Source organism: Spermophilus citellus, assembly GCF_964194105.1.
Source record: "Spermophilus citellus genome assembly, contig: SCAFFOLD_91, whole genome shotgun sequence".
In the NCBI taxonomy this organism is placed as follows: Eukaryota; Metazoa; Chordata; class Mammalia; order Rodentia; family Sciuridae; genus Spermophilus; species Spermophilus citellus.
Genome location: NW_027673011.1, coordinates 125,937 through 270,115, shown reverse-complemented (window position 1 = coordinate 270,115; position 144,179 = coordinate 125,937). Strand labels below are relative to the sequence as shown.

Below are 144,179 nucleotides of genomic sequence, written 5' to 3'. Positions count from 1 at the left end.
TTAATAATTTATTTAAATATTAAAAACGAACAAAAACCCACTCACTGTCTGGATCAAATAATACAAGACTATAGGCCACATGACCAGTGGCTTTAGCAGTTTCCTCTTTAGACTACATTATCTTAATCCTGAGCCTTACCATGTGGCCCTCTAGGTCCAGACCTTTAATCAGAATCATGGTGACCCCCTTTAACTGGTACCTTGCTTTGCAGACATCTTTGTTTGATGAAAGGTATGAAGTTTCTTTCAGAAGTTGGAGTCCTACCTGGAAGATGCCCCCTCATGTTTGTTATAAGAAATGTCTGCTTCATGGTAGACAATCTTTACCAAAACATACAGCACTGGTAAGTGCTTTTTCTTAACTAAAGCTTTTCCAGGAACATCTTGGCATTTTTAATGAACCAGAATCCACTCCCTTATCTAATCTTCGATCATATAATGCACATTTCATATAATGGCTCATACACATTTACTAATGGTCCCCAAATGAAATACCTCTTTTTAAAATTTGAAAGTGTTTCAAAGAAGAGTACATAGCAAGGAAAAGAACAAAACAGAAAAATGCTGGTTGTTTATTTGAAGTGTGAAAAATATTTACAGTACTGTCATCTTGAGTGATAAATCACCATCATGAAATATTAAAAAACATTTGTCATTCTGACAATATGAAAAAGTATTTAAATTGTTCATACATTTTCCTAAAAGTCTACCTAAAGAAATTTCAGGTCCCATAGGACACAATTTTTTATAAAACATTATTTTAAAATATTTTCCATGAGCATCTATTCAGAAAAATAGTTCCTTAAGTGGAATCTCAAAATCAATCAAAATTTATGGTTCAAATTCGACATTTATGTGTTCTGGTTAGAGTTCATGGACTATGCACAAAGTAAGCATTATTTTGAATATTTTCAGTGACTTTAATATATAGTGTCATAAATAAAGAACAAGTTGTCTTTACAGGTCTGCCTAGGAGTTTAGAGTGTGAAAAACACAGCACTTTGGCACTCAAAAGCAATTCTCAAATGAACACTTTCATTAAATGCTCATGTAGAAGTAAAAACAGAACACTGAATTAAGAAATATGGAACTTTACAAAATATCAGTTTAAAAAACATTATAGAACACTAGATACAACATAGTGTCCCAGATTAGATCTTGATAGAGGAAAAAAAAAAGCAAAGAAAAAGAAAACCTCCAACCCTAAACATTAGGGGAAAACCATTTAAATCCAAGTAGTTTGCAGTTAAATTAAGTGTAATATACTAATGTTGCTTTCTTAGTTTTGACAAAGGCATCCTGGGAATGTAAGCTATAACATTGAAGAAACTGAGGTAAAGCAGTATGTTGGAACTCAAATTTTCTACTTTCCAGTAAGTCTAAAATTATCCCCAAAATAAAAGTGTATTTTTAAAATAAAAATAATTTGTATCCTTAAGAGTAAATTGAGGGCTGGGGATGTGGCTCAAACGATAGCGCGCTTGACTGGCATGCGTGCGGCCCAGGTTGGATCCTCAGCACCACATACAAAGATGTTGTGTCCACTGAAAACTTTAAAAAAATTATTAAAAAATTCTCTCTCTCTCTCTCTCTCTCTCTCTCTCTCTCTCCTCTCTCTCTCTCTCTCTCTTTAAAAAAAAGAGTAAGCTGAAAAAATTCATCTGCCACGAAGTGCTATTTGTGCATATATGTGCAGTTGGTGTGAGTGTGTCAGATGGTTAAATGGGGGTGTATAAACACAGTTAACACACTTAGATCTTTTCCTCAATAACCCTGATGCTCAAAATTTAAAAGAACAGAAATAAGGATGAGAAATGAGTTCCCAAACATTATATTAATAAAAATGTATTAAAATAGTTTAAAGTAAGAGTGTTAAAATTATAAAAATAAATAATTTTTAATGAAAACATAATTTTATATAAAATAATTGTTTTTGTGTGTGTCATACTGAAGATTGAACCCAGGAATGCTCTATAATTGAGTTAAATACATTTATAGCCCTTTTTATTTTGAGACTGGATTTCAGATAGTAAGGGAATATCATGAACAAAAAAATTCAAGGAAAGGAGAACCATGAGATAAGATGGTAAATTTGAATTATTATTTTCCCTAGAGACTAAGGTTTGATCTTAACCCAGGCAGAGTCTGCTAGAAAAAGAGATCCCAGAAACTCTTAAGTTTTCTCATGGGGCTGGAGGAATCAATAGGAACCTTGTAGGGTCTCAGTGACAAAGATAATGGTTTAATATTTGAAATGCAAGTGGAAACTTTCTCCTGAAATCATTTTAATGGTTTACTAATTTGATCAGGATTACTAATCCACTGAAAACAGTTTTCATACAGAAGCAAAGGGTGGAGTAGACCCCAAAGAGGATAATTCTTGTATTACTATCACGTCCTATGACCCCAGCAACAGTTGTCCCCCTTTCCCACCCCTGCGCCAGTGCCCATTCCCATGTCAAGGTTCTCATAAATGTAAACTGTTAGAAGAGCACCTTTGAGTCTGGTGGTGATGGTATTGAATAAGACCCTGTCTGCAGACTGGCAAACCCACGTATAGAAACAGCACAGGATGAGCTCCTCTGCAGAGTGACTATCAGGTGCTCAGGAAAAGTTCCATATTCCACTAGGAATTGCATTCCAGTTGTCAATATCCCTTCTCACTGTACCTACTTAGATGACATCAAGACCTTATTACTGTGGAAGGTCTCCAATTTCATGAATTAAATGAATATAACTTTTTTCTCTCAATAAACTGAGGACATTTAAAGTTTGATGCTATCATCTTTTAATTTATACATAATAAGCTGCATTGAAGAACAGCAGTACCAGCTCTAGGCTACAAATTATGTAAAGATGATAGAACATACTATTGGGATACTGCCACATCAATGATCATAGCAGCACAATTCACAATAGCTAGACGCTGGAATCAACCTAGATGCCCTTCAATAGATGAATGGATAAAAAAAATGTGGCATTTATACACAATGGAGTATTACGCAGCACTAAAAAAAGACAAATCATGGAATTTGCAGGAAAATGGATGGCATTAGAGCATATTATGCTAAGTGAAGCTAGCCAATCCTTAAAAAACAAATGCCAAATGTCTTCTTTGATATAAGGAGAGCAACTAAGAACAGAGCAGGGAGGAAGAGCATGAGGAAAAGACTAACATTAAACAGAGAAAAGTGGTGGGAGGAAAAGGGAGAGAGAAGGGAAACTGTATGGAAATGGAAGGAGACCCTCATTGTTACACAAAATTACATATAAGAGATGGTGAGGGGAAAGGGGGGAAAAACAAGGGAGAGAATTGAATAACAGCAGATGAGGTAGAGAGGGAAGATGGGAGGGAAGGGGAGGGGGGATAGTAGGGGATAGGAAAGGTAGCAGAATACAATAGTCACTAATATGGAATTATGTAAAAATGTGGATGTATAACCGATGTGATTCTGCAACTTGTATTTGGGGTAAAAATGGGAGTTCATAACCCACTTGAATCAAATGTATGGAAGATGATATGTCATGAGCTTTGTAATGTTTTGAACAACCAATAAAAAAAAAGATGATAGAAAAGCAGTACTTTGGTTACTAATTCAGAAAGGGAATCTGTTTTCTTGATGGATTAAGTCCTTACTTTTTTAAATTTGGTTTTAAACTCCAGTATTCTTGGCACTATTCCAACTTGTATTATTGTAAGAAACCATGAAGGGAATGTCAAATTCTAATCTTGGCACACTTAATTTGTCACCATAAAAAAGCAATGTAAACCCTGAATCAGCAGAAGGATTTGCTAGTGGGCCTGTTAATTTTAATGAAACTAAAGAATTGAAACTCAATGTCATCACCTTGGGAAGTATTTTATTCTCTTTATTTCATACTAATTTTGATGTATAATCAGCTGTATTTAACAATTTGGAGTTTATTTATTGCCAGAAAGTTGATAAATGATACATAACATAATCTCTAAACTATTATAATTTGAGCTATTTGTTTCATTCAGGGCCTACTCAGTGTAGAATGACTTTGTAGGGAATACTCAGTGTAGAATAACTTTGTTTCTCAACTCTCATATACTCAGCGATCAAAATATTCAGATTCATATGAAGTTTTTTGAAAACAACAATAAAAGGCAACAATTAAATGAGCTGTAAAGTGCAATAAAGGCCTCATAAAATCAAATATAATCTTGACAATGACCATTGTATAATGATCAGTGTGGCCATATATTTTTGTTTTGCTGATTATGCATACTGAGTTCTAATAAGTGAAAAGAACTCATGTGTTCATAAAAGAATCTGTTAAAGTTGGCTGATTTTTTATTTGTTCTTATTGGTTATACATGACAATAGCATGTATCTTGACATACTATACATATAAGGAGTATAACTTCCCATTCTTCTGGGTGTATATGACGTGGAATTACCTTGTTCATGTATTCATATATGCACATAGGAAAGTAAAGTCCCATTCATTCTACTATCTTTCCTATTCTCATTCCCTTCATTCCCCTTTCCAAAAGGAAAATGGATTCCCCTTATCCAAAGTACTACTAATCCCCCATTTATTGTTATTTATATCTGCATATCAGAGAAAAAATGGCTGTTTTTATTTTCATCATAATATTTTGTTAATGAGGGCCTGAACTTGAATATTGATATCAACAATTTATAGAAAATTAGGGCCAATTCAGGAATAATCTGTGACAAATTTTTCTGGATACAAGAAAGCAGTTTATACACTTTTATTCTTACAAAAGATTGTAGATAACAAAGAAAGAAAAATTTAAATATCAACATGTTATTTTGTAAACAATTTCTATTATTAGATGTTATACATTTTACACATATGAAACATGGTATATAAGAATGTTATAGAGATATGAGTGTAAGTATGTTTAGTAATATATGTAGATATTAATTTTTATAGTGCCTTTTCCACATAGGTAAGCTGGAAAGTCTACAATAAATAGTAATTGACACAATAAAAAATACTAGATGTAGATGATTTTTAGAATCAAGTTAACATTTTGACCTGTTTATGTTCCTTTGTTAATTCCTCTCATACCATCCTGTGTATCTTCTTTATTATATTTTTCCAATTATAATAATGGATTAATAGTGTAATTTTTTATTTAATGGCTTTTTATTCTCCACCAAACTCTAGGAGGGCTGGGATCATATTTTCCTGTCAACTGCTCTAGAGTTAATATTTAGCCCAGTGCTAGAAATATAGGCATGCTCAATAAAGATACTCTTTATGAATAAAAGATAAAATGATCTTTATCAGGGGTAGAAAAACTATGGATCAAATCTAGCCACTACCTGATTTTAATGGCTCTCCAGTGAAGTATACCATCCCCACATCCCCCATTTTCCAATAAATTTATTTTTGAAATGGTTATATATGTATCTAAACAGTAGCTTTGATTTTGATTGTTGGTCCATAATTTCTAAGATATTTACTACCCAGCCCTTTAAGGGATTTTTCTGATCCTGATCTAGACCATCACTGTTCCACAGAGCTGTTATGAAGACAGGAATGCTCTATCCTTGTGCTGTGCAATGGTCAGGGATTGACCATGTATTCATGTATTGAGCACGTGAAACTTGGTGTGGCTTAGGTTCTGAACATTTTATTTCATTTCATTTTAATTAACTTAAATAACCACATGTGGCTAGTAGAGACTGTGTTGAACATTAGTGCATCTAAATATATAAATGAGCACTTTGTACAAATATAGTAAATAAAGTAATTGCTTGAAGCTTAACTGTATTCAAGGGAAATCTGAAAGAAATGTGCTTAAATTTATAGTTAGGTCTTTCTGGTAAAAAAATTCTAATAAAAATAAATTTACATTATTGACTACAAGTTCACTAAAGCAACTAATATTATGACAATACTTTGAAAATGCCTAAAAATAAAAATAAACTAATTAACTTTGTAGTTATACAGGAACTCGTTTAAATTAAACAGTGATTATTCATTCTATGAACTGTGGATAGGAAAAAGAATTTTTTGGATAAGTCATATAATATGAATGTTCTATTAACAAATAAATTACCTTTATGAAGATTTTAAAGTTTTTTTGTGCATTATTGAAGAAATTACCCTTTATTTGCAAAGAAATTCATGAAATACATAGGGGTCTATTAAAGCTAAATGTGTTATAGTGCAGTAGAAAAACAGAGCACATAAACAAGTAAAAACCACAATATAATCTGGTAATGTCCTCAAATATCATTAAACTAGGTATTAAATATGACTGAGAAGTAAAGCTTCAAAGTGCAGATTGAAGTTTACAAAACCCACATCCACAGGTGACTGGAAGTCTTTAAGATGACAAGTACATAAAAGGAATTCTGAAATATGTACCGCATAGGATTAAAATTGTTTGGTGCTGTTATTTTTAATACTTAAAGTAACAAAACTAGAAAATCAAAGTATATTTTTTTCATGCTTTTAGTGTTTTTGACATATCTATGTATGAAAAAAATACTTCCCTGAGTAAAACTACTTTGGCTGTACTCTTTTAATTCAAATGATTTTATCATTAGGGAAAAATTTGAAATCATGGTGATCAAATAATCCCTTAATGCTTTTCCTGGCTAGCAAGAAATTCATCAAAGCATTCTGATTTCCAAATAGCACACAAACCTTGTAAGACACTGAGCCAATGCATCTGTTACTCTCTGTATTTAGAGCATGCACCAGTGCCTTTCATTTGGAGTGGAGGAAGTGTAGCCTGAGGTTGAATTCCCTAGTAGGATAAGCTAGTAACAAAATATCATAATTTCTCTATGATAAAACTTTAGCTTTTTTTAAAGCTAGGCTTTATTGTAATTTATCAGTAATAGTCAACCTTCTTAAGTGTACAGTTCAATGAGTTTTAACAGGTACATGAGTTGGGTATCCACCTCCAAAATTCAGATATAGGATATTTTTGGGTCTTCAGAAAGTTCCCTCATGCCTCTTCAAAGACAATACCTTTTTTACCCACAGCCCACAGGCAACCAGTGATCTGGTTTTTGTTTCTACAGTTTTGACTTTCTTAGATGTCATATAAATGGAAGCTAGAGCATGCAGTCTATTGTGCCTGGCTTCTTTTACTTAGCCACTTAGTATAATGCTTTGAAATTCATCCATGTCATTGCTTTTCCCTTTTTGTTGCTCAACATTCCACCATTCAAATACACCACAAAATTTTCTATGCTCCTGTTGATGGACTTTTGGCTACCATGAATATAGCAGCTATTAACATTTATTGTGGGGATATATGTTTTTATTTCTGTATTTATGGGTAAATACCTTTGAATGGAAATTTTGGTAATACAGTAAGTATATGTTTAATTTTATAAAAGTCTGTCAGATTGTTCTCTCAAATAACTCTTTCATATTCCATTAGCAACATTTTAGTGCTGAGCTTTATTCTACATTGTTTCCAACAGTTTGTATTATCTGTTTTTTTTTAAATTTTAGCTATTCTATTGGGTTTGTGGTAAGATGTTCTTGTACTTTCAACTCATTTACTTGATGACACCATGTGTTTTTTGGCCACTTCCTGTTATCTTCGATGAAATGCTCAGCCAGTCCTTTTTGTCCTCTATTTACTGAGTTGTCTGTCTTATTATTTATGTATTCTGTATATCAGGCATGTGCTTTGCAGATTTTTAAGAAATCATCCTGTGGCCTGTTTTTTTCCCTTTTCTTATTAATGTATTTTGAAGAGAAACCATTTTATATTTTGATGAGGCCCAATTGGTCACATTTTTTGCTCATGATCTATGCTTTTTGTGTCCTAAGAAACCTTTTTTTAAAAATGTTATTTATTGATTGGTGCTGGGGATTGATCCCAGGGCTTCATGTATGCTCGGTAAGTGCTCTATCACTGAGCTATAACCTGGCCCAGAAACCTTTTCTTAACCAAAGGTCACAACAATTTTCTCCTACATTTTATTCTAGAAGCATAAAGCTTTTCATATTACATAGTTTATTCTTTATTTAAAATGTTTGAGAAGAGATCCAAAGACATTTCCATAGCATCAAAAGGACCTATGACACAGAAACAGTTTATCTATGCCTTCTATATTCCCATTTCTCAAACCTACTGCTTAGATTGTCCCCTACCCTGAGGAGTATATTAAAATACCTTTAGTAGTTCAATTTAGAATGTTTCAACCTTACCAGCTTTTACTTTTGTTAATTGGACATGTGAGCACATATGGGAGTGTGTTATCTTTCCATCAGTACAACACAATTAATATACCTGGGATAATGAACTTAGAAACAGAAAATGTTTATTTTGGCTCACTGATTTTGGAGGTTCCAGTCCATAACTGGTTGGCCCTGTTGCTTTGGGCCTGAGGTGAGGCAGCCCATCACAGTGGGAGCACATGGTGGAACAAAAGCACCAATTCATGGCCAATAAGCCAAAAGATCAAGGAGGGGTTCAAGGTACCACACTATCCCTTTCAGAGGCCTGACCCCAATCACCTAAAGACCTCCTACTATCTCTTACCTCTAAAGGTTCCATCACCTCCCCACAGCAGCCCTTCATCCCCTCTCCTGGGCATCAAGCCTTTAACACAAACAGGTCTCTGGGGGATATTCCACATCATATGGCAGGGAGTGACATAAACAATGTTCTTAGCTTTCTCTTGTGTGGTGGTAGAAGTGTGGATGGAATATCAGAAAATACTTTGCACAGTAGTTAATCTGCATTAACTTGAAGAGTAAGAAGGCATTAAGGAACAACAGAAGGGACTGCTTTCTACAGAGGGGACAAGTGTCAGCATCGGATAAATAACTGGTAAAATCCTGGGATCACAAAATGGCCAAGGGAGGAATTATTCCTTGCCTTTCCCAACTCCTCCATTATGTGCCAAGGAAGAAATCCTCCTCAAAATACAGAAGCCCAAACAGGATTCCACTCTTGACTAGAATATTCAGTTTGTGTTTACCATTTTATTCTGGCAGGAAAAAGTTCTTTCTTGGCCCATTTCCTCCAGAAACTGTGAGGAGGTGCAGAGTCCTTGGCTGAAGAAGCCCTCCTGGCAAGGGCCTTCCTCTGTCCTAGGCCCTTCCTCAGCTTGTGCTCTCACTGTGCCTCCTTGGCTTTAGCCAGTTCCTTTCACTCCTGCACTGGAGGGTCCAGGACTGTGCACTTAAATAAGTAGTCCAAGTGGTAGACATAACCAGATTCTGACTCACAGACCCCGTTTTTCTTCAGTACCCCAGTTCATGTGACCCAACCTGGCTAGAGCAATTGAGGTCCTCTCTGGCCCTTGATTAAATAAGCTATTTATTACATCCTAAGAGACATTCCAATTTAAACTGTCTTTAAAGCCTGGCAGCAGCAGGGTTCCCTCAGTTAATTAGACACTAACAGACTCTTTAGCACTGTTATCAGCTGTGACAGCCTTTTCTGCCTCCTTTCTGCCAGGGTATTTGGAACCATACCTCTGGGAAAGGCTCCATTTTCATTTTGCTTACCAGTATCTAATGGAGCAAATTCCAGATGCCTATTGCCTAGCATTCTTTTGAAGATAGGTATGTAGACAAAAGCCTTCCTCTCTGGGAATTTCTCTGTCATTCAGGAATAGTATCCTTCTCTTAGTTACACTTCAGGGACACAAGTGGCTTACCTTCAAAGGCTTCTGCTTCCTTCCACTGAGGTGTATTATAGTCTTCTGAAGAAGATGGTACCTTTCGTGCCCTCATTGGGAGGGCATTTTTTTTGTGGGGGAGGTGTTTAAAAACTATAACTATAAATCTCCTGATTTCACTTGCCTGACCTTATTCTTTTCTCTCAGAGGATAGGCTAGTCCCCCCTCCCCATGGAGGGTCAGCATATTCATTTCCTTTCTTTGCTCCAAAGCATGTTCTGAATGCCTTCACTGAGAAGCATAGGATAAACAGTTAAAAGGACATATTTTATACTCCTCCAGGTTGAATACTAAGGTTTAAAAATTAAGTGCAGTAAATTACTATTGATGCTGTCATAGGCATCTCTTTGGAGGGTTGTTAGGACATAATAAAAAGAAAGTGATTTAAATGTGGGGACAGGATCATAAATATGGATGGATAACAGAGGAGTGTTGACAGAAAGAAAAAGGGATGTTTGCCTTCTTGAAACAGGGATCAGGGAGAGGAAAGTCCAGACAGTGGCAATGACTTGAGATGCTGTGGGAGTCACAAAAAGTCCAGATAATTTGAAACATGGGGCTGGGTGGTATGTAGAAAGAGACGGTGCTGCTGAAGCAGCCAGGGAAAGCATCATAGAGGATTTGATGGACATGCTAAAGGGCTTTCCTGTAGATGACGGAGCCATAGAAGAGTGATAAGCAGGATTAGGAGGAAACCAAAAGAGAAGTTCAGATGGTATGACCAGATAGTAACAGTGGGACTGGATAGGAGAGATGGTCAAGGGAACTGTTGGAGGTAGAATAAAACAGACTTTTAAAGTTTAAATGGATTGTAAGGAGAGAGAATTATAGGATGATCTTTGGCTTTTAGCTGAAAGTTTCCTTCACTAAAAAGGAGTCTTATGGGAAGGTTACACTTGACAGAAATGTTCAATTTTAGTCGTGTTGATTTTTAGAACTATAATTATATCCATCACCCCTTTCTTAATCGTCCTTGTGGTTAGAGAAGAAATCTACTTCAAAAGCATGATATTCAAAGTCCTCCAAGTGTAGGATCCTGTTAATTCTGTCAGCCTGGCCTTATTTCCATATTCAACATTCCCATGGATCTATATTCAAGCTCCTGGTGATGTCACACTGTTTTGGTTTTTTTGTGATGATTTTTTTCTAGTATGTATTGAAAGATTGATTTCCCTTTTTTTGGTACTGAGGATTGTACCTAGGGGTACTTTACTATTGCACCATACCCCCAGTCCTTTTTATTTTTTATTTTGAGATAGGGTCTTGTTAAGTTGCTTAGGGCCTTGTTAAATTGCTGAGGTTGGCCTTGAACTTGTAATCCTCCTATCTCAGCCTCCAAGTCACTGGGATGACAAGTATGTATCACCACACCCAGATTATTGAAAGACTTCTATATTCAAGGATTTCTAATAATTGATGTGTTAAGTCTCATAATCCTATATGGTCAACTACTGCATTTCCATCAGTTGATAGATGGTGAAACGGAGATTCAAATAAGTAACTTGACCAAGGTCAAACAGCTAATAAAGGACAAAACTATGATTTAAACTCTAGAATTCCATGCTTTTAACTACTACTTTTAACTACCACTTATAGCACTACTTACCCTTTAGCTTACCTCATACCCATCCATTTAATCTGGCTTCTGTTTCCATCACAATTTTGAGAAAAACTGCTCACACAAAATATCAATGATGACGTTCAAAAGGAATTTTAAAATTGCATCTTGCTCTTCTCTCAAATGCTTTCAACCACTGGTCACTCTCTAGGCCTTGAAATGGTGTCCTCCTTGGTTGATGTGGTGTTATGCTCTTGGTCTTTATCTTTTTCTCTTTGGATGTTCTTTCTCAGCCTGTGTTGTTTATCCTTCTCTACAGAATCTTCACATTGGAGTCATTGTAAATTCTGGACTAACTTCCTCGTTATCTCTCCCTATACTTTTTTATACTGAGTGATGTTTCCACATCTTATCTTCAATATTTATGTGATAATAACTTTTAAACTCATAAACAAGCACCCTTCTGTGATATAGAATATATAGATCAGTGTTCCTTTAACATTACTTGCATGTCTCAACAGCATCCTAAATTCAACATGTCTAAAATGGCATTTGCAGTTTTTCCCCAAAATACTGTTCTTCGAATACCCTAGTGTCCCCATTCATTTAGTCCAAAAATAGAGGAATGAATAAAGTCCATTAAACTAAGAGTACTAGGAACACAATAATAGTCTATGTTAGATTTATTTGCTAAGTATGGCAGCCATAATGAATGCACTCCAGAGGAACCACCGGTTGTTCCAGTAAAAGGGAGTCTGCAGGAGACTCTTATGGAATTTTTAAAAATTTTTATTTGTTCTTTTACGATATACATGACAGGGCTGGGGGTGTGGTAGAGCGCTTGCCTAGCACATGCAAGGTGCTGGGTTCGATCCTCAGCACTACCTTAAAAAAATAAATAAAATAAAGGTATTGTGTCCAATTACAACTAAAAAATATTAAAAAAGATGTACATGACAGTAGAGTGTATTTTGGTATATTATACATAATGGAGTAAACTTTAATTAAGATCCTATTCTTGTGGTTGTAGATGATGCAGTTACCCTGGTTGTGTATTCAAATACAAGGATAGGAAAGTGATGTCCAGTTAATTCTACTGTCTTTTCTATTGCTCTCCCCCTCCCTTCCCTTCATTCCCCTTTGTCTAATCCAGTGACCTTCTATTCTTCCCCTCCTCACACTCTCTTGTTGTGGGTTAGCATCCACGTATCAGAGGAATATATGGCCTTTGCTTTTTTGGGACTGGTTTATTTTGTTTAGCATCACAGTCTCCAGTTCCATCCATTTACAGCAAACACCATAATCTCATTCTTTATGGCTGAGTAATATTCCACTGTGTATGTATACCACACTTTCTTTATCCATTCATCTGTTGAAGGTCACCTAGGTTGGTTACATAGCTGTTCTATTGTGATTGAGCTGCTATAAACACTGATGTGGCTGGGTCACTGCAGAATGCTGTTTTTAAGTCCTTTGGTTATTGACTGAGGAGTGGGATAACTGGATCAAATGGTGGTTCCATTTTAAGCTTTTTGAGGAATCTCCATACTACTTCCCATAGTGGTTGCACTGATTTTCAGTCCCACCAGCAATGAATGAGTGTACCTTTTCCCCTAGACCTTTGGCAACATTCGTTGTTACTTGTATTCTTTGTAACTGGCATTCCGACTGGGGTGAGATGGAATCTCAAGCACAGTTTTAATTTGCATTTCTTTAATTGGTAGAGATATTGAATATTTTCTTCATATAATTTTTTACCATTTGTATTTCTTCTTCTGTGAAGTACCTGTTCAGTTGCTTTGCCTATTTATTGATTAGGTTATTTGTTTTTTTGGTACTAAGTTTTTGATGTTCTTTGTATATCCTGGAGATTAGTGCTCTGAGGTCAAGGTGGTAAAGATTTTCTCCCATTCTATAGGTTCTCTGTCCACATTCTTGATTGTTTTCTTTGTTTTGGATTTGAAATGCATGCTTATAGGAAGGACTCAAAACCAGGAGGTCCTGGTATGGACTGGATGTTCTCAAAAGCTAGAAAAATTCAACAACTCCTTAATTTTTCTTTTTAAGTATAGGAAGGAAGAGGATTAAAATGAGCCTAGAGTAGTTATGGATAAGAAGTAGCACTCACTCATGTTAATAAGAATGGATGAAAATGGTTTGCTTTGTTGTAGACATGTAATTGAATGACACTGTCTGAACACTCTTGGTAATTATTATTTATTTTGAATTTTAGCATCTTCAAGTGTTAGCTAGGTAATTTTGGGAAAAGTGACTTTAATTTTGTAATATAAAATTAAGGAAAATATCTCATTATTTCGGAGAGAAAATTCAAAATTAATTATATATGATTTTGGTTATATACATCTTTTCCTCATTTTAATAAGGAGACATTCTTAGGGTTAGTGTCTAAAACAAAGCAAAATATTATCCTACTTTCTTGGAAAAAAATCTAGTTGAAAGATTATGAGACCTACCTATTTAGAAGCATAAAGATATTGTCAACTGCTTACAGTCTCTAGGATTATGTGTCCAGTAAACTCTTTCTTTTTCTCAAAAGAAAACTGAAAAAATGGAAGGAGAACATTACAGAAGACCCTCAAATAATTAAGGAATAGGCAGAGCCTATATTGGTTGTTAGACTTTTAAGGCAGAATGCCTGACTCCTCTGATTTTAAAAACTCCTAATTTTACCACTTAAGAGTTTCCATATTACTCCTAGTTGGAGCAAATTGCTTGACCTCTTTGTATCTCTCTTTCCTCTTCAGTAAAATAACAGAAGCAATACAGTTCCTTCTACTTAGGATTGTTGTAAGGATTAAATAAGTTAAAAAATATAAAGTGCTTAGAACAAGCACCTAGCACAGAGTAAGCACCCAATAAATATTCAGTTGGCATTATTCTTATAATTCATCATGTCATTTGGAGTTTAAAGAACCTTTTAAAAATTGAGTTGTTGCCAAGGACACTGGTGTATGAATGGTTTGAGCCTAAGAGAAATCTACAATTGGAGTCACCTCCAAAATTTTACAAACAGATCTGGTCACTCAAGAAGATTCCTTCAATGAGGGCTGCTCAGATGCCAGCACACTTGGGAAGAGTGAACCTGGAATTATGTTAACATATGGGAACCTTCTACCACGACTGAGATGGGAAACATCAATTAGAACAGTAAACTTTCTAAACCATCAAAAAAATTGATGGTGCACTCCTGTGTGCCAGGAAGGGGCTTATATAACACCTTTGGAATGAAAGTAAGAGGCCACTAAAAATGGAAATTCTGAGGGGTTTCATGAAATCTATAAGTGAAGTGACCTCATCCTTCTATTGCTGTCAAGCTGTCTATTTTGACATCTATTAACTAATACGGGTGGTAAAGTAAAATGTTTCGATTATGAAATATTTAAGTTGGACTTCTGTGTCTGTTCATAATTTTACCTAGACTGTATGCATATTTGCATTTCCTAGATTAGACTTGGTTTCCTTGGGGCAGAAAAAACAGTTTATAACACATATGAAGTTACAGGTTTTCCTTTACATGGGGCACATAAAAAGTGCTATGTATTCATCTGGCAACTGGTCTTTGTGCTTTTTCTTTTTTTCCCCCTTGCCCAGGTTTGTCTCTAACTGCTAGGTTCAGTGATCTTCCTGCCTAAACTTCCTAGTAGTTGTAACTACAGGTGTGTATCACTGTGCCAGGTACTCATTTGGGCATTTTAAAAAATTGATTTATTTAATGGGAAGTTTTTCTTTTTCTTTTTTTTTAAATTGGTTGTTCAAAACATTACAAAGCTCTTGACATATCATATTTCATACATTTGATTCAAGTGGGTTATGAACTCCCATTTTTACCCCGTATACAGATTGCATTTTTATGGGATATATTTGACAAATTTATATAGAAGAATTTAGTTATCTAAATTGATTTGTCAGATCATTAGTAGCTTGCATATCTATGTTATCTGATATTTTATGTAGAAATGTCTATATAGGCAGGGAAATATTCAAGGTTTGCAATTCATTGTCATGAAGTTATCTACAGATCCTGTATTTAATTACCAATGATTTCCCAAGATGGTGGGTTTTACATGCAGAGCAACTAAATTCAAAGTCCCATACATTTGTTTAAAAATGGAAATTTAGCCATGGAAATTTTAAAAAAGCTTAGAAAAAAAACAGCTCTCAAATAAGAATGTATAAAATGCCTGTATCAATCCTACATCTGGTAATATATCCTCTGGAGAGGAAATAACTGGAAAAAAGAAATAGTTCTTTAGGCTAAAGGCACTCATAGCAGTCTTAGGTTAATAGCAAGAAATTAAAACAAAGTAAAAGGCTAACAATAAACTAATGGGCAAATGGTTATCTTACATTAGGAAGAACTCATTTGAAGTCATTAAAATGACCATCATAAAGGCAATACAAAATCACAAAAATATAAACAATGTATACCTTCAGATGAAATGAAAATCTCTGGTCAGTGGTGAGAATCTGAATAAATATAATTTCTTTGATTCTTTTTCCTCTGACAGAAAAGGGAAGTAAACAGATTTAAATGGTATGACCACATTATGCAAGAGTCAATTTTCTTGCTCATTTTTCATGGATTTGCAGTAATGACACTTTCTATGTTAAGTTAATTTGAGCTTTGTATTTTGATTTTCTTAATAAATTTTGTGAAAATTTCAATGCTACCTTTATGAATACGAAGGTAGGAGTAAAAAGATAATCATAATCAGAGATGAACAGGAAAAGCACAGCATGTAGTGTGCAGAGACCACCAAAAGATAGGAAGAGCTTTTGAAGAGTTATGTATTCTAAACTGCAATACACAGAATTTACAAGTTGGATTTTTTTGCAGATATATAGAGGATGCAGAACTTTTTATATTCTTAAGTTTTCCTTCTAAATTAAATCTTTTACATTACAATTAAAAGACAGAGCCAAAGTCAATTTTGTGCAAAAGCACACTTCCTAGACCAAAATAACATTAACAAATTTTCTTGAAGCAGCACCTATTAAAGAAGAAAGATAGACTGTATTTGGGAAATTCTGATAACCTTTGTATTCGTTCTTTGACAGTGACCACAAACAGGGTGGTCCAATCTTTGATACAGATTTCTTGACCGTGGACAAAGATGTGGGTCCTTATAGTGAGTACCCTAGAGATTGGTATATGCCCCACGTTTGCAATGTGGTAGACTCTATGGAGCTTGATAGGGCCCTTTGGGTTGTTGAGCATAAAGCTATCTAAGGAACCACTTAAAGTATTGATTCTGACTGGGTAAGTCTGAAGTGAGGACTGAAATTCTGCATTTTAAACAAGTTCCCAGGTGATACTGATGCTGTTCATCCCTGGACTACATTTTTGAGTGTTACGACTCTACGCTAACTTTACATGAGCAAACAGAGATAAGTAGAGTTCTCAATATAATCTCTGTTTCACATATTATTTCCATGAATGGAAACAAACTTTGGACAAGGAAGCATATCATTGGAGTGGATTCTAATGTAAAAAGAACTTTTACTGTATATCAGAAAAAGTTCTTACAGTTTTTGACACTTTAGCGTCTAGCAAGATCAATATTGTAATTCTAATGTGTAAGTCTTAGATATTAATGCTTGTTTACCAGCTTTTTGGAATATTACTGCCTTAACATTGTGATGTTAACACAATTTAACAGATGTGGACATCTGTTTAGTTGACTGCTTTTGAAAATTTGCTTTGGAATTTCCATTTCAATATCTCCTTATAGAACCCCCTCGGATTTTTTTTTTTTGCTGCCCTTGGATATAAGATTTGTAAAATTCTAAAGTATTTAAGTATTTAATAATAAAAATTACCTTTAGTTTCATTTTTAGTAATTATTTTACACTTTATTAAAAAATAAAGTTAACACCTACACAGGAAGATTCTTGTTTTCTATAGATCTTCGTAAGTAAGTTATAATTAACACTGTCAAAATATTCAATCCTTTCAAAAGTAGCCTCAGGATAAAATTTTAAATTGCAAAGTTCTAATTATAACTTATCATAGACTTATGGGACAACAAAAGTGAGGTCTGAAAGACATTACCCAAGGTAGTAAAAACAATACACATTACTTGGAATCAATGGTATTCTTTTCACTGAATCAATTTTTCTTGGCCTGTGAATAGTACCAAAATATTTTAAAAAATATATTTATTATAAGAACATGTTTGTATGAAAAATACATTTACACTTTTTTTCTTTTTTCTTTCTGAAAAAGTAGCATGCCTTAGTTCTTTGTCCTACCCAGGTTTGGATATCACAGAGCTAGATAAAAGGAAATAACAAAAGAGAAGTCTATATACAGATATAGGGCATTCAAATAATTATGCTTCCAAGATAATTAAATTCCTAGAGTTAATAGGGAACGAATGAGATTAAAGTATTGTTGCTTTTCCCCTGTATATCTATTACTATTTAGATTTAAATGATCCATATCCCTAGTGCATATTATTATTTATTGTTCTGATGATTGACATAAGTGTGAAAGTCTCTAATAGAGTGCCCAGCTCATAGAAGATATTCAATAAAATTTTGTTGGATTCAAATACGTCTTCATTGATCAGAAACACATACACCAGTACTTCTTCTTTCAAAAGTTCTAGAGATTTGCTCTCCTGTTTCCTCTTTCCAAGATGGCACTTCTACTTTGGATCCGACAAACAACTATCTTCTCCCTCTTATGCATTAACATCTTATAGAGAGGTTGGGATCTAAAAATCAGGGCATACATTAAATATATGTATATAATGTAATTCCAGTAGGCTAGCTAATATGATTTTTGAACTCAAAAAACATTGCCTCATTTATTTAACTAAAAAAAGTTCCATGAGAATTAGTTTTAATTTTCATAATAAAAAGAGAATGATTTATCCTTGTTTTGTAATTGTAAAGGCAGAAGCTATGCTGTTAATCACAACAGTTTTAGTATTTACAATGAATATATCAGAATAAAAAAGTTACCAAAATATGGATATCAAAACTGTTCTGAAGACCTAAGAAATGAAGCTTTTATTTCTCCCCCAGTTAGAGTCTCACATATGCTAAACCAATGCTCTGCTGCTGAGCTACATCCCCAGCCCAAATATAAAACATATTTTTAAAGAATTTTAAAGACCGCTAATCTGCATGACAAACAGTGTTTGATATTAGAGAAAAATTAGCTAAGAAATAATTTATCTTGCAAATGCTTTCAGTTCTCACACTCAGAATGTTAACCCTCAAAATCCTTAGCACTCATTCTTTAGTATAGTATAACTGAATGTTAAGAAATGGCTTCCTGAACTTTTTAAACCTATTATAAGCTGGTAATGTGAATGTAAATGTACTCTTTAAAGGCATTTTTGCTTACGTAGAAAAATGTTTAACATCCTATATACTACAAGGGAATCCTCATTTGTCTTTAATTTTATTTTTAGTTTTGTCCTTTTTAGTTAGTTTAAATGGAAATTAGAGCACTAAATTTTTTTTATGATTTAAAATCTCTCTCACATGAACTTTTTATTTAATTATTCTCACAGAAGATTTACCTGCACAGAAGTATACTGTCTACTAATTTTTTTCTATGAAAATTTAAAATATGCTGAAGCTACCAGAACACACACAAAAAATCTGTTGTTATAATCAAATGGGTTGCGAATTGTTTTATCTTTCCTTGAAATACATTATTTGAGTATCCTTTGCTAGATGGAAAACCACCATTCAGACCATGTCTTTTTTTAAAGAGTTACAGCAATATTAGAAGTCTCTGACTTTTTTCTGCGAGGGCAGCTAATTCAGAATATCTGTGCATTTAGTTCAGTATGATTAGCTGAGGCACACAAAATCCCATGCTGACTGAATGGAAAGCAACACGGTGAATTTTCAGTTGGAATTTGCATACTTTCTCTCCATTTCTAAAATGTAGCATGTTCAATCACAACTGTCTCAGTACAAGTTAAAGGCGTTTCCTCTGGTGAGATTTAAATACATGCTATTTTGTTCTATGCTGAAATGTGTTAACTATCTTATGCTGGATTGTGAATTGGAAAATTCTAGTAAAAACAGTACCATTTTTAAAAAAGGTCTTCTATTGACAGAACATCTGCAAACTTAATGAGGCAACCACGGAGATAAATACATCGATTAATAAATTCCCATACATGCAGACAGTAACATCACTGGCCAAGTACAAATCGTCTGGGGAGGTTTGGGGGCTTGGAGTTTCTTTGGTCACAGGCTAACCAGAGTACATATTTCATACAGCAGATTATTTCTTAAACAGTCCTACTCTACAAAAACAAGCTATTCTATGGAGCACACTTAAAAACAACTTAAAGGAAAATATAATTAACAGGGAGAATGGGATAGAAGTAAAACATTCTAGGACATGGTTCTTGGTAACAGATTGTATGTTTATGGAGCAACTTTTTTTTTCTACTCCCCAAATTCATTACCAAATGACTAAGGCATTACCTTAATTCTTAAATGTACCTTGTATATGTTTCAATGACTAGATTTATAACTCCTTAAGATTAGGAACTATCAGTTTTTAAATATTTTTCCCCAACTTTTAGTGTCTACTACTATGTGTCTTAGTCACAGAGTACTTAACTAACAAATAGTGATTGATCAGAATATATGCAACATCTACAAAGTACTTTTATTGAGAGGTAGATAACCACAAAAGATTAATTACAGGTGCAATTAAATTGCTATATAATTATGAATAATTTATTTTTCTTCTTGAGGTAATCTGGCATATTGTGTTTCTCTCAGTAAAATTTCCATTTTATATAATTAAAAAAATTTATTGGCAAAAATTGTTCATAATATTTTTTATTATCTTTCTAGTTTCTAAAGGAATTTCCTATTTTCCCTTTCCATTCCTGATAATGGTTATTTGAATGTTCTTCTTCTTCTTTTTTTTTAATGAATAGTCTTGCCAGAGTTTATAGTTATCTAAGAAGCAACTTTTGGCTATATTAATCACCTCTGTTTTTTTTTTTTCTTTCATTGACTACTAATTCTTTGATTTTCAGAATTTTTCATTTATTTTTTTCATGATTATTATTTTTTTAGTTGTAGATGGAGAGAATTTATTTATTTATTTATTTATTTATTTATTTATTTATTTATTTATTTATTTATTTACTGTGGTGCTGAGGATTGAACCAAATGCCTCACACATGCTAGGTAAGTGCTTTACCACTAAGCCATAGCACAGCCCAGAGTTTTTCTTTTCTAATATATATATGTTCAAAGATAATGCTTTCCATATAGTATGGTTTCACCTTATCCCACAGGTTTGACATGTAACTTTTTCATAATTCAATTTAATTACCTTTATTTCATTTTCTGATCTCTATTCTGATTTCTTTGACCTATCAGATATTTAGCTATATAATTGTAAAAATTAAAGCATATGGAGATTTTCTACTTATCTTTAAAAAACATTTTTTTTTAACCCACATATGGTCTGAGACTACAAACTATGTCATTCCAAGCTTTTGAAATTTACTTAAAAACCCAGCACATACTCAAACAAGTTTAAAAGTTCCACTTGCATTCCATACACTGTATTTGGATATAGTATATTTGTCTGTTAGGTAAGTTGTACTTTGTTTGAATCTTGTATTGTTATGATTCTGTTTGTTTTCCATCGAATGAATGGGAGCACAAAAATACTCCCAGCATGATTGTAGATTAACCTTTTTCTCGTTGTAGTTAATTTTATTTCTCAAAATACTTCATGTATTTTGAGGTTATATTACCAACAGGATATGACTTTAAAATGATCATATCTTTTCCTAGCAAATTTGAAACTTTTTTCTTAAATTCTGAAGGATCTCTGTCTTTAAAGATACTTTTTGCCCAATGTTAATTAAAATATTAAAGTCACTTATCAATATAGCTTTTGATGAGTATTTGCAAATATGCCTTTTTCTTCCTATTAATTTTTTATTTTATTTATTTATTTAGGTACTAGGGATTAAAACCAGAGGGGCTTAACCATTGAGTCATAGCCCCAGCCCATTTTATATTTTATTTAGAGATAGGGCCTCACTACATTGTTCAGGCTGGCTTTGAACTCATGATCCTCCTGCCTCAGCCTCCCCAGCTGCTGGGATTACAGACATGTGCCACCACACCCGGCCTTCCTATTAGTTTTGAATGTTTTTGTATCCTGTTTCAGATGTCTCTTTTAAATAGTATACTATTACTTTACTTTTCCAATGTCTTTGTTTTTCCTTTAAAGGATTTAATTTACATGTAATGGGATTGCTGATATATCTGAACTTTCATCTGCCATCATATTAGTTGCTCTCTATGTGCTCTAACCTGTTTCCTTTCCTCTTTTTTCATTATCTTTATCTGGGGAGGAAGAGATTGAGAATCAGTATCTCATGATCTCAAGGTAAGTAGGTTCCCATACTGGGCTCCATGCTTCATGTTACATTGAATGTGGGAATCCTATCTGGTGTCTAGGAATAGCTGGATTATGTGTAGAACTCATTTGGGTTGCTCTCCTCCTAGCCTCTACCTCACATGTGGATCAAACATCAGATATTTCTCCAAATTTTGAGAATTATTCCAATAAAGTCAATCTATGCCCCCATATGGGACAGGTTATAATTCCAGCCAGGTAAACAGATTACTCCTGATGGATAGCACTGTATTTCTTCCATAGAATTCTGCAAGATTGGGCTGTCAGCAGTACAGACCCATTTGGAGTGATTCACACTGTTTATGTAGATGAAAATCCTGCCAAAAAATCTTTGCCCAGTGCTGCTCTTCTTATTCTAGGGGTGACTCTGTTGATAATATTTCATTTTCTTCCTTCTATTATTTTGGGGCTATATTCTTTATAATTGTTCTAGATTAGTGTTTTAATTCTTCAGTTATTTTCACTAGGAACAGAAATGTTTTCTTCTTTTTACTCTAGCACCTAGGAGGTATTTTTCAATTGTCTTCCATTCCATATTTCTGTCCATTTTCAGTGTAATGGTGTTTTTGTTTTCATAGATATTTTTTTTAATTTATTTTTGGCCAAATTTTTTAAGACTTTCATGCTGTCTCTGGTTCTACCAATATTAATATGCCTAGAGATATTTTGTCTTTTTAAAAATTTTCTTTCTTGAATCTATGGTTCTGAGTTAAAAAAATATATATTCTTAGTCATTATTTCTTTGAGCATTAGTGCCTCATTATATTCTTGCCTTCTAAGATCCCAAATATATGTATGTTAGACTTTCTTAATGAATTATCTATGTGTCTTATACTGTTTTCTGATTCCCCCCACCATCCTTTTGTCTCTGGGTTTCCTTCTGAATATTTAATTCTGAATTTCCTTTCAGTTGTCTAATGAACTAAATTCTTAATTTTGATTAATGGTATTTTTTAACGTCTAGCTCTTCCATTTGATACTTCTTTATAGTTTCCAGTTTTCCTGAAATTCTTAGTCTTTCATTTCTTGACTATGTCTTATAAATGGAAGCCTCATGTCTACTCAATTCTGTAGTTTCTCATATTTCTTAACCTCTCTTTAAGTCAGTTTACTTTTGCTAGAGTGTTAGATATTTATTTGCAAAACTGTAGAAATAATGCCTGATGAAGAATGAGATTTTTTTTCAAAGATGATTTGCTTCTGCCCATTTCTAATCTATATAAGGATAATGACACACCTACTTTATGAAATGTTGAGAAGATCAAATGGTTTAATAAATAAAAAATTCTTAGGACAACATTAACAAAAACAAAACTCAATGCTTTCTAGAGTGGTGATATCCATCAAATACTATTTTCTAAAAGACATTTTGGTAAGTAATTTAAGGTAGGTGATACATTTATTTCGCAAGTACTCACTGTGAGCATTTTACATTGCAGGCACTGTACTAGGGGCTGGGTAAAGAAATATGCTTAACCTTACTCTGGGTGATATAACCCACCATGTTTTCAGAGTGGCAGACATGTAGTAGAGTCCATTTTTAGATGTTATATCTAAACACATTCTAGGAGCCTCATCTGTGTTCCTCTCCATTCTAGGCATTCGGAGTACTAATTATTAAGACAGGGTTACTAGTAGTAAGTTTTAGATTAGAAGCTTGTCCACCCGTATCTACTATGTATGTCTCTCAGTTACACACATTAACAAAAGAATTGATGACAACAATATTCTTCAGTGGTTTTAGAATGATGAACTAAAAAGTTAGAGAAATCGATATAAAATGTGTTTTATGTTTTGAAAAGACATTTCAATAATGGAGAATAGCAGAAAGCTAAAAGAAAAAAAGAGTAGTCAATTTAAGCTAATAATAATTTAGTAAAGGATGGAACTTCATGCCTCATGAAGATGACTCTGAAATAACTATGCATGTTAAAAGGGGCAATAATGCATATTAATAATAGTAAATAATTGTTATGTGCATTATCTGGAACCACAAATCAAAGAATAATCTTCAGATACATGTAATGTGGAAAGCCTTTTTCTATCAGTCTCTGCATTTATACCTATAGATACAGAACAATCACTAAGTCAGAAATGATATAAATAGGGAGTAGGCAGAAATTATCCTAGAAATAAATATTAGTCTGAAGACAATACATGACCTCAGCAAATGAAATTACTGTAAAACTACTTTATGTAAGGTAATGTTCTCCAACCACTAACCAAATGCACTTTTATATGTGAATAATTTCACTGATTTTAACTGGGTACACTGAAAATGCATTTGTAAGTTGTTCGATTAGAATTTAGAACACACTTTCTCCCACACAATCAGTATTATAAATATGGCTACGTTCCCAATTCTCTCTCGCTAGGTCATTTAACAAATGCAACTATTAAATACTATGCATTATGTTCCAAGAATTAAGTGTTTATATTGAGAACTGCAACCATCTGCATCAGCATGACAGAGCTATCAGGTCCTAGAGCTGAAACCCCTGTGTCAACATGATTTATTTGTTTGTTATGGGAACAATTTGCCTAGGAAAGATAAGACTGTATACCAATAAATAACTTCATTGTTTGTTTCAGGAAATTCCTATATATTAATTTATCTCAGACAAACAATTTTCTCACCTTGGCAAAGAGTTCAGTTATCAAGCAACAGTTTATCAAAACTTATCTCAAGACCCTTGTGTTGCTATATATACTAATGCTAGACAATTATGTCACCAACCGGTTCAAATCTTAGTCTGTTCTCTATATTTGAGCCCAGACATCCAACTCCTATAAATTCCTCCCGATTTTCCCCCTTCAGAGACACTGTCAAGACTGTCAAGGCAGTGTTCTCTATACCTGTTTTTAGTTTGTTTTGTGCTGCTATAACATGATACCAGAAACTGGGTAATTTATATAGAATATAAATGTATTCTCTCACAGCTCTGGAGGCTGGAAAGTCCAAGATCAATGTGATGGAATCTGGTATGAGCCTTCTTACTGTGTCTTCCCATGGTGAAAATTAGACGGGTGAAAGAGTGAACCTACTGCGACCCCTCTTTATTGCAGCACTAACCCATATATGACATGGGGCCCTCATGAGCTAAACCTCTTTCAAAAGATTCTACTTCCCAATGCCATTCCACTGGGGATTAAGTTTCCAATACATGAATTTTGGAGGAAACAAAAACATACAAATCATATAACCAAAATTATGACTAAATTCCTTTTTTTTAACAGAGGAGAAAACTGAGGCACCCTGAAGAGTTAAGTGACTCATCTAATGATACAAAATATTCTAGGCCACATGAATCTAAATTCAGGTACTCTATAAGCATCCCTAATTTAAAATTTGAAAACTGAAATGCTTCAAAACACCAAAATGTTTTGTGCACCAATATGATGCCAGACATGGGAAATTCCAGACTATATAACTTTGTTTCCTATTATTAAAAATATTGAAAAAGTTATCTTCAGGCAATGTGAATAAGGTATGTATACACCATAAACGGACTTTCTGTTTAGACCTGGTTCCCTTCTCTAAGATATCTCATTATGTGTATGCAAATATTCCAAAATCTGAAAAACATCCAAAATTTATATATATATTTGGACACAACATCTATTTTTTATTAATTTATTTTTATGTGGTGCTGAGGATTGAACCCAGGGCCTCACACATTCTAGGCAAGCATTCTACCACTGAGCCATAACCCTAGCCTAAACATCCAAAATTTAAATCATGTCTTAAGTATTTCCTATAAGGAACACTCAACATGTAATATTAGTGAGTTCCTCTTCCTCTTGTTTATTCATCTACAGACAAGATATCCTTATGATCTACCTGCCTCAACCTCCCAAGTATCTGGGATTACAGGTGGGCACCACCATGCCCAGCATCTGACAATGTTTTAACTTATAGAGAAGTTTCTACAAAGTTCCCTTGCTGATGAAACAACTTTAACTTACTTTTCTAAACACTGTTTTGCACACAAGAAGCTCTTGTCTTTATTATTATGAGAAATGAATGCTATATAAATATTTGAATATCAGGAAAAGATTGTAAAATTTTACATAAAATTATTAAAGGAAAGAAAATAGGCTGGGAAAGTTTTCTGCTTCTTCTAGGATAGCCAGCTATTCATACAGAAAACAGTATGGGAAAATAAAAGAACAGTACACTGCAACAAACAAGCAATTTATCTCAGAATAATGAAATATGTAGTTAAACAGAAACTGGAGAAGATTCTCAGCCAATTGGCATGATAGATAATTAAACTTGTGTGTGGTCACTTCCTTCCTTCCATCTTTCCTTTCTTTCTTTCTCCCTCCCATCCTCCCTCCTTCATTCCAGTTTTCAACTAGCTGCTAAAAGAGTTAAGAAGAGACAGGCAACTTTATATTAGATAAATCGGGCTCACAACTGAAATCTGCCGATCCACCTTGGTATCACTTAAGGTGGGTTGAACATGCTGTGCCTCCTGGTGTGACGTAATATAAAGTTTATATTATCTGTGAAGTATTTTTGCCAAAAGACCAAAACAAACATCTAACAATAACCTGAATTATGTTTAAAAAGACTTCTTGAGCCAGTCACAGGTATGTGATTGACCAGATATTACTATAGAAAAAATACACTAGAAATATATACTAGTGTATTTATAACAAGTAACAAACAGCCTAGAATTTGCTTTAAGATTCTTCAGCAGGGGTAGGTTTGGGTGGAGTGTGTGTGTGTGTGTGTGTGTGTGTGTGTGTGTGTGTGTTTATATATGCATAGATGGAATGAGATTGGCAAAAGGTTGATAATTGCTGAAGTTTGTAATGAATACATAGAGATTCCTTAAAATTTACTTTGCACTTTTAGATATGTTTGAAATTTTGCAAAACATAAAATATCAAACAATGGCTTTTTTTCTCAGTATAGAAGATGTACACAATACCTGATCACTTATATTTATATTGGCTGCAAAATCAATAATACTACCATCAAAAGCAAAATGATAATTCTTCTCATCCAGGAAGAGACTCCAAAATTTAAGAATTCCTTTTTCTACTCTAAAGAATTAGAGATGCTCTCTAGCTGAGCATCAAGAGTCTCAGTTGTCCACATCCTTTGTTAGATCAAGTTTTCTGCTAATGAAAGGAAATTTTTCCATACTGGGCAGGGTGCTGGCCTTCCATTCAATCTTGCTTTACTGAGATTGGCTTTTTATAACTTACAAGGTAATTCCCTTAAGTGTCAACCCATTCTTAATTTTAATAAGATAAAGAGCCTCAAGAGTACTTAAAGTGATTCTCACAAGATGCACACTCTTTTAAGGGAGCATAATATTACCTTATGTAACAGATTAAAATGTAGTGTAAAATGTGCTTTATGCTAGGCACATTCTATAAATGGAGTGGTTTGTGAGTATTTCTTCTCTTGAAATATGGATTTTTCTTTTATAGTAATGTGAAAAATCCTTCCAAAATGTGGAGGAAAATGCAAATGATTCCCAACATTTGATTATATCTGAACCAGTGCCTTTCATCCTTTTTTTAAAAAAGTAAATGTCAGTCAAAATATAATAGTATATATGGAGGGTCTCAAACATTGAGCAGGAACAAAGATTCAATCACACTGTTCTATTGATATACTAGCTTAGGAATCAGGTTGATTCTTTCACAATATTTTCACAAGTTCTTATTTATATATGCTTTCTCATAGAAAAATAGATTATGACCTTCTGTTGTTAGCCATTATTTATTTTATTGTTTATGTAAAAATATAGCAATTATTTTAAAATATTTACATAATAACACATAAATGTTTAGAAAAGCAAGGTATCGACAAGTTCTGCAAACAGGTATAACTAATAACTTGCTTCATTTGAAATCATTGCTGCTTCTTCAGAGCAATAACAGCATAACATCTGGGAGATTTCACAGGATCAAACAACTTCACAAGTGCAGACCATGCAATATCTTCCTGCAAATTGATAAGTGATTTAGATATACAACCATTTTTTGAACAGAAAAGGAGAGGTGACAGAGACTACATACTGTAATACTATGGCTGGGTATGGTGGCATACTCATGTAATCCCAGCGTCTCAGGAAGCTGAGGCAGAAGGATCAAGAATTCAAAGCCAGCCTCAGCAACTTAGTGAGACCCAGTCTCAAATAATAACAAGGGCTGGGGATAAAGCTAAATGGTTAAGTGTCCCTGGGTTCAATCTCTGGTACCAAAAACAAACAAACAAAAAACCAAAAAACAAAGCCCATGTTAAAAAAAAAAACTATAAAAGAACACTATTCTTTGTTGAATAAAATTAACATCTACAGTTTCACCTTCAAGGAATTATGCTGATGAAATAAAGTAACACACATATACTGAATTATAAGGCCTATTTTGCTGTGACTATGAAAAAATGCCATAATCAAATATATAGTAAATAAATAATTTTATGATGAAACATTATTCACTCTGTGCAGGATAGTTAATGAGGTGGGAAAATTTTACATAAATGAAACAAACTGCATACAAACTGCATTTGTAATTTTTTTTTACAATTTTAATTAAAGTATAAATAATGTGCACACACATATACTTGCAAAATTCATATATTTGAGTATAAGCATAAATAGAAATATACCAAATACTTAATAGTTAATGCTCAAAGGTAGGATTGTTACTTTAAATTTCCTTTAAAAAATATTTTTATATATTTTAGATTTGTAACATAAATGTGTATTACTTTTAGAATATTTAAAATAGTAAACATAAATTATTTATGCTATTATTTATCTCAACTAATCTCAGTACATATTGTTTTGCCTAACTATTGTACTTAGTTCAATGGAAATTGTTTTGAAAGGAAATTAGTACCTGTTTTGGCAGGAACTGATTGTTCTGTCACCTACAACTTGCAAATCAAGGCTTTTCAGTGATTTGAAGTTAGCTGGCCATTTAGGAAAGCACATCACTATTTAAATACTTAAAAACTGTTCTTTTTGCATAAAAATACAAATTAGAGTAAAGACCCATTTATGAAAATCTATTTGTTCCAGCAGGAAGAAAAAAAATTGTTTTAAAGTAAAGGGTTTACAGTGAAAGCATTAGGCCAAATCTTGGAATGAGTTTAATTTAAATAGTTCACAATAATTTAAACAAAGCACTCAGTGAGATCTGAAAAATATATTTTCCCTAAAGATAACTTAAAAGACAATATTTTGTCATTTGACATAGATGAAATAAGATTATGGAAAAAATAAAGAAATAATCTTCATTAATGAATTTTCTATACTGCAGAACACGATATGTTCAAAAATCCAAAAGAGAATTAATTAAAAGGCAAAGTCTTACAAAATCAAATGTGTACACAATATTTTTTATGTCTGGCCTTTATTAATTTTGGCTAAACAATCTTTCATATATGGCAGCATTTGTTCACTGCCTATGTATCATAATTACCATACAATTAAAAGAATGTAAACTTTATTAGAGTAGTTTTTATGAAGACATCTGTTGTACATATGTTTATATACTGACAAGAAGATGGTATAAGTATCTTAACTATAAAAATATAATGAAAAAAATTACCTTACTAGCTTTATGTAAAATAACTATCCTCACTATTACTGGACTCACATTACTACATTTAATAAATATTTGTTAATCATTTAAAAAGTAATGTAATTTACCTGCTCTTTAAGGTAACAAAGTCGATCCAGAAGAATCAATGTTTCTATACAAGGAGCCAGAAATACTTTCAACTAAAAGAAGGCATAAGAAAAGAAAGTGGTACTTAAAAAAAATCTTATTTCCTTAACATTTATGTTTAAGAAAATGCATCTAGAGTTTACATAGGCCAATTCCAAATACTCATTGTGCATCTTCAGAAAATAAATACTGCAGAGATCAAAGGTTTTTCTTTAATAATGGAAAAGAATGCCCTTTAAATGACTTTGAGGTAGAATCCAACAAGCAATCATATGAGAAAGCTTTTAAAGGGGTCCTAAGAATGAAATTCATTAAAAAGAATGCTTGTGAAATAACTGCATCGAGACCAATATGTCTTCAAAGGACTCTAAAATGTCTTTCCATGCATTTATAATACACTTTAAGAGGAATCTACCATGTGCTCTCTTTATTACATTACTGACACCTAATATAGTTCTGAAGTAGGAAATGATCCAAAACAGTTTTTCTACAGAATGAGAAAAACAACATAGATTGGTTGGCTCCATAATAAAATTTAATAGAATGGTATTCAAAGTCTAGCAACATATCCAATTTAATATGTTTAAATATAAGATATTTACCATATTGAATGCTTCCAGCTCATCCATTCTAGGTTTATACTTCTCATAGTAGTCCATTATAATTTTTTCTGGCAACTTAAAGATAAAAATGATAATAAATTTATTAATAGTCAAAGGCAGTTAAAACTTTTCTTTATCAAACATAAATATCATGTTAACTTAAAGTAACCTTAGGTGTCTGAAGAGCTCTCTCTAGCAAGTCAATGTAACTGCTGAAGCAATGTAACATTGAACAAAGTTAATGTAACTAAATTCTTTCACTTAAGTCTGCACTGATAAAGGTTATTCAGCATCATAAAAAATCACTACTATTTTGATATTAATTCAATATTAGTGATTAAATATTTACTTTTACTTACTAGTATACTATAAATAAGATTTCAATGAACATTTTTTGAATGAAATTAAAGTTTGAAACACTACAACTATATCCTAGAGAAAGATTTAAAGACTACACAGCAACATAATGTCATATTTCAAATAATTCTCTCTAACATCCACTTAACATACTCATCAATAAACATTATTTTACAATTTTTTCTCTAAAAGATATACCCATAGTATGCTTACCCTCCTACTCTAAATGGCCACTTTCTAGTCCATGCTCATGTTTCTACACCCACCAGTTTAACTTTATGTTTACTGAATCGATTGTTATAATTTATAATCTTTTTATGCCTATTATGTTACTGTAATAATATAAACAAACATTGCATAACCAATGAAAGATGAATGCAAAAGGAAATGTTGTTTTCGTAAGTTGACCAACTTTGTGAAGGGTTTCACAAAGGAGTCACCAGAAAAAACTACAGTCAAATTACAAGTCAAAATAAATGAAAGACTGGATCTATAAAAAGAGTAAAAAATCTGAAAGGATTTGTCAGATTTCCTGGCAAATGTCTAAATGATTTTTTTCCCAAAGTCTGTCCCTTTTCTTATTGCACTAAAACCTATTTTTAAGAGATTTTTTTTTAAATTAAGAGCTTCACAGTTAGTTATTCACAGTAGTTGGGTTCATCCAGACATATCTATATATACATGGTAATTGGTTTCAGTTCACTCCCCCTTGACCTCCTACCTTCCCTACCCTCTCCCATTCTCTTTCCTCTACTTTATCAGACTTCCTTTAGGTCTTCTATTAATTTATATTTGATTGGTTCTATATGTTATTCTATCCTTCCCTCCTGCTTTTCTTTATTTTACTCTGGCTTCCACATTTGAGAGAGCTTTGAGTTTCTCAGTTTGCCTAATTTTACTTAGCGTGATATTCTCCATGAACCTATTTTGAATTTAAAAACTATAAAAGGGAAGCAGTGAAGAGCAAAGCTCTGTGTCATCACATTTCGCATAAAACCTTCCAGAAAAGATCTCCCTTTTGGTATAGACCTTAAGAAGATTATGTACCCCTCACCCTTTTAAAACTCTCACCCATCTTTGAATTAAATTGAGTATCCTCTAGACCAGGCTTCTACAGTAGAATGAATTGGTCTGAATTCAGGACTGTATTTCAAGGCAGCAAAAACTCTCATTTCACAAAATTGTGTGCCTGAACCATAGCCTTTAAACTTTACTTCTCTGCTACCATCCTCAGATTAGCTGTAAAGTGACACCTTTGAATGCTTAATCTTTACCATTCTGCTTTCTACAGACATCAGTTTTCAATGTGATTCCTTAGATTCTCATTTCTCTGTGCTAAACTAGGAAGAACTGTCCTCGATTGCCTTTGTTGCAATTAGGAATTGCTGACTTTGCTTTTTCAGGGGATGCTACTATGGAGACCTGTATTCTTTTGGTTTGTCAGAGATTTGTAACCCTGGTATTTCCTCTTGGCCTCTTTCTACATCCCTTTTTTACATCCAATGTACTTTGAAATACACATAGTTTGAGATTTAAAATGCCTCTTGATTTTATCAAAAAGGGAGTCTGTGCTTCCATTTCTCATTGTATTTGTTGCTTTTGAGTGATTCTGGAGAGAAAAGGGGAGAGCACTATCTTTACTCTCTTATTTAAAAATAAGTCTGTTACTTTAAGTGAACCAAGGCTGGCATTATATAGATTATACATTATCCTATGTTTGATGCAAAAATAGTGAAGGTAGACCTTCAAGCAGTGATACCATATGCAAACCTTTGTGTAAACAAAACTAAACAAATGGCCCTCTTCTTACATCAAAAATTGGTGAATAAAAGGTATAATCTTGTATTTCTAGGAGAAAAATTCAGTGTTTAAGGTATGATTCCATGCTTAAGTCAACTTTTTCAATCAAATGTTTAAAAATACTTCAGATTAGATCACGGAGATTCTAAGAAGTTTAAAAAATGAAGACACCATCCCACTTAATGTCAACATGAATCTTCAAGACATATATTTTACAGGTGGCATTACTGAGTGAAGGGTCAACATTACGGGGATTAAAAAAGGCATCAAGAACTGAGGCACTGCCCAGCAGAGGTCATAACTCAAGCAAGGCCATATACAAAAACTTATAAATTAAAAATGTGAAATGAATGACAGATTGGAATACTGGACATGAACTACTTGCTCCCTGCTGTCCAAGGCCTATATTCTAGGAAAAGGGATTAGCACGAGTTGTGTAGTAGGTCCCTCCCTGGCTTTGTGTCAGGGACAAGGAGATATACAGTTCTAAAGAGAAAATGGGTTGGACACAGTAAATGAGCAGTCATGCTCAAGCACTTTAGTCTACACTCTCTTCTTCACAATTTCTTGACAGCTATTTGACTTAACCAAATAGGTTAGAGAATATGTCGTACTACCCAATGTGTGTTTCATATACTTGACCAACTTCATTCTGCCTGCAAGAATTCTAAAAGTCAAAGATGTAAGCATTCTTTCTTCAACTCTTCATTAAGACTCATCACTTTCTGAATTTCATTTGCCTTTAAAAAAGGCAGATTCAAACTTCAATTCTTCAATTTGCTTTAGATGTATATTCATATTTGCCAGGTGCAGTGATGAACTCCTATAATCCCAGCTACTCAGGAGGCTGAGGCAGGAAGATTCCAAGTTCAATGCCAGCCTGGACAACTTAGACCCTGTCTCAAAATAAAATAAAAGGGCTGGTGGTGTAGCTCAGTGGTAGAGCACTTTCCTGACATGTATGAGGCCTTGGGTTCGATCCCTAGTACCACAAAAAACAAAAACAAAACAAAAAATCCTTTGTTGTAAGTATGAAATTTCTTCTTATTCTTCCTCTTAGGCTTGCTTGCTTGATGACTGTTAGTTTTGTAAAAAATGTCAAATAATTATTCTTTTTTTGTGTGATGTCTCTTATCATATAAGTATAAAAAAATACAATTAGACAGTATAGATTGGCATTCTTCCCCAGTTTCCTAGATTTTAGTCTAAAGAAATCCACTTAACTTCACATCTCAATCCTATTGTCCTTAGTATTCAAAGAGATAATATAAATAAATAAAACTTTAGTACAATATCTGGCAAAAAGCAAAAGTTCAATAAACATTGGTTTTCTCATATTATTTTAAAAGAAATCAACATACATTTTAGGTTTAAAGAAATTTTGAAGATAGTACAATTTCCATTTATTCTATATCTACTACTTCATGTTACATTATGCTACATTTGTAATAATGAAAGAACCAATGTTGACACATTAACTAAAGTTCATACTACCCTCAGATTTTCTTGTTTTTTTTACCTGTGTCCTGATTTTCCAGTTCTAGAATCCCATCCAGAATACCACATCACATTTAGACCACTTGGTTTTGAAAGTTTCTCAGACTTGCCTTGTTTTTATGATCTTGATAGTTTTGAGAAGTATTGGTCAGATATTTTAGAGAATGTTCCTACGTTTTTACTTCCCCCACATTTGTTATAGGTGCATTCACATTCATACATCTACACAACATAACCATATAATTTGGCCAATTTCCCCAGTACTCCTCCATTTGGACGTGTTAGATTTTTTCCCCCTGTTATAAATTAGGGCTATAGTTTTTGAAAACAAGATCACAGAAGGGTCATGTTCCTTATATCACATCAAAAGTATGTATTTCTCATGTGACTTATCATCCTTTTCTTCTTCTTCTTCTTCTTCTTCTTCTTCTTCTTCTTCTTCTTCTTCTTCTTCTTCTTCTTCTTCTTCTTTTTTAATTTAGGAAGGCAAGATAAGATTTATCCAGGAAAGCAAGCAACAGAGCAGGATATACAAAGGAAGAAAGAATGGAGATACTTGAGAGTAAGGTATGCTTTTGGGGTCTTGGATTCTTTTTTCTTTAATTGGTGAATTATAATTATGCATGAGTGGGATTCATTATGGCATATTCATATATACATATAATATAATTTGATGAATCTCATTCTGCAGTACCTCCCTTTCTCTCCCTTTCTCCCTCCCTGATGTGCTTGCTCTACTCTTTTGATAATTTCCCTTCTATTGACCTAGTACTTTTGTCATTGACCTTGACTACCTGGATGCAATAGTGTTTCTTGGGTTTTTTAACTATAAAATTCCTTTTCTGTCCCCTTTTCCAGACTCTAGGGAAAAAGTCACCATGTACTGACTACACTTAATGAGTGGAAAGCTATACTCCATCTCCTCAAGGGTAGAATACCTACATAAATTATTTGGAATTGTTTTCCATAAGAGATTTGTCTCTTTTTCACTTATTTATTTATTCTATTTTTTAAAGAGATATATGTAAAGGACTCCAGACAAGCAAAGGTGGACCTTACAACAACTTCATGGAAAGCAGGTAGACAAGTACATGCCACACACAGTTGTTAGACATCCTCCCCACATTATATATCATTAGAGGATGACTTGGTATTTGAAATAGTCTTACCACTAGATGGTAGAACTGAAGCTGCCAGTATAACCTTGACTAGGTCATAATGGGCTCAAAAACTATGGTATATAGTTATGGAAGTGAGATTCATCAGCTGATTGTGCTAAGGAACCAAGAAGAGACAAAATCAGAGTCAAGGAGACTGAAGTGATCCTGATATTCTTAAGTTGACAGAGGAAGTTATCCATATTCTTAGTCAAAAAACTACTGTTACTATAATCTTTTGTAAAACACAAAGCAAAGTTGATTCCTATGTTTATTATTTTTAGAAGTGATATAATTACATATGTAGCTAATATTTTTAACCTTCAAACTTACGGGTAGTAAGACAGGATTGCCTTAAAAAAAAGAAAGAAAAATAGATTTCTTATCTTTTCCATTGCATACCTGTTTAATTACTAGCTAATGAAAATAAAATTTAAAATTGCTCCTATTTGAATAATAAAATTTACATATATTATATTCAGCTCATATTCTAAAAATAAGTAGATACAGCATATAATTATTATATCATTATTACATAATAATTATACATGTATATAATTATTATTACAATTATTTAATATGAGCTGTCATTTGCAGATTTGTATACTTCAATAATTCTAATAATCTAAACTAATATGGCATGTAACAATGATTTGTCCTATATTAACAGCAATATTAATAACATAATTAAGTCTCAGTCTAAAATGATGCAGATTTAACTGAGATAAAATTTGCAGGCATGAGAAATAATGCTTGGGGGTTTAATTATTAGGAACTTATATTCTGCAGTACTTCTGGGTAAACATCCAAAAGAAGTAAAAATCATTACTTTGTAACAATATCTGCACCGCCATGTTTACTGCAGCATTATTCACTATAGTAAGATATGGAAACAACCTAATCTACTGATTGAATGAATGAATAAAGAAGTTGTGGTATAAACACACACACACACACACACACACACACAAATATCATTCAGTCTTCAAAAAGAAGTACTTTGCCATAAAGCAGTCAATGTTCTGACACAACTTATTGTTTTCAGTGGTATAGTTAGGCTTAATTTTGTTATGGAATCTAAACATGCTTTAAAAATAGGATCCTTTACAGAGGGTTGAAAGAATATCATTCTTAAGTGGTTGCAGCTATCCTAAATGAGAGGTTCAGGAAGGGATCATTTTGAATAGAAAGTTTAAAACCTCAATCACTGTTTAATCCCCTAAAAATGGGATTTATGATGAGAATGGTAGATGAGTACAAATGAAATCATTAAGATGACAAATGATGAAGACAGTGGTTCTCACGTGGGGTCAGTTTTGGCCATGTCTAGAGACTTTCTTTTTCTTTAAAATGTTTCATCATTATGCTACTGCTGACATCTAGTGGGTAGAGGCCAGAGATGCTGCTAAATGTCATAATGCACAGGTCAGTTCCTCACAACAAAGAATCCAAATGCAATGGTGTTGAGTTTGATGAAGTAAGCTCTATAATAAATGTCAATGCTGTCTTTCACAACTGACTTTTATGAGTTACAGATTAAACTTGTAAGCGGTTTGTAAGGCACTTTTTTATCCAATACATGCAGTTTTGGTGTCCTTTGGAAAGATGATTTAACTGGGAATGTTTGTTTGCTTTTATATTTAATTTGATTTCTTGTGGATAAGAACTTACCCAGAGTATTTTAGAAGATTTTCTAGATACTTAGCTTGTTTACATTGTTTTAAATGTGAAGAGATATTTTAAAGATTATAAGACATCAGTGCATTCACTACACATCCAATTACATATAAATGCTTGTAAAAAATGATTATGAGCAGGGTGTTGTGATGTACACTGTAATCTCAGCAGTTCAGGAGGCTGAGGCAGGAGGATCTCCTTAAAGCTAGCCTCAGCAACTTACGGAGGCCCCCAAGCAACTCAGTGAGACACTGTCTCTAAAATAAAATACAAAAAAGGGATAGATGTGGCTCAGTGGTTAAGTGCTCCTAGGTTCAATTCCCAGTACAAAAAAAAAAGAAAGAAAAGAAATAATTATGAATTTAGTCAAAGGTGTTTTTAGTATATTCAAAATTTCAAATTTAAATGGTCTAAACATTTTTCAGTGTTTAGAACTTCAAGTGAAAATTAATTTATTTTTTAAGTAAAATTAAATGTCCACCTTTTTATTGTGTGTATTGTCAAAGCTTTCATTTTAACATTGATAGTTTCTGATTTGAGAATAAAATATTTGTATTGTATTGGAAACACAACTTTGGTTTTGATAACTTAATATTGCTAATTGCTGTGGCCTGACAGACACTATTTTTTAAATATCTCTTGCTTAAAAATAAAAAAAAGCTCTCCCCAACTGTATATTTATTTATTTGCTTCCTTTCACCAGCACAGCTTTTTCATGCCTTATCATGTAGTTTGGTACTTTCCTCTGTTGGGAGCTGTCCTGGATGAACATGCCTTTAAGTTCTGATGCACTGGGTTCTGAACAATTATTGCCTTCAGTCTGCTTGGTAGTGCCAGGTGAAAGTAACTTGGGCATTACCCCAGCTTGGATAACAAGGTGTGGCTCCAGGAATAGGAGTCACTCACTGGGGTTGAGTTACACTCACCTGTTCCTTTGTAATACTACCCCTTTGCCCTTTTGGAGATAGAATATTCCATGGAACAGCCTCCCCTAACAAAACCGAGGTTTGAGGTGTGTTCTCTCTCTCTCTTGTCCTTTTTGCCTCCTTTGTGGGAGCTGGGTCAGAGGAGCTGTCACAGAACCCAAAGAAAAAGGTATTTCTCTGTCTCTGTGTAATTATTTTGTGCCAGCCCAGTTCACCTGGAGTGACCCTGACTGGTTCTGACCTTATGTGGAGTCTTGATTCAAGTTCTAGCTCTCTGTAGCAGGAAATTTGACTTGCCTTTTTCTGAGACTCTTTTTATATCATTTCATTGGGAATAATAATACCTATCATGAGTGTTTTCTTAAACAGACTTTATTTTTTAGGAGAGTTTTAGGTTTATGCAAAATTGAGCAAAAAAATATGGTGTGCCCATACAGACTCTGCTTGTACACATAAAGAGTCTCCTCTATTCCCAGCATCACTCACTAGAGTGATGCATTTCTTATAGTTGATGGAACTACACTGACCCATCATTATCATCCAAAGACTATATTGCATATTAGGATTCACTCACATTAGCATAAATTGTGTGGGATTGGATAAAAGTACAACAACATGTATCCACCATTATAACATAATGCAGAGTAATTCCAGTGCCCTAATGCCTGTCTCCATCCCCCCATTCCTGAAACCACTTAACTTTTTACTGTCTTCATCATTTTGACATTTCCAGAATGTCACATAGTTGGAATCATATCATATTTGCCTTTTCATATTGGCTACTATCACTGAGTAATATACATTTGTCACATGAGTCTGGGTGATCTTACCCAGTGGGACTGCCATGGGAAGTTCCCAAATACCTGAACAGTACTTGGTGGTATGGCCATTTTGACAATGTTAGTTATGACTAACCTAGAGCATGGAATATATTTCCATCTTCTAAGGTCTTCCATTTTCCTTAGTTTTCATTGTAGAGGTCTTTCACCTCTTTTGTTAGATTGATTCCCAAATATTTTATTTTATTTTTTGAGACGATTGTGAATGGGACAGTTTTCCTAATTTCTCTTTCAGTGGATTCATCACTGATGTATAGGGAATGAATAGGTGTTAATTTTATATTCTCCTATTTGTTGAATTCATTTATGAGTTCTAGAAGTTTTTTGGTGGAATTTTTTTAAATTTCTAAATATATAATCATGTTATAAGCAAATAGTGATAGTTTGAGCTCTTCTTTACCTATTTGTATCACTTTAATTTCTTTCATCTAATTGCTCTGGTTAGAGTTTCAAGGACAATGTTGAATAAAAGTGGTGAAAGAGGGCATCCTTGTCTTGTTCCAGTTTTTACAGGGAATGCTTTCAATATTTCTCCATTTAGGATGATGTTGGCTTTGGGTTTAGCATATATAGCTTTTATAATGTTGAGGTACATTCCTACTATTTCTAGTTTTTCTAGTGTTTTGAACATGAGGGATGCTGTATGTTGTGAAATGATTTTTTAAGATGATCTATTAAGATGATCATATGATTACTGTATTTAAGTCTATTGATATGATAAATTACTTTTATTGATTTCTGTATAGTTGAACCAACCTTGCATCCTGGAATAAACCCCATTTGATTGTGGTGCACTACATATTAAATGTTTTTGTATGAAATTTTCCACAATTTTATTCAGAATTTTTGCATTTATGTTCAACAGGGATATTGGTCTTAAGTTTTCTTTCCTTGATGTGCCTTTGGTTTTGGTATCAGGGTGATACTAGCTTCATGGAATGAGTTTAGAAGGGTCCCCTCCTTTTCTAAATTGAGGAATATTGATGTTAGTTCATCTTTAAAAGTTCTGGTAGACCTTGGCTGAGAATCCATCCAGTCCTGGGCTTTTCTTTGTTGGTAGGCTTTTGGTAACATCTTTAATTTCATTGCTTGAAACTGATCTTTTTAAAATTTCCATGTCCTCCTGATTCTATTTGGGTAGGTCATATGCCTTTAGAAATGTGATGATTTCCTATTTTATTGAAGTATACATTTTCAAAATAGTTTCTGATTATCTTCTGTATTTCAGTAGTGTCTGTCATGGCATTTCCTTTTTCATCATGACTTTTAGTAATTTGAGTTTTTTCTTTTTCTTCGTTAGCCTGGCTAAGGATTTATCAACCATATTTATTTTTTTTTTTCAAAGAACCAGCTTTTTGTCTTGTCAATTTTTTAATGGTTTCTTTTATTTCAATTTCATCTGATTTTAATTATGTCCTGTCTTCTGCTTTCAGGGTTAATATGTTCTTTTTCTAGGACTTTGTGATGTAATATTAGGTCATTTATTCACTGACTGTATTTTTTTTAATGAATGAGCTACAATTAAATTTCTTTTTAGCACTGTCTTCAGTATCCAGAGATTTTGATATGTTGTACCTCTATTCTCATTTACCTCTAAGTATTTTTTTTTTAAATTTCATCCTTGATTTCTTCTGCTCTCTATTCGTCATTGAATAGAATATTATTTAGTCTCCAGGTGTTTGAGAAGCTTCTATTTTTTAATTTATCATTGATTTCTAATTTTATTCCACTTTGATCTGATAGAACGCAAGGTATTATCTCTATTTTTTTTTGTATTTGCTAGGAGCTGCTTTGTGACATAGATACGGTCTATTTTAGAGAAGGATACATGTGCTGCTAAGAAGAAAGTTTATTCACTCATTGATGGATAAAATATTCTATATATGTATATTAAGTCTAAATTATTGATTGTATTATTTAGTTCTACAGTTTTTTTGTTTAGTTTTGTTTGGAGGAACAAGGAATGTTAAAATCATCCAATATTATTGTGTTGTGGGTTCTTTGATTCTTGAAATTGAGAAGGGTTCCTTTGATGTAACACAGATGTTCCATTGTTGGGCATAAATATTTATGATTGTTATGTCTTGTTGATGTATACATCCCTTAAGCAGTATGAAATTACCTTCTTTGTCTCTTCTGATTAATTCAGGCTTGAAGTCCACTTTATCTGCTTTTTTACACGGTCCATTTTAGTGATGTATTTATTGGGACAGGATTTGTATTCCTGGTCATTTTGGTTTATTTCTAGTTTTTAATTTGAATTAGTTTCTCCTCTGATTGACTATTCCTTTAGTGTAGTTCCTTCCTTTCCTAGCTTTTGCTTTTTTTGTTTTCCCATTTCATCCTCATGGAATATTTTGTTGAGAATATTCTGTAGTGCAGGATTTCTAGTTGCAAATTATTCCAACTTTTGTTTATCATGGAAGGTTTTTATTTCATCTTCAAATCTGAAGCTTAATTTTTCTGTATATAGGATTCCTGGTTGGCATCCATTTTCTTTCAGAGCTTGGTATAGGTTATTCCAGGACCTTGTTTCTGATCTTTTAGAAAAAGCTCTGAATTTCTCACATTAAGTATGATACTGTGTGTAGGAGTTTTGTAGATACTTTCTGTCAAGGTGAGAAAGTTCCCAAGTACCCAGTTTACTGTGAGTTTTTATCACAAATAGTTGTTTGGTTTAGTCAAATTTTTCATGTCTATTGATATGATCATGTGATTTTTCTTTTTTATTCTATTGATTACATGGATTACATTAATTGATTTTTCAGTGCTGAACTGGGCTTGCATACCTGAGATAGATTCCATTTGAAATCTATAGCTTATTTTAACATGTTTCTAGCATGTGGCTTGTTTTTAGTTATTTCAGTACTGGCAATTAAACCCAGGAAGATTTTACCACTGAGCTACAACCCCAGAGCTTTTTTTTTTTTTTTTTTGAGATAGGTTGGCTGTAACTTTCAATCCTTCTGCCTCTGGCTCCTGATTCACTAGGATTATAAGAATATGCCACTGGGGCCACTGGGCTTTATTGTTGGCATATCTTTTGGTAATAAAATCCTTCCATTTTTGTCTAAGAAGGTATTTCTCCTTCACTTTTGAATAACTGTTTCACAGGCTAAAGAATTCTATGGTGCTGTGTTTTTTCTTTCAACATTTTAAACATTTCACTCTACATTCTTATTGCTTGCATGATTTCTCGGGAGAATTTGGAAGCAATTCTTATCTCTGTTCATATATAGGCTAGGTGTTTTTCTACTATGGCTTCTTTAAATATTTTTTTCTTTAATTTTCTGTAGTTTGAAAATATCTGTCTAGATGTTGATGTTTTGATATTTTTCCTGATTTAGTATTCTCCTGACATTTCCAAATTTTACAGGAGAGGAAACTGACTAGTACTACTCCAACTACTTTAATTACAAAGCAACTGGGTACTACATGGATAATTGGTACAATAAATAATAATGTACTTAAACTTTGATATAACTTAATCTTATTTTTTGTGTAACTTTTCTCTTGCAAAAGAACAATATTATTCCTTTAACCACCTACATTATTCTTTGCTTCAATTTGTAATTAATTCAAAATATAGTGATCCAAGTTCAATTGAATATTCTGGTCATTGATTCATTTGAATTACATTGAGTTTACTTTACTCTCAGAATATTTATTAGTACCAGGCAATGAGCTTACCTTTTGCCTTTAACAGTGTTATCAATTATTAGCTTGGAACTGTAGTGATGTTACAACTTTCCAAAATTCTTCCACTTAACTTTTTAAATATAAGATTTTAAATTTAAATTAGTTATGCTGGGTGTGGGTATAGCAGTACATATCTATAATACCATAGACTTGTGAGGGTAAGACAGGAGGATTCCAAGTTTGAAGCTAGCTTCAGCAACTCAGTGAAGCGCTAAGCAACTTAGTGAGACCCCCATCTCAAAATAAAGAATAAAGAGGGCTGGAGATATAGTTCAGTACAGTGCCAATGGATTGAATTCTCAGTACCAAAGAACAAAACAAAACTTAGTTATAAAATTTCTCATTAAGTGCATTAAAATTAACACTATTCTCTCTTTTGTACTTCTAATTTTCATTTGTACTGTTGTCTTATTTTTCAATTCTATTTTGATTTGTTAACAGGCACATGTTTTACTCAATAATCCTAAAGAGCAAAGCTTTCTGGAGGTATATAATCATAAACTAGTGACAGGAATATGAACTGTAATCAAGATAACAGAGATTTGGTTTCATTATAATTTAGTCTTTCTTTTACAAATTGGAGAAAAATAGAAGGCAAATTATTTTGTATTATTTCTATTCATTACCCCATAGAAGATTTTTCTCCTGTTAAATTAATAGGTAATCATATACTGACCTTGGACTCATCTAATCCAAGCTTCTTTAGAGACTTTCTGACATAATCCAGAAAAGAAGAACATTTGGAATAGATTTTACCAACATGCTGCTCACTGCAAAACAAAATTGAATACTTTTTTTAGTTTTTCCAATTTAAATTATAAATGGTTTTAAATTCTAGACATGACATGTTTAAAAATATCTTCTGTGTATATAGCACAAGATCCAGATGTGACCAAAATATATTAATACTTTGGTGAACCTTTTATGATCTGCTTCAGAATTCTTACAACATATAGCAGTGGAAGATAATATTAGGAAGATAATGCTATGAGAAAGAAGTTTCAAAATTACAATATTAAAAATTTAGCCTCATTTATATATATATATATATATATATATATGTGTGTGTGTGTGTGTGTGTGTGTGTGTGTGTGTGTGTGTATTTATATATAGTTGTAGATGGACACAGCACCTTTATATGTATGTATGTATGTATGTATGTATGTGGTGCTGAGGATGAAAACCAGTGCGTCATGCATGCTAGGCAAGTACTCTACCACTGAGTCACAACCCCTGCTCCTTAGCCTCATTTTTTAATGGGAACTAACAGGCCTTTCAAAATTTTCCATTGTGCTACAAAATACATTTCGGTTTTACTGGCTTAATATTACTGTGCACATTTCATTGCAACACCTGCTAATAGTGGCAATAATTCAACAGTTCCATGAAGAGAACTTCTTCAATGCCAGTCAGCGATCAAGCACCATATGCTGATTTGGGTCTGACTAGATGTAATTTTATTTACTTTGCAGATTTTATAGTTATAGTTTTAACAAAGTATCATGAAATGGTTTTCAATTTAAATAATATAATGTTACACTATTGCATCTTACAATTTTTTTTTGTAATTCTGGCATAATGTAAAAAATCAGGGAGATAAAAATCCACCACCTAGCCGATATCAAAACAATGAATAAAGCTTCATTTACTCTTGGCAGGATAAATATAAACCCTATGATTAATGAGAAAATACATTCTACAAATTCTTCCCTTAAAATATATCTTAAGCAGGACACAATGGTGCATGCCTCTAATCCCAGGACTTGGGAGGCAGAGGCAGGAGGATGCTAAGTTTGAGACCAGCCTCAGCAACTTAGTGAGGCCAAAAGATGTGGTTCAGTGGTTAAGCTCCCCTGAGGTTCAATTTCCAATAGCCTCCCCCCTCCCCCAGCCAAAAAAAGATAGGTATCTCAAATATATTTCTTCAGTTCCATTTCAAGATGACTGCCTCAATTTGAATCACTTATGTCTTGATTGTTACAATTAATTCTAGTTAGGACCTCTGACTGAAGTCTTCCTCCTTCATTTCTGCCTATAATCTTATTTTCTCAGAAGAAAACATTTTTAGAAGAACATTTTTATTTTGCCACTTCTCTGCTTCAAAAGCTCTCAATAATTGTTTCTTGTTACAAATTTGAAAATCCTTAATTAAGCCATCTTGGCCCAATATATGACCACATTTTCCCATTCTCTCATATCCCATTATATTTGAGAATTTAGTTTTATCTCCTTAGATGAGTCTACTCATTGATTCCAAATGCCTTCCACATTTCTGTCTTGATGTGTTTGATGATACAGTCACCTCTTAATGGATTATGAGGTTCCTTACTCTTCAGCTTAGTTGTACTATAGTCATTACTTAATGACAAAGGTCAAGTTTACATGTTTTTTTTGGTAAAGTAACTAATAATCATCTTTTCTTGTTTTGAATTTCTATAACGCTTATTATTCTTCCGTTCATTTCTTATTTTATCATTGCTTTGAATAAAGTCATTTGAATAGGTTTGCATTCCAGAATGCAGAAACTGTATATTTGTGTCAATCTCAGATTCTACACATAACTACATTTTTCTTGGGGTCCAGTGACGAGCTCCTTGGCCCCAGCTCCCACAAGGGAAGCAAGAGAGGCAGACAAGAGAGAGCAAGAGCACACCTTATGGGGGGAAGACACTAGAGAAAGTTCCACCTAAATTGGCAAGGGTTGGGTTTCAGGGGCTGTAGCCCAGTCCCACTGGGTGACGCCCACTTTCAGAGCTTTACTCCCCTGCTGTTGGAGGTGAGGTACATCTGCTTTTGTGAGCAGTGGAAGCCAGTTCCACACTTCCATGGCTCAAGGCTAAGGGTATGTGCTCCTCTCTTACGTGCAGCTCCTGACACTTGCTCTCATATTAAAAAGGTCTTTATGCTGTCATTTCTTTTTTAATCTAAAAGGACAACCAATTAAGTCATTCCAATGAGCCAGTGATTCCAGTTCTTATATTATTCACTGCTGCCTTATAGAGTACTTCAAGAAAGTGCAGCACAGTGGAGAATAATGTGGCTTGGTTTCAGTCACAGTAGTTTTATCATCTCTTAGTTCTCTCAGTATCAAAATGAGATATCAATAGTACTCACTTTGTAGAGTCACTGTAAACTAGATAACACATGTAAGATGCTCAGAAAAGAGACATGATGTGAACTGTTACCATCCTATTGTTGTTTTTATCATTACCAAAATTAATAATCTGGATTTTTATATTAACATAAAAAAACCCAAGCAAGCAAACAAACAAAATAAGATGTATATTATGTGTATAAAAGGTAGTGATCTGTGCCTTGGGTTTTGTATTTCAGGGTAGTTGAAGATAAATGCACTTTGTATTTTAGTTTGCCCTTCACTTACTTTTCCTTTCCAGAATATACTATCTTTTACTATTAAGAAAAAACTCACAGCATGACTATTCTAAGATTACTTTAATGCATTAAATAATTTTTTTGCATAAAATTGTTTCTTGAAATCCTTTATTCATCTATACTATTACCTCTTTTTAGCAACAACAGGCAGAAAAAACATATCACCCACACAGAACTAGAAAGGTGATTATTTATTCACAATACTTTTCCTCGTGTAATTCTTCAAGAGCTGCCCATGAATCTTAGGGTATAAATCCTTAACAGAGTATATAAGCCTTATTATATATTTGGGTTTGTCCCCTCCAACATGATTTTATGATACCACCTCCTCAGCAACACTAACATTCTGTCTGTTTCTTGAACACACTATGCTTTTAGCTATAAACACTAGTCCTAGAACACTCCACTCTCAACACTTTTGCCTCTGGAACTCCACATTCCATTGAGATCCTATCTCAAATGTTGATTCCTTGGGGCAGCCTTCTCTGGCACTCCATATAAAGCCCCTGATATAGAACACATTTCCTTCAGATCTTTCTTGTTTGTTTTTCTCATTATCCCCTGACATTTTAAACCAGTGGACTTTCCAAATGGTGTGAATATTTTCCAATGGGAAAAAGAATAAATATTACAGTTTTTATTTCTATTTTATCCATTTTTAATTTCCATTTTTGAGTTTATTGTAAAATCTATACCCTAGTACATAGCTGCACTGCATATATCACTTAAAAGTAATTAAATATTAATTTGTATGTACATGATTAAAAAGGTTGACAAAGGTATAACATTCAAAAATATGTTTGAGATCACTACTTTAATCACTAGAGAGCAGAGTTCCTACCTGTTTTGCTCATGATTATATCCCCAGTGCCTAGCACAGTGCTGCACACATAGAAGGATCTCAATAAATGAAATAAAAATTTAAATAAATAGATCTTTCAGTTTATAGAGAGAAGCATATCTTGTTACACAGTATAGGGAAATACAGTAATATAGTAAATGTGTATTGTAATCAAATACACAAAGGTAGGCTTAAATATACAGATAAATGTAATCTAAAATATACAGAAAGAACTATTGTACAAATATGTAAAGAAAAGTGCAAAGTAAAAAATACCCATAGCAGCAGCTAATATTTATGACATGTTTACTATGTGCCAAGGTTTTTTAAATTCTTTGCTACATTTATACATTTAGTTTATACAACAACTCTGTTTGGTCAGGTCTCACTATTAGTCCTATTCTACAGTACAGAGAGGTTACGCAAAATGCCCAACGTCTGTCTTCAGAATCTGGGATATTAACTACTAGTCAATATTATCTCTAGCATAGTATGGATAGGACTCACATTCAATATTGTGAACTGATGATGAAGAATAGCCACCTCTGTATTTTAGGCCAACAGACACAGGCCTACTTCATGACAGACCACCAGAGTAGATATATATATATATATATATATATATATATATATATATATATATATATATATATATTCTTACAGAAAAGCTGTGCAGGCTTGCCTGCTGTACTTAAGAAAGAGTTTTAGTACTTTAGTGCAACAATGATATAATAGTAATCCAAACAATGCTAAATAATTCTAATAATTAAAAAATGACATGAGAAGAAAGAGAATGAACATATGGTTGGAGGAGACACTCTTTCTATGTCACTGCCAGATTTACCACCCAAACTGTTCAGGATTTATGGCTTGCTAGAAATACTTGAATTCTTTCTAAATGGCACTCATGCTAATTAGGTTGTTCATTCATTTATTTTTAAAACATTTATTGAAATGTTGTATATGCATGGTAATAGTGGTTAGCACAGGTTTTAAACTCAACACTGAAATGGGTTTATAGCCTCACTCTAACACTTATATTATACCAGGCTCTAAGAATTGAATCATTCATTTTATAAAAATCAAGGATTTTTCTAAGTTTAATAAAAGAAGACAGGTGAACAAATATTATTATATGATAGGATAAATACATGGTGATAGAGCTATTCAAAGACTACAGAGGACAGCACAAAGCAGACAGTGACATCATTCTCTGAAAATGACTTGGGAAGTCTTCTTAGAGGAGTTAACCTTCAAAAAGTCTCTTCTTCTAACAGTATTGTGATTAGCAATATTAACATAATAAATGAACATACCAAAATGAGAATAAAGTATAAAACTAATTAGGTTAAAATAATTTGTTTTAATCTTGTGTTTGTTAAGGGCTATAAGGAGGTGCTTTAACAGATTACAATTTTATATAAAACAAGAGTGTACTATGTAAAAACTAAATCCTTTTTCTAAAATCTATAGAATTAGCTTATGTAAGACTATTTGAAAATAGGGTCCTGGTAAAAAAAAGTCTGAAAAAATTGATCTTATTACATTTATAGGGATGGGAAAAGAGAGAAGTATCCTTTAAAATCCTAATTAATGAGACATTATACTTTTATTGCAACTACAAATGAGCAGATCACATTTTATATCATAAATTCTCTTTGCAATTGTTATTTTTAATGAGATTAAGTTATAAGACATCTAGACTTTAGAGAATTGTGCCATGTCCTGCAAAACTAACCTTTAACTTCAAAAGGTTCTAAAAATATGATTCATTGTACTGAATAAGGTGTATGGTTTAATGACTATATATTGTTATTTTATTAGTTAATAAAAGAAAAGGAGGCAGGGTCAAGAACCTCATAACTCAACATGTATAAAGAGATTATTCACAAATGGAATACAGGGCATGTTATCTTTTCTTTATTTTTCTTTCTTTCTTTTTTTTGTGAGAGCTTGACATAAAACACTGTATTCTTTTGAGTTTTGGAAGAATATTAGTTAGGATATCAAATTCTTCTTAGGTGCCTTATGAATACAAGTTTAGATATTAAGTGCCAATCCCATTTTTTTCATTATGTAACACTATAGAATCTGCCTTTTGATATCACAGACTCACTACTGTCTCAATATATGTTAAAGTGCTTGAAGACAGAAATCCTTCTGTACATTAGTCATTATAAGCATAGTTAGATTCTCTTCTGTCAGCAAACACATTAAATCAGGGATCTGAATGTTATCTCTATCTGTCTCTTCTTCTAAGTTTTCAATTTCTTGTTGCTGACTGGATCTTTACTTTCATTAGATGAAATAATCAAATTTCTCTGAAACAAACTCCAAATAAAAACTTCCTCTGATCATACATCCTAAAATTACTTACTATATATTATGATTAACATGTGAGCAAAGGATAGAGAAGAGTTAAATTCTATGAGAATTCAATCATATTCATTTGGCATCTTTGTAAAAGCATTATAAAATATTTTACATATATATTTTATATGACATATAGGCAAAAATACTTAATTAAGCAGGTTACATATTTATTTTACTGTGCTGGGCTATATAATGTCCAAGTTCACATTGCTCTTGAAAATTCCTCACATTTCATACAAATATTTTCAAGGGCAAATTTTGATATTTATGATTTCTCTTTGCACTAGTAGTCCTTTACATTATGGATTTTCTGTATGAATTCTCTTATTCATTATACCACAAGTCCCATGGTTTTTGGTTCAGAGAGCCTGGGCACCAAACTGAACCATGGGTAATTGCTGCTGGGACAAAGCTACTGAATTAATTACCAACATTAGGGCTGGGGTTGTAGCTCAGTGGAAGAGTGCTTGCCTAGCATGTGTGTGGCACTGGGTTTGATTCTGAGTACCACATATAAATAAAATAATTCCCAACATTGTTACTACCATCCTGAGAAAGAGTAATGGTACTATTCTTCTGATTTTTTAGTTACGTTCCCAGTAATGTGAAACTGTCATTCTACTATGACTGTGTTCTTTGATAGCAGGATCCATAGATAATTTGATAGGTTATTTGCAAGGACTAAGACAGTGCCTAAGAGCACAGGAGGTAGTGCTTTAGGCAAAGCAGACTGTTCAGTGAATATGGCAAAGACAACAGAGTAAGAGAAAGATCCAGACCACAATTCAAAGCTTGGTCTTTTTGGCACTAAAGAAGTCTTTCTCAGGTAGGCCTCAGGAATGCTCAACTTTATTTATTTATTTTTTAAAATATTTTTCTTTAGTTGTAGATGAAAACAATGAATTTATTTTATTTATTTAGTATTATGTAGTGCTGAGGACTGAACCCAGGACCTTATACATGCTAGGCAAGTACTCTACCACCAGCCCTCAACTTTATTTAGTTTTATTTTTTATTTGGCACCAGGAATTGAACCCACGGCACTTAACCACTGAGCCATATCCCCAGCTATCTATCTATTTATCTATCTATTTATTTTGAGATTAGGGTTTTGCTAAGTTGCTTAGAGCCTTAGTTGCTGAGGCTGGCTTCAAACCTGTGATCCTCCTGCCTCAGGTTCCCAAGCTGCTGTGATACAGGAATGTGCCACCACTCCCTGCTAGGAATGCTCTAATTTTAATCAAGCATAGTCCTTCTGATATAGTGTTATCTTAAGAAAATAACAAAACCCAAAGCAAAACACAATAGAAAAACCCTTAAGAAGATCTAAATTTCAAGCTCTATAAACAAATCACTCTTTGGAGTCCCAAATTTCTCACTGACAGAACAGAAATGAAATAAAAGTAACATCTATAGAGAAATAAAAAGATGTAAAGAAGATAATGGAGTATATTAGTAAATTGCAAAATGCTACAGATAGGTTAAATAATCTTTCTTTTGTAATATCAAAGTGTTGGTAAGTTTTGTTTACTTTTTGTACAAATATGCAGTGGCCACTTACATAATTCACAGCTTAAGCATAGTGATTTAAAGTAGGGATCTTCATATGAGTACATGATAGAGGTCTGGAAAGCATTTTTAAGGGGTATAGTGTTGGCTATGGTTTTAAAGAAATCAACGTTCAGGGGCTGGAGTTGTGGCTCAGTGGTAGAGCACTTGCCTTGCATATGTGAGGCACTGGGTTCAATCCTCTACACCACATAAAAACAAATAAATAAATTAAAGGTACCGTGTTCATATACAATAAAATAAATAAAGAAAGAAAGAAACCAATTTCCAGGATCTCTACTTTCTTAAACCCATTTTCCTAAAATGGATTCATCTGGGAAGGTGCCTGTGGTCTAAATTTTATTCTCTACGTCTCGTTATAGATAGCTCTTCTCCTGCTGTAGCTTTAGATGAAAGTACAGCTCTTCCTCATATTTCTATGCTGCTTTATCATAAGTTTTACAATCTTTTGAAGCATTAAAGAAACAAAAGAATTCCTTTACTAGAGGTATTATGAAAGCCACTCCCAACAATTTCATCAAGAGATTCATTTTAATAAAGTTTTAGTCTTCATGTTTAATAAATTGAAATAAGAACCTACAATTTATTTATGTAATAATAGCTTGATCCATGCAGAAGAAAACTTTAAAACAATTTAGAGCCTTATGGACACAGGAAATTCTGTCATTAAATGTGAGGATTATATAAAGATTGTAAAAGGAAAGCAAAGACCAGTCACCAAAGAGAACAAGTGTGGTACTGTGTTCCCAGGATTTAAAGTATGCCTGATTTTAATATAGTTAACAGAAAATGCTAACATTTAAAAAGTTCTTATTTCGAGCTGGGAGTATAGTTCAGTTGGTAGAGTGCTTGCATTGTATGCACAAGGCCCTGGGTTCAATTCCCAGCACCACGGTACAAACAAAGTTCTTATTTCATATGACTCCTCCAGAGTATTTGACTGCTCACCAAAGAATCATAAGAACTGTATTTTGTCATTTCTTTTGGATTTCATAGGCAAATAATGATTTAAGTTCCAAAGGAGATCCTTAGAAGAGTCAGAATAATTATTTTTCAGTGTATTCCACAAAACAGTATTACCAAATATTAATTATATATGTGTATAGTTTGGTAGAAGAAAGGTTGTATTAACAAATAAATATTGGTTTCAACAAAGATAAACTAATTTATTTTAAAAAATAACCACTCATTATGCTTCAAATATTGTTTGAAACACTTTATGGAATTAACTATCTTCAAAACACCCCTTTAAAGTACTATTGTAACCCCAAATTAAAGATGGGAGAACAGGGGAAAAATGTTAAACAGTGTGCCCCAAACAATACTGTTATTATGCAGTGGGGACTGGGATTAGAAACCAAACAGCAGAACTCCTGTGCTTATGTTCCTTAATGGTGACACTCTGCTGTCTCTCACCAAATTACTGAGTCTTTAAAATATGAATGTGCACTGAGAATCTTAAAGAGAAGGGATATTTTTTAGTGAGGAAATATTTTTCTCTCAAAGTATTTTTATAGAATCATTGCTTTTGTAGGAAAAAATCTGGAGAATACTGTTATGGAATAATCAAAATCTGATTTATCATTTTGCAAAATCTTTTTTAACATACTCTAGAGCCAGGTTAGTTGGTTCTATCCCCTGTAGTGAACCAAATAAAACTTGAAAATAAATAAAACAACAAAAATCATTTGAATTGGGAGACAAATCAACAACACACACAGGAAAAAATATCTTAGTAATAAAAGCTCTTGAAAAGCTAGGGATAGAGGAAAGGAAGCAGATATGAAATGTCAGGAGGGAGAGATGGAGTTTGGTGGATATTCCAAAGGTGAGTAAGAACCTGAAGGAAGGGAATGACATAGCCAAGTGCATGTCTAGGGAGGGCATGTCAGGCAGAGGTACATCCTATGTAAAGACTTAGAAGTGGATGTTTCTGGCATTTCCAAGAAAACTAGTGTGTTTGATGCAAACATAAACAAAGGGAAGAACAGAAATTAGGTCACAGTGAAAGTGAGGTGTTAGATTAGAAGCTACTGGAAGACTGTGAGAATTAGACGGCTCATTTAAACATATTGATAGAGAAAAAAGACTCTAACGGCAAAGGTAGAAGCAGGACGATCAATTAGGAGTTTATTACAAGAATCTAGTTAAGAGATGATGGTGGTTGGACCAGGGTGGCAGCCCTGTGGATGGTAAAAAGTGGTAAAACTGTAGATACACTGAAGGGAGTGCTTATAAATACGCCGAAAGATTGGATCTAAGCAATGACAGAAAGTCAAGGATACACTCACCACTTCTGGATTTGGCAACTGGAATAATATCACTGTCATTAATTGGATTATCTGGCATTTATTAATATACTTATGGTAGTTAGAGTGATGAGATGGGATAAAATTAGGTAGTAGGTATGGACCAAAAAATGTATTCTAAAAATAGAGGCTTGAAAAAGGAAGAGAAATCAAGGGGGGGGGGAATAGAAAAATAATTGAAGAAAAGCAAGAGAAAAGAGAAAAGGTGAGTACCTTGTGAGGTATTTCCCTAGAAAATGAGAGAAAACGTGCTTCAATACAGAAAAGTAAATCAGCTGCAATAGTGATGACAAAGTAAGATGAGGCTTGAGAACTGACCATGGGATTTAACATTAATTAACATTAGTCATTAGTACCCTGAGAGGGATGGTCTACTGGAGTGATGGAAGTAAAAACTGAATGGAATGTGTCAAAGAGCAATTGATAAAGAAATTGGCAGTAGTTTCAAGTTTTGTTGTAAAGGAAAGAAAAGATTTAAGAAGAAAATAAAGTCCAAAAAGAACTTTTCATTTAGTTAGACTGAAAAATTTCTACTAAGCAACTCAGAAGGTGGTACAGGAGTAGATACACCAATAATTTTATAAAGACCTTAAGTATTATAGGAAGAGAGAAGAGGTCAAGAAGGAAAAAAAATGGCATTATACTCGACTTTTAAGCTGGTTTTAAGGAACATTAAGGATTTCACCTGCCAGAGGTTTTGGGGAAAAGAATGACAGAGGGAGAAGAATATTCCCAGTAGAATCTATGGAAGCATACAAGGTATAAAATAAGGAACATGAGCAATGACAAATAACATGGTACTCGAGGACTGTATGCATGGGCAGCTGCTCAGAGTGCAGAGAATGAAGAATAATTATCAAACATTTTCTACATGTTAGAGAACTGACATGACTGTTTCCAAAAAATAAACGATGTAAAGTTAAGACAAGATTAGAAGGGGGCCCTCTGTCAGAAAAAAACACAAGCACAGTCAGAATGCTAAACAGGAATTTGTATTCTTTCTTTTAATAAAAGTGAATTCACTAGATCTAATTAAAATTCTACTCAAGTGAATCCAATACCACCCACATGTTTTCCAAAAATACAATTTTAGGAGCACGGTTACTCCTAGCATTGTCTAAACAGCAATACTGTAGGGACTCTTGAGGAAACGGTGAAATGAAATCATACAAAATAAATGGAAGCATGCACATGCAGGAGAGGATTACCAAAACTCAGTTTCTCCATCATCACAAAATATCCGTGAAATTATTTTGTGCCTTATATGTACTGAAACATATTAAAAGACTCAAAGACCATTAAGTGAGCTCCATAAACTCTTTAAATCAGTTTTCAATTTAAAAAATATAGTTTATAATTTCAACTTGACCACACATTATGAATTAAGTAATTAGCTTTAATTTTGTGAGATAGTTTTCAAGATTTGGACTTTCATTTTCCTATTTGATTATAATAAAATTAAAATTCACTGACATAACTCATAACTACAGGCAGTAAAACATTCCATGTTCCCTAAATATATGTATACAGTTCTCATTATCAAAGAGAATAAAATGAACAAACAGTTGGAGATGTAGCTCAGTGGTAGAGCTCTCATTGAGCATGTGCAAGGGCCCAATATTTAACCTTCAATACAGTAAAAAGTAAAACAGAGTAAAATGAATACTGTGTACATATTATATTTTTCCTGCCTTCTTGCTAAGTGTTTTAAGAAAAAAAAAAAATTTTGGAACGGGGTGGGGGGGCATACTGGGGATTGTACTTAGAGGCACTTGACCACTGAGCCACATCCCCAGACCTATTTTGTATTTTATTTAGAGACATGGTCTCAATGAATTTTTCAGCACCTTGTTTTTTTGGCTTTGAACTTGTGATCCTCCTGCCTCAGCCTCCTGAGCCGCTGGGATTACAGGTGTGTGCCACCCATGCCTGGCATTTTAAGATATTTTTATCACATGAAATTCCTTTTTGATATTTTACTCCAGAGAAAGTTTCCAGCTAAGGCCTAATTATGAAATAAGGAATTTTCTATAAATTATGGATTTTAAACATAAATGTGCAAATAAAAATTATAACTAATATAGTAAAAGTGTTATAAGTCCATGAAAAACATTTACTTCTAATCTTAAGTAATATGAACAATTATACTTACAGAAAAACTTTCAGAATAATGTTTCAGGTATTTGAAAACTGTGTTAATTAAGGACAATTTATTTTACTTACCATGAAAAAAAACCTAAACACTATGTGAAATAAGAAAGAAAGTAATCTTATTTTCTGTGTTTAATACCCTTGTTGGCTTGAGATTCAAATCAAATTAACCTTGTGCTATTGTCTGGATGATTTACCCCTTTTGAGTTCAGGTACTAAAAGCTTGGCTTCCTGTATATGGCCTAGTGGGAGTTGTTTGGGACACTGGGGATGCTGTCCTGGTAAGGGTTTAAGGTAGTTCTCCGGGGATCTTGTGTTGGTTCAAGAGAGTGAGTTGTGATTTAAAAACAACAACAACAAAAACCCCTCCTTGCACTTCTTCCTGTTTTATCACGTGATATGTCCCCTCTGTAAATCCACTGAGATGCCATTTACCATCCTTACTAGAAGTGAACCCATGTTGACACATGCCCTTGGACCTCCCAAACTATCAGCTAAATAAACCTCTTTTCTTCCTAAGTACTGAGCTTCAATACTTTTTTTTTTGTTACAGTAACAAAACTAATATAGTTTGATCTATAATACTACTATAAAGAACCATGCAACTCAGCTCATATCAGAAATATCGCAAAGAGAATTTACAATTAAAAATAAGCATGAGGGTGCCTCTGCCACCATGGCCGGGAGGTCTTTTCTCTCAGCAGGGGTACTGCCTACACTGCTATCGCAGAGGCCACTGCCACAAACACAGCGGCTGCAGCATAGAAGCCATCTTGAGGTTTTCTTTCTGGGAGCTGCTGCACCCAGACTTAGAAACAAGAATCATCTGATCATCTCAATAGATTCAGAGAAAGCATCAGACACACTACAGCACCCTTTTATGTTGAAAACACTAGAAAAACTAGGGAGAGTAGAAACATACCTCAACATCGTAAAAGCTATATATGCTAAACCCAAGGCCAGCATCATTCTAAATGAAGAAAATTGAAAGCATTCCCTCTAAAAACTGGAATAAGACAAGGATGTCCTCTTTCAACACTTTAATTCAACATCATCCTTGAAACTCTGGCCAGAGCAATTAAATGAAAAAAATTAAAGGGATACAAATAGATGAAGAAGAACTCAAACTATCACTATTTGCCAATGACATGCTTCTATATTTAGAAAATTTTAAAAATCCCACCAAAAAAAAAACTTTTAGAAATAATAAATGAATTCAGCAAAGTAGTAGGATATAAATCAACTCCCATAAATCAAATGCACCCTCTGAAAGAGAAGTTAGAAAACTACCCCATTCACAAAAGCCTCAAAAAATATAATAAGATATTTGGGAATCAATCTAACAAAAGAGGTGAAAGACCTTTATAATGAAAGCTACAGAATATTAAAGAAAGAAATTGAAAAAGACCTTAAAAGATGGAAAGACCTTTCATGCGTCTGGATAGGTAGAGTCAATATTGTCAAAATGGGCATATTACCAAAAGTGTTATACAGACTTAATGAAATTCCTATTAAAATACTGATAACATTCTTATTGGATTAGAAAAAGCAATCATGAAATTTGTTTGGAAAAATAAGAGACCCAGAATAGCCAAAGCAATCCTTAGCAAGAAAAGTGAAGCAGGAGGCATCATAATAATAAAACCTGAATTATACTATAGAACCATAGTAACAAAAATAGCATGGTATTGGTACCAAAACAGACACATAGACCAATGATACAGAATAGAAGATATAGACAAACCCACATAAATACAGTTATCTCATACTAGACAAAGGTGCCAAAAATATTCACTGGAGAAAAATATAGCCCATTTAACAAATGGTGCTGGGAAAAATGGAAAGTCACATGTAACAAAATGAAATTCAACCTCTCTCACCCTGCATGGAACTCAACTCAAAATGGATCAAAGATTTAGGCACTAGAACATAGACCCTGTGCCTAATAGAAAAAAGAGTAGGTCCAAATTCCCACCATGTCTTCCTAGGGTCTGACTTCTTCAAAAAGACTCCTAAAGCACAAAAAATAAATTGAAGAATCAATAAATGGGATGGACTCAAATTAAAAATCTTCTTCACATCAAAAGAAAAAATCAGTGAGGTAAATAGAGAATCTACTAATTGGGAACAATTCTTACCACATGCACGTCAGATAGAGCACTAATCTCTATGATATATAAAGAACTCAAAAACCTTAACACCAAAAAAACAATTAACCTAATAAATGGGCCAAGGAACTGAACAGACACTTCTCAAAAGGTGATATACAATCAACCAACAAATATATGAAAAAATATTCAACATCTCTAGCAATTACAGAAAAGCAAATCAAAACCACTGTAAGATTTCATCTTACTCCAGTCAGAATGGCATCTGTTAAGAACACAAACAACAATAAGTGTTGGCAAGGATGTAGGGGAAAAGGCACACTCATATATTGCTAGTAGGACTGCAAATTGGTGTGACCACTCTGGAAAGCAGTATGGAGATTCCTTAGAAAACTTGCAATGGAACCACCATTTCACTCAGCTATCCCACCCCTCGGTTTATACCCAAAGGACTTAAAATCAGCATTCTACAGCCACATCAATGTTTATAGCAGCTTAATTCACAAGAGCTAAACTCCAGAACTAGCCTACGTGCCCTTCAATAGATGAATGAATAAAGAAAATGTGGTGTGTGTGTGTGTGTGTGTGTGTACACAAGTTGTTTCAGAATTTATTTGGAAGAGCTAAGGATAAAATAAAGTGAAGAATCTACTGAAGAAAAAAACAAATATGGAAATTCTTGTTTCACCAGATATCAGCACTTACTTTTGATCTATAGTGATTTAGATGACTGCCAATTAGAGCAGAGGAACCAAGTGGAGTTCAGGGACAAATCTTTTTGGTTTGTCTTTGAAGAACAGAATTGTTAATTAGTAGTAGTAGAGTAATAATTTATTCAATGTATCATTTTCCATTGTTGTGTTACAAATTATCACAAACATAGTAGCTTAAAACAGCACAGATTTATTATTTGAAGTTCTGGAGGTCAGAATCCAAAATGGGTTTCACTGAGCTAAAACTCAAGATGACAGCAGAGTAGCAGTTCTTTTGAAGAATTTAGAGAATAATCCATTTCCTTGCCTTTCACAGCTTTAAAGGCATTCTTCATGCTTTGGTTCATGGCTCCTTCCTTCATCTTCAAGGCCAGCAGCATAGCATCTTTTTCTGACTCTTCCTCTTCTGCTTTCCTCTTCCACTTTAAAGGATTCTTATGATTACTTTGGGCCACATGGATCATCCATCTTGACTTGAAGGTCAGTAGATTAGCAGACTTAATTCCATCTACATCTTTAATTCCTTCTTGCCATGTAACATAACATATTGACAGGTTCCATAAATTAAAATGTAGATATATATCTTCAGGAGACCACTATTCTGCTTTTTCCTTACCAAAAAAACAAAAAAAAATAAATCTGACTTCTACTTTATATCAAACATACAAGCCAATCTATTGTGGATTCAAAGCTTAACAATAAAATATAATGCTGTAGTACTTGTAGGAGATTGTATTGAGAAACTTTTATGACTCTGGGATAGGAGATGTTGACTAAATGCACTATTGCAGTGCTCTAGACAATACTAGGAGAGCTGACATCTTTATGACGGTCTTTCTACCCGTAAACATGGTATATTTCTTCTTTTGTTAAGCAGTCATTTAATATTTTTACATTTTATTGTTTTCTTCATGCCTTTGACAGGTTTATTACTAGATATGTCATTTTTTAACTAAAATTCACAGTGGTATTTAAAACTGTTTTTTAATGACAGCTTAAAAAGCAATAGCTTTTTGAATATTTCACCAAGCTTTTTTGTTTAACAATTTGTACATTACTTTAGGTAGTCTATAGTCTATTTTAGATAGTCTATAGTACCATAACAGCAAAAAATAATCATGGTGTTTCTTCTTCCTTTCCAATGCTTATACTGTTACTTATTTTCCTAGTCTTACAATGTTGGCTAAGACTTCTAGCCTGATACTGGTTGTAAGCAACAGACATCGTTGCCTTTTTCCTGATATTGAGCTTTTAATGTTACTCCACATAGCATGGCATTTGATGCACACTTTAGGATACAAATTCATTTTTAAGCTAAACCGTTTGTCATTTACTAAAGTATTTTGTTTTAAATTAGGGAAGAATATTAACTTTCTATTGGTTTCTGATTTTTGTTTCTTTTTGTCTTCATCTTCCCTGTTTCTTTTCAAATGATTTAATGTTTGTTTTTTCTTCATTTCTGTTTATTTCTATTTACCAATTTATAAGTTTATAACTATATTTCCCCCTCTCCAAGTTTTAACAAATAAAGTTGTATATGTTAATTGTGTACATGTTATTTTGAAATATGTAAACACCGTGGAATGGCTCTACTGATCTAAGTAACATGCATTTCCTCACATACTTACCATTTTCTTTATGATTACACTTACAGCCTACTCTATTTCCTTTATAAAGAATATAAAAAATTGTTATTAGTTATAGTCTCCATGTTGTAGAATAGATCTCTCAAACTTATTCTTTCTATCTAACTGAAACTAAGTAAACTTGGACAAGATATCTTTCCCACTCCCTCTACCCTAATTGTTTTGAGCAACCTCTACATTGTTCTCCATGAAGTTTGTAATTTACTTTTCTACCAGAGTTCCCCTTTTTCCACAAGCTCACCAGCATTTGTTATTTTTCTGTCTTTTTAATGCTAGTTATTCTAGCAAAGGTGAGGTGATGTCTCACTGTGGTTTTGATTTGCATTTCCTTGATGGTAGTGATTATTGAACATTTTTTTTTCATATATCATTAGTCATTTGTATGTCTTGTTTCAAGAAATGCCTATTTAGGTCTTTAGTTCACTGAAAAATTGGGTTATTTGTGTTTTTTGCTATTGAGTTTTTTTTGAGTTTTATATAAATTCTGGTTAATAACTCCTAGACAGTGTATTGTTGGCAAATATTTTCTCTCATTCTGTATGTTGTCTCTTACTGTTATTTCCTTTCTTAACAGAAACCTTTTAGTGTGATATAATCCCATTTTGTCTATTTCTGCATTTGTTGCTGTGTATTTGGGGTCACATTTAAAAAACCATCGTCCATGCCAATGTTATAGAGCTTTTCCTGTACATTTTCTTATGGCATTTTACAGTTTTAGGTCTTAAATATTTAAGTCTTTAATCCATTTTGAATGGACTTTTTTATATGGTCAGAGATATGGGTTTAATTTCATCCTCTGCATAAGGATATCCAGTTGTCCTGGCACCCTTCATTGAAGAGAATGTTCTTTCCCTATTGTATATTCTTGGTCCCTTTGTCAAAAATCAGTTGAGCATAAATGTATACATTTATTTCTGAGCACCAATTCCATTAGTGTATATGTTTATTTTTATGCCAATGCCATGTTGCTTTATTTACTAAAGCTATATAGCATATTTTGAATCTAGGTCATATAATGCCTCTAACTTTGTTGTTTTTGTTAAGGATTGCTTTGGCTATTTTGTGAATTTAATGTTTATTTTTTTTCCTGCATTTCTGTTTTTCTTTTTTATTTATAAACTGGGAAGTTAGAAAGTATATATTTTAAAGTTATGCGACTGTAATTATTAACACAAATCTCTTTAAGAATTATCTTCACCATCATTTCTATGATATATAAGACCATGTAAGATGCTCTGATTAATTCTTCCAAACATATGTACTTGTTTATACTATCTTAGCTATAATTTTCAAAGATTTCACCAATTAGCTAGTATCACTAGTTTTACTTATGTTCATAACTTAGTTTTACATATGCGTAATGTTTGCTTTGATGTTTGCCAATTTCTGTGCCCAACAATTCTTTTCTGAACTAGTCCTTCCATCTAAGTCCTATTTCCTGTATCCTCAAGTGTATTCATTTTGCAGGTCTGTTAAAGCTAACTCTCTCAAGCATTATTGAGATCTTAAAAATATACATTTATTGAGTATATAAATCTAAGATAAATTATCTCTAATCAGGATACTGATTACATCATTCTACCTCTTCTGGTTTCTACTGTCACTATTAGAAAGCCAATATAATACTTACACCTTTGATATAATCTGTTCCCCTGTTTTCCCTTCAGACTGCTTTTATCTTCTTTCTGTCTCTGATGATCTGATTTTTAAGTCCAGGGAGTTTAAATGTGGGGTTCTTTTACTTTAGTTTGTTTGGGATTGGTTGGAATTCTCTGGATGTCGAAATTGGTGTTTTCATCAAATTCTGAAAAATCTCTAGCTAGCTATTATCTTTTTAAATATTGTCTCTTAATTTTCTCTTCGTTTATATCTCTAGTGATGTTAATGTTGACCATTTTTACTATCTTATTTTCAATATTTCTACTTCATGATCTGTTTTATTGTGGATAACTTCTTTGTATGTATCTTACAACTCATAAATTCTCTCTTCAACATTGTATACTGAGTTTTGGCTTTGATTCATTCTGAAATATATTTGGTCACTATTTTATAGCCACATATTTTATTATATTTTCCCTTTATCTATCCATATGAACATATAAAATTACATTTTTCTTACATATGCTAAAATATGATTTTTATATCATATATTAGTGGATATCTGAATCTGTTGTTGGTTGTTCTCCTGACTTATAGATTCTTTTTTCCAATAGTATTTTGAGGTCTGTCTTTTTAATATCATGTTGTTTGGAATTTTATCATGAGGTATACTTTGAAGGTATATTCCTCCATAGGTATTTGTGTCACTCTGTGCTACAGACTAAAGAGCACTATTACTCTGAACCTTCTTGAAATGAATTCTGCATTAATGTTATGATTTTGTTTTCCAAAAATCTTCATAATAAAGGCTATGGTTATAAATTTTCAGGAAAGAGTTCTCCTCTATCCCCAAATCAGTATTAAGATAAGTTTATTACATTTTTTTTTTGTGTGTGTGTGTGTGCGAAAGCTTCCTTTTTAGTTTACCCTTAAGTAAAGTTATAGCCTTTTGTTATTATATCTTTGTAAGGGGATTTCTTGTTTAGAAAATTCATTTTGAGATAGCAGGATTTATGCCCTACCCCTATCTACCTTGGGCATCTGTGAAAATAAAAGTGAAATGCCATTAGGATTTAAGAGAGAATACTGCGGACATTACAGGTTTCAGAGCTATCTTTTTTCCTTCTTCCTACCTCTGAATTCACTTGATTTTGGGTTTGAAGAATTCTTTTTTTTTTCTTTTCAGCTCAGTAAAGCATTAAAAATTTATTATTTTATTCAGTAGTTTATTTGTAAGCATTTAAACCCACAATATTGCTAGAAATAGAACTCTGGTTGATATTTTATTTTATTTTTTACAATTGGTTTTATTAGTCTATACCTTCCTATTGGAGCTGACTGCATCTAGGTTATCTGAGACGGTTCTTCCTTTATTTTTTTTTAAGTAAATGACATTTTTTATTAGATAACTTATTAAAAGGGGATATGTTGATAACTTATAACTAAGTACATGTATGAAGATACAAATGGTGTGAATATACTTTGTATACAACCAGAACTGGTTGATATTTTAGTTCAGAACTTTCCTTTTTAGATAATCCTCAAGCCACAGTAGGATAGTAGGTCCAAAATAACTACTATTATAGTTGATGCTGTGTAACTGCCTGATGATAATTATATAATTTGCAGTTACTTGATTTAATCTCCCTACAATTATGTCATAAACCTGTAGCATTTTCAAAGCATAAGGATAAAGGCAACAGGAACAAAACTTCCATATAAAATAAAAATTGAATCATGCTGAATATTATTTAGTGAACTAGAGAGCTCATTTTTAACAATCTGAACCCCCTCCTGCCCCTGCCCTGCCAAGGCTCTGGTTTTCTTTGCATACACCTTCTTAAGGATAGGCTCACTGCTAAAGTAAATCAGATGCCTAAGCCTGAGTACTAAATGATAATGTTGGTTAAATCATTAACTCTTGCACTGGGTTGGGTATCCCCTACATCTCTCTTTCTAGGTGCTCTATTAGGTTTCTTTTTCTGAGTACTTACTATCTACATTAACTACATTAAGTCTCTTAACTTCTCTTGTAGTTTTTGTAACTTTCATTTGACAACATTATTTTCTGTTCAGAATATTCATCAATATATCCATCCAGTCAACTGGCATTAAAAAAGTGGACTTGACTATTGCAACTTAAAACAGTATAATACTATCTTTTAGAAATATACCAAATAACCAAAATAAGAAATCTAGAAGGTTCCAAATTAAAGTTATCATAGTCCTCCTTCCTAGCATATAGCCCTCAACTCCATTTTTTAACAGATTTCAAACATTTTAGGATTGTGCTAGATGCTTTTTTTGTGACTATTTGATGAAACAGCTCCTTTGAGTCTACCGTGGTATGGAGCTATTTACACTTGAGCTCTGGGAATATTCTGACCAACATCACTTCTGTTTGTACTGTGGTAATATGTGTCTCTTTGTAAGGCTTCTTGAGTTGAAAAATCATCCTCAACTTAATACTTTAAAAGAATGAAAATAATCCAACTATGGTATTTTGAGATAGGATATTTGGGAAGTTATTAGGATAAGTTAAGGTCATTAGGGTGGAATCTCTTGCCTTGTGATATCCTGTACCACCTTAAAACACCACGGCGAAAAAGCCATCTCTAGATATGGCCCTTCAATCTTGGACCTCAATTAGCCAACAAAACAAAAACAAACAAACAAAAAACTTTGTTATAAATCACCCAACCTGTGGTATTGTTAGGGCCACAAAGAATGGACTAATAGAGTTGACAACAGTAACTATTTTAAATCAAAATATGTTTTACTTTGCTCAAGAAAAAGTACTTAATCCCTTTAAATTTCCCAGTTATAATACTTATCCATCAATGATGAAGACCTGTCTCTAAGGTTCCTGTTTATTCTTCTTTTGGATTAAGTAAATCATTTCATTATATTTTACCTACTCAATTAGCTTGTTAGTTATATACTCTCTTACCACTTATTGATATCAAAGATTTTAATATACATCCTCAACTTATATAAAGTGACTATTTTTATATTGCCAAGAACAACTCAAGGCAATCAGAACATTTTAACTTTATTTACTTACCTCTGACTGATATGCTATTTTTATATATGATTTTGCTTTTATAGTTTTATATAGTCAATTTTCATTTCGAGTTAACCCCACTTATTTTTCCTATTATTTTATATATTTTTTCCTGTATCTTCAAACTCAATCTGGGGTAATTTTCTTTGTGCCTTAATCCTTTAGTATTTCTTTTAGGTCTGCATGCTAGTTTGCATATTTGCTGTTTTTGTGTGTCTCAAAATGTCTTTACATCACCTACATTGTAGCTGACTTTCTTCTTGCATCTCGAAGATATCCTAACTCTGGTTCCACTGTTCAACCTAAGAATTTAGTGGTCATTTTAACTGTATTCCTTTGAAGATATCTTGTCTTCCCCCTTTCCCTTTCTACCATCTCTGACTGCTTTAAGAATTTTCTCTTTGGTTTCATTTTTGGCAATCCTTTTTTTCTTTCATTTTATTTATTTTTGGTACTAGGGATTGAACTGAGGCTTAGCACCACTAAACTATATCCCTAGCCCTTTATATTTTTTAATTTTGAGACAGGATCTTGGCTAAATTGCTGGGGCTGGCCTTGGACTTGCCATTCTTCTGCCTCAGCCTCCCAAATTGCTGGGATTACAGGTGTGCATCACTGTGCCTGACCTGTTTTCAGCAATCTTACTATTATATGTCTAGAAGTTGGTGGTTCTTGTATTTCTTCTTCTTTGTCGTTGTCGTCTTCTATTTTTTTCTTTTTTTTTCCTTTGCCAAAGGGTTTATGTTCTTGTTAAATCTGGGGATCGACATATTTTGTTTCTTAATATTGGAAAATTCCAAACATTTCTATTGCCCCATTTAATATTCCTTCAGGATGTTTTGTTAGTGCCCACTTGTGTTTCTGGATTGCTAGCTTTTCCAGTTCCAATTCTGAACTATATAATCAAAAAGAAAACCCAAGAAATTTATCATGTTCTGAAATCCAGAGCCAGTCTTCCTTACTCTCTCCATCTTTCAGAGTCTTCTACTGTTTGTATTATATAATGTGCAGGGTTTTAATTATACTTAGCAAGAAAACCGACAAGAAGTATATCCCTTTCATTTTTCCAGAGTGTAAGTCTCTCCATTATAGTTATTTTCCTTTGGATCTACTAGAGGCCTATTTCTATTAACTATATGGTTTACTTTAGATTCTGGCCATGTTGTCTTGTTTCATACCATGAATGGTTTAGATTAACTGCCAGATGCTGTAGGTAATAAACTGTTGTGATAATTTGATGTCCAGATTTATATTATTTTTGTCCATGGAGAATATGCTTTTTGTAGAGAGCTAATGGAAGCAATAATCAGAAACACCATAATGGAAGCTTGAGATGATTTGAAGTGGGGCTTTAGTCCATCTTGGAAATGTTGTATATCTAATTCTTATGGTGTGACCCTTTAGAGACCTAACTCAATGTATGAGTGGTTTACTTGGCTTACTCTTGAGTCTTCATCCAGGTAGAACATGAACTTTAACTTCTGCCTCACTAGAACTGTTATTCTTTTGAAAGCTGGGCTCAGTCTGTCTTGTCTGTTGAACGGCAGACAGCTGACTACTAATAAATTGGCAGATGCCTCCAGACATTTAAGATGAATGTTTAGGGTAGGAAAAAGAAACTTAATAGGATGCAATGTTACAGAAGATAGTGAGCAAGAAAGTTTAGAGAATAAACAATTATCAACATGATCAAATGAGGCTGAAAGACAAATCAGGCTTTGGAATAAAATAAATCTTAAATACATACCATTTACTTTCTGTATAGTAAAGGAAGGCAGGACTATGGAATGTTAGAAAGTCAGATTTTTAATTAAGAGAATGACTGAGAAAAGAATGGAGACAAATTTAAGAGATCAACAAGAGATCATTAAACAAATCAATGAATACATCTGAAGTTGTAAAAGAAGGCAGGGAATCAATATTTGTGTGGACACAAGTTTGCACAATTTTAGGAATACTTTTTCAACAAGGATGGCATCTTTAGGTGGGCTCAAGAAAGAAAACTGGTTTTCAGGAGAACATGAAGAATTCACTTTTTTAGATACATGAAAGATTGGTAAATTTATAGAAAAGGGAATAGAGATTAAGATGATGATTTGGGCCAGGAACAGTGAGTGGCACATAACCATAATCCCAGTGGCTCCAGAGGTTGAGACAAGAGGATTTTAAGCTCAAGGCCAGCCTCACCAATTTAGCAAGGCCCTAAGCAATTTAGTGAGATCCTGCCTCAAAAAAGTTGGAGATGTAGCTCAATGGTAAACTGCCCTGGGGTTAAATTCCCATTACCAATCCCCAACCCCTACCCCAAATATAAAGATTTGGAAGTTATTTGCATAGAAATTATAGTTGAAACCAATAGTTTATGTAGATATATGCACATACAAATTTCTATTAAGAGTTTTTTTTCTTGCCAAAAGATAGCTAATTTAAACCCTTCAATATCTTCCAAATAGATTGTTTTTTGAGTACCTAAAAATCACCCTACTTGAATTTAAAGAAGAATTCTGCTTTGCACCAAGTGACTACCACAATCCTAAAATTATAATTAGCAAAACAACATTCATGCAATTTGCCAAGATTACAAATATATGCTTGAATAAAGAAAATTTTAAACCAATATTATGAAAAAATTCAACTACTTGCCTTTCTATATATCCAGTAAATTATTTGAAAACAGACACACATACACACACCAAAAATATAACACTGGGCTACTAGTGTATCAATAGAGATGAGAATGGCTATAATGGTTGCCTATGATTGAGATTTGTTCAAGTGAGTTAAGTGTTATACTGTGCTGGTTGTGAAACATCTAAAAATAACTCCTACTCAAATATTCAATTAATTATTTACACATAATATTTTAATACTTCAAAAGTTCTAAAGTACACTTTAAATATATCATTTTAGCATTACAAAAACCTTTCAGGAAAAGAAAGAATTATTAGAATTCACACATTAAAAATGAGTTAACTAAGATAATGTGACTACATCTTCTTTACTTACATTACATACTTCTTTACTTACATTAGCTCAAATTCATAGCTTTTATTTTTTACTAATAATCGACCCTTAAAAAATTCACTTGAAGACTAAAAATAATTTCACTTATGAGTTATTCTTATTAAAATAAAATCCTCATTCCATTTTGTGATGCCATAACAATCTTTAATAATATCCTGAAGAACAGCACGATATAAGAGTGATTCAGTAGGCAGCTGAAAAAAAGGCAGACAAAAACCAGAAATCAAATTAATATTAGAGAGCTGGGACCATAGTGAATGTGAGAAACTTGACTTTGCTGTAAAACATAGAGGAAGACATTGTAATGTCTCCATTCTAACTCACAGTACTATCCTAAGATTATTTCTCACTATGAAACGAATTCTGCAAGAAAACAGAAGAAACCATAAGAGAAATAGTAGTAAATGACGAAGATAAGTCTTAATCAATGAAAAATAAGCTAGTAACCCAAATGGAGTTCTTATCACATGCAAATGTACAAATACACTTTTAACACAAGCCAATCAATTCTGAAGCCTATAGGAGTCAGAAAGGATATGTGTAAAAGAGAAAAGAATGGCTTTGACCTAAGATATTATGGACTAGGATTCACATACTGAGAAGATACTACTTACGTTAGGAAAAATTAAAAATATGTCTGAAGACTGTAAGATCATAACTTCGGCTACTGCAGAGTCTTGGAAAGGTCAAAAGAAACTGAGTTCTTGGCAAGACAGCTCTTCTGGGGTAATGAGAGATAGGTGCTGTCTCACCAGGATTCAGAGGATTTTGAAAAGAAAGAAGGAGAAGCTGAAGAAGTCCTCAATAAAACCTAATAGCTTCAAAGACAGAGAAAGTAAAAAAAGTACTGTAGTATTTCTTAGAGAAATAATACTTTGGTGCAAAACAGAGATGGTACTCATGAATTAAGAAATTACAAAGGACACCAAAATCCCATCCATATCCCTACAGGTCTCTTGATACTGATAGTACAGAAATATCCAACACAAAACAATGTCAACAATAATAATCTAGATTTCCTGAAAAGTTACTATTGAAAAAAGAAAAGAAAGAGAAAATGAACTAAAGAGGTCAACGATAATGAATGCTTTTGTGAAGTCAAATAAGGTCCAACTAAGTCAAATTATGTCCTAACTGTCCAACAACTGGCAAAGTTTCAGACTTCACTAATTTAAAAACTTTTCTTCCCTTGAAGTTTCTGACATATATTTCATTTTGATTTCTTAAGTCCAGACATATTTTCCATTTGACATTTTCTCATCTTGAGAAATATACTGTTACAGTTCCAAAGTCTTACTTTATGATCTATCCCTTATTTCTTTGAACATCAATTTTCTCACAAAAATGCTGAAATCCCTTTTCATACATTAACACTTAATCTGGAAATATTCAATTTAAATTCAAGGCATTTTGCTAAAAATACTATTGCATGAACTAAAATATTCTTTGTATATAAACTGCTTAAAAAATTCTTAACTTTATGTTTGATTATCTATAATATACGAGAACTTCAATTTTATATGAAATGCCTAAAAATGATTAAAATGTCTTTATCATGCCTTTGAGAAAAATCATATAAATGATATCAACATAATTTATAAAAAATGTACATATTTTATGAGAAACAAAGTGTAGAATGACAGCAATAAAAGATTAAGAAACGTATTTTAAGCAAAAGAACAGACATAAATGGAATGCACAGAGAAATGCTTACAGGATAGGAAAAATCATCATTCCCAAGTTACCCTGGGTATATAAAGGGCTTTACAGCTGTTTCCTAAGAGAAAAAGAAGAGAGTTATGTAGTGCCTTCAAATGAACATTCCTAGAATAACTAGGACTGTCCATCCTGGTAAATACAGAGTGGGGTAAGTGGGAAAGGAGTCAACATCTCCTAAACAGTCTGACTATTCCAGAAAAAAGCTGCATGTAGTTCAGAGTTTATGTTCTTTCCCTCATAAGTGATAAATGTACTTAACATTTTTAATGCATTTTAAATATGGGAGGAAACAAAAAGTGTACACCCTTAAAGCATATGTATCAGACATGCATTTTACAGATCTAGTGGAAAAGGCACTAAGCTAGAAATTAGGGCTCTGTAATTAATTAAGGATGCTAGAACACAATTAAAATGCTGCTGTATAGCAAGTCTGCATATAAGTTTGGCGCAATAACCAACTCATACGATTGACTTGAAGCATGAGCAAACACTTGGAAAATTAAAAACACTACACCACTGGAGCATTATGATGATAATCCCTAGGGAACCACTAAGGTGATATGTAGTACAGTAGTTAAGAGCATGAAATCCAGTGAGAGAGATTGATTCAAATCTCAACATTAACTACTTTACGGTTTCTTCATGTGTATTCTGGGATAATAATAGTATGTATTTATAGTTTTATGTATTTATTACCTATAGATGAGAAGAACTTTGAGCAGTACTTTGGTAAGCTCTATGTTAGATTTAACTGTTATTTTCATGATTAAAATGATTACTGATCACAACAAGTATAGACATTTACTTTGCACTTACTATGTACTAGCCATTATTTTACACATTTTGCATGCTTCATTATTTACTTGAAATGACAATATTATGAGCAAACTATTACTGGTATTAGTGTCACTTTTCCTATTTTACAGATAAAGAAATTATGATGTGTCCAAGGTCATTAAACCAGTTAGTGATGATGATTGGATGCAAAACAGCAGTCTAAGACTAAAACCCACACACTTAATAAATTCTAAAACTTGATAAAAAATGATGACTTCACAAAGACTAGTTTTTTATCACTTTTTAGATAGGCATATTAATATATTAAAAAACAACGATTGCAACAACATACACAATACTTGTCAATGTTCTTTGCCTAGGGTGAGCACATAATAAATGACACTTGTTATTGCTATTATTGTTTTAAAACTATTATTAATTTAAAAAGAATAAATTGACATTATTAATGTTTATTGAAAACAAGCAAAGAAGAGATTTCTAAAATTAGGTCCAATAAAAATAATTTTGTGATAAGCTTAAAAGAAACTCTTAAAATAGTCCTAATATGTTTCATGAATACAAGGTAGAACAATGCAATCATGTGAATATTTGAGTGAGAGAGTAAACTTTTGTTTATACCTGCAAAACCATTTGGCTGTTGCAACTAATGACTGAGTGAATGAAAAAACAGTTATCAACCAAATGATATCTGTTTTGGATTACAGATAAAGAATACACTGAATGTTATACCTTGTTTATCTTTGCTTGAACTAAGGCTATGAATACCTGGTCAGTTGGCAACATTATGTCTCCAGAAATATTTATAGGCCATATAATTTAATATGAAGAAATCGGAGGTTAGTATAGAGAACAATGGGGCAATTTTCCTAAAAGTTCAATTTAGTTTTTGAAAGTTCACACGTAAAGCAAATGTATAGAAATGTATAGATTTGAACACCTTGTAGTAATACCAGGAGATGATATTTATGAAAATCCATCCAGTTTTAAGTTCATCAGCAGGTCAAGTATGAAGAGAGCTCAAGAGAAAAAACTACAGTGTTCATAAGTTGAATTTAAATAAACATTCTCACTTACCCCTTGGCCAAGTGCAACCCGCTCCAATGCCTTTAAGGAGAAAAAACAAGACAAAGACTTTTGATATATTTAGTCTTACTTCATAAGATTTATAAAAGCATAAGATTTATAAAGTTATAAATACACTGTATAAGGTTTTGTAAAAGTGATATTTGGAAAGATGAATTCATCGATAAAAATGTAAGTCAACACATTAAAATCATTAATATTAAAAATGTTAACTAGTATACTTATATAATTTAATACTAATTTATAATGGGTATGTGTCATATACATAAATACATATATGTTCCAATTATACATCTTGAATTTCAGAAGGAACTAGAACATAGAAAAGTTATGAAACAAAGTGGTCTTGACTCATGTTTACTGTAATTAACAATCAACTAAATTCAAAGCTAGATAGGAAAGGTAGCAGAATACAACAATTACTAATAGGGCATTATGTAAAATTGTGGATGTGTAACCGACGTGATTCTGCAATCTGCATTTGGGGTAAAATTGGGAGTTCATAACCCACTTCAATCTAATGTATGAAATATGATATGTCAAGAGCTTTGTAATGTTGTGAACAACCAATAAAAAAATGTAAAGAAAACAAAATAAATTCAAAGCTGGTAGTATGTATATATAAAGACAGATATATTTACATATTTTAACATATTTCTTATAATTTTTAAAAAATATTTTATTATTTGTCAATGGACTTTATTCATTTATATGTGGTACTGAGAATTGAGCCCAGTGCCTCACACATGCTAAGCAAGTGCTCTACCATTGAGCCACAACCCCAGCCCTCTTATAATTTTTAATGATTGTATAATTTTATCTTCTAGAAAACAAAAATGAACACATTATAGTGGATAGCTTATTTTAGAAAAGCATTTTTATTTTTAGTCTGCATATATACATAAAATCAAGAGTCAGAAGAGAAAGTACTGAAACATATATTTTTACAATTTTATACATATTGGATTATATTTATAGTTGATCTAAAGCAATTTTACAAAATGTTCCTCACATTTCTAATAAATACTCATAATCCAATACTTGAAACTTACATGAAGGACACCCTCATTGAATATTTAGAGCCAAACAGAAAGTTATGAAGACAGCAGATTTTTATTAGATAATTTTCCCAAGAAGTTAAACAGCAACTAGCTCAGAATAGATTTACTACTGAAGATACAATGAGTTTTCATTTATGGCACTAGTTGTGGTAATTTTAAGATTAAATTTTTGTTATGGAATTTTCTAAAGGCCAAAGAAACAGAAGAATTTTCAAAAAGAAATTATTTGGTGTCAATAAAATTAAAATACAATGGAGAAGGCTGGGGATGTGGTTTAAGTGGTAGCGCACTCGCCTGGCGTGTGTGCGGCCCAGGTTCGATCCTCAGCACCACATACAAACAAAGATGTTGTGTCTTCCAAGAACTGAAAAATAAATATTAAAAAATTCTGTCTCTCTCTCTCTCTTAAAAAAAAATACAATGGAGAACAACTTGGTACTGATGAGCTTATTTTATAAATACAAATGATAAATTTTGACTACATAATTAGAAGATAATCAGATAGGTAATAAGAAGTTTCTAGTAAACATTAATATTGTTTTTGGGCAATCAGCAGAAGTAATAAAGAAAATATACAAAGTGTTCCTTTCATACAAATCTAAAATACTTTTGCAGTTATACTAGGCGTAATAAATGCTGACGAGGTTGTTCTAATTGAATTAAAATTTTATTTCTGGCTAGGAACTTTATTTATAAGTGTCCCTACAAAGGCACCTTTTTAATAACCCTTAAATATTTGAATATTTTTTGAAAAGGTCATTTATATAGGAAACATGTACCCAAAGAAATATTCCTTAAACTTTCCCAAGTTACTATGGAATAAAAAAAAAAAAAAGTAGTAGTCAAGGTGAGCAAGGGTTGTAATGGGGTTGAATTCTGTCAGAAAGTGACAGTGGTCAGGAGAACTTAAGAGCATCATGGTCTGCAAATTCTATATGTATGGGATTTATTCTTTAAAATTTCTTTCTTTAGTTCTTTGAATGTTTATTTCTATAAAATTATTCCTGTTCTTTGTAGTTGTAGATGGACAGCATGCCTTTATTTGATTTGATTATTTTTTATGTGGTGCTGAGGATTGAATGCAGTACTTTACACATGCTAGGCAACAGCTCTGCACTGAGCTACAGCTACACCCCTTGATGTCTGTTTTTCAATGTGGGACTTTCCTTAAGACATCTAGTGATTTTTGATGGTTTATTTTGTTCATTATAATGGGGATACCATAAACCTGATTAATACATTGTGCTTACATGTGGGCCTCTCCATAAAGGACTAGATTTATACTGTTTCATTGTAAAACACCTGATGCCAGTATCTTCAAGTATTTGGTCTTAAGATAGTCATACTTCCTAAAAAAGCCTATTTCAGTATTTTCCTGTAGAGTATAAATAAGCCTGGCTGTCAGCATCCCAGGAACTATATCATTCCAAGATGACCTGTTATCTAATATCTAAGATTCTGAACAAGTATCATTTAAACCTAAAATAAAGAAATAAGATGATTTTCCAGAAAAGTATTTCTGGTAGGGTTACATAGGAAAATAATTATTAGAATGTAAATAGAATTCTAAGATAATTCTAGGATATATAACCTAGAAGATTGGTATATTACTTCTTATGTTGCTAAGTAACCATCATAGAGACAATGGGCCTTAAAAGAATTATCCTATGGCTAGTCACTAAAACAGATTATCTAATCAACTATACTTAATGTAAAAATTTATTGTATAAATTTAAGGTATGCAATATAATGTTCTGATAAACACACATATATATTGAAATGATTATTGCAGAAAAGTAATATAACATACCCAACTCAGTTACAATTGAAACCCTACTCTTAGAAAAACCTTACTTAAGAAATGTTCTGTATATAATACAATAGTATTAATATTATAGTCCTCATGTTATTTAGATCTCTAGATTTAGTCATCCCATATAACTGTGATATTTTAAATTTCTGATGACAAAAAATATCCACTTACACCATTTAAATGGTTCCTGTATAAAACAACATTACATCCTGAAGAAAGACCACATGTGTTATAGTGTTCTATATCTAAGTATGCTAGTCTAGTTAAGCAAAATAGTTTTTATTTAACTACATAGTTATTTCATGTCCCAGGTACAGTAATATTTTTCCCATTCCATAAAAATTTAGAAGACCAAAAGACTTTTGTAAACAAACATGAAGACACTAAATGGCTAAGTATAAAATACTGAATTGATTCTGTGTTTAAGACTTGGTATTTGGTACATTTCACATAATAATTATATATAAACATGTTAGGACAATGCATGAAGAACAAACAATTTTCTCATAATTTATAATATATAAAAGCATTAATGTTGATGCTCTAGAAACTTCAGAATTTAATTCATGATATTAGCTAAAAATAATAAATTTTTACAGCATATGGGTAAGCTTCTTATTCTAGGAAAAAAATACAAACATACCAAACAGGCTGACATTCTGGCATTACGACCACAGCACCACCTCTCTTCCTTTAAATAATGGCACATTGGAAATCCCCACTTTTCTTGCATACATTCTGCAGATGGGGGAAAAATATGGATACTTACATAAAATTCTTCTTCTTTTAGTTAAAGTAAATAATCTATTAAGAAAGCAAATCATTCACTGAGAAAGTCAAATAGCAGTTAAACATGGAAGTGGTGATGTTTAACAGTTCATTCCAGTTTGTTAACTGGAAGCACATTAATGTTATGAAAATGGTATTTGCTCAAAAACAGCTGCTTTGTGTTTAAGCTCCAGGTCCAATACCAACCAATTTGACAAAAATATTTCTGTAAGATTTAGTGCAAGAATTTAAAATGCAAATTTGGTGTAACTGTTGGAGATTACTCATGAAATTACTCATTTATTATAAATTACTCATTTATTGTAATCTGATTTTGACATTTGTCAATTTATTTAGGATAATATGAATTCATTCCTAAAAATACTGAAGCATGATTTTTTTTTTTTGCTACTATGATCACTTTGCAGAAAAGTACATGTTCTTGCTTAATCACATACTGAACACCCCAATTCGGAATTATTACACATTCAACTTGCTCATGTTCAAATCCCTCATTTAGAACTATCAGTTCCTCAGGATCTTTAAAAAGGAAAAAAAAGACCAATATCTTAAAGTGACCAATTTCTTAAAGCCTGGAAAATAGATTTGAATTTCATAAAAACTATGACAATGAAAAAGAAAATTGGGACAAACATAAATATAAATTACTATTAGGTTAAAAAATAAAATAGAACTAAATTTGAAAACAAGGAAACTCTTTAAAAGAAAGTGTAGTTGAGGTAGAGTTCACTAAATAAACTTCTTCACTATGAAAGATCAAATGAGTTTTGATTAAAAGAAAGTTTAAAGTCATTTCATTCATTTATATTATGGGCTGGGGATTGAACTCAGGGCCCTGTTCATGCTACCCAAGTGTTCTACCTCTGAACTACATCCCCATTCCCAAAGTTTAAATTTCATGCAGTTCAGATATCAGTAAAGCAGTTTTTTTCAGGTATTAAATTAGAATTTATAATAACCTCTACTGTTAATCATTTGAAAATTGGACACCCCCCAGAATATAAATATTAAGCACACTACTATTTATATAGAACTTAATATTGTGAGACACTCTTATAAATACTTTAAATGTATTAACTTCTATAGTCCCTGAAGCAATTCTATAAAGTAGGGACACAATTATTTTCATGTTTCAGATAGGGAAACTCAGCACAAGCAAGTTAAGAAAACTGCCTAATTTACACATCTAGCACAGGACAGACAGATCTAAAATTTAAATCTGGAAGTCTGACTCTGAGACCCATGCTTTTAATTACCAAGCTATATCAATGCATATTCACAAATAATTTCACTTATAACTGCATAAGACTCCAAACCCTTGAAGCCTATCGAGGTCCTAGGAACTCTGGTTATTTCTATTTCCAAGATGATTTGAAACAGTGATTTAACTTTTCTGATTTAATTAGGAGACATGATTATTGCTAAATCAAAGTATTACTACAGCAAAATTTACTGTAAAGAGTAAGGGGCTGGAGAGATGAGAGTATGCTATTTTATTCACAGTGGTTAGAAAAAGTACCAACCAATAAAACTGCTAATTTTTCATCCCTACATCCATCCTATCCTTGTTCCTTGTAGTAACAGATAACCCAACTGTCCATACTAAAGACTGAAATTCTCAGTATCCCATGAAGCTACTATAATAGCTACAAGAAAAAATTTTGATTAACTGGGTGTGGACAGTAATGATGTATGTAAATAAACTCTAGGTCATATGCTTATTGGGGGGTGATGCTCTTTCCCCAGTACTCTCCCCATTCCTTTCAACTTCATTTTTTCCCCTGAATATGTTATGGTGGTAGGCTGACTAGGAGAATGGAACAACAGAACAGCAGAATCCTGGTTCTTAGAAGATTTGTGTTGGTAGACAGTTTCCATACCAACTCCAATTGTCTACTTGTGGACTGAAACAGAAATATCACTCTGTCTTGTTTAAGTCGTTATTACTTTGGTTCTGAACCTATTAGCACCCTTAGAATATAGCAAATTTTGTATAACACACCAAAATAAACAAATGATGATGATGATGATTCTATTAAGAGGCAAAATACAGGGGATAAAGGAAACAATAACACAGGAACACCCATATACAACAGTGGTCGAATAATTCTCTCCTAAATAATACAAGTTCCTTAAGGACCTGATGTTTGAACAGAGACTAAAATTAAATGAGGAATCAAGCCAAGAGAACAGTGAACTCTCTATATCCCTGTGCTCTATATCCAACAGCCAATTAAAAAATATCTACACACACACACATACACACACACACAAACACTTGAAAAAATGAATCTGTACTGAACATGTGGTGACTTCTTTTTCATGCCATTGTTCCTTAAACAATACACTATACCAACTATATACATGACATTAATATTTTATTAGTCATTATATGTAACCTGTAAGGGATGATATATGCAGATCATATGCAACTGTTATGCTGTTTTATAGAAGGATATTGAGCATCTGAAGATTTTGGTAGCTTCTATAGGAGTCTCTGAACCAAATCCCTGCAGAAACCAAGGGACGACTGTATGAGGGGGTGATTTAATAAAACAAAAAACAAACAAACAAAAAACCTAAGCTTCCAACAAACAATATATGCTCTCCAAAAACAGAACATAATATCTTCACAATTCAAATTAATTGACTAGCAATTTCCCAACTTATTCTAATATCTAAACCAAATACCAAGAAAGAAAGAAAGAAAGAAAGAAAGAAAGAAAGAAAGAAAGAAAGAAAGAAAGAAAGAAAGAAAAGGAAGCAAGCTTCTAACACTGGAAAACAGGAGATGACAAATCACTTATGGCAAACATGAAACAAATTTTACTAAAAAAAACAAAATAAGAAAAATAACGAATTTATAATAAAAGCTATATTTAGTGAACCATCAATTGCTCTGTAATTCACCTTGGGCTGTTATGGGACGGAGAAAAAAAACAAACATGTCTACTTGCCTGAAAAATAGAGAGATTCTCCTGGAGCAAAAAATTAAAGAAAACTTGGACAAAAAAATATATTACTTAACATTAGATTAAAATGTATAGTACTGCTGAAAATACATTATACTGGAAGGGGTATATCATTTGCAGAAAAAAACATAACATAAGAAACCTATAGCCAAGTGGTTTCCAAATTCTTGACCCATAGAAAACTACTGAGATATAATAATTATCTCTAGCTGTAAGATATAAGCCATTTCATTTTATTAAATTATTTCTAACTATAAGCTGTAAACCATTGAGTTTTGGGGGTGATTTCTTAGACAACGTTAGATAACAAATGCTGCCAAAAAAGTAGCAATGAGGAGTGAGGAGGTGATTATCCCATACAGAGACCTGAAACAGAAAAATCTTCTGTCTGGAAGGTATGTAAATATTCTTCTTTAGGCTGGGGTTACAAAAGAAAATAAGCAGCCTTTCAGAGATGCTGCTACAGATAAAGACAATTTTGGTAACTAACCCAATGAATGAATTCTAGAGGCTGTAGTAGAAGGACTTTGGAATTGGAGAGAAGTAGAAAACACAGACAAAATAAAGGGCATATACAGATTCATCTGATTAGCATCCTGAAAATAAGGAATGAACTACGAGAATTGGGGTGGTGGCTGACATGTACAGGGATAAGAGGCATGATGGGATTACTTTTCTGAGTCTCTAGGAAGATAATAGTGAAGCTAGGAGTGTTATAACAATAGGAAGAGAAGGGAGGGAATTTTTCCAAAGGAATGATAGAGTGTTCTGGACTTTCCTAGTCCAAGTTCTTACTTCTGGTGAAGAAGAGAAGACCTCTGGAGACACATGGAATCCCTTCATTTCCAGATGGTACAGCATAGGACCCAGCAGGGGTACAGTACCACATGGAACACACTTAGTTATCACAGGAAAAATGGAGAATCATAAAGGATGGTCTTACTTCAGGTATGTTTCCTGACTTGATCTGATGAAAGTGAGGAGGCTAAAGGTTCTTCCTTACATAAATTACGGTTATTCTCTTTCTTCCTTCCTTTTCCTACTAAAGCTACTATTTACCACCAGTGATTAACATATGGCAGGCACCCAATAAATATTTAATATATAAATGGAAAAAGTAAAATGCTTGGGAATAAAACAAACTAATACTGGGCGAGATAAGAAGCAGATTAATGGAGGGATATTTATGTTACAAAAGGAAAACTTAAATCACAATGATGTTATAATCTCAACACTGATTATAAATTCAATTCCTGCCAATCAAAATTTCAACAGGTTTTTATCGATCATAACAATCTGATTCTAAAATTAATTTTCAAGAACAAATGTATGAGATTAGCTAAGAAAATTCTGAAAAATAGGAAATTTGTGAGACTTGCTTTTCCAGACTTCAAAGCTTCCAACAAATGATTAATTAAAACTGTATGGAACTATTATAAGAATAAACATATTAAGGAACTAAAATATATTCCATAAATACAATGTATGCAGAGGGAGCCATTTCATATTATTGTGGGAAACTACTGACTATTCATAAACAGCATTCAGAAAAATACTAAATTAGAGCTATTTCTCAAATCATAAACAAAAATAAACTCAGATGTATTATGAAATTGGATAAAATGAAAACTATAAAAGTCAGAGGAAAACATTTAAAATAAATATAAATCACAACAGGAAAGGCTAACTAGAACGTGGTTCATTTATTTCATGGAATATCTGTAGTATATAAAATTACATATGTGTGTATATGTTTATACATGTGTAATACATACATATCTGCTGAGGGCCATTGCCAAGTAGGAATGACGCATTGAAATTAACTTGCCAGCATACCCCATGTTAAATGGACTTGCCTTGGAAATTTGCTGTGACCTTGCATGTGTGTTTGAGAAAGGTGACCCTGCTCAATGACCAGGGTGGATCCAGGTTTTAGGAAGTATCCGGGTTTAAGATAATTTGGTTTTAAGGCGTTCCTAGTCCTTGGGTTTAGGGCGTTCCCGGTTTAAGACAATAGGGGTTTTAGGGAAGTTGGAGGTTGAAGATTATTGCTGCTGGGATTAGGGTGTTCCTGCTGCTTGTTCCCGTTGAGTTCTCGTGAGATTCAAATGGGATTTGAAAAAAGGCCTTGTGGAGTAGGTGATTTGGGCGGCAGCAGAACGGGATTGCCCGAGAACGTGTGTGTAGAGGCCTGTGTGAGTTCGGGAATAAAGATTGCAGTTTGAATCTACAAAGCTGTGTGGTGGCTCGTGATTCTGTGCCCAGCCAAGACATTGGCACATATCTATACACACATACATACACACACACATGAAAACCCATGAACAGATTTACACAATGTATTGCTAAATAAAAAGACATTGTTCTTCCTTATCAGATCATCTTGATATTCTTTTTTATCTTTTCACTTTCCTTTGGAATGTTCTCAGGTTCAGATTATTTGCTTCCTTTTTTTTTTATTCTCTGTACTCCCTAAGTAATTTCATTTAGATTATGATTTAAATAACAGCTATATGTTAGTAATTCACAAAATTCTCAATCTAAGATTTGTCCTGAAATATCCAAAATCATTATCCAACTGATAAAAAACAGTCCATATTTGAATTTCTAAATGATACGTCAAACTCAAGCTGCCACAAAATAAAAAATCTCCATCTCAGTTCTCTTTCTGTAGTCATACCCAGCTCAGCAGACCACAACTCTGTCTTTCCGTTGATTTATACTTTACTTCTCTCATATCTCCATAAAGTCAATAACATCTTCTGGGAAAACTTACATAATATATCCAGAATTTAATCATTACTTACTAATGCTCCCTTTTCCAGTCTTACCCACTATCAGCTCTTATCTGGACTACAGCAATAGCTCCCCAAGGAATCTACTTGCTTCTGCTCTTGACCCTTTGCATTAGCAAACCAGTCTCTTTGTTGTAACTTTAAAAAGTCAAGCAAATTCTGCCTTGGGGTCTTTACTTAATACTCCTTTAGTATGGACCACTGGTCTCTAAGAAAACTGCATGGTTTGCTACCTTCAACTCTCTGCTCAAGTGTTGTCTTAACAATAAGGCCTTTTCCTGGTTACCTTATATAAACAAATACCATCCCTCCAATCTCATTCATTTTATATTTCTCCATAGTACCTATCATCTTCTAATATACTATTGTTTTTTTTGTTTTTTGGTTAAAATACTCTGCTGTTTCGCTGTTTCCACCCCCTAGAATATAAATAACATGAAAACAGAAACTTTTCCCACCTCTAGCTAAAAAGTATCTACTATGTTGTGGACACCTGATAAATATTTGTTTAAAGAATAAATAAATGAATGATTACTTTCAGTTTGATTATTTTGTTTAAAAAAACCCTAAATATTTGTACAAGTAAATATTTATTTATGTAAATGTAGAGAAAGAAACGTGCAAAGACAATGTCATTGTCAATGCCAAGTTTTCACTGCTATGTTTGTATAATATCAGAATTTATTTTATAATAATATATGTATGTATTACTTATGTTTGAGTTTATTCACAGTTTGAAACCCTTTATTAAATCATCTTTTCTTGTACAACTTGCGCCTATGTCAATTTTGTAATGCTTTATAACAAAAAGATAAAATTTGATAGTCATCTTAATATCTTAATAGTCTTCCACAAAAATAGTTTTTTTTAAAAAGTCACGCATATATTATTTACCAGCTCTATTTTTTAAAAAAATTAGTCTTTGTTGCATGTTTTTCTCTTCCAGGATTCAGTTAGATTCCTTAGGTTTCTTTAAAAAAGGTCCTGCAAAGGTATCTGAAGAATTGCATGAAAGAGTGACATACTCCCAGTAGAAATGACATCTCTGTTTTTAAGTTTATGAACTAATTTTCCTCCTAAGAGTTTTACAGTTTTAAAATTAGCATCAGAATGTATAGGACAATTCTGTGAAAATTTCTTGATTTTCATTTCAGCTTTTTACCCAAAAATCAACTGAATCATTTTAGCTTTTAAATAAAGCCAATGTACATGGCATTCAAATTACTTGATAAATGTAATATGGAACTGACAAGATTTCTGAAGTTCTAATAGTCTACTGGTTTCTCAAATGCATTAAAATTAAGTAGTAAAATACAGTTAAGTAATTGTGTAAATCATATCTACACTCTTTAGCATTAATCATGAACATAATAAAATGAAGAATAAAATTAAAATGGTATAACCAGAAAAGGATTAAATAGCTAATTCAAAAGCAAGTAAGTTCTAAAATTGGCCTACCCACTTAATATAATCAGAAAAAACATGGATGTAAAAATTTGGTAACTTAAAAAATTTATATGTAGATGCTAACCATGATTAAAGCTATGAACAAAGTACTGCAGAAAAATCCAAGATTTCAAGATATTTAAAGAAAGTTATAAAACAATGATCATACACTCATGGCAATTAATTCTTACTATAAATTTACTGAGTACCTACAGATTGCCTTTTATTATCTTCACTAGAATGCACTTTTAATTTAAGTAACTGAGATACAGATTCCATATATAGGCTTTGGCTTCACAAAAGATTCTAAAGGATATAACTGGTAATGGTAAAATGGTAATTTTAACATTGCATAAATATAAAAAGAATAATTATATCTGATTTGTTTCCCTCTGGACCATATAAGGTATAATTATGTGTCAACTTGACTATGCCACAGGATGTCGAAATATCTGGTTAAAACATTATTTCTGGATGTGTCTACAAGGAAGTTTGGAGAAGAGAATGGCATTTGAATTGGTGGAGTGGGTAAAGCAGATTGCTCTCCCCAGTGGGCATCAAACAATCCACTGAGAGCCTGAATACAACATGAAGGTGGAGAAAGTTAATTTTTCTCCCTCTCTATCTGGCTGCCTGAACTGACACATCTGTTTTTTCCTGCCTTTGGACTGAGTTTAGATAACTGCCACTCCTGGTTCTCAGGCCTTCTGACCCAGACTGGAAATAACATTACTGACTTTCCTGGGTCTCCAGCTCTCATAATAGCGACTCCTCAGCCTCTATAAACACTTTCAGTTTCATTATATAATCAATGTTTTTAATATTTCACTTATCCTTTCATTAAGAGCACAATCTAGATATGTAGTCTCATGGTACATATGTAAAGTTATAGTGTATATACAAAGAGAGATAAAAACCCAGTAAAAAGACATACACATTATTTAAATACAGTTATACCTACATAAAAACAGTGCATAAATAAATCAGTCAAGGTACTGCTGTTTTGGTATTTTTATGCACAACTATAAAATGGCAAAGCCCAGGTAGTAAGAGAAAATAATGTGTTGGGTTTGGTAAACACTGTGATAGCCACAACCCAATTAAGTCTCTCACTGTTTATGATAAGCTTGTTTTATTGTTAAGTCTCTGCTTTTGATAAAATAATTTATATTGAGACATATATGGAATGCCTGAAACAATCTTTATAACTGTATTATGGATCATGTAACTTCATTCCTATAAAAATTTCAGACTGAAAATGAAGGAAATTTAAACAACTTGCATATAATTCATTTACCATGGGAAAACAATTTTAAAACAGTATATTATTATCAAAATATGATTTGAAGGCATTTGCTCTACAGCATCCAAATCCAGATTATAAACTATTATAAACTGTAAATTACGTTTTAAAAGTCTGTCTTAGGGGCTGGGATTGTGGCTCAGCGATTGATTGCTTGCCTAGCACGTGCAAGGCCCTGGGTTCGATCCTCAGCACCACATAAAAATGGATAGATGAAATGAAGATATTGTGTCCAGTTACAACTAAAAAATAAATGTTAAATTTTTTTTAAAAAGCCCGTTTTATTATTAGCATGACAGTCAACTTTTATAAGTTTTGCTTTCATATTACTTTATATCCAAAGCACAAATGAATTCTCTTTACTACTTCTTTTAAGTGGATATATTAATTTCTATTTTAAACTTAATCACATTCTTGGATTCTTTTATTTACCATGAATGCAAGGAGAACTTATGCTGAACAAATCCCATTTGCATGAGCTTCAAAAACCACTTTATATTCGCCACAAAAAAAATAATGAGGTGCAAATTAAAGAAAGAAAGGAGCAAACTGCATTAAAGACCCATTTCTAAATACTGCTAGGCAGCAAAAAGATGCCTCAGGGCAAAAATAAAATCAGTGCCAACATTCAAGAAAACACAGAGCTAACTGAAGATCAGATACAGCTGTCAGTGTGAAGTAACTGTACAAAGAATGCCAAGTACATCTAGAAATCTCTATTCATCTGATATTAATTGGCAAGAATTTTTCTGTGACATAGGTCCAGGCAGTGAAAAGTAATGTGATATTGTAACAAAAGCTTATAAACAGCTGAACCTACGAGGCTGGCAGCGAAATCTATTTATCTACTATAAGACTGAAAAGAACAATACCTAGAATAGCTACCCCAGAAACTTCTTTTCATGCTGAGATAGCAACTGACAGATTCTCATTGAATTACTTAATTAGCTAATAAATTGTTAATATTGACAATTAAGAAAATGAACACTTAAACATGTATTTGTTATGAATTATTGTTAGACAAATTTACTTCTTAAAAGCCAGACACAAAACACTCTGGGAAATATAACAACATTTATGGCCATTATTAAACATAGTTTTAAAGTGTAATTTTCAAAACTTCACGTTATCATCCAAAGGGAGAATCATATCAGTAAAGCAGAATATTTGTTTATGCAAACCCAATTAAGAAAAAACTAAGCTGAAATATTTTGAAAAGTGAAGTTCTGTTTAAGCAACAGGCATGTTTTGGAAAGCTTCATTAGAGCCATAAGAGACAAATCATCTAATTTAATCCTTCTTGTTTTACTAGTTTTATAGATAACCCACAAAGGCTTAATTAATTTATTTCAAGCTATAGTGCTGCAGAAACAGAATGAAAATTCCAGTCAGTCAAAGCATCTCTTTTGTGGATATTTAACAATCATAATTTCTATCTATGCTTCCAATGTCTTATATATAACTCTAATATCACACTGTGGGGGAAATTCACATATTGTAAAATATAAACATACATCACATTCCATTAATGTGGTATTAGAGCACCTATCACCATCTATTACTACTGTCTTATTTATAACAAAATCTACTATTATACTGTACATTTCTTTAAATCATTTCAATTAGATATTCCCAGCCTCTAGCAAAGTGGGCTATAGATGAGTACAGAATTTGCTGAGTGTTTCTAAATCTAGGCACAATTCTAAATTGAGTAAAAATGTGTAGTGATATTCTCATTGCCCTGTGTTATTGTACTAAGTTCTGTGTGCTCATGATTTTAGAGTTCTCATTATAATTTCATGTTGGTTTCAAATTAGGAGTTGCTAAAAAATTTTCATGCTCCAATCTCCAGATTCTCAATCAAGTATTGAAATGTTAAGAGTAGAATGAAGGGGCTGGGGATGTGGCTCAAGCGGTAGCGCGCTCGCCTGGCATGCGTGCGGCCCGGGTTCGATCCTCAGCACCACATACCAACAAAAGATGTTGTGTCCGCCGAGAACTAAAAAATAAATATTAAAAATTCTCTCTCTCTCTCTCTCTCTCTCTCTCTCTCTCTCTCTCTCTCTCTCCTCTCTCACTTTAAAAAAAAAGAGTAGAATGAAAAAAAATGATTTAAAATATAATCATTTATAATTTAATGTAAAAGTTTTCTTCAAATTATGATTTTGAAATATCATCAATCATATAATTTGTTTTAAAGCTTTATCTTCTCAAATTGTATGCAAAATTCTTAGAGAAAATTCTAGTAATGAACATGTGATGCTACAGGTACCATGACAGATAAGCAAAGTAACATATTTCCTCTTCAACTTAGAAGTTTACAATCTGGAAAATTATGTTGAAATTCAGCAGAGAAACTGAAGTTCTCATATGAAAGGCTGGATGACTGAAGAAATACTTAGGGAGACAAAAATATTCTTTTGTACTTCTTAAAATAAAGCAACTTATCCCTTTAACAAATATACATAGCTTTTACTATGTACCAGATACTGCTTGGGATGCTTAACACAGCACACATAAAGTGATTTTCAGTCTAAATGGGCAAATCCAGTTACTTATGATAAACAAATTCAAAAAGCAATGTTTTATATAACGTAGGGTACAGGCAATATACTGATGGAGCTAGCTCTTTGCTGGCTCTTAGTGACTCCAGAAATATATGATTTCATGCGTCTCTTCCCAACTTAACTTTTGTAGTGGTATCAGTTTGGTAGATTCAAATTGGCCAACCTGGGTATATTTACACCATGGAAATCAGGAAATGCTATACATTAGGGGTTTTATAAGAACCAATGATTAAACAACATGCCACTATTGGCTACAACCCACTAATGTGTTATGAACTCAAATTACTGGATTGTGAATCACATTTTATAAAATTAAGAGAAAGGAATGGAATAAAAATGTAATAATGCATTGTGTGTTTTAAGATTACCTATTAAAGAATACACATTAAGGACCAGGGTTGTGGCTCAGTGGTAGAGCGCATGAGTGAAGCACTGGGTTTAATCCCAGGCACCACATAAAAATAAACAAATAAAATAAAGGTACTGTGTCCATCTACAACTAAAAAATTAGTAAAAAGAAAAAAGAATACACATTAACCAAAAAGAAAATGATTAAGTACTTTTTGTAATAAAATGTATGCATTAGTTTTAGATTTCTCTCTTTAGGTAGTAATGTAAAATATGTTTTTATATGGGTCTGATACCACCACTATAATTTGTATAAAAATATATTTTTCTTCCATGAATGTGTTTTACAACCCTTGTAGTCATTCACTCTGTTGTGGTTAAAGATCACAGGTTTGGGAAAGGAAATAAATGCTTTGTAGTTATTAAGTGAATATTTGGAAATTTTTGGTTCCTTCTTAAGGAATACTGAAGAGATAAAATTTAATTTATGATCACAAAAAGAATCTGAATGTGTGTAGATTTAGTTAAATAAGACCTAAATTGTGTCAACATAATCATTTCTTCTCAAGTTTTCTCATAGAATATCTCTACTTTTAATCAGTGCCCAATCAGTTTTTTAAAATTTATCTTTATTTCACATGCCACTTCTGTTTTGAGTACAAGCTGTATATTACATATTATAGTGAGTGTTAGGTGTTACAAAATAAGCTTTTGGCTTTAGAGGAGAACAGAGTGCATGATGAGAGATAAATACTAAATGAACCATGATTAAATAATGTAGTGGATGCCAAAGCACAAGAAAGTACAAAGAAATCACTGCCCCTCTCTCTCCTGTTACCTTGCCCACACTCCAAAAACAGGATACAAAAGAAAGAAGACAGGAAAGAAAGGAGGAAGGAGGACCAGGGGAGAGAAAGAAAAAGGATGCTTTTGCAGATGTGTTAGTTAGTTACTTGAGAGTCTTCTTTGCTCCTTTTTACTTTGCCTGTCTCCAAACAGAGGCTAAAAAAAAATCAAATATTCATGCTGCCAAATTCCCTTGTTGCTAAAACTTAGCTGTGAACCATTTCAAAACAAAGAAACAAAAAGCAGTTCTAAGACATTTCTGGATACATTTTTTTTCTCTTGACCAAAAGAGATAATTGAGAAGAAATTTTCTACCCCATGCCCACTTCTCATTAAGACATGATAAGAACAACTGTAATAGTCACTTTTCAGTCCTGAGAGAAGACTGACAATGGCTCTAGTGTCCAGTGTAGCTGAACCAGTGAACCAATCCTAGAATTGCTACCTCCTGACTATAGGTAAACTTTCTATTATTTTGTCTTCCCCTAAGTATTTAAAACTAAAATATGTGTGGCTAAATAATAGCTTCTTTTTTTTTCCCAACATGTGGCTCTTCAGGAGTCACATATCTTCTATGTTAAAGACTGCACTTATCTTGAACTTCTTCAATCTCTTTTCTCCAGAGCCCATGTAACTCACCAGAAACAGAAGATGAAAGAAAAACAAAACAATAACAACAAAAGATTTGTGCAATCCAGGTTACAAGAGTTAAAAAAAAAGACAGGATAAATTAAAATAGGGTATAACTACTAAAACCATGCTAATTTAATCTTAAACCCAATAAACAAAATAACTGACATCTACACAAAAAATAGTTTAGGACCTCAACAGACACTTCTCAGAGGAGGACATAAAATCAATCAACAAGTACATGAAAAAATGCTCACCATCTCTAGCAATCAGAGAAATGCAAATCAAAACCACCCTAAGATACCATCTCACTCCAGTAAGATTGGCAGCCATTATGAAGTCAAACAACAACAAGTGTTGGCGGGGATGTGGGGAAAAGGGTACACTTGTACACTGCTGGTGGGGCTGCAAAATGGTGAGGCCAATTTGGAAAGCAGTATGGAGATTCCTGGGAAAGCTGGGAATGGAACCATCATTTGACCCAGCTATTGCACTTCTCGGACTATTCCCTGAGGACCTTAAAAGAGCGCACTATAGGGATATGGCTGCATCAATGATTATAGCGGCACAATTCACAATAGCTAGACTGTGGAACCAACCTAGATGCCCTTCAATAGATGAATGGATAAAAAAAATGTGGCATCTATACACAATGGAGTATTATGCAGCACTAAGAAATGACAAAATCATAGAATTTGCAGGGAAATGGATGGCATTAGAGCAGATTATGCTAAGTGAAGCTAGCCAAGCCCTAAAAAACAAATGCCAAATGTCTGCTTTGATATAAAGAGAACAACTAAGAACAGAACAGGAAGGAAGAGCATGTGGAAAAGACTACAGTAAACAAAGACGAATGGGGGGAGAGAAACGGAGAGAGAAGGGAAAGCATATGGAAATGGTAGGAGACCTTCAAGGATACATAAAATTATAAGAGGCTATGAGGGGCCAGGGGGAGGGAAAAAAAGGGAGAGAATTGAACAACAGCAGGGAGGTAGAGAGGGAAGATGGGAGTGGAGGGGAGGGGAGGGGGGATAGTAGGGGATAGGAAAGGTAGCAGAATACAACAGTCACTAATATGGCATTATGTAAAAATGTGAATATGCAACAGATGTGATTCTGCAATCTATATTTGGGGTGAAAATGGGAGTTCAAAACACAATTTGAGTCTAATGTATGAAAGATGATATATCATGAGCTATGTAATGCTTTAAATAATCAATTAAAAAATTAAAAAAAAAATATGGCAAATGCCATATGAACTGGAAGAGACATACCCCACCCTTATAATATTCTAGAGAAGAAAAATACCATGAGTTACTTTATTCAACTGTGAAAGTTATAAGGTCCAAAATTGAGGAGAGGGAGGCAAAGATTAGGAAATTGTCTTCATCCAACGTTAGCAAAAACAGATTTATCAATTTCCAAACTATCTTAATCTCTGCCAAAGTCAAAGTCCTCTACCCACTTCCTCAATTCAAACTAATCAAGCTTTCCCACATTCAAAAGGCCCTATTCTTGCCGAAAGGTGAGGACTAATCTTTCAGTTTTACACTTAACTTTTACCATAAATCTGGGAAGAAGTAGCAACTGTGCATCCCCTAAGGTGCAGCTCCCTCTATCTCCCCATTTTATTCACATCAAGTCTGACGATGCTTTTGTCTCAACTTCTGCTTCAGATTCCAATCTTCCCATAAGACTGGAGGCTATTCCAAAATGTTAATCATTGGTTGTGGCCCTGATGTTTTTAAACTTAATGAAATTTCCACAGGAGGACAATTTCTATCTATCTCTCTGATGTTCTAATAGTGTAACCCTATAGACAGGCTGACTGGGCTAGAGTTCCAGTTCCTTCCCTTGTTAGCTATGTGATTATAGGCAGGTTACCTAACTTCTCCATGATTGTTTTCTCATCCCAAAAATGAACATGATAATAACAGTATTATTATAACCTTACAGGCATCTCATGAAACATAATGAAAATGAATGACAACATTATTACCTCATATGAATATAATGAGGAATGATAGTTAATAAAGGTAAAGCACTTAGAATTAAGCTTCAGAAATAGTAAATACTTATTAGAAAAACTTATTTTTATTAAGTACCTGGTCTGTGATATTCTCTTAGAGCAGCACTTATGGATTAAGACTCCTTTTACTTAGAATGCTCCTCTCCACATTTTTTTTTAATCTGCATCCTTCCCTACATTTGAGTAACATTTGAGTAACAATTGAACTCAAATGTTACTACTATTGTAAAGCCCTTCTTGATCACTTAAGCAGAAATAATCTTTCCCTTCTAGCTAAAATGGCTCTTTTAATATTTACATATTTTCCCTTCCCTTAGAAATTACTTACTTACCATATGTATCTATATATAATGCATAAATCATAGTTTCTTGTTTATTGTTTTTATTATTAAACACTTGTACATTCAGAGTACCTAAATACAATTATAATCTCAAGGCAAAAATTTCACAGAAAGGATAAGTTTTTAGAACCAGACCTTAGATTCAACTGTACTAGACAGGGTATCACAAAAGATCTCAGAACACAGTTTCTTAAATAAGACAGTCCATTTCTCTTTTGTCATACTCCAGAGGAAGACAGGCAGTACGCTGTTCAGAGAGCTAGACAGGTAAGGTCGTTCTGCCATCCTCAAGAATTGGTCATCGATAAAATCAGCATACCATAGTAACACAGCCACATCAATGTTCACAGCAGCTCAATTCACAATAGCTAAACTGTGGAAGCAACCTAGATTCCCTTCAATAGATAAATGGATAAAGAAGCTTCAGTACATACACACAATGGAATATTAATCAGCATTAAAAGAGAGTAAAATTATGGCATTTGCAGGTAAATGGATGAAGTTGGAGAATATCATGCTAAGCAAAGTAAGTTGATCCCCAAAAACCAAAGGCCGAATGTTCTATCTGATAAGTGGATGCTGATCCATAACTGGGAGTGGGTAGGCATGGAAAAAATGGAGGAAATTTGATTGGTCGGAGGGTAGGGAGGGTAGAGTGGGGCAGGAAAAATAGTGGAATGAGATAGATCTCATTACCCCAGGTACGTGTATGACTGAACATATGGTGTGACGATACATCATGTACAACTATAGAAATGTAAAGTTGTGCTGCAATTGTGTACAATGAATCAAAATGCATTCTGCTGTCATATATATCTAATTAAAATAAATAAATAAATTTAAAAAAGAAAAAAGATAAATAAATTTGAAAAAAACGAATTGGTTATTGACTTTCACATATAGGTTATTATTATTCCTTATTGTTATTTAAAAAATGGGGCTGGGGAGCAGGTTCATTGTAAAGGAAAGGAACTACAAGTTGCACACATTATTTTGACTTATATTCTTTTGGCTTACACTTTGTCAACATGAGGAACAGGTACTCTAGCAGAGTGACATTTGCCCTGCTAAATTAAGAGGGGTCATGCTATTAAAAAAGAAGAGAACAATGACTATTATTTCAATGTTACATTGATACACATAGATACTGTCACACTGTCTACTCATCATGTCACTCCCCTCCTTCCAGTGCCTTATCCGTAAATATTACACACATGCATACAGACACTCTGCCACAGAAAATGCTAGCTCCCTATACAATATCTAGTTTCTCTTTTGTTACTCATACAGTCTTATAGATGGAACTGTAATGTGCCCATCCCAGCCTTCTAGAGTAGATCTATAAAAAGTAAAAGGAAGCAGTTGGGTAGAATTTACAAGAAAGTTCTTTACAGGAGGCTCTCTCAGATGGGGGAAGCTTTTCCACCTTCATTATTATTTCGTTCCATCTGGACTGTAATAGAGTAGTCACAGCTTTAATATAACCATACATGAAAGATTAATAGAACTGCAATAGTTGGCCCTCACATTCTTGAACCATATGAACCAATGCCAGCTCCTACCTACAGATTTTTCTGGAAAATGTGACAAAAATAAATCTTCAGTGTTTATGCCATAATAGTTCTATTTCCATGTTTTCAAGTATCTGTATTTATAAAACTTATATGATCACGGATGCATAAAGCAATCTAAAAGTAAACATTCAAAACTTTGCCCCCAACTTGCCCTTTTCTTAGTATTTTCTGTTATGTAAATTGCATAAGTGGTCACATTCCCAGCTTCTCAAAACAGAGCCTTGATAATAATTCTTGATAATTTCTGCTCCTTTGCCTCCTACTTCTATAAACAATTTTCAATGCTTCTTGAATTCTTCTATTTACCTTATAACAACTACTGCTGCTCTAATTTCAGTCTTCACCATTTTAGTCTCAAATTAGGTGTGTATCTATGAGACTCTATGTTTGTCTAAATATGAGTTCTATCATTTGGAACCCGCCCCTGTAAAGCTATAAAACCAATGCTCAAGTTTGCCACCACACATATACCCACAATAGCTTCAGTGCTTCCTTTGCCTTTGTGGACTGAAGCATTTCTCTAAATATTGACCTGATAAATATTAAGTATCTTTTTAGAACTTGAATGTTTGAAAAATATCAACAACAAACAAAACTGATTATATTCAGTACTTTTAGTTGCATACAGGAGAATCAGCCAAGATAACTAGACACATATATGTTGTAGTTAAGTTTTTGAACTCATATTTGGTAAATTTTAATCAGTAGAAATTCAGAAGGCCTGCATTTGTGAAGTACTCCTTTTCTCTATAATGATTTAAATTTGTTTATGTATGGATTACACTCTTTCATTGAAAAGCATGCCTTAGTATAGACTTCATAGGTCCAGTTCCCTTACTGTGAAGGAGACCCAATATTAGGCTTTAGATCCCAATTTGACCAGCACTTGCCTCAGAACAATACTGTCTACCATGTGTTATGGTTCCCGGTTTCCTACTATGGTCTCAATTCCCATTCCTTTCTTTTCCCCTTCTCATATTTTTATAAGTTTTGGGTTTGATTTTTCTTGATACATGCATATTTTCCTTATTTTATGTGGACTCAGAAATGCATTAAAAGAAAAGAAAATACATGATCTAATTTAGCCAGCTGTAGATGAACTATAAGCAGGAAGGTACTTAGGAAAAATCCTACCAAGACTGCTGGAAATGGATCAGACATAACTTCTATGTTCATATATGAATACATGACCAGCGTTAACTCCATATCATGTACAACCACAAGAATGGCACATTCCAAGAATGTATAACGTGTCAAATTACATTCTACTGTCATGTACAAATGAAAAGAACAAATAAAATTTTTTAAAAAATTACTCTACTTGACACAAACTAAGAACCTATATAAGGAAAGGTATCATTCACCCTTAAATTTGTTTGATACAGAAATGGCAGTACCAGGTTGAAATGTGTCACCTAAAGATGGCTATGACTATTTGAATAAATAAATGAACAAAGTAATTAATTATATAGGAGAATCAACTTATTATCTCATAACATTAATGACTGATGTTTGACATGAAGTCATGCTGTGGGTTTTCCAGGGCCACACTGCTGATATTTGAAATGCAGTTCTGCAGTATTTGCGGTGTACTAATCATACTTTTTAAAGCCAATAGTAAGCAGATACAAGAATTCTGTCAGGCCGAACAAATACAAATAAATGAACTTTACCCCACAAAAAAATGATTTTCTTTTCTTGTGTTCAGGTTTTTTAAAATATTTATTTTTTAGTTGTGGTTGGACACAATACGTTTATTTCACTTATTTATTTTTATATGGTGCTGAGGATCAAACCCAGGGTCTTGCACGTTCGAGGCGAGGCGAGGGCTCCACCGCTGAGGCACAACCCCAGCCCTTGTGTTCAGTTTAAGAGGAAACTAAGAAAATTAACAAAGACACCCTCGGAGTTGGTAAGAACTGTGTATCATACTCATTCCTAAATCAATGAAATTACCATAATTTAGAGTACTTGAGATTTACTTATTTCTGAGGCTATAGAAGGACTCAATATCCCTGATAATCAATGCTTAAACAAAATTATGGTTCAATTAGAAAGGAAGAAGAGATATGTAGATGTGGTAGTGTTTCCATGACCTGTTTCTACATTTATGAGAAAAACAAACAAGTTATACTGATTGTCCTACCTTCTAGGAGAAAAAGTAATATAAGTGTTTGAACTTAATTATGATAATAATAATCAATGTTAAGACAAATATGGAGGGTTGGAGTAGCAGTGGTAAAGTGCTCGAGCAGCCTTGCATGTGTGAGGCACTGGGTTTGATCCTCAGCACCACATAAAAATAAAAAAATAAAGGTATCGTGTTCATCTACAACTAAAATAAATTTTTTAAAAAAGACAAATATGGGAACATTAGTCAATCTTGGGAAAATGAATATCCTATAAAGAACTGAAAAAAACAGTTTCTGGTATTTCTTGTTCTCTTAGGGACTACTGGCTCATAACAAAAATATTTAAAAGCAGTTTTTAAAACATATGGCATAAATTCAGTATTCATAATGACGCATAAAGTTTTGAGGTATTTTTGAAAACTGGCATTCACAACAGACCACCTCTACAGTCTACCACAGTGGTTTTAGGTAAATATGTAAAAAACATTGTTTTCATAGTAAATATCAACATAAAAAGCTGCAATATATGTACTAGAATTTTCTACTATACTATATTGGACTATTAATAACTCAAATTTACATCCCAAAGGGCAACACTACCCCAATTCAAACGTAAAAACAGCTGTGCAAATAAAGTAAGGGTAAGGGGCAGGTGTATAAGATATGAAGAGAGGGAAACGTGACATTGTTGGCCATTCAGGGATAAAACTCCATGGAAGTGAGTGCTTGATATATGACAGGAAATACACTAATATTATGCACATAAACCATTTGTCAGTTATTTTTATATAATGATCAAACTACATAGGGACTTTTTCTATTTTAGTAAATTCTAGGACTATATAAAATATATTGCATATGTAAAATAAAGCTAGATTCATATTTCATTTATCACAATAGTGACTCCTAAATAGTCCAGAACAAATTGTTTGCCATTGTCTGCCTCCGTACACACACTTTCACACACCATACACCCCTGCACACACACAGTTACTTATATCTTACATTTGTTTATCAATAAAAAGTAAGCTATCAAAATTCTAGTGGCACCCATAATAATTATCTTGGACACTCCTTGCTGTTTTAGATTTTTTTTTTCTCCTTGAACTTGTTTAGCCTATAACCCTTACCTTCATTTAATATTTACAACCCAGCTTTCTGGCCTCCTAGATTTGTGTTTGGTTTCCCAAGGTTTTTGTCTGAACTCTATAATTCATGGATTTTATTTTGAGGTACTTATTGGAGCTCTCTGCACTTTGACTTTGATGTACCCTACTGGGCCATTTGGGGTTCAACTTTTGCTTTGGATCTACAAACTGGCTTCAGAGTAGAGCCCATCTAACTGTGCATGGGAGAAGGTGAAATAAATATGTATTATCTTGAGTATATTTCTATAAATCCTACAGAATTCTATATGTCTTCTTAAATAATTATTATAAATACATTATTTTCAAACATGCAATTCATTAGAATGCCTGTGGACCTTCTTTTTTTGTTTTTTTTTAATTGTTAATTGATTTTTAAAAAATAAATGACAGTGGAATGCATTACAATCTTATTACACATATACAGCACAATTTTTCATATCTCTGGTTGTATATAAAGTATGTTCACACAAATTCGTGTCTTCATACATGTACTTTGGATAATAATATCTATCACATTCCACCATCCTTGCTAACTCCCTGTCCCCTCCCTTCTCCTGCCACCCCTCTGCCCAAGGCCGAATGTTTTCTCTGATATAAGGAGGCTGATTCATAGTGGGATAGGGAGGGGGAGCATGAAAGGCATGAAGCTTCTTAAAATATTCAAGTCTTGACCAGCCTATATGGGACCTGGGCTCACAGTAGGCCCTGGTCCACCCCACCAATGGCAGACACCCACCAGAGCTCAGGCTCAGGCACAGGACTGCCTCCTCAACCAGCAGACTACCCAGGAGCTCAGGCCCCACTCAGATGCCCAAACTGACATATGCAGGACCCAGACCAGGGTAGGTCCCAGTTCACTAACCAACCCCTCCCCCACAACCTGGGAGCCCAAGCCTAAGCCATTTCCATCTTGGGATACTGCAGACATCCTAAAGACAGTGTAAGGCCAACCCTTTCAGCCCCATCTCTGTAAGACATTGCATCCATCTTGGTGTACCTCCACTATTATCTCGAGTTACCTTGGCTATTGCTGCCACCATGTTTAGTTGCAGTATCATACAATGAGGGCCACCAGCAGAGTCTGAAAGCCCAACATCAAGGTGAGGTACAGACAATCTACATGGGTACTACAAGAATTTAAGGAAGAAACTGTAATATCTGAGAAGATCCACACTGTAAGAAAGGAAGACACATAGATAACATGAATAAACAAGGGAGGAAAGAGCTCCAGAACAAAACAGGACACTATAATAACAGAATCCATGGACAGTGAAATTGATGAAATGCAGAGAAGAAGTTCAGAAGGTTCATAACTAAAATAATCTGTGAATTAAAGAATGACCTAAATGAGAAAATACAAGCAAAAGTTGATTACTCCAACAAAGAAGTAAGAGAGCAAATACAGGTAGCAAAAGATTAATTCAAGAAAGAGAGACTCTGATAAAAACCAGACAGAAATCCCTGAAATGAAGGAAACAATAAACCAAATAAAAAAGACAAAAGAAAGCATAACCAACAGACAAGATCACTTGGAAGAAAACAACAGCTAATGAAGATAAAGTATACAATCTAATTACAGAAGGTAATTAGAAATTATTTTGAAAACTTGTACTCCAATAAAATAGAAAAACATCAAAGGCATCAACAAATTTCTCGAAAATAAAGTTGATCACACAGTAAAGATACTAATAAACTATGACCAGAACATCCAAGAATCATGGGACAGCATCAAAAGACCAAATCTAAGAGTTATTGGGATAGAGGAAGGCACAGTGTTTCATACCAAAGGAATGCACAGTCTCTTCAATGAGATAATATCAGAAAATTTCCCAAGCATGAAGAATGAATAGGAAAACCTAATACAAGATGCTTATAGGACACCAAATATACAAAATTACAACAGATCTACACCAAGGCATATTATAATGAAAATGCCTAGCATACAGAATAAGAATAGAATCTTAAAAGCTTGAAGAGAGGAATCAGATCACATATAGGGGGAGACCAATTCATATTTCAGCAGATTTTTCAACCCAGACCCTCAAAGCCAGGAGATCATGGAACAACATATACCAAGCTCTGAAAGAAAATGGATGCCAACCAAGAATCTTATATCCAGCAAAATTAAGCTTTAGATTTGATGATGAAATAAAAACCTTCCATAATAAACAAAAGTTAAATTTAGAACTAGAATGCCTGAACTACAGAACATCCTTGGTAAAATATTCTAAGAGGAGGAAATAAAAACAATGATGAAAATCATCAGAGGGAGGGATTATACTAAAGGAAAAACTAATCAGAGGAGAAACCAAGTCATTTTAAATACCAACAATAAACAAAAATGACTGGGAATACTAATCATGTCTTAATAATAACCCTGAATGTTAATGGCCTAAACTCACGAATCAAAAGACATAGACTAGTAGAATGGATCAAAAACAAACAAACAAACAAAAAAATCGACCCAACAATATGCTGCCTCCAAGAGACTCATCTCAAAGGAAAAGATATCTAAAAACTGAAGGTGAAAGTTGGGAAAAATCATACCATTCACATGGACTGTGGAAGCAAGCAGGGGTTTCTATCGTCATACCAAATAAAGTAGACGTCAAGCTAAAGTTAATCAAAAGGGATAAAGAAAGACAATACATACTGCTCAAGGGAACTATACACCAACAAGAGTTAACAATTATATATGCCCCAAACAATGGATAATCTACATTCATCAAACAAACTCTTCTCAAATTCAATAGTCAAATAGACCACAACACAATAATTTTGGGTGACTTTAACACACCTCTTTCACCACTGGATAGATCTTCCAAACAAAGCTAAAAAAAAGAAATTCCAGAACTCAATAATACAACCAATAACTTAGACTTTACTTGACACACATAAAATATTTCATCCTTTAATGAGCGAATACACTTTCTTCTCAGCAGCTCATGGGTTCTTCTTTAAAATAGACCATATATTATGTCACAAAGCAACTCTTTCGAAATATAAAAAAGTAGAGATACTACCCTGTATTCTATCAGATCATAATGGAAGGAAATTAAAAATCAACAATAAAATAAGAAATAAAAGCTACTCCAACACCTGGAGACTAAATAATATGCTACTGAATGAACAATAGGTTGCAGAAGACATCAAGGAGGAGATTAAAAAAAAATTTAGAGATTAATGAGAACACAGATCCAACATATTGAAATCTCTGGGACACTATGAAGGTAGTTTTAAGAGGAAAGTTCATTGCATGAAGTTTATTCCTTAAAAGAAAAAAAGTCAACAAATAAATGACTTAACATTATATCTCAAAGCCCTAGAAAAAGAACAAATCTATAGTAAAAGCAGAAGAATACAGGAGATAATTAAAATCAGAGCTGAAATCAATGAAATTGAAACAAAAGAAACAATTTAAAAAATTGACAAAAAAGTTGTTTTTAAAAAAAAATAAATGAAATTGACAGTCCCTTAGCCATGCTAATGAAGAAAAGGAGAGAGAAAACCCAAATTACTAACATGTGATGAAAAAGGAAATATCACAACAGATACTACAGAAATAAAGAAGGTAATTAGAAATTATTTTGAAAACTTGTACTCCAATAAAATAGAAAACATCAAAGGCATCAACAAATTTCTAGAGTTATATGATTTGCCCAAATTGAATCAGGATGATATACATAATTTAAACACATCAATTTCAAGAGTTGAAATAGAACACACCATCAGAAGACTACCAACAAGAAAAGCCCAGGACCAGATGGATACACAGCTGAGTTCTACAAGACCTTTAAAGAAGAACTAATACCAATACTCTTCAATTTATTTCAGGAAATAGAAAAAGAGGGAGCACTTTTAAACTCATTCTACGAGGCCAATGTCACCCTGATTCCAAAACCAGGCAAAAACACATCAGAAAAAGAAACTTCATACCAATATCTCTAATGAATATAGATGCAGAAATTCTCAATAAAGTTCTGGCAAATCAAATATAAAAATGTATCAAAAGATAGTATACCATGATCAAGTGGGGTTCATTCCAGGGATGCAAGGTTGGTTGAACATATGGAAATCAATAAATGTACTTCATCAATTCAGTAGACTTAAAGATAAGAACCATAAGATCATCTCAATAGATGATGAAAAAGCATTCAACAAAATACAGCACTCCTTCATGTTCAAAATACTAGAAAAACTAGGGATAACAGGAATATATCTCAACATTGTAAAAGTTATCTATGCTAAGTCCAGGTCAACATCATTTTAAATGGAAAAATATTAAAAGCATTCCCTCTAAAAACTGGAACAAGACAGGGATGCTCTCTTTCACCACTACTATTTAACATAGTTCTTAAAACACTGACCAGAGCAATTAGATGAAAGAAATTAAAGGGATACACATAAGAAGAATTCAAATTAGAACTATTTGCCAACGAAATGATTCTATACCTAGAAGAACCAAAAAAATTCCACCAGAAAACTTCTAGAACTAGTAAATGAATTCAGAAAAGTAGCAGGATACAAATATCAACACCTATAAATCAGAGGCATTTCTGTATACCAGTGATAATTCCTATGAAAGGGAAACAAGAAAAACTATCCCATTTACAATAGAATCAATCAATCAATAAAACACTTAGGAATCAACTTAATGAAAAAGGTGAAAGATCTATATAATGAAAACTATAGAACGCTAAAGAAAGAAATTAAAGAAGACCTTACAAGATGGAAAAATCTACCTTGTTCTTGGATAGGCAGAATTAATAGTGTCAAAATGACTATACTACCAAAAGCACTATACAGATTTAATGTAATTCCAATCAAAATCCCAATGACATTCCTTACAGAAGTAGAAAAAGCAGTCATGAAATTCATCTGGAAAAATTAAGAGACCCAGAGTAGCTAAAGCAATCCTTAGCAAGAAGAGCGAAGCAGGTGGCATCACTATACCAGACCATAAACTATACTACAGAACCATAGTAACAAAAACAGCATGGTATTGGCACCAAAATAGACTGGTATAACAATGGTACAGAATAAAGGACACAGACAAACCCACATAATTACAGTAATCTTATATTTGACAAATGCACCAAAAATGTACATTGAAGAAAAGATAGCCTATTCAATAACGGGTGCTGGGGCAATTAGAAATCCATATGCAACAAAATGAAATTAAACCCCTATCTCTTACCATGCACAAAACTCAACTCAAAGTGGATCAAGGACCTAGGAATCAAAGCAGAGACCTTGCACCTAATGGAAGAAAAAGTAGGCCCAAATCTCCATCATATTGGATTAGGCCCCAACTTCCATAATGAGACTCCTATAGCGCAAGAGTAAATATCAAGAATTAATAAATGGGATGGATTCAAACTTCTCAGCAAAAAGAAACAATCAGTGAGCTGAATAGAGAGTCTACTAATTGGGAACAAATTCTTACCACACTCACATTAAACAGAGCACTAATCTCTAGAATATATAAAGAACTCAAAAACCTTAACACCAAAAACACAAATAACCTAATCAATAAATGGGCCAAGGAACTGAACACTCACTTCTCAGAATACGATATACAATCAATCAATAAACATATGAAAAATGTTCAACATCTCTAGCAATTAGAGAAATGCAAATCAAAACTAAGATTTCATCTCACTCCAGTCAGAATGGCATCTATTAAGAATACAAACAACAATAAGTGTTGGCAAGGATGTGGGGGAAAAGGCACACTCATACATTGCTGGTCGGACTTCAACTGGTGCAGCCAATATGGAAAACAGTTTGGAGAATCCTTGGAAAACTGGGAATTGAACCACCATTTGACCCAGCCACTCCACTCCTCGGTCTAAACCCAAAGGACTTAAAATCAGCATACTACAGGGACACAGCCACATCAATGTTTATAGCAGCATAATTCACCATAGCTAAACTGTGGAGCCAAACTAAATGCTCTTCTGTTGATGAATGAATAGAAGATGTGGTATATATACACAATGGAATATTATTCAGCATTAAAATAGAATAAAATTATAGCATTTGCAGGTAAATGGATGGAGCTGGAGAATATAATGCTAAGTGAAGTTAGCCAATCTCACAAAACCAAATGCCAAATATTTCTCTGATTTAAGGATGCCAATTCACAATATGCTGTGGGGAGGGGAAGGATTAAATGAACTCTAGATAGGGCAAAGGCGAGGAGATAAAGGGGGAATAGGGGTAGGAAAGATGGTGGAATGTGATGGTCATCATTACCGCAAGTACATGTATGAAAACACAAAGGATGTGACTCTACTTTGTGTACAACCAGAGATATGAAAAATTGTGCTATATATGTGTAATATGAATTGTGATGCATTCTGTTGTCATATATAACAAATTAAAATTTAAAAAAAATTGAAAAAACTAATAAATTCAGTAAAGATATAGAATACAAAATCAACATACAAAAAGCAGTAACATTTCTGTACATTTATAATGAACACCTGAAAAAGAAATCAAGAAGACAATTTTATTTAGGACAGCTACAAACAAAGTAAAATATTAGGAATAAATTTATCCGAGAAGATGAAGTAGCTATACACTGAAAACTGTAACACATTGATAAAATAAACCAAAGAAGACACAAATAAGTGGAATGATATCCCATTTTCATGTACTGGAAGAATTCACATTGTTAAAATATTTATATTGCCCAAAGCAATCTACAGATTCAGTGCAATCCCTATCAAAATTCCATGATATTTTTATATACATAGAAAAAGAAATCATAAATTCATATAGAATCACAAAGGTTTCTGAATAATCAAAACAGTCTAAGGGCTAGGGCTGGGGCTGGGGCTGAGCGGTAGCGCACTTGCCCGGCATGTTTGAGGAGCTGGGTTTGCTTCTCAGCACCACATATAAATAAATTAACAAATGAAATAAAGGTCAATCAACAATTAAGAAAATATTAAAGAAAGAAAAAAGCAAGCTTAAGCAAAAAGACCAAAACTAGAGGCATCGCACCACCTGTGCTTTCCAAGTCTATTATAAAGCTGTAATAATCAAATAGGATGGTGCTGGGGGCAAAAAAAAAGACACATAGGCAATAACACATGAGACATAGCAGAGAAGTAAATCCAAACATTATTTATGTTTTTGACAAAAATGTCAATAATATAAAATGGGATAAAGACAGTCTCTTCAATAAATGGTACTGGGGAAACTGAATAATTATTTAAAATGAAATTGGACCCACACCTTACCACATACACAAAAAGAACACAAAATGGACAAATGACTTAAAAGAAAGACTTGAAATTATAAAACAACCAGAAGAAAACATAAGGAGAAAGCTTTCTGACATTGATCTAGACAAAGGTGATTTTTGGACATGACCCCAAAAGTATAGGCAATGAAACAGAAATAGACAAATGGGGCTACATCAAACTAAAAGGCTTCTTTACAGCAAAGAAAATAATCAATAGAATGAAAGGCAATCTATAGAATGGGAGAAAATATTCACAAATCAAACCTCTGATAAAGGATTAATTCTAAAGTATGAAAGGAATTCACACTATTCAATGGCAAGAAAATACACTGAATAAAAAATTGGAAAAGGACCTGGAAAGATTTTTTAAAAGAAGATATACACATGGCCAGAAGGTTTAGAAAAAAATGCTCTACATCATTAGTCATCAGGGAAATGCAAAATTGAAAGCACACAGTATCATCTACATCTATTCAAATAGCTTTTATTAAAAAGATGAAAGATAGCAAAAGTTGACAAGAATGTAGAGAAAAGGGAAGCCTTGTATACTGTTAGTGGAACTGTCAACTGGTACAATCATTATGAAAAAAAGTATTGAGGTTCCTCAGAAAATTAAAAATATAACTATTATTATCACATAATATAGCAATCGCACTACTGGATATATATCCAAAATACATAAAATCAGTGTCTAAGAGATATCTGCACTCTTATAATCATTGTAGCACTGTTCACAATAGCCAAGAAGTAAAACTGGCTTAACTGTCAATCAACAGATGAATGGATAAAGAAAATGTAGACATATACATAATAGGTTATTGTTCAACCTTTATAAATAAGGAAATCTTGTCATTTGTGACAATATAGATGAACCTGAAGAACATAATGTTAAGTGAAATAAACCAGGCACAAAAAGATAAATACCATACAATGTCACTTATAGGTGAAATATAAAAAAGTCAAACTCTTAGAAACAGATGGTAAAATGGCAATTACTCAAGGCTTGCAGGGAATTGGGGGGATATTGGTCAAATGATAAAAAAATTCAGATACAAAGAATAAGTTCAAGAGATTTAGTTGGCTATGGTAGCACACACCTGTAATCACAGCAGCTTGGGAGGCTGAGATAGGAGGCTTGTGAGTTCAAAGCCAGCCTCAGCAATGGCAAGGTGCTAAGCAACTCAATGAGACCCTGTTTTTAAATAAAATACAAAATAAGGCTGGGGATGTGGCTCGGTGGTTGAGTGTAATTGAGTTCAATCCTGGTTCATGCCCTTCCTGCAAAAAAGAAGAGATCTATTGTACATCATGACTACTATAGCTGATAAAAATACCTATATACTTGAAAATTTCTAAGAGATAGGTTTTAAGTGTTATCACCACACACACACACACACACACACACACACACACACACTACACAAGTTCTATAGTTTGAAACTAGAGTATCCCCTAAAAGAACATATGTTAAAAAGTCTTAGTCTCCAGCCTGTGGTGCTATTGGAAGGTGGTGGAGGCTTTAAGAGGTGGGGCCTAGTGGGAGGAAGTTAGGTCACTGGAGGCATGCCCTTGGAGGGAACACTAGGGCCTTGGCCCCTTCCTGTCTCTCTCTCTGTTTCCCGGCTGCCATGAGGTGAACAGACTTCCCCTGCCATGCATTTCTACCATGTTACTGCCTTGCCAAGGCCCCAAAGAAATTGGGTCAAAGAATCATGTATTAAAACCTCTGAAACTGTGATCAAAATAAATCTTTCTTTCTTTTAAGTTGATTATGTCAGGTCTTTTGTTACAGTGACAAAAAATTGACTAACAGTAAGGTATTGCACATGTTCAATACCTTGATTTGTAGTCATTCTACAATGTATACTTGTATCAAAACATGATGTACTCTATAAATACATACAATATTGTTTATTAAAAATAAATTTTAAAAACAATACAAAAATTCAAGTCATACGTCTAGAAATTACATTTCAGGTCAGAAGGTACACGGCACACTAAAAGGGTCACATTTGATTTAACTAGACAGCAAGAGTTGAAAACACTGTTGAAAATTTGCAGAAATGAATATCTTCTTCTTCTTTTTTTCTCTAGCAAAGATAAGATGAGAAGAATAGAGATGGGATGTGGTAAAGAACAGAGTAAGTTACCTCTCCAGCTGGCTTCCCCACCTCCTCCCAATTGGCTTTTAAGATGAGAAAATATGGCAGTCCAGAGCTAGGCAAAACCATATCATGAACAAAGTTTGCTTTTATTTTTCCTATTTGTTTTTTCTACATTTTCCTCTTCTCTCAATTCCAAAGTATTTGAGGGTAATCTCATTGCACACATTTCCACCCATTTCATTATATTTCTCCGTACTGTTTCCTCCTGCTTATCCTTTGTATTTCTAACACACAAAACACCAATCCTCTGTTCATTTCAGGTATATATGAGGAAAGCCAGCAAGACTAAGATATTACATTTGCTTTCCCCCACTGAAGCCTACCATTATCTATTTGATAATCTCAATGATTCCTTGTGGATATTTTTTTGTGGGGGGTGGGTACAAGGGATTGAACCCAGGGGCACTCTACCACTGAGCCACATCCCCAGACCTATTTTGTATTTTATTTAGAGACAGGATCTCACTGAGTTGCTTAGTGCCTCACAGTTGCTAAGGATGGCTCTGAACTCATAATCCTCCTGTCTCAGCTTCCGGAGCCTCTGGGATTATAGGCTTGCGCCATTGCGCCTGGCTTCTTGTGGATATTTTTGATTGGAAGATGTTACCATGAATTGGCTATGCCTACAGGGAGGGAAAATGAAGAGTCTATAGCAACCAGTCTGTGTTCTAAACACACTTTTCAAGACTTCTTTTTATCTGAATCCTGAGACCAAAAATGTCCTATTAACTCACAGTGAACAATGGTTAACTTCCACTCTAGTAAGGAATGGCAAAATTGCCTTTAACCAGGTAGGATTGAAGACCAATTCTCAAGAATATGTTAACAGAGGCTTCCATTTCTAGTGTGCAAAAATTTGGAAGTATTTTGTTTAACTAACTTACTCAGAATATTCCAAAGAATATCTTGTAAATTACTGAGTTCTAATAAGTCAACTAAGTGAACCAAGAAGAGGTTGTGGGGAAACAAGTTATAACATAAACTGAAATGAAAAAGGATGTCTCATTTGCTCTACAAATTGTGCCTTTTTTTTCAGAATTGAATATTAGGATTATCACTGTCTGTGAGAAAGATATGAGTAAATATACAACAGGAAAAAAGAGAGTTACAAAAAGAAATAATTAATATGAAAGTCAAGAGAAGGAAATTTGACTTGAAACACTTATTACCCCACGTCTTTATATACTGAGCTATATGCTCCTCTGCAATAAAACGACACTGATATAATATCTTAAGAGCATTTACTACACTATTTTGAAACTAATGTCTGAGGATAAGATGACAAAGATAAACTCTGGTGCCATATTTTGTGATCTCTAAATTTTACATTGAACCCATCATCTGTTCACTAAATTTTGATTTATTAAGAGTACCACTCAGCCACAAAGAAGAACGAAATTAAAGCATTTGCCAGTAAATCGAACTGGGAAGTGTCATACTAAGTCTAATAAGCCCATCCCCCAAAACCAAAGGCCAAATGTTCTCTCTGATATAGGGATGTTAATACACAATAAGGGGTAGGGGAGGGTGGAGAACTGAAATTCACTGGATTAGACAAAGGGGAATGAAGGGAACAGAGAGAGCATGGGAAGAGGAAAGACAGTAGAATGAATTGGACATAACTTTCCTACATTCATATACGAATACATGACCAGTGTAACTCCACATCACGTTCAACTGCAAGAATGGGATCCTAATTAGAATCAGTTATACTCCATGTATGTATAATATGTCAAAATACATTCTAATGTAATGTACATTTAAAAAAGAACTAAGAAAATTTAAAAAAAGAAAGAACTCAGTACTATAGCTATCCATGGGGAGCAAAAAACACAACAAAGAGTACCACTTTAGGCAAATATTAACTTTTAGGACTAAATAAATATAGTGTATAAAATAATCTTGGGATCATTAAAAAGACTAAGTGAACATTTTCTGTACTGATGGAAAGATCACCAAATATATTATGTGAGATCATGAATAAGTAAGATACTGGAAAAGTTTATATATTTGTTTCCCTAAAACATAAGAATATAGAATGTGTATGTGTGTATATATACTATATCCTGGGAAGGTTAGGGGGTAAGAAGTTTGTATTTTCATTTTTTTCTGTTATTTGTATTTTTCTTGTCTAAATAAATTTTCACATTTTTTTTTCTTTTTGGTAAGTTACTAGCAAGTATTACCTGGTTCCTAGAATAAAGAACTTAAAAAATAAACAAAAAGGTTTTCTGAGGTAAAGATATGTTTCTGTATCACCAACACTTAGAACTTAGTACACAGTTGGTATTCAATGAATGTTTACTGGGTTAAGATCTGCTTGTCATCTATTTAGTTTCTAATATTTCCCGGTATTGACTTTTAATGAGCCCCCTCTTCAATTTCCCTTTATCATATAAAAAGTGCCAAATACAATCCCTTAAAAATAGTAGTAGTAAATATAAGTTTATTCACTTCAATCATATTCTCTCTTACTTGTATGAAATTCAGCTGCCAAGGTAGGGAACAGTGATTTTTTTCTTTATTCATATTTTTAATTAGTGAATTATAGTAGTATATAATGATATAGTTTATTGTAATATATTCAGATGTGCACACAATATAACAATATAATTTAACCAATATCAATCCCCAGTACTTTCTCCCTCCCTCCTGCCTCCCATCCCCCTGGTCCCTTTCTTCTATTGATCTTGTTATGATTTTCATGAGATACCTGCCCTCTTTCTTCTCTTTCTTCCTCTTAGCTTCCATATATGAGAAAAAAACAAAATGACCCTTGACCTTCTGAGTTTGGTTGATTTGACTTAACATAATGGTCTCTACGTTTATCCATTTTCCTGAAAATTACATAATTTTACTTTTAGTTGAATAAAGCTCTATTGTAGTCACTTATTTTCAATGATCTATTCAATACCCATCATACAAACAATCTACATCAATCATGTTTAAGTTAAACATGACTGATTAATGCGCTTAGTTTGGAAGACACAAAAGTGTATAAATATGCTATAGGCTCATCTATAAACTTAAGTGTCTATACACTGAAGGCTCATCAATTTATCACATCTTTCCTTGGTAGGAAAGAAATGGAAGTGACAAAATATGTGGGTATACCAACCTTCCTTTTTCCTTTCAGGCTCTTCAAAGGAACTCTTTATCTAACCTGTCCTATTTAAATTCATTTTAATTAGAATATATGGCCAATGAATACTTCTTACCTGTTTAACGCAATAATCTACTAGAAAAGGTACCTGAAGAGTGATTTAAAATAGATTGGCAAAGGAGTAACGTCTTAATTTTCTTCAATCCTGGCAAGGAGCTTCTGCCAATCTCTTTATGAATAGGATTGAACAACAAGATATCAATGAAAAATGCACCACTGCTGATACTTTCCAGCTGCCATAAAATAGTGATTTTTACCTTAACTGGACTCTTTACATATTTGACAAATATCAGAAGAAATAAAATTATCATATCCTACAACTACACAATGAACTTTGATTTAAACATGTTAGGAAAGAAACATCTCAGATCAGCTTGACCGGCTCTGGGAATCACTCCAAAAGGAAAATAAGGTGGGGACAGTGGAGAAAATAGTGTGCAAGAGTGGAGTACATTGCTCAAAAAAGAGGATCTCATTCTTAGTGGGGAAGTACTGAGGCTAGGTCTGAGACCTGAAAGTACACAACTGGCTGCTAAGGTCCAGAAGGACCAGTGATGGCAGTTTAAAGAAGATATTGCCTGAAGAGCAGAGAACGGCATCTTGGAAGAAGGCATCCTTAGGAGCAATAATGATGAACTGAAAGAAGGAAGCAGGCAGCTGAAACTAAAGACCCTAAAATGTAGAAGGGTATCTCTGAATTTAGAGACAAGAAACATTTACCTCTGCCTCTAAATTGGGCCAATATTAAACTGCATTTCATTGTACGACAGATTAGAAAGCACATGAACAAAGACCCAAATAATATACTCCAGAAGCCAATGCTTATCTATCTAGAGTTGTTTAATATTACTGATTAAGAAAACTATTACACATTTAATATTTAAAAAGCTATAGAACTGTGATTTCATTCAAGATTTTCTCCTTTATTTCCTGTAGGAAAGATACATAAAAATACTGTAAGGTATCAGAGTATATAATTTAATAGAAACATTTTCTTATTCTATTTTTACTTTTTTCCTCTAATATTCACATTGAATATTTTTGTACTTAGCTTAGCACTCATATATTTTCCATATAAATTAAGTAATAGCTAACTTTTTGCCAATTGTTTTTCCTTTCATTCTATCTCTTTGTATTCATAATTTTACTTTTAGGCATCTTTCCTATAAGATACTTTTCAAAACCTGGACAAAGTAATTCTAATTCAATTAACTCTATTTCATAAAACATTCTGCCACTTCCAAAGATGGTTTCACTTAGTCTCACTTCAATAGACTTCTATAATTATTACTTTAACCTCTTGGACCTGACTAAATGAAAATTTCACATTCAACTGGGTTTTAATATTAAGAATAAGAATAAATAATATCCTTATGTACACAACTTTCTGACCTAAAAATTCATTGAACTAACTAATATAAAAGAGAACTGCTAATATTAATAGACTAACCATGTAATCTGAAGCTTCAGTTCTGAACACATATTTTATGGAGAAATTTAACATATAAAATGTACCCATCAGGAACTCTGGATGAAGGGCTATGAGGCGCTTCAAATTCCCCAACCTATTTTGTACTTTGCTCTGCAGGCATATAAATCCAGGGAGCATAATTTGAGTACAATTATTTTAATGCAAGCAGTCTTGTAGTTTTCTAAAATCTTGGTGGGCTAACTCTTCAACTATTATTTTATTTTAGAAATATCAATATTCGTTTGGAAATGGAGAAGGCTATGGAAATGAAAGCAAACCTTGAAACACTATTCATGACAAAATAACTTAGCTTTAATGTCTCAGTAAATGCATACCTCACAAGAATTTTAAACAGAAGTTCTCTAAAATATGTATCACATAAAATTTTCAAATATTTTCAGAGCTTTCAGGACTAATTAGACCATTTTATGAGCAAATAAACCATACTGAAATATATAAGTGATGCTGCATCAAGTATCAAATATACCATAATATTAAATTTGCAAGGAAATCAGATGTTATCTTAAATATTAATTCAAATTACAACAATGGCAAAAAGAAAAAAGTGTGTGAAATAAAAAACAGCCCTTTTTACTCAAATAATTAAAAAGTTATGATGGAGAACTTTGTACCTTTATGCTCATTTTCAAACTCTTCAGATAAGAGGTGGTAGCAACAACCCACACTGCAAACTCCCTTGATTTCTGAATTGGAAGCAAATATTCGCAGAGTATTTGAAGCAAGATCACCACAAGTATGTAGACCCACCATTAAACATTCCTTCAAAGAAGAAAAATAAGTTTTGGCAATTAAACGGAGGGTTAAAAACAATTCAAGTTAAGATTTTAAAGATCCATTTGAATATGCAAAGCTTTATAATAAGTAATTTTTATACTTTTTTTTAAGGCTGTGATCTCTTAAAATGACTTTTGAGTTTCTTTCAGTGTCTTTCTTTTTTTTTTTTTTTTTTTTGTATCAGGGACTGAACTCAGGGCCACTTGACTACTGAACCACAACTCCAGCCCTATTTTGTATTTTACTTAGAGAGTGTTTTGGGTTATTTATCCATTTGTATTTCTCTGACCTCCTTTACAACCAAGTTGAAACACTTTTTTTGAAGGGATATTATAATCATTTTGCTTTTCTTGTTAATTAGATAGTTTGGATAAGTTTTTCCATGCTACATTATTATAAATAAAAAAATTCAGTCAGGAAAGGTTTATTGTTAATTAAGGAAGTGAATAACAGTTATACATTTCTCTCTTTAAGCTTAGCTGAACTCTCATTAAAGAAAATAACAATAACATTTAATCTCACTGTTTACTGTATTTATCATATAGACTTATTATTAGCAGCTAGCAGCTAGAGGAGACAAAGACACATAAATAAAACTCTATTCTAATAGTAAAATATTTAAGTATTGTTTGTCAGGGGAGGGATAATAGGAAGATTGGTTAATTTGGGTTATTAAATTGATTTATTACAGGATCCAAGAAATAGTCTTGTATTTTATTTTAAATAATTCTTCTGAGCATTTTTATTGTCTATTTTCAAATAGATTTGGAGAAACTTGAAAAAAATGACAATACTCACTAAAAATTCTAAAGTTGGGTTAAATTAGTGGGGTCATTTAACCTGAAGAACAAACCTAATAATTGGATTCATATATAAAATAAAAACAATTCATGAGGATTAACTAGGTTCCTTTCATTGGTGTTTTTCAAAAATATATTGGAAAAGAAAAATTTCACTTTTTTAAAAATGGCAAAACTCTAGTCAGTTACCAAAACAGGATTTAAATTTATGAACAATTCTGATATCTTTTGTTTCCTCCTTTGGCGAAGAATTTCTAAAAACTTTAACAAGGTAAAATAACACAATAGTAAAAGCTATCTTGTTTTGAAAGGAGTTAAGCCAAATGATCATTAGAAGCTTCTTTAAATCATTCTTCTTTATATCATTCAAACCTGCAAGAATATCCAGAAGTTATTTTTACTCAAAAGAAATCACATATTTGATCACCAAGTCTAACATTAAACATAATTTTGTTCTAGATACTTCTTTACTTTACGCATTTTATCTCAAAGAAATGCAAGTGTTGAAGGTGATACATATGCTAATTTGCAAGATTTGATCATTATACCATGTATACATATGTACATTGTACTCCATAAACATGTAAAATTTTTGTGTCAATTAAACATAAATCTTATAAAAACACATAAGACTTTTCTTCTATTAGAATTTAAACAATACCCAAGTTGGAGATAGAGACTTAGCTTACTAAAACTGAAATTAGAAGAGGGTACTCTGTTCTGGAATGTGTTCTTGGCAGATTTTAACAGCTGAAAGTATAATAATAACAGCTGAAAGTTAGGGTTTTATTTTCTTGGTCTTTTAGAAAAATGTAATCAGATTAAAATTAATGTAAAATGTAAAATTACATTAATAAGCTATTAAAATTAAATTCTGTTTACAGCATTTTTGTAAATCAAATAAAAGAATTTATAAGTCAAATCACCTCCAGATCTTTAATAATGTCATGTAGTTCAGAATCAGCAGTGATAAAAGAGGTTAACGGTGAATATATATTTGATTCGTTTGACTTTGATGCCAATTTTCTTCTCTCTTTATTTGCTTCAGAAATTTCTCTGTTGAGTATTTGAGATGAAGAGTTTGTCTCTACAGCATTGATAGGTAAAAAGTCTATCAGAGAAAAGGAATTTTCAAAACACAAATTATCTTCTCCATGTGGTTGAGCGTGTAGGTTTTCCATTTGTTTTCTGATGTCAGAAATTACAGAGCCTGAAAAATCTGGCAAATAATCTGAGGGAGACATTTTTTCTTGATTTGCAGAACTGTTATTATATGTTTCTTCAACGTTTGCATTATACTTAATTTCATTTTGCACTTTCCTTTCTTTTGCCATTTTTAAGGCCACTCCATTCACATCTACTCTTGATTGAGTATGATAGTGTTTCCAATGTTTCTTCAATTTCCTGTTTCTCTCCTTAGCCCCATGAGTATTGGTATTTGAAGAATCAATTCCATAAACTTTTAAGCCATACTTCAGGGACAAAAAGGAGCTTAAATAGCCTTTCCCAGAACCCAGGTCAATAACCTAAAGTAAGAAAAATTGAATGAATTAAGTAATTTTAGTCAGTTTATAATAGAAAGCATTCTAGATATTTTTTAAAGCAAGTAAACAAATGAATTATATATTTACACAGCCTGTTGCATTTGCTATTTTTCTTTTAAAAAACCATTTTTATTAAACATTTTCCTATAAGTTTTAGTTAGCATAATAAACCAAGAAAAATAAGTAAAACATAAATGTTGGAAGAAGAAAAATATCTTTATTCAAAGATGACATGACTGTATCCAAAGCAAATCTCTGAATAGAAAAAACTAACAGAAATAGTAGGTGAATTTAGCAACATGTTAGGATACAAAAGGCAATGGAAATAAATAATGAACCATCAGAACATATATAATAGAGTAGTAATAAATAGTTTCAAGGCAAATTTTAAAACATTTGAATTAAGACAGTATAACAATAGAATATCCGGGAATAAACTAACAAAGGACATATAAGACCCACAGACTGAAAACTGTAAAATCCCATAAAAAACTTAGAAATTCTAGCCAGGCATGGTGGTGCACACCTATAATCCCACTGGCTAGGGAGGCTGAGGCAGGAAGATCCAGATTTCAAAGCCAGCCTCAGCAATGAGGAGAAGCTATGCAACTCAATGAGACCTGTCTTTAAATAAAATACAAATAGGGCTGAGGGTGTGGCTTAGGGTTCAAGTGCCCCTGAGTTGAATCCCTGGTATACAAAACAAAACAAAACAAAAACTTAGAAAGTCTAAATAAAAAGATATATCATATTCACGAAATAACAAGCCAAATGCTGAGATGGAAATTCTCTTTAAGTTGACTTAAAGATTCAACATAATCCTAATAAAAATACTAGAAGGGCTTTTTAAGGAAAATCATGAGCAGCTATTACAATTTATATGGAAAGAGAAAGTTCCTAGAATAACAAAAATGATTTTGAAAAAGAATAGGTCAAATAATATTACTGATTCAAGAATTAATGTAAAACTACACTAATCAAAAGAGTTTAGTAATGATATAAAATGGACATATAAAATCAATAGAAAAAAAGTCTGGAAATAGATTAAAATAGACTAAATAGACTACTGATTTTTGCCAACTGCCTAAGGAAAAGATGATAGTCTTTTCAAAAACTTGTAGGTAAAATTGAATGTGTGACAGGAAAAAAAATGAACTTTTCCTGTCACACATCAAACACAAAGATTAATAAAAAGTGAAATAAAAAGGATTACAGGCTTGCTCCACTGTGCCCAGCCTAAATTGTTTGCTTTAACTCTGGAAGCATCTACTTAAATAGGAGCTAGTTTCTTAAAGGAATCAGTTTACATGTCTAAAAACAGTGAAGTAGAGAATCAAAGACAGTCAATCTATTTTCTTCATAAAATGACACAGAAGAAAAAAAAGATCCAGTGGCTGCAATGGCTTTCTTCTCATTCAGAATAAAAAGGCCAAATGATGATCACAAAGGCCTCAAAAAATCTATAACTTCATAATCTTCCCTTTCCCACTCCAACCTCAGCTGTTATTTTTCTCTTATTCACTCCATTGGTGTCTATTTGGCTTCCTGGCTATTCCGAGAACTAAGCAGTTCACGACATTCCCACTTCAGTGCCACCAAACACATTCACTTCATTTGAAAACCCTTTCCTTCAGATATTTTGAAGTTTCAGTATCTTCTAAAAGAGGTATTAACTCATTTTATCCTTACAAAGAGGTCTTACTTGCCTTATCTTCTGAATTTAATCTCTCCCTTCCCCTTTTCTTTCCTCTTGAAAATGTTTTAACATATATAACAAAAAATACTTAGAATCTTTTTATTGTCTAGTTGTCCTTATTAAAATATAAATGCCATGAGGGCAAAAGTACTTTTTGTTTATTGCTATGTGTTCAGTGTTTTAAACAATGCCTCTGAAACATGGTAGGAGCTAAAGAAAATATTGGTTAAATGAACGAATACAAGAACATGTGCAAACTATGCAAAGGGATGCACATATTTAAGAAATACAAATCAAGAAGGCTTGGTAATATGAGTGTGAGAAGTAAAGTTTTGGGCATTCCAGTGGTGCTATGGAAGAGGTAGAAATAAATTTCTTTTTTCTTTTCTACTTCTCTATGATTACTGCTAAGGTTAAGTATTTCAGAATCTCAGCCTCAGTCTACCAAATCCGTATTTATTTAATCTCCATTTAAACAGTATAATTAGTATACACATAATACATTTAAATGTAAACATTAAGAGAATCAAATAATAAGATCATTAAGTGATTTCAAGAGAAAAATCTTAGTGTGCTTAGTGCTAAGGACACTCTAATCTGTAGTAATTTGCACCTTATCAGAATCACAAATTTTAGATTTGTTTCATTCACTAGATATAATTTTCACCACTATAAAAAAGTTTTCTTAAAAAAGGCCTAACATGGTACATTAAGCTATTTAAACATATTTTGTATGTACTTTATAAATACAAATAAATCTAGTTTATCAACTTAAATTTATTTACTATTACACAGTATTTTACATAAAAATAAACATAACACACACAGAGAGATATAAATAAATATAAATAAAGTTATAGAGTAAATATCCCTCATTTTTGTTTGTGTTACCCCAGAGGCAGATCTGTCAACAAAGATTGAAGTGAAAGTGATCTATTTGGTAGTAAAACACAGGAAGGGAATTAAAAAAGAGAAAAATAGAAAAAATAGCAGCCCAATAAAGGTATTTTTTTAAACAAGATAACATAATACTTTAGGGCAACTTGGGTTTAATCCCACTCAGAAGCTGAGGACTAGGGTAAAGCACATATCTAAGAATCATCTGTTATTGTTTAGTATTAGGTATCCCCTAAAAGCTCATGTGTGAGATGATGCAAGAAGGTTTAGAGATGAAATGATTGGGTTATGAGAGCCTTAACCCAATCAGTGAATTAATCTGATGGTAGGGATTAATTGAGTGATAAATGAAGGCAGGTATGGTGTGGATGGAAGAGGTGGGACACTGGAGATGTTACTCTGGGGTATATATTTTGTACCTGGTGAGTGGAGTCTCTCTCTTTCTGCTTCCTGGGTGCTTTTCTCTGCCACCCTCTTCCACCATGATGTTCTGTCTCACCTCAAGTACGAAACAATGGAGCTGGCTGTCTATGGACTGAAACCTCTGAAACTGTAAGCCCCTAAATAAACTTTTCCTCCTATAATTGTTCTTGTCAGGTCTTAGTCACAGCAGCAAGAAAGCTGACTAAAATATCATACCACCTGGAATGTTACATCAGGTATTGGTTCAAGGCTATAGAGGAGAGGAATTAATTTCCAGAACTTATATATGAGCAGTACTTGTTACAGCAGCAGGAGAAAGCCCACAGGAAAGAAATGGTGATAGTGCAGGTATAAACCAGTCTAGCACACTATGAAATGGTAAGGCCGGAGAGTAATTGGATTAAGTGCCCTACAGCAACTTCTATTTCCATGATTACAGGCATATGCCTCAAATTTACAATCCTCCTGCCTCAGTCTCCAGAATTGCTGGGAATATAGGCATGCCCAATCATACCTGGCTAGTAAAAATACAGGGAAATATTCTTACCTGCTTTACTCCATAGTAATCAGTAATACTGCAGATCAGCTGTGACATTGCCTGAACTTCATGAGATTTTTTCATATTCATAAACTCAACAGGCTTCAAATTTTCAGCTAAATGAAAATAAAACAAAACTGAAATAACACTTCTAAAGCAGAATTTAATAGAATTAAAATTATCAGTCAATGCTCTTTTTTTGGAATTTAATATGAAAATAAGATAGAAATTCTATTGTGGCATCTGATAGATTTCTATTCCTTAGCTGCTATGAATCTAATTTGAATAAAGATCTACATATCATTAAAAATGTCCCTTGATACAAGCAGTTAATGATAAAGACTGAAAAACTATACTACAAAAGAAACTTTTTCATTAAGAGACGACTTAAGAGTGGAAAGGCAAGCAACAAAATGGGAAAAAATATTTCCAATACATACAACTACAAAAACAAAATGAATTTCTATATATCAATAAGTACCTGTACTGTCTAGTACAGTAGCTACTAACCATGCACGATTATTTAAATTTGCATTTAGAAAATTCAAATAAAATTGCAAATTGTTTCTGAGCTGCATTAGGCACACTTAAAATACTCAACAAGCATGTTGTTTTCTATTGTCCCAAGAATCAAAGATACATATTTCTATATCAATGCAGAACATCACACAGGATGGTGCATTACGGTATATACTCTACATTATAAAAGTGGCCAAAGAGCATGTGACAAAGTAGTTAACATCATCGCACATGTGAGAGTTGGGCAGTAGGGAACTGAAATGTAGTGCTGGGATGATTATGATAGCGTAACAGTTTTGTTCACTTTGAGTTCCAAAATGCAGTCCTTAACCATTATAATCAAGGGAAGGGCCAAGGGTGCTATCCTTGATACAGAGCCCATTCAGTTATTGCCAGTCAGCAACATCTGAGATTAAAGCTCAGTGACCTTCTATACAGCTTCTATAGCAACGTTGCTGATAAACTTATTTAGCAACTGGAATAACCCTACCAAGAGCCATGATTTATCAAAAAGCCCTCTGTTTTGCTGCAGGAGAAACTATGAAATAATTTTGCTTAAAATGATTAAAGAGATAAATGAAAAAGATTAAAATAATGAAAGAATTACATTTAAAGGGAAAAAGCTCCCTTTACAAATGATAACTCCAGTGGATTCATTTTTAACAAGTAAGCAAACTTATTTTCATGAGTAATGGGACAAAATTACATGTGTCTCCTAGTATCATGAATGAGAAAGGGATTATGTTCAGTAGTCTTCAGGTAAAAAATGTATAACCTGAATCTAATCATAGGGAAATAATCAAACAGACCCAGCCTATATGCATTGAAAGCATCAGTGTCAGGAAAAACAAAAGGCAGGCTGAGGAACTGTTCTAGATTAAAGAATTAAACATAAAACTAAATACCATACATAAGCTTGGACTGATTTCAATACTAAGGAAAAAACTGGCCATACAAATATTTTTAAGAAACTTAAGAGAAATTTGAATACAGATTGCTTATTAGATAGTATTACTCTAGCAATGTTAGATTGCTTATTAGACAGTATTACGCTAGCAAGGTTAGATTCCTAAGTGTGTTCATGTGTTATGAGATGTTTAGGAAATGTCCTTCTTCTTGCAAGATATATACTGAAGTACTCGAGGGTAAAGTGTTACGATATATGTAATTTATGTTCAAAGGATTCAGATAAAAGGCTGCATGTGCATGCATGTGTGTGTGTGTAAAGAACTACAACAAATGTGAGGACATTTTAACAAACAGTGAATCTAGGTGAAAATTATACAGGGTTCACTGTACTACTTTTGCAACTTTTTGTAACTTTTCAAAATAAAATGATGGGGAAAGGAGGATTAAATGAGATAACAGTTCCGACCTTTGTGGACAGTAAATAAGGTCTGTAATTCATTATTTTATTATTTAGATAATAATAAGTATTAAAACTGGCTCCTACCTCAACATCAAAGACTGTTCTTAATTTTTTTTATTTTTGTAGTTATACTTGGACACAATAATTTTATTATTTATTTATTTATTATTTTTATGTGGTGCTGAGGATCGAACCCAGGGCCTTGAATGTTCAAAGCAAGCACTCTACCACTGAGCCATAACCCCAGCCCCTAAAGACTGTGTTTAAAAAAAAAATCAGTCTTCTTTTCTCTATCCGAATAGGAACATATAAGTCATTCACATTTAATAAAATTATTGAATCAACTGAGTTTTAATCTACTATGTTGCCATTTGTTTTTTCACTTGTGCCGTCCCTACTTTCTCACACTCAGGTTTCTCCCTCATACCCCCAACCACACTGTGCATTTCTCCCACCTCTTCCTAAAGAACCAGCCATAGCAACCAGTAGCCCACAGCAATAAAAATTTAAAAAAAGGATTTTGTAATTTGTATTATCCCACTGTAATCTATGTTTGAAGGGCAGGCACTAACTGAAGATAGCCAGAGGCTAAAGTAAGAACAAAATTCAGAGATCTATAAGTTATTCTGTTTAATATGGTATAAAAGAAAATCAATTCTTCTAGGTATAAGATAATTTATCATGACTTATAAGGTCTAACAATAAGAATATGTTGGAAAGATAGCATATATCTTCTAAGTATCTAAAACACATACATGTATACACATAAACACACATACCAGTCCTCTGTTTTTTATTTCCTTGAAGAGCTACAAGCAACTGTTCAAAAGGAGTACACATTCCCAAGTTTTGAACAGAATAATATTTTGCAGCCAGAGCAAAGGCTTCCACACTCACTAGCTTCTGAGAAGTTTCACAAAATGCTTTTGGAAAATCACTAACACCTAAAAAATCATGATAGGAGAACAAAAACAAAAACAAAAACATTAGTAATAATTAAATAACTAAAAACTAATCAGTATGAGATTTTAAAATAATAAATGAATGTTGGAATTTTATAGCAAATTACAATATTTTTGTTTTAGTGTGAATTTTGGCAGTATCTCTAAAAGTTCCATTTGTATCTGTTATTTAAACTATAGCTATTTGTAGACAATAAATAAGGTCTGTAATTCATTATTTTATTATTTAGATAATAATAAGTATTAAAACTGGTTCCTACCTCAGCATCAAAGACTGTGTTTTTAAATTTTTTTGTAGTTGTAGTTGGACACAATAACTTTATTATTATTATTTTTTTTAATGTGGTGCTGTGGATCGAACCCAGGGCCTTGCACGTAGCACCCTGTTTTAACATTTTACTCAATTATATGTTTAAATATCAAATCAAATTTTGGCTCGTTTCAAGAGCTAATAAAAGAAAGACTTAAATCTTAACAGTAAAATAGTTACTTAATTAATGGAATAATCCTGTCTGATCTATAACTGTGCATTTTCAGTTCAACCCTTTATAACACTATTACCTTACTATCCATACTGCCTACAGAACAATGGTAATAACCCCAGTGGTATAATGGTTACTATAAAACAGTTCCTCTGTCATTTGGACCATATAGACTTACTTGTGTGTGTGTGTTGTGTGTGTGTGCCTGCACACACATGGGCAGGTGGTGGGGGTCTATATGTATTGCTGAAGGTGTTGTCAGTCTGATAATTCTAAAACTAATTAAGTTATGATCTGGTAAAACAGTTCATTTTTCCTCGTGGTCAGTTTTTAACCACACATTTTCTTAGTATAGTAACTGTTGACAGTTTCTAAAGGCTCACAAATTCAAAATAGTATGGGAAAGTGGTATACTGTTTACAAACATCAGTGCCCCTCTGGGTAGGAGTATGTATAAATACCCTATTAAACTCAGGTATAGCAACATCTTGCTTAGGTAAACTAGACCATTTTTAGGCAGAAGATTTAAGAATATGGGAAGAACTTTCCCTAGCTCTGTGATTTGTGAAGATGGAACTCATCTCAATCTGAGTCCCTGAGTGACTATGTCAAGGTAAGCAGTATTGTCAAACTATAATGGATATGTATACACCAATGGAAATACAGGATGAAAAGTCAACTACATTGCTTTCCATCACTGAGGTTTTAGGCTTATTATTATAGCATAATGCTGCCTATTCTGATGGATATGTAAAGGCACATTGACAAATTTGCTTAATCTCATTTTTCTATGTTCATTTTTAAGTCAAGTCAATTTACTTAAGAGGATTTTTAAAAAGGCATTCCAATTTGTCTGTAGTAGTTCAAAGTAACTCTAGATGGAGGGGTCCAAGTAAGCCTATTTGCTGATAATTATTTTTTTAAAAAACTGACATAACAACAACAAAAAACTCCATCCAATGGAAAAATAAAATACATAAAATGCTCACCTTATAAAAGCGTGGTACAATCTATATACCACTGAAGTCTTCTCTAGCACAGCTGATCCTCACAGTTAATTACAAAATTATAAAAATTCACCTAAACACAAAGAATAATGATGCTATTTGACAAGGCCTGAAAGCAAGATAACTGATGTAGGTTTATAGAATTCTAAACAAAAATAACATATTTAAGCTATTATCTTTTGAAAGCTAGTATCTCTTAAGTAGGTGGGGGCAATGTTTACCAAATTCATTAATAGAAAATTGGCAGGGATATGTAACTTCTATTTTTTAATCAACTAAAAATAAAAGAAGATTTCAAAATTACTATAGCAAATTTACTTCAGATATATTTTATGTGTTATATAAAGTTCTTTGGACATTTTACAAACTGAACTGATACAGCCAAAAAGTAATAAAATCCACATCAAAATATTTAGGCATGATACAGAGGGGAAAACTCAGTCAACTATTAAGTGAGACTCTCAGGTTTAAGAGCAGTCTCAACATCCCCAAGTTCCAGGGCAGCAATTTCTTAGAGTGTGATAGAATAAGAGTATTAAATCTCAATGTGCAAAGGGACTATTATAAAAGTCAGTTATTGGACAATGTTGCCAACAGAAAGAAATGTGATGTTTCTGTTGGAAAAGTAAAGGTTCAAATCAACTTAACTATCCTACTGAAAATACTTGAAAATTTTTCAATCAAACCTGAATTAAATATTGTTAATTTGCTTTCAATAATAGCCTCCTACCCCCATTACTTCAGAAATTTTGGAGATCTAAATTGCAATGATAATAACTTTCAACAATAATTAATTTTTAAAAAGGCCAGTGTTCTGATCCAGCCCAATAGTTTATATCATTAGAGTTAACACCATTTTATTCAGGCCAGAATTCCATGAATAAAATATTTTTGAATTATGGAACTACATCCACTATACTTATTTTGTTTTTAAGTTATTCAGCCCACTTATAACTTCCATGACTTGCTACTTTTTAGAGATTCAAAGAAAGAAATGTCAACAATCTTGTCTTTACTTCTGTCTCTGAAACAGTATGTGAAAAGTTAGTTATAAGACAATGATAATGGTGTCAAGAGTTTGCACAGTGCTTCCTTGGGTACCTGTATAACCAGTTTGGGATCAGCAACTAGTAAAACAGAAACCACAGGATTACTTATATTTAGTTAATTCTTAGATTTGTTTTTTCTTTTTGTACAGGGAAAGCTTGTTAAATTTGTTGCCCATTTTACCTGCATATTATGTGGCTTGATTATTTTGCCCATAACACCCTCTACTGGAAGTTCCTGTTCTGTTTCATTATATGCTTTTCTTGTGTTCTCTACATACTTTTATTTTTCATGCAACCTACTATTTCAAAGAAGAGAAACTTCGTATAAGAAAAAGGCCAGTGTTATAAGACAATTATTATAAGATAGGTTAACTGAGTGAGAAGTGGAGGAAGGAGGTATTTTCTATAAATATGAGACCAGAATATCTTCTTTTATATCAGAGATCAATGTGTAAGAAAAGATAGAAAAATCATTCATATATATTACATTATGAAAGTCTTAAGCAGACGAATTCATAATACAACTTCAAAACTAAAAATACAATGAATGTACATTTACAATTAATAATAAAAACTAAATTTCAAAAATAAATGTCTCTTACTTGAATGTTATGAAACACTATGGGAAATGACACCTGTCAGGGTTCACAGTAATTCTTCACTATTATGCTATGTGCCAAGTACTATGCCAAACTCTTTTCCTTTCATGACAGTTTTCTAAGCTAGTTATAGTGCTTTTATCCCCATTTACTGAGGAAAAAACTGAGACATAGGGATGCTATGATTGATCCAAATTTGCACAGATACTAAGTGGCAGGGCATGTAAACTGAGGCAGTCTTGACTTCAGAACTTGCTCTTAATTCTGTTATCATGCCACAGTGATAAGTATAGTGGACAATAAAGAAAATCAGGCAAAATAGCAGTGAAAAAAAAAAATAAAACGTTAAGCAAACCTGCCAGCTTCAGGTTTGGCAATAATTTCCTCCTGTAGAGATTAAAATATTTTGTACTCTGTCTTCATAACCACTTTTTTCATTCCCCTTTAACACCTTCTCTCCACCAGAATGATTTAAAAGTTTCCAGAAATTGAAAAGTAATTTTTACATGTAAAATAGCTGACAAGTCTCTGAAAGAGGAATAAAAATGTTTTCATAAGATTCACTGTGTAATCTATTTCTAGAGACAAAATACTACTGCTACAAGCTAACTGTAAAGCAAGTACTTTGCACACAGCATGAATGAATGAACGAATGAATGCCTGCATGCATGAATGACAGCAATATTTCAATACACTTACTATTGTAGCATCATCAGCTACAGAAAGAGAGACGAACTCTCCTAAAAACTCTGTGGATGTAATCACTGAGGCCTCTACGAGGACTTCAATAGCCTGTTAGAGAAGCATAAAATCTCATTTCAGCCCAAATATTTATAATTGTAGGATAAGGTGAGAGTGATTTAGAACATTTAGAATGTGACATAAGATAAAATGAAATTATGCACCAAAATTTGTGTTACAGGAGTGAGGGGAAACTCAATATCACACAGCCTATGGATCAGAATTTCAAGAAACCAGTGGTGCCTTCCTCATAATAATCTTCAAAGGACACAAGTTTTTGTATTAATTTCTACACAAAAATTCTAAAGATTTTTTCAGTTCAAAGGTTCAGAACCAAACTGAATGTTGTTATTTTACCGTAATCTTTCTCTTATTTCCTGTCTTAAGAGCATTTTCATTCAGTGTTAAAGTTAAAAATCTTCACGTTATTTTAAATATTTCTTGTGTCCTCAATTTATACATCTACCCACGCCTCCATCTGGATGTAAAAATGTCTTTCATTTGGAAACCTCCTCCCTCTATCACTGCTGTGGTTCAAACCCTATTAACTCTCACCAGTGCTACTGCAAAGGCTTCATAGTTGTTATTTTCCTTTTGGATAAAAGTCCCACAGCACAATGCTCACTGGTTGAGTTGAACTGAACATGTTTTCTAACATAAAAATTTACCTTTATTCAATACAAATTTTATTAAACTTTTCTTTTTTGGTATTGGTGATTGAATCCAGGGGCACTTATACACTGAGCTATACCCCGAACTCTTTTTTGTATTTCATTTAGAGACAGTTGCTGAGTTGCTTAGGGCCTCGATAATTTGCCCAGGCTGGCTTTGAACTCACAATTCTCCTGCCTCAGCCTCCCAAGCCACTGGGATTACGGGTTAATTAAGCATTTTAAAGTTCTGGCTTCTGTTAACAGTTGACTTTTAACTTCAATCTTTGATAAATTTTTAATTAAATTTAATCAAATGCTAAAATGTCTTATCAACTTTTGAAAATTAAAGATAGGCCTAGCTAAATTTTATGAATGTTTGAGTTTATCTATCTTCCTATACTCTACCAAGGAAAAAAACAGAATATATCCTGTTGCTTTTAAAAGAAACTAATATCACCCAATTATGTGCTAGGAAACTTTTTGATTAAGTCATTACAGCTTAATTTACAGTTGTATATGAAATTTTTAATAAGTTACTTAAACATTTAAACCATGCTTTTGGAAGGAATAAGAAATAACTAATAAGAAATTGACATTCGTATCTTTACTGTACCAATACTAAAATCACATTGAATGTATAAGTTTGTTTCATCATGCCAAAAGTAATTTCACAATTATATTTATAAAAATGACATTAAATATAAAGATAGAAAAAATTAACCATAGTATTTTAACTCTATCAGATTCTTTTCTCTTGAGAGGAACAAAAATATTCAAAGAAACAAATTTAAAAATGTATTTGCTAAATAAAAAATAAATTAGTTAAAAAGTAAATTAAGTCAAAGGTGCCTCGTATGTAAACAGTTGTCATGAAAGATTCTTTCAGCTCAAAATTCTTAGGAACAGGAAGATGACTAAAATAATAAATGAAGAACAGCTTAACTTGTGGCATACGGGACTAGAATTTTGTAGGGGAAATTTATGACAATTAACTCAGAAAGCAATAGAACAATTGAGACCCACACATTTTCAACCTCAAAGATTAAAAAATGTTGAACATTTATTTGGAAAATGAAACCAACTAGTTTTAGATAAGAGCACTTTCACATAGTTGAAATTAAATAATATATAATAAATCAAAAAGCAATTCTAGGGCAATACTAAGAGCACAGGATTTTTAAAGATTATTTGATGTATAAAAAGCATAATAATTAAATTACTAGATCACATGAAATGGGAAGAAACTAAAATAAAAGTCTCCTAAAAAGGAATGTTTTTTCTTTTTTCTTTTGGTACAGAAGATTGAACCCAGAGGCACTTATCCACTGAGCCATATCCACAGCCCTTTTTTATATTTTATTTAGAAACAAGGTCTCATTGAGTTGCTTAGGACCTCACTAAGTTGCTGAGGCTGGCTTTGAACTGGGGATTATCTTGCCTTAGCCTCCAGAGCCTCTGGTGCGCAATTGTGCCTGGCAGGATGCAAGTTTTTGAAAAAAAGATTATACCTTGCTCGCTATTGTATTCACAACACCTAGCTCAACATTTTACTCAGAAAATACCAAGTAATTTTTGCAAAAATAAAAATAATCAGGCACACTTGGGTTGGGAGGCTTAGAGAATACTAACCTATTCTCAGCTCTACAAATGACAACATACGTTTTGAAAAATAATGACCCTGCAGAGGTTGCAGAAGGGAGGCTCAAGGATTGCCTATTTCTTCCTCTCAAATAGCAGTAAGTTTAAATTCAACCATTTCTAATACTTACTAATTCAGCATATTGCCCAGAGCAGTGATAATTTACACTATGCTAAAAAAAAACCTAAATTAATTTTAAAAATTCAAATAGCTATTATCATGGTTTCTTTTTCTCCTCAGATCTTTTATTCCTGAGTAACCTCAATGAGGTCTTGCCTGGATAAGACCTTGTCTCCCCTTGTTTATTTCTCTCTTATGTACTTTTTCTCTGTAGCACTTAAAAAAAATTGGGGGGGGGTCCTACTTCATCCCTTTACAATTCTCTAATTTCTAGAAAAGTACATGGCACACAGTTGACACTTGATTATCATGTTTGCTGACTGGAGTAATAAATGAACTTCCCCAAGATCACAGAACTGATAAATGGTAGAAATGGGATTTGAATTATGACTCCAAAGTTTACAAATTTCACAGCTACTCTATAATGTCCATAATAACTCACAACTATTTAATAAAAGAACAAATCTAGTCAAAATGATTCTAATGCTCTTCTCTGACACAAATAATGAACCTCATATAATAATGAGGGAAATGCCCATCTTTCCATCATCAAAAATTAAGATTCCTTATAACACAGATTATGAAAACTCACTCTTAAATACAAGAAGTAGCTGAGCAGTTGAATAATTGAATATTTTGCATAAAAAAGCTTTTAGGTCTAGAGATATTTCAAAAGTTAACAATCTTCTCTAGATTTCATTGCTGTTGGATACAAAAAAAATGTTTTTTTATTTTCAAAATATAGATTCTAGTAGAATTCACATTACTCTGGGACAGGACCTACAGAGCCCACAAAAACTCACCACTGCATTAGCAGATATGCAAAATCGTCACTGCTACCATCCTAATTCAAATAAGTCATCATTTTCCTACACTAATTAATCTCTTCTTTATCTCTCTCTCTCTCTCTCTCTCTCTTTTCTTTTTTGGTACAGGGGATTGAACCCAGGGGTGCTTAACCACTGATTCACATCCCCATCCCTTTTTTATTTTGTAAATTTTGAGACAGGGTCTTCCTGTTGCTGAAGGTCTTGTTAAATTGCTAAGGCTCGCTTTGAACTTGCCATCCTCCTGCCTCAGCCTCCTAAGTAACTGGGATGACAAGCGAGCCCCACAGCATGAAATCCTCTTAACTAGCTTTTGCACCACTGTGTAATTTATTCTTCAAAAATCCCTCAGAGTTATCTTTTCAAATATATATATTAGATTAGGTCACCAAGCTGCCTAAGTGACTCCAGAGGTTTTCCAACACATTTAAAATACCAAATCTCTCTATGGCCCAGAAAGCTCTATGTGACCTGGTCTCTGTGTACTTCCATGACTGCACCTGCTGCTGCCATCAGGTCCTGGCTAGTCTATCCTGTGGTTCCCACAGTCAGCAATCCTGTTCCCTTGGCTCTAGGCCAACTAATACCTTCCCATCTTAGGTTAGGGAGGCTCTTTCCACAAGCCCTGTCGCCTCACACTGTTTTTATTTTTCTACTTGGCCATTAGTAACATCCTAAATTACCTTTTTTTCTGTTAACTTTATTCCCTACCATGTTTCCACCTAGAATCTATAAACCCAGTAAAAGCACTGTACCCCGGTTTCCCTCAAGTCAAAAATTGTTTTATGACTAAATGAATGCCCCTTGTTTTCCTTTAATTATGGTAAGTCTCAATACACCCCAATACAAAAGAGGGATCGCAGAAAGGCTGTCACCACCCAGTCCCTAGTAAACTGATCCCTGTTTTCCCGGGAAGACGACGCCCAGCCGCTGCCGGGGTCAGGTGTGCTTCCACCTGGCTGCTCGCGGTGCAAACAGGACCCATCTCTCCTCCCTTCCCACCCCGCCTACTCCGTCATTCACCTGCTCGCGCCTCTGCTTCCACCAGGGGGCGCCCTCCGAAAACCGGCCTCCGCCTCCGCCTCCGCCGCGGACCTCTTCAACGCAGCCAGCACAGTCTCCGGAGATAAGTCAATCAACTTTTCCCACACAGACTCTGTGTAGAAGTCCACCGTGTGCGCATTGGAAATAGGCAGAGCGTCCCTCAGGAACCGCAGCAGTCCCTGTAACTTGGCATGTAGCGTGGGCAGGTCCTGGGTCGCCGGCAGAGGGCAAGCAGCAGCCATGACGCGCAACCTCCCAGGCTGTAGGTGGCGCAAACATGGCCGTGCGGCATCGACTCTTGACAAAAGTGGTGCAGACCTGATCAGTGGAGCTCCGAGTTGGCCTTTAGTTTGGCGATGGATTGCTTCTGTTTGGTGACGTCTTTCAGGAACGTCCGTCCTGGGGATCTGTCCACCGAATTGGTCCACTATGGCACCCGTCAGGCCGGCAGCGAGGTTGAGAGCCGGTGGTTTGGAGAGGCGAGTTGAGGGGGTTTCACCTGTCGGATGCAGGAATAAGAATGGGAAAAAGAGGACCTGGCGGCCTAACTATCCTCAAGCTTTTTCGGGCAGCGTTCGCGAGGGTGCGTAAGAAGACAGCCATTTAGAAGCCCTTAGGCCTGCGAAGTCCTGGGACGCGCGACCCGCCTAAGCTTGAAAGAAGGTTTTAGGAACCAAAACCTGGGTCCTGCTGGGGACAGAGGAAGCCATTCCTAAAACCGCTGAAACCGTGCGCTTCCCAGAGCTCTGGATGGGCAGATGGGGGTAGAGTTGATCATTTAAATCGGGTTAAAATGTCTCCTTAGAAATAATATCAGACTTGATGAGAACTCCTTTCCTCTGTGGCCCTAAGGAGAGAGCGCCTGCAGGTCCACTTGGGTGTGTTACATTTACACATTTGAACCTGTATTATGGTAAGAATGGAGTGCAGGATGGGGCCAGAAATACAACTTCAAACTTCGCTGATTCCAGATATCGCAATAGCCATTTGCATCTCACGGTTCTTCTTAACTTTTTTTTTCTTTTTTTCTTGCTGTTAGGTCCCTCAGATTCCATTTTGAATGCATAACTATAAAATAAGTTAAGTCTTCTGATAATTGTTAGTTGTGCAAGAAAGTCAAGCACTTTTTTTTTTCTTTTGGTTGCAGTATTTTTACCTTAGAGAAACTTATTACACAACGTATTGTAGAAAGTTTCTCTAAGGTAAAAAGATGTGTTTATTTGTACGTATTTGTTGAAGGGCCTGATTATGTTAGATGACCTAGAGGAATTTGGTTTTTGATTTGTGAGTACAGTTATAAATTCAAGTTTGCAACAGTCTGAACTGGTCAGTTTTTGAGATTTTTAGGTGGCTGTATGACAAATTTCTGCCTAATCTTTTTGTAGATGGCCAACTTGCTGTTCAGCCCCTCTGCTTAAATTTGTTGCCAGACACATTTCTCTTAAAGAATAAAACAAAATAATTGTAACATTTGAATGCAATAATGTATTAAGATTTCATTTTTAATTAACAGCTTTATCTTTTCATTCAATTTATGTTTTGTGATAATAATCATTACCTATATCCTTCAATGTAGGGCAAGGCTTTGCATTTCGGAGAAAACTGAAGATTCAACAATATTACAAGAAATTGCTGTGGAAGAAAAAGAAGGCTCAAATATCACAGGAATCCCAATTCACAGATCAGTATCCAGATCATCTGAAACATCTTTATTTAGCTGAAGAAGAAAGACTCAGGAAGCAACTGAGAAAAGTTACCCAGTCTTTGTCAGAAGAACAAGTTGATCAGCCTCAACCAGAACAGTGTGGCAAAACGAAAAAGTATGTATTTTTTTCTGAAGTCTTTTACTTTAAATGTAAGTAGTATTTTCTGAAAGGTATTATAGGAAAATTTACATAGGAATTGTGATTTTTTCTTATTTAACACATTTAGAAGTCATGGTGTAAGTAGGTGATCATATTTTCTTGGAAGAATTCTTTTTAACTTTAAATAACTGAATTAGACTAGTTTAGCATAAATGAAGAAGTGATGAAGTTAAAATTAAAATATCTGAGCTTTGGCTTTCTGCCTTACGTACATGTAACTTACTTGGACCATACTAACTCCTATTACTAATATATTTAAGTAATATTTGAGAATTATCGTAAGTGTGGTCAATAACAGCTTAGATTGTAGAGCCAAACTTAGCATATTGTTTCCTAGTGTCCTTTAAACTGGGAAGGATAATAAGTGTGTAATTGAGAGCCACTGTGTTGCATAGCTGTAGAGTAGATCATTCACTGAGGTAAATGGTGTTAGTATATCTTGATGTGTGATGACAGAGTTAATTTATATCAGGCATTTAAAAGGATGTATAACACATGGTAAGTTCTTATAAGTGTAAACTGCTACTACTCCTGTTACTAATCTGGATTTTCTTCAAAGGATAGGAAATGGTTGTAACTAAAAAATGACATGGCTCCACAACACTTTGGTATTATAAGAGCTAAGTATAAACTGTTTCTCCACATGTTTCAGGTAAAAACATAATAAAAACTTAAACTTTCAAAGAAGTCAGATGATACTTGGGTCCATAATTTGTTCTTTTAACACTATGAATTATTTGTGCTAAAACTAACGCGCACTAGGACTCTAGGAAAAAAGTTTAGTTGGGGATAAAGGCATAGAGACTAAAACTTCTGTTTTTTTTCAGTAGACTTATCTGTCATATTACTAAACAATGGAGTTGTGCAGTGAAAAAGTAAGCACTAGCACTATACACTTGAGTTATTACCAGTGATAATTGAAGTGAGAAGAGTTAAATCAGGAAACAAGTTAAGATTTTTTTTTAAAAAAAAGCTTTTTATTTTGAGATTGAAAAAAAAAGTCATTGAAGAAGATAAATAAACTTGTCAAAATTGAAGAATTGGGGAAATGGAAGGACAGCTAACTCAGCAGAGGAAAGTTGTGAGAAGGATCAGAAGAGAAAAAAGGTCACCTAAACTAAGAGAGTAGACTTTTCAAAAGTAGTGAATAGTCATTTAAAGAGACCAAAAAGGCCCATTGATGATCCTTGGATAGGAGGGCATCACTATCTTGGCCTGGGTAGTTTGATTGGAGTTGGGAACCAGAAGTGAGACACTGAAAAGGTAACAAGTAAATAGGAAGTGACAGTCATACTCTGTGCTTTATTCTTTCTAGGAACTTGACTATGAAAAGTTAGGGGGAAAGATTAGGAGCTAAGAGGACATATACTCTAATAATGGATAATGAATTTTTTTAATTTACATTAGCAAGGGAGTTGCAGAAAAATGTTTTATTGTAGTTATGGTATGAAGATAGTGATAAGTTGAGAGACAAAGGAAAGAAAGATTACTACTCAGTCAGGTATCCTAAGGAAATAAACGGTATCCCAGGTATTTAGATTAGCCTTTGAAGGAGGAACACTTTCAAAGAAGTGAAAATGCTGTAATATTGAACATTTCTAAATGGAAACTAGGTCCAAGGCATGGTGGTGGATAAAATAGAATTGAGACAAGGTGGTCAAACAACTTTGAGATTAAAGTTTCTTCATACAAGCAACTTCTATAATGTCTTTCAATGTAATGTATTTTTTTAGTCTGTCTTTAAATTTTTTTTTAACATTGTAGGATCTTTCAAAGCTTTTTCTATTTCCCATGGTGAAATATTTCCAAGAATTTTCATTTACCACCCAGTAATTGATCCATAATCTTTTTAAAATTTTTTTTTCCATTAGATATACATTACAGTAGAATGCATTTATGCACTTTGATATATCATTCATAGATGGAATATAATTTTTCATTTTCTGAGAGTATATGTTGTAGAATCATATCGGTCATGCAGTCATAAATATGCATAAACTAATAATTTCTGTTTCATTCTATTATCCTTCCTATCTCCACATTCCCTCCCCTCTTTCCCTTCACTTCCCTCTACCTAATCTAAGGTAACTCTATTCTTCTCTAGTGCCCCCCACCCCTTATATTGAATTAGCATCTGCATATTAGAGAAATATTCGGCCTTTGGTTTTGGGAGACTGGCTTATTTCGCTTAGCATGAAATTCTCCAACTCCATCCATTTACTGGCAAATGGAATAATTTCATTCTTTAAAGCTGAGTAATATTCCATTGAATGAATATATATATAATATATAATATATATATATATTATATATATAATATATAATATATATATATTATATATATAATATATATATATATATATATATACCATTTATCTATTGAAGGGCATCCAGGTTGGTTCCATAGTTTAGCTATTGTGAATTGAGCTGTTATGAACATTGACATGGATGCATCACTGTAGTATGCTGGTTTTAAGTCCTTTGGGTATACTGAGAAGTGGGATAACTGGGTCAAATGGTGGTTCCATTCCAAGTTTTCTGAGGAATATTCATACTGCTTTCCATAGTGGTTGTCCCAATTTGCAGTCCCACCAGCAATGTATAAGTTTACCTTTTCCCCCACATCCTCGCCAGCATTTATTGTTGCCTGTATTCTTGATGATTGTCTTTCTGACTGGAGTGAGTTGAAATCTTACAAATAACCCAGTCAATAAATGGGCTAAGGAACTGAACAGACATTTTACAGAAGAAGAAGTACAATTGATCAACAAGTATATGATTCATAATCATATAGTTGCAAGTTGCAAATATGTTTTTAATCTTATTATTATTAATATGCAAATTGTTTTTTCCTATTCTCTCTTCTATTCTCAATTAATATGCATTAGTGAGACTCAGGTATCAGAGTTAAGGAGTGAACGAGAAGTGACAGTCTATTTTCTGTTCTTTATAACTTGACTGAAAAGTTTGGGTGAAAAGATTGTATATAAATATGTATTTGACACAATTGCATCATAATTTTGGTTAAGTCATTTTTAAAACTTTTGATTTATTTGTCTTATAAAGTTCTGTGACTATTCCAAAAAAGAATAAAAAGAAAACATCAAATCAAAAAGCACTAGAAGAATATGAACGGATACAAGCTAAACGTGCTGCCAAGAAACAAGTAAGTTCTACTTTTACAATATTTGGGTACATTTTCCCTTATTTATCTGGAATATAACTTGTGTTTCTTGGGGTGGTATTCTTGGGGTAGTATTCTCTCTGTAAATATATATAATTTTTTCTTTTTTTCTTTTTTCTTTTCTTTTTTTGGGGGGGAGGTCATTGGGGTTGAACTCAGGGTACTCTACCACTGAACTACAACCCCAGCCCTTTTTTGTTTTTAAGACAATGTCTCACTAAGTTGGTCTTGAACTTGTGATCCTTATGCCTCTGCCTCCCAACTGTAAATATTTCTTAAATGAATGAATGAGCAGAATCATAGAATTGCATCATGTTCACATTCATTGATTATTTATATTATCTCAAGAAATACTGCTCAGTCAAGAATAGAATTTTAAAATTATTGCTTGGGGGTTAATAATATGTGCACCTGGGATAATGGTTCAAGAACCTGCAAAGAGATTCTTATGCTTAATAAAATTTGAGAACCACTAAAATACAAAATATGGATGATTTTCATAATCTTGCATTAAAACAAGTAAAAATCAGGGGAGGTGTTAGAATAAAATATTGAGAATTGATTTTTGCCAACTAAAAAACCTACTATTTTATATATTATTTTGTTAGCTATTTTTTTTAGAGAGAGGGGAGAGAGAGAGAGAGAATTTTTAATATTTATTTTTTAGTTCTCGGCGGACACAACATCTTTGTTGGTATGTGGTGCTGAGGATCGAACCCGGGTCGCACGCACACCAGGCGAGCGCGCTACCGCTTGAGCCACATCCCCAGCCCTGTTAGCTATTTTTTAACTTAGCAGAAAGTTTCAGTTATCATTCAGAAAATCAGAATTTTAATAGACTTTTCCAATGAGTACAACAATTATCTATAGCTTTGACAAAATTTTCCTGTTATAGAGGTTATGGTTAGTTCAATTGCCTTTTTGTTTTTGATTTAAAATAAATATATGTAGTTAAGAAAACTTAAGAGTTTAACAATGGCAGACTGGGATGAAGTAGAAATATCTTTCTGGGGGCTGGGAATGTGGCTCAAGTGGTAGCGCGCTCGCCTGGCATGCGTGCGGCCCGGGTTCGATCCTCAGCACCACATACCAACAAAGATGTTGTGTCTGCCGAGAGCTAAAAAAAAAAAAAAAAAAAAAAAAATTAAAAAATTCTCTCTCTCTCTCTCTCTCCTCTTTCACTCTCTCTTTAAAAAAAAAAAAAAGAAAGAAATATCTTTCTGGAAATACTGGACCCTTATGCTTTTTACTAAGCGTGCACAGTTTGCCATCTTTGGAAACAGTATATCAGGTGAAGCATAGTAAGGACCGTTATGTTGTTAAACATTTTGTATACTTTTAAAATTTCCTTTATATAGAACGGGTTATATAAAAAGAGTTTTATATCATGAAAATTAGCCATTTCTTAGAACTAGTAGATCTCAGATTTTAAAGCTCAACACCATTACACATGGGAAATTGTTAAGAACGTTAAGTATAGACCCATAATTGATGGTAAAGATATTAAAATACATATATTTTGCTTAAAAAAACTCCATGGGGTAAACTAGGCTTCATATACCTAAATTTACAAATAATGATTCAAAACTCAAGTACTTATAAAAATAAATGAAATACAAAAAAAAATGTAATTTTAAGTAATATAATGTAGCATGATGGGAACTTCACAGTATTTGGATAAAAGATTCAGCTCTACCACTTATCAGAGATCTTGAACAATCCTGTCAGAAATCACTAGCTCAGCTCCTCACCTGTAATATGCACATAGAAAACTAGCGTCAAAATTTTTATTTTTAATTTTTGGGAGGTGGTGTTCTGGGGATTAAACCCAGGAGTACCTTACCACTGGAGCCACTTCCTCAGGCCTTTTTTTAAATTTGTTGTTGTCAAATAAGTCTCACTAAGTTGCTGTGGTCTCCTAAATTGGTGACACCGGTCTTGAACTTGCAATCCTCTTCCTCAGCCTCACTAGGATTACCAGTGTGTGCCACTGAACCCAGTTAGCATAAAAAGTTTTAAGACAATGGAATGTACTGTGATTTCACGGTCAACTGGCTGCCTGCACCCAGCCCAGCTTATATACTGCACAGGAGCCAATCAGGATAAAGGTCAGAGGGGTGGAGTGAGTTCACGTGTACACCCATCCCATAGTCTGTGAAAGTATTTTGTTACTTATGAGTAAATATAAGTCCTGTATTTGTGTAATGTGTTATTTTTTTGGCTATGTGCATCACAGAGAAATTGGAAAATGGTATGCATATTACACTATTTAAGAACTTTTAACTTTTATATTTACTAAGAATATTGTAGTAAATTTTGAGTAGTGGCTTTTCAGAACCATTTAGAACTTTGAATTTTTTTCTTTATACTCAGACTTGAATATTTATTTTAACATATCAAAATAACTCTAGTTCTTAATGGTCAAAATCATAATGTTTAGCAGAATATTTTGCACATATATCATAAGTAGTCAATAATTTTTTAAAAAGTTAAACTGCAAAGCAGATGACAAAAGGGATACCAGATATATGTTTTTGGAAATGAAGTTTTTAGTTTTATTTGGAAAATTACACTAGACAATCTTTAGTCTTCTCTAACTTCAGTGGATTTAATTAGTACAGATATATATGTCTTCTCTCTTTGACCTAATTTTATTTGCATATAAATATGTAAAATGGTTCAGTAACTTTACATTAGTCCATGTTATACCATGTATTTTTATAGTGTGAAGACAAATAATTATATACTGCTTCAATTTGGGGAAGCTATTTACATTTTACAGAATGTAAGAGAGAAATCTGAAGAGTGTTTGCATGGTGATAGCTATCTCAAGACCACTTCTAAGTTATTTCTACTGCTTGTGATTAGTGAACTCACATATGTTAATAATTTCAGGAGTTCGAGAGGAGAAAAAAAGAGAGAGAAGAAGCTCAAAGACTCTACAAAAAGAAGAAAATGGAAGCATTCAAAATATTGAGCAAAAAGACTAGAAAGGGCCAACCAAACTTGAATTTACAAATGGAGTATCTTCTTCAAAAAATACAAGAAAAAAGTTAAATCAGAAATTTTTTTCCTAAGGAAAAATGATTAAGGGTTAAATTCTGCAAATATTTTTGTTCTTGTGAAAGAAAATTTTCTATATATGCTGTAGATTTTGTGACATTTATTTTCCTCTGGAAGAAGGATGACCTGAAGAACTGAAAGAACCTTCTATTTGAGAAACATGATCAAGTATGTACTACTTTTGTATTATATGATATTTGTGAAATAAAAGTTTTAAAAATAAGAGTGACAGCTTTCAAGGAAGCATTTCAAGTACATGTACCTCTTTCAGTTTAGTAATCAGCTACAGTATATTGCTTTTAAATTCATTTTGATGAGAAGGAAGGCAGCGACTCCCTCAGAGTATTTAATATTCTATTTATTTTAAATTATGTGTGCTATAGGAGAATGTATTTTCCAGACACCCAAGAATAGGATACCTGAGTGCTAAAATAACCTATTGCCATTATAACAAGGTAGGCTTGGTAAAGGAGTTTGGCTTAAGAATTGAGTCTGATTTTTATAAACATTCTCTTAAGTGGAAGCACATAGCTTATTAGTGTAAAACCTTTTAAATTATTGTGGAAACCCAGCAGTGTCACAGTAAGAATAAAGCTTTCTAGATCCTATGGGAGGTACACCATGATTGCATGATCACCATGTCACTCTGTTGGTGCATGCCCTGACCAGGACAAGCCAAGAAAGGTAAAGGTCAACTGGCTGCTTGCACCCAGTCCAGCTTATATACTGCACAGGAACCAATAAGGATAAAGGTCAGAGGGGTGGAGTGAGTTCACGTGTACACCCATCCCACAGTCTGTAAGGGAAGGCATGAGCTGTCCACGAGGGCAGAAGAGTCCTGGACCTATCCTGGATGTGGTCTGCCTTTTCCGTCACCACCCACAGCACCGAGTCCTGGCTAATCGCCAGGCGCTGTCCCAGCCACATGTGCGGCCCCAAGACCGGGAAGTGGGCAGCAAGTCATGCCCTACAGTGTATTAGTAAGCTAAGAGAAAATACAACTGTTTCTTTGCCTGGTCATTGCAGCAAAATAATAAAAGTTTGACTATAGTCAGTGTAAGCAAAGAGATTGTACCATAACAGTTGTAAAGCATCATATGTTTTTTTAAATGATAGCATGTGCAGTCTGAAATTGTGTTAAGGTTTTAGGGAGCCTTTGTTGTCTAGTGATTTCTTCCTGCATTTGAAAGTACAGTAGGGGTTGCTTAGGAAACACTAAATTTATTTTCTATTGCATAGCAAAATAATGCTCAGAAATTTGCAATACAGTATATTGTACTTAAGTAGACTGGAAAGACTGCCAATATTTGTCTATGTGGGTAAAGACAATACATAATGATGCTGACTAAATGATGGCAGTGATCTTTATAATCATTTCAAGCTTGTATTCCTCTAGATAGTTTAGTCATAAAACATGGAAGAAGATCTAGTTGTTTTGAGAAGCGATTGAAAATTTAACTTTTTGTTGGGCAGCTACTATATGCAAGATTATATTTGGAGATACTCTTTTAAAAAAAGTATCTTGCAGGGTAATAAATGTCAAATAATCACATTTGAAGGCAAAAAGTAAATAGTGTCAGATAGAAAACAAAAGGTTCTAGTGAACTAGAAAATCACCCAGGGAACTTCAATAAAACCATATCTGATGGCCCTGCCCTCAAAGATTTAGATAATATAGATGGGCTCCTCAGGGGACTTGTATGTACCACACTTTATAAAGAAAGCATCAAGCCAGAGCCTCTGGAAAGATGTTTCATCTTAAGAAAACATGAAAAATTTCATTGGTGAATTGGAAGTTGAGAGGAGCCATTAAGGTTGCAAAGATTAGAGGTAAAACTACATAAGAAAAAATTAGAAAGGGAAAGAAAGTATTGAGTGTACTGAACTAAAAAAGGTTATGAAATCTATTATTGCTAATAGGATATGAACACGAGTATTCCAGCATTCCTTCCAGTAACTGGTACTACAGGCACTTCCTGCAGTACTTGGTTCATACCACTATAAATTTTATAAACAAAAATTGGCTCTATCAATGAAGAGTAAGAGGAGGATGGATGCAGAGCAAAAAGGAAGTCTATGTTTTGGAGAATGTAACATCTAATCATTAAAGTTGCATGGATCCAGTAAAACTTGAGGGAGCAGCATAAAAACAAACAGGCTTTGGGGTAGCCAGAGTCTGTGGTTTTAGGCTTTAGACTTTATACACAGTTTTTATTTTGACATTTTGTAGGCACTTTTAGTAGACCATTGATTTGAATTTTTATAAATGTACAGTAAACTTTTAATTGCTGTAATTTTGGTAAAAGACTTGAAGCTCTTAAACTTGTGAGAATTTGATCTGAAAATGAGTGTAGCTTTGTCTATAGGAAATCAGCAGGCTCACCCAGAGGGTGGCCTCCTGGATGGCCTCAGCAGGTGTCAGCCAAGATGAGGTTTAGCAAGCTACCCTTGCTGTGCCATCATCAAGAAAGTCACTGGCAAGAGAAAGTAGCCTCAGATGCAGGCTGTTATGATTTGACCTTGAACTACATTAAATTTGCATGTTCAAGCGGCAGGGGCCTTATTAGATACTGGGAAGATTGGAAAGCCATCTCTTGCAGCAAGGATTTAATGATAGGATGTCTTAGGAAAGCTAGACATAATGACTGTCAGTATTTGCTGCTTTTAAACTTCAAAAGAGATGCCTTGTGGGCAGTTCTAGAGAAGCTCAAGGTTCAGATTGATTATGCCAGTCATTGAATTGCAACTTTAAAGATTTTGCACATTCTAGAAAGCAAAGAATCAAGTCAAAGGTGTCTCATGATTGGTTACTGAACCACTGCAAATTCTATATTTGGCAAGATAGTATCAGTGTCTCTAACACTGTTGTCTGAGAGAAGACAATGTGCCATGCTGTGTTCATGGTGATAAATTTAACTTCTTGCTGATAAACATCTTCCAATTTAAGTGTGCAGTTGATTTGAATAGCATTCTATTGAACTAAAGCCACCACCAGCTACCTTCCTATAGGTCTGCGAGTTTCTATTAGAGTTTATTAGATTATTATATTTGATAATAGTAATGACTGGGAGCATAATTTTGTACAGGGTATATGCCCTTTAAATTTGATAAGTGTGAGGTTAGTGTGATTATCTTCAGCATTTTATTACTCTTTGGGCCTTCTAAAAATTAACGCCCGCTCTAGACTTAATGTTGAGTTGATTTAGACTTTAAGGAGCTCATTGAGTCACATCTATTCTTAAGAAGTCACCTAGGCTGCAGATAACGAAGCAAGCTACCTAGACATTAAGAACATTTCTGGTTGTGAGGGGATGAAATCAACAGAAAGAACTTTAATTTTGCTGAATTCTTAACCTTGTGACAGCAGGTGGATTTAATTCTGGTGTTTGATTTGTTTTTTCTTTGTCTTCAGACATTAACTGAAAAGGTAATTTAATATATACCTCATTTTCTTCCTCTAGGAGTTGGATAAGGAGAAAAATGTATGCTAAAATGGGGAACATTGATGTTTACTGGCATTTTGCTGGGTTCTCTTTATGTATTTGTATATTCCCATTGAGAACACCTAATTGAATCATACATAGAGCTGATATAGAGCCCTATGGAAGAAATGCAAACCTCACAGGGCTAGTGGCTAAGTTTTACAAACAGATTAATTAAAGTCTATTTTATTATATGTAATTTGGGGAGTTTTGACACATGTATGCACCCATGAAATCTTCACAACAATCACCATCACCTCCCAAATTTACCTCATGGCCCTTCCTAATCCTAGTGGCTCAACAAACTGAAACAAAGAGGCCCATGATCTGTTTTCTGTTATAATATAGTCTAAATTTTCAAAAATTTTATATAACAAAAACTAAATACTCTCCTCTATTTTTGTCTAGCTTTTCTAATTAGCATAATTATTTGGAGGCTTATCTGTGTTATTGTATTATCAATGGTTTGTTCCTTTTATCACCACAGTTTGTTTATTCATTCACCTGTAGATGGCTGTGTGGGTTATTCCTAGTGTTTGGATCTCAGAAATAAGGCTACCATGCAACAAATAAATGAAAAACTGTCCAACATCTATAGCAATTAGACAAATGCAAAGTAAGACTCACTGAGATTCCATCTCATTCCAGTCAGAATGGCATATGAGTAACAATAAATCCAAGAATACAAGTAAAAATAAATGTTGGTAGAGATGCAGGGGGAAAGATACACTCATACATTGCTGATGGGCCTGCAAATTGGTACAACCATTCTGGAAAGTAGTATGGAGATTCCTCAGAAAACTTGGAATGGAACCACCATTTGACCCATTTAACCCCATCCTGCTCCTCAGTATATACATAGAGGACTTAAAATCAGCATACTACAGTGACATATCCACATCAATGTTTATAGCAGCTCAATTCACAATAGCTAAGTTATGGAACTGACCTAGGTCCGATTCAATAGATGAATAGATAAAGAAAATGTGGTATATGTACACAATGGAATATTACTCAGCCATGAAAAGAATGACTTTATGATATTTGCAGGTAAATGGATAAATCTAAAGACTACCATGCTAAGTGAAATAAGTCAATTCCCCAAAACCAAAGGCCGAATGTTCTCTCTGATATGTGGATACTAACATACAATAAGGGAGACGAGGAGAAGTTCACATTGGATTAGACAAAGGGAAACGAGGGGAGATAAGATGGGATTAGGAAAGAGTAGAATGAGGGGCTGGGGATGTGGCTCAAGCGGTAGCGCGCTCGCCTGGCACGCGTGCAGCCCGGGTTCGATCCTCAGCACTACATACAAACAAAGATGTTGTGTCCGCCGAAAAGTAAAAAATAAATATTAAAAAATTCTCTCTCTCTCTCTCTCTCTCTCTCTCTCTCTCTCTCTCTCTCTCTCTTTAAAAAGAAGAGAGTAGAATGATTTGGACATAACTTTCCTATGTTCATATATGAATACATGACCAGTTAATCTCCATATCATGTAAAACCACAAGAATGGGATCCATGTATATGTGTCAAAATACATTCTACTGTCACATATATCTAAAAAGATCAAATTTAAAAAAAAAAAAAAGCTACCATGAATATTTGTGTCTAAGTTCTGTATGGGTGTGTGCTTTGATTTCTCTTTGGTGAATACCTAGAAGGAGAATAGTTGATTCACATGGTAGAAGAAGATCCAACTTTTTAGGAAATGTGACATCTTTAAAAAGGGGGGGGGAGGGTCACTGGAAAAGTGTCTTCTTGCTGAAACCAAGAAAGAAGCCTCTGAAATTAGATGAGAAATTTAACAGTGACACCTCTCCAAGGTAGTTGGCAGATTGTATTATTCCAGTTTGCAGGGCAAGCCTTCTAAATTCCTAGTGGAGGCACTTGCTCTATTTTCCACCTTAAAGCTCACCACCTGATCCCAGCGCGTCCTTTGGAGCACCAATAGTACAATTGTAGAGGATATCAATAGATATCGATAACATATGATCCTCCCAGTCTTGAAATTTTTGTCAATTTTAATTATATGTCTCTGCTCCAAATAACTTATTGATACTTATTCTATAATGGAATTCGGAAATTAATAGTTTGTCAGAAGGCACTATATTAGAACAACCTAAATTACAGCAGTTCTGTTCTTCTACATATAGAAGATAGAAGATATGCACTCTCTATACTCTCTCTACGCACTATTAGATCAGATTACTTTCAATTTTGGATTAAACATTCTACTGACAGTAGTAGAATATTTGGAACTGACCTAAGGTTCAAATGAAATCTTATAAACCCTTACTGAAGTCATCCCAATATCCATTCAAACCTGAATAAAACCTATTATTCAGTCTTTATTAGAATACCTATTGTCACATTTCAATTTTTGCAATATTCTCATATAGCCAGTTAGGAAGTCCGTCATAAAAGGCTACTTATATCAATCAAAAATTTAGAGTAAGCAATAGATTTCTGGTATTTTCAACAATAGGTGTTCCATCTTCCATTTGCTGAATAATTAAATATATTATAGTAGTAGATTTATGCACAGCTTTCTTTAGTTAACATATAATTAAAGGTGGTTGACATTTGTTTGCTATTTTTGCATTCAGATTAATAGCATACAGGGATGATCATAAGGATTTAATTGACTTTCCTTCATATTATTTTCAATGTAAATAATTTAAATAAAATGGTTTTTCTTTGAGCATCCATCCTCATATAATTTGTAGATGATTTACTCTTGTACCTGCTTGGTCTACATAGATCACAGGAAGACTATACATTATCTCTTTTCAAGATTAGCTGAAAATGGGCCAAAGGAGTCTAGAGAAAAGGCATGTTATTATCAAAAAACTGAGAAAATTTTTTATGTCACAATCTGTCAGCACCTACTATTTTCTGTCCTGCACAGAACAAAGAATTTCAATTTAATAAAGCACTATACTAAAGGAGGATGAAACGATTTTAATGATTGACTGGTTATTGCAAGAAATAAATATCTATTTATAATAGTTTAGACCTCTCCTGAACTTTCTAAGAATAATTTCTGAGCCTCTCCCATGGGATGTAAAAGTGAAAGAAGATTTCTCTTCTTTGACTTCTCTAACAACCTTCTGCTTTGTGTGTCGCTAATTATGTCAAAACTGCTCTTTTGTTTGAACAAAGGCAAGATATTGCATGGGGAGTACTGATTCACTAGAAGCTTCCTATTGCCTGTTTGATAATGAAGGCCTATTTGTCATGTTTGCAAGAATCGGCAGCTGCTGTAAAGTCATTGTTACTTCTAAGAACATGCAAAAATTTCTTTATTAGCAACTTTTCCATTTATGAAATCCTTCTATCATCTTTTGCTTATCACTATGTAACATTGTTCAAATCTCACTCTTTCAGATGAAGATGAAATACAGGACTATAGCAATAACTCAGGAGTTCATTATGCCTAGGACAGATCTTACACATATTCTTTTATTTATTCCTGCTTTAATAAGTTTATAGATGGATTTTGCTTTTAAAAATAATAATGACATCCCCTTTTGTTGTATTCACTGTAAATACAGCCATTAAAGCAGCTCCATTATGTGGTATTCAATCTTCCTAGGTAGCTGAAGCCTGTATTGTAACAAAAGAAAAAAGATTTAAAAAGAGTAGGTATACTCTTTTTAATAATTGTACATGAATATGGAATGATATGAAGACCAAAAGGATTTATAACCTCTTCATATATTTTGACTACCAGTGAAAAAGATCAATGACTTCATGCAAGCTATTAAAAACACATGGTTTCTTGAGATAGAAGTTCACATGTAGACTGAAGCCTGAGGGCAATGCCCTTGAAGCGTCACATGCTGAATGAGTAGCTTTACCATTAGTTTACATGTAGTGTTTCTAAACTGACATACATAACAAACAAACCTAGAAAGGTAACTATCTTGATTTAAGCTTGCTATGGTGGATTCACAATGATAAGCTCAACCTCCTGAAAGACAAAATTGGCCAACAAAAGAACTCATTTTCCATAGAGATTTCGGTGATTTGGATATGGGTTCCCTATACCAACATAATCCCTTTAATAGACCCAGGACAAATTACTTTATGATCGTTCATTTTTTGAAATAGAAAAACAGTTTTGGGGGGTTCCATGGTGTAATGGCAAACACTTTGGACTTCGAAAAAATTATCATTAAATAAATAATGGTGGATAACAATCATAATCCAGGTAAATGTGTAATGGTAATATATGGTTTATTTCCCCTCAATATCCCTCTTGAGATTCACAAATGGACTTTTTACAACTGTCAAAATCTTCAAGCTATATATACACATTAATTTTTGTTGGTAAAATGTTTGGCTGGTTAGAAGCTCTTTCTTAACCCTATCAGTTGTTAAAATGCTATACATATTCCCAAATAAAGCAACTGATTTTATGGGAACAGTTAAAGAGAAATGGCTTGATCTCACTTCCATTAATACAAAAATATTTAACATGTTAAATATTAGCCCAATCATAAGGAAAAGTAAAAGGAGTAAATGAGATGCTAAAGATGGCATTGTCTAAATTTTCATAAACCCAATGTTTGAGCTGGCCCAAATTAGACATTAATAACCACACAATTCTCTCATCAGAACTCACACAAGCTTTCTATAAGATCATTACAAGACATCTTCTATCACTGGGAATAACTCCACTGATACTATGCTTACACATGCAGGTCTACCTAAATACTGCCAGAGACTAATCTGTTTTACTCAGTCTAAAGCCCAGGAGGGATGAGACAGCTTTCCAAAGGAAACACTCAAAACTTTCAGCCAGAAATTATGATTTTTAGAAGACATATTGTATTACTTTCCTAGGGATGCCATTAAAAATCAAGCCACAACCAGGTATCTTAGAACAATAGAAATGTATTGTTTCATAGTTTGTGAAGGCCAAAAAGCCTGAAATCCCAAACCCAAATGTTTGAAGGGTCTACTCCTTCTGAAAGCACTAGACAAAGATCTTCTTTGGGTCTCTTTTCCAGCTTCTGGAAATCATGAGAGCATAACACCTCTTGGTGTTCTTCCTGTATGCACACCTTTGTATCCAAATGTCCTTTTTCTAAAGACACTAGTCATTTTAGAAAGGACTATTCCAATGAGCTCTTTTTAATTTGATTACTTCTGTAAGTATCCTATCTCCAAATAAGGTCACATGCTGAAGTCTTGGGAATTAGATATCCAATGTATCTTTTCTGAAGAACACAAACTTATAATACAACCCAATATGAAAATGTTTTACAATATTGCTGGAAGACAATTTATGTTTCTTTTAAGGGTTCTTTGTGCAAACAAACTATCAACCCAAATAAGTGGATTTCCATTCAAGAAGATCTTCAACCAAGGCTATATTTTTTTTAAAAAAGTCTCTAGAAGCATACAGCTCTGCCTGAAACCCTGTAAACCAATAAAATGACCATGATGTTATCTCCTGTGCCTGATAAAACAAAATAATGGTCAGCTAAATGAATTTATTTGAAAACATTTCTCTTTTAGTAATTTTGAAGAGAGAGAGGCTGGTGTTGTGGCTCAGAGGTAGAGCACTTGCCTAGCATGTGTGAGGCACTAGGTTCAGTTCTCAGCACCACATATAAATAAATGAATAAAAAATAAATGTCCCAAAACATCTACACACACACACACACACACACACACACACACACACACACACGGTTCAAATTAGCTTGTGCAATTGCAATTGCAAAAATGGTCAGGAATATGGGGGCTTTCCTTTTAATATACAACATATCTACATACTGCAAGTTCCTTATAATTCCAGTTATGTACAGAATTCTGTGGTTGCTCTAGTCTCCAGTGACTACAATCCAAAAGAAGTTTGTGAAAACCTTCTCGATATTCTCAATAGAGGCTCAATTTGCCTGATCAAAAACCATATAGGTCAGAGAGTCTGAATGGGGATAGCATTTGTTAAAATTCAATTTTAGGAAGTAAAAACAATAAGAGAATAGTTATCAAAAATGTGTCATTTTCAGCAATATCCAAGAGAGAAATATAATATAAAAATGATAGGGGAAAATAACACAAATTGTCTTTTGTGCTGGTTCCCTAGGGATTGATTTTTGAGTATTTTCTTCCTCCTTGTATTATATTTGTGGAACTGGTACTTGATGGATGTTATCTGCTAGGTGATTACTCCTAGTAATTTAGCCCACCTTATGTCAACCTTGCAGATTGTACAGGACCTGAGACAGGCTGCCTCGGGAACAGAAGATGAAAAACCCTCTGACTTGTCATCCATTAAAAGAATGGTACACAGAAATGACAGAAAAACACTCAATGCCTTACCCCCTGTCATTCTTTAAAATTGCCATGCATTCTTTCATGTCTCCTTCCCTTCCATATTTTTCAACAATATTATTCCAAGTACCAAGACAGTCATGAGGCCAGGTGCAAAAAGACAGAATATCGATGTCAAAACATTTCCAAGAATAAACTATATAACTATTGATCTGCATCTTTCACAAAGAAGAAATTCCTTGAGAAAATATCACATGCATGACCAGTGAGAAATACCAGACCCCAGCCCACCCCACCAACTCAACAAGGACCTGGCTCCTTCCTTTGTTCCAGGAGCAGCCCAGTCACTCTCTTGTCTCCTTTCAATGCAGCCCCAATTAAAGCCTTGCCTGTGTATGCCTGCAGTACTTGGTGTGGTCTC

The 144,179-nt window shown here is 33.4% G+C and overlaps 2 protein-coding genes across 2 annotated transcripts; one reads left to right on the top strand and one right to left on the bottom strand.

Moving 5' to 3' along the window:
- Positions 1–27,509: 27,509 nt before the first annotated feature.
- On the bottom strand, positions 27,510–126,159 carry LOC308640249 (putative methyltransferase-like protein 25). Its single transcript, XM_081312220.1, is given in 15 exon segments — positions 27,510–27,644; positions 29,359–29,430; positions 29,980–30,054; positions 42,608–42,701; positions 55,285–55,375; positions 57,696–57,914; positions 66,828–66,915; positions 70,313–70,342; positions 73,839–73,933; positions 108,802–108,949; positions 110,691–111,290; positions 114,872–114,978; positions 117,530–117,694; positions 125,853–125,887; positions 125,889–126,159. Coding segments are annotated over 15 exon segments (2,139 nt in total). The 5' UTR covers positions 126,116–126,159; the 3' UTR covers positions 27,510–27,551.
- A 143-nt stretch (positions 126,160–126,302) lies between these two features.
- On the top strand, positions 126,303–134,059 carry LOC308640241 (thyroid transcription factor 1-associated protein 26-like; the record flags this gene model as incomplete). The annotated part of the gene is made up of 4 exons (XM_081312216.1): positions 126,303–126,456; positions 127,450–127,693; positions 130,805–130,904; positions 133,818–134,059. 4 exons carry the CDS (start codon positions 126,303–126,305, stop codon positions 133,977–133,979), a joined length of 660 nt encoding a protein of 219 aa, XP_081168342.1. The 3' UTR covers positions 133,980–134,059.
- Between the last annotated feature and the right edge of the window lie 10,120 nt (positions 134,060–144,179).